General features: G+C 38.4%; 5 protein-coding genes across 8 annotated transcripts; 1 reads left to right on the top strand and 4 right to left on the bottom strand.

Moving 5' to 3' along the window:
• Positions 1-2,564: 2,564 nt before the first annotated feature.
• On the top strand, positions 2,565-3,838 carry h1-0 (H1.0 linker histone). Its single transcript, XM_030121861.1, has one exon. The coding sequence runs from the start codon at positions 2,784-2,786 to the stop codon at positions 3,369-3,371; it is 588 nt and encodes a 195-aa protein (XP_029977721.1). The 5' UTR covers positions 2,565-2,783; the 3' UTR covers positions 3,372-3,838.
• Positions 3,839-5,140: 1,302 nt separating this feature from the next.
• On the bottom strand, positions 5,141-15,590 carry rhot2 (ras homolog family member T2). 3 transcript variants are annotated; one of them, XM_030121852.1, is made up of 19 exons: positions 15,414-15,590; positions 14,423-14,481; positions 14,115-14,196; positions 13,956-13,999; positions 13,498-13,551; positions 13,330-13,382; positions 12,913-13,021; positions 12,651-12,752; positions 12,421-12,519; positions 12,233-12,341; positions 11,996-12,116; positions 11,789-11,873; positions 11,399-11,544; positions 11,215-11,315; positions 9,078-9,208; positions 8,872-8,952; positions 8,653-8,775; positions 7,998-8,194; positions 5,141-6,368 (listed from the first exon to the last, which is right to left on the bottom strand). In XM_030121852.1, the coding sequence occupies exons 1-19, from the start codon at positions 15,448-15,450 to the stop codon at positions 6,251-6,253; spliced, it is 1,851 nt and encodes a 616-aa protein (XP_029977712.1). In that variant the 5' UTR covers positions 15,451-15,590; the 3' UTR covers positions 5,141-6,250. The 3 variants fall into 3 exon arrangements, with proteins under 3 accessions (XP_029977712.1, XP_029977713.1, XP_029977714.1); XM_030121853.1 differs by lacking the exons at positions 14,115-14,196; positions 14,423-14,481; positions 15,414-15,590 and adding an exon at positions 13,685-13,698 and having other exon boundaries at positions 13,956-13,983; XM_030121854.1 differs by lacking the exons at positions 13,498-13,551; positions 14,115-14,196; positions 14,423-14,481; positions 15,414-15,590 and adding an exon at positions 13,685-13,698 and having other exon boundaries at positions 13,956-13,974.
• Positions 15,591-16,096: 506 nt separating this feature from the next.
• Positions 16,097-51,143, bottom strand: wdr90 (WD repeat domain 90). 2 transcript variants are annotated; one of them, XM_030121845.1, is made up of 43 exons: positions 50,854-51,143; positions 50,614-50,705; positions 49,675-49,851; positions 48,226-48,364; positions 47,533-47,703; positions 46,968-47,094; positions 46,241-46,308; positions 45,845-45,957; positions 45,492-45,725; positions 45,111-45,173; positions 44,945-45,013; positions 44,709-44,819; positions 44,367-44,512; positions 44,213-44,270; positions 43,876-43,994; positions 43,085-43,243; positions 42,825-42,955; positions 42,613-42,729; positions 41,637-41,872; positions 37,187-37,323; positions 36,227-36,357; positions 35,124-35,254; positions 34,735-34,896; positions 33,832-33,960; positions 33,504-33,637; positions 33,363-33,403; positions 33,155-33,280; positions 32,476-32,640; positions 32,291-32,370; positions 32,108-32,210; positions 31,657-31,778; positions 29,169-29,325; positions 28,855-29,045; positions 26,321-26,489; positions 26,049-26,172; positions 23,860-24,031; positions 22,149-22,271; positions 21,393-21,561; positions 19,973-20,103; positions 17,523-17,666; positions 17,271-17,387; positions 17,081-17,165; positions 16,097-16,980 (listed from the first exon to the last, which is right to left on the bottom strand). In XM_030121845.1, the coding sequence occupies exons 1-43, from the start codon at positions 50,864-50,866 to the stop codon at positions 16,826-16,828; spliced, it is 5,541 nt and encodes a 1,846-aa protein (XP_029977705.1). In that variant the 5' UTR covers positions 50,867-51,143; the 3' UTR covers positions 16,097-16,825. The 2 variants fall into 2 exon arrangements, with proteins under 2 accessions (XP_029977705.1, XP_029977706.1); XM_030121846.1 differs by having other exon boundaries at positions 44,945-45,010.
• Positions 51,144-51,871: 728 nt separating this feature from the next.
• On the bottom strand, positions 51,872-69,249 carry LOC115410317 (glucagon receptor-like). The gene is made up of 14 exons (XM_030121922.1): positions 69,239-69,249; positions 63,213-63,331; positions 62,969-63,071; positions 62,727-62,837; positions 59,770-59,891; positions 59,507-59,613; positions 57,330-57,486; positions 57,083-57,242; positions 54,781-54,841; positions 54,593-54,662; positions 54,400-54,491; positions 54,135-54,273; positions 53,955-53,996; positions 51,872-52,059 (listed from the first exon to the last, which is right to left on the bottom strand). The coding sequence occupies exons 2-14, from the start codon at positions 63,270-63,272 to the stop codon at positions 51,988-51,990; spliced, it is 1,296 nt and encodes a 431-aa protein (XP_029977782.1). The 5' UTR covers positions 63,273-63,331; positions 69,239-69,249; the 3' UTR covers positions 51,872-51,987.
• A 28,377-nt stretch (positions 69,250-97,626) lies between these two features.
• nlrc3 (NLR family, CARD domain containing 3) lies at positions 97,627-120,625 on the bottom strand. Its single transcript, XM_030122693.1, has 19 exons — positions 120,421-120,625; positions 117,533-117,700; positions 113,979-114,242; positions 111,398-113,144; positions 111,229-111,315; positions 110,950-111,033; positions 109,813-109,896; positions 109,635-109,718; positions 109,450-109,533; positions 109,193-109,276; positions 108,992-109,075; positions 108,787-108,870; positions 107,293-107,376; positions 104,524-104,607; positions 100,447-100,530; positions 100,243-100,326; positions 98,956-99,039; positions 98,017-98,100; positions 97,627-97,895 (listed from the first exon to the last, which is right to left on the bottom strand). The coding sequence occupies exons 2-19, from the start codon at positions 117,654-117,656 to the stop codon at positions 97,805-97,807; spliced, it is 3,405 nt and encodes a 1,134-aa protein (XP_029978553.1). The 5' UTR covers positions 117,657-117,700; positions 120,421-120,625; the 3' UTR covers positions 97,627-97,804.
• Positions 120,626-121,896: the final 1,271 nt, after the last annotated feature.

Raw genomic sequence — 121,896 nt, 5'->3', positions numbered from 1 at the left:
AAGCATTTCTGCGCCCCTTAAAATCACTTAAAATAAATGTTTCAAGCATATTTAACTACAAATTGGGTTTTAATTATTTATCACTCATCAGGAATGTTATTCATCATTTTTCTGACATCGACTAAGTGATTAATCGACGATCACGCTCAGTTCTATCAACAAACACAAAGACACAAATCCTAAAAATAAACACGATATAATTTATAGCTGGGACTATTTCAGACTATTCATTTGATCGCTTATATTAAACTGGTAGGCGCCTTTAAAACGTAAATGCACCAGATCCACACAGGTTAAAAAAAAAAAAAATCTAATTATCGAATTAGGATTGATTATCGTGATAATTCCTCTGAAATGGTGCGTTGAGGCGCGCTCCGGAGCTCCCGTCAGCGCGGAGAACGTCCCTCTGTCGGCGGCTGAAGGGAGTGGTCTGACCGGGGACGGAGGACAAGTCAGTGTTTGTGGGCTTTTCTGCACTGGTTTCCAAAAAAAAAAAAAAAAAAAAACGCGTGACAGTGTGTATGTGTGTGAGTGTGTGTGTATGTGTGGTGAGGGGGTGCGCGATCGGTGACAAAAACAACGCGCCTGTAGTGGATAGTGGTCGAAAAATCCCCAAACAAACCTAAAGCTGCGCCTTCACATGGCAGACGTAAACAATAGGCATGTTGAGCTTCATCCATGTGCGTTCATTCAGCCTGAGCATGAACTGCGTTTTGTGCGATTCTCCTCCTCTTCCCTCTATTGCTCGCATATTCAACTGCGCCATAAATGAATTGTTATCCACTCACTCATTCATTCCTTCACCCTTTCATCCAAACCTCCCTCCCTCCCTCTTCTTTCCTCTGTAATACACTTGTGCTGTACAGTATAAACACTAAATGGAATTAATAAACATCTACTTCAGCCACTCACCCTTTCATTTACTCATCCTTTCATCCACGGACACTCATTGGCTCAGCTGTCCCACATCTATATATATATATAAAAAAAAAAGACAAGAAAAAGTCCTTCACTGTTTTACGCACTCACCCATTCCCACTCTCACTCATTTTCCTCACATGTTAAAATAAACACACAAAGAAGAGAAGGAAAAAAACAAACACTCAACTTATTATAACACAGGTGGGATGTGTGAGACACAAAGGAGCTGATACTCCCCCCAAAAATGATGACTTGATTTTCATTATTTAAGTTCATAAATAACAAAAATCTAAGTAATTTGGCCTAACATTATGTGCACAACATCACAATGTCCATTCCTTCATAATGGACAGTATCCTCCTGTAGTCTACTGTAAGGACCACCTCTCTCATAAACATCCTAGATGCCCGACTTGGGTCTGATCCCCTCTATAAGATACGGATCAGAACATACATATACGCTTTATTAAGAAAAACAATATCTAATAACTAATAAAACCATGCCACAAAAGTCGAGGAAAAGCCCTACTACTACTACTACTCCTGTGCTGTGACTTTCATTTAGGAATCAAAATGGCGTTGCAGGGAGGGACATCAGACCTGATATTAAAAATAAGAAATAAAAGAGGAGGTGTTGTAAAGTTTATTGCGATGCGGGTGTGTTTTTGCACCTTTGGATCGGCACCGGAGACCCTCATGATGATCAGGAGAAGCAAATGTCAAACCTGTTATTGACTCAGTCTGATGCGCCAGTTCCTGAACAAAAGAAAGCCATCACTGCGCCCATATTGAAGCACTTTGCTTTTGGCTGCAACCGCTCATGCAGATGGACACACACCTGGTCGCACACCACTTCATAACACCTGTCCCCGAAATGTGGTGATCAGTTTTAGGATCCCGCATCAGAAACCCTGATCTTTAGAGGTGTTGGCAACTTTCCTGACAATGGAGCTCGAGTGCGACTGCCATAGTGACAGTTATAAGCAATTCTGCCCCTAAACCATCAAACACAGCGAACCCAAAGCCCCTGTTATAACCCACACAAACCCACATTATCGTCCCAAGTGTCACCCATAACTTAGATCCTGTGACATTTAATTTATACGAGGTTTAACAGTAAATAATCTCGACCACGTCACTCAAAGTCAATGGCCGGACTGTGTTAGTTGGGAAAATGTATGGCTGTATTAAAAGCAAAAACGGATTCCCACACTGCACCAATCCGATGCATTCGTCTCTGCATAGATTCGATTTCATTACGCATTGACAGATTCTGCCCCAGGTTCCGTCTGTTTGGGTCAATTTAACGCGAATTGTGCAAAATTGTTCACAGCACGCATTACTTCCAGCCGGTTTTCCTGGAATAAAAGTTGTTCGGTGTCGCGGACGGACGTGGACAAGTGTGTCACCGTGAAGCCCAATATCTCTGCTATCAGCCCATGTTGTTCAGAGGAGCAATATGTCGTCGTATTTTTTTAATTTGTCAGGAGTTGGAGGATGAAGAAACACAAACGGGACGGCGCCAGTTCCATGGAGTCCGCTAGATCAGCTGCTGGCAGTTGGTGTTCTCAATCACGTCCGCAGAAAGGCTTCATAGGCTCACTGAAGCGCCTGTGGACCAAGACACTTAAGTGATACAGACCCCTGACGAGGACGGGAAATATTTATATTAAAAAAACTAATTATTATTCTAAAGCAGTGTGTGGCATTGTCTGCCAGTTTTTTTTTTTTTTTCGGGAGAAGCTTTATTTCCCACTGGTGAATATTTTTTCGCTGCTTCCTGTGCACCTTATCAGCTGAGCAGGGTCACATTTCTTTTGAAAGAGTTTTGTTTTTGACAACTGACTCAAAAAGAAAGTAACCATGGCAGAGACGTCGGCATCTCCGGCTAAAGCCAAGAGGTCATCCAAGCCCAAGAAACCTGCCTCTCATCCAAAGTACTCGGAGATGATAAAAGCGGCCATAGCGCACGACGCCAGCCGGAGTGGAGCGTCCCGACAGTCCATCCAGAAGTACGTGAGGAAGAACTTCAAGGTGGGGGACAACGCAGATGTGCAGATTAAAATGGCCCTGAAGAGGCTGGTGGCGGCTGGCTTCCTCCGGCACACCAAAGGCATCGGTGCGTCCGGATCCTTCAGGCTGACCAAACCTGAGGACACCAAAAAGTCCACCAAGGCAGCACCATCTGCCAAGCCAAAGAAGGCAGCCAAGCCCCCCAAACCCAAGAAGGCTTCCAAGCCCAAGAAGGTGGCCAAGGCGCCCGAGAAACCTAAGAAGGCGGCTGCAAAGAAAGGGAAAAAGGTCACGAAAAAGGCGACACCAGCAAGACCCAAAAAGGCACCGGCTAAGAAGCCCAAGGTAACCAAGACCAAGGCGAAAGCAGTGAAGAAGGCGACCAAGCCCAAGCCAAAGACAACCAAAAAGGCAACTAAAACATCTAAAAAGAAGTAAAGGACATTATCAGAGACGTGTAAATACTTCAGGAAATGTTTTCGTATGTGTATTATTTTTGTAAAGTCTCATGCAAACTTGTCCTGTTTTTACTTTTCTCTTCATTGCACTATAGCCTAAGGATGCTGTAGAATTTATTTTATTTGGCGTTATATACTGTTGATTTGTATCTGATCCTTGGTTACATACTGAGTAGTCTAGGGTCTTGTATATAGTTGCACGAGGTCATATTGAAAGTACAAGTGTTTCAATGGTGAGCATTGTTGAACCTTCACAATGTACAGACCATAGGCAGCGGACGTCAGCAACATTCTCCTACAGGCTCTGTAGTGGTCGTTCAAGCTCCATTCTTGTAGAATTTTCACATCTTTTAACGACTCATAATATACAGACATCCTACTGTGTCCATTCACTTTTAAAGACTGTTTATACTGCAACTCAATAAACCTGTGTCATCTTCTACTAAATGCGTCTTTTGCCTCCTTATGCGCATTTTACGCACGAGTACGCCTTTGTTAAGTAGTGGACACTTGTGTTGTGGATGGAGGAACTACGAGCATACGGAAGAGTGTCACAGTTAAACTTACTCTGAAGTCTTTCAGGTTTTAAAATGGACTATTAAATATATTTGCCAGCTTCTTATAATCCTTAAAGTCCACACTTACTGAGGCACAAAAGAGGATTTGGGAGAAAAGAGTAAATCTGTAGATATGCAACTTCACAAAACAGTTGGACTGCCAGAGAAATAGGATAATAAAGTGCAACTGTGTTGGTAAACATGCATTTAAGAACTGATGAAGTGGGTATTAGTAGATAAATATGCTCTGGTTACAGTAAGAGAATCACGCACCCTGATTGAATTACTTCACCACTAGTCACAGCTGTTTTTGGAAGCAGGCAGACTTTGCACACGAATAAACTACAGTAAGACCTCATATGCTTTAAATGTGGCATTATTCTGTTAAAAGATGTACGTTAGACATGTCCCATAAGAGAATGGGGCAGTAGTTAACATATGGAAAGGACTCATAATGTGTAGTTCACTTAAAAAACTTAAAAATAACAAGAAAGTCCCAATTTGGGTATGCTGAGCAATAATTTAGAGTAATGGTGTAGGTTTTCATCTTCCTACTGAAAGACACTACATGTAAAATTCTAAAGTACCTTTCTCAGGTTGCCTGGAGAGCAAACACACCCAGTTGTAACGGTCCTGTATCACCTGTTGAACACTGCCATCTAGTGGTGTCTATCAGGAACAGGTCGACCACCAACTCGGACTGTGATGATAGCATCAGCAAACACTAGAAGTCGACATTAAATACAAATTACCCTCTGATTGTGTCAACCTTGATGTTTAAACAGAGAAACATCATCAGACTAACCTTAATAAATAGCTTCAGAACAGCATCCTTCCATGTGGAGCCATTGCTGTTGGTGATAAATAGTGTTGCAGCCACACACAATGCAGCATGAATTTCAGGACAGAAAAATGCTTGTTTTAAAATGAAAATGACAGAAAACATTCCAACTAAAAATACAAACCTGACTATAGCATTTTCAGAGTAATGTCTCACTGAAACCATACACACTCAAAGTACCATAGAAATAAAGCCAAAAACAAAGTTCAGTCATAAATAATCAGACACAAACTCCAGTTTCAGGATTTGACAAAATAAAAAGGCAACAATAAATATCCAGCCATCACAGCATTCATCAGATATCTACCAATACAACACTCAAAGTATTTTTAGGCAAAAGCCTCCAACCAGTCTTTTCTGGTATTTTATTAAGCATCTAAATCAGTTCACTTTCGGTAAGAAAACAGCCATATTTTAAAATGCATCCTGCAAAAACAGCAGGTCCCCTGCTAAATTAAACAAAAAGACATTAAGATGACCGTCTCGTATTTCAACACAATGTCAGATTAAATGTTCAAAGTGTATGCACAGTGTCAGGTGTATATGAATAAAAGAAAATCTAATTCCGTCCTAATTAAAACTCGATTACAATGTGAACATGTCTTGTTTTTAGATTTGCCTGCCTTCTTTTTGAAGGGAAAACATTTTTTTCTTCTTGCAGATGCATCATATTCCATTCCACACAGAAGCAAGTTTTCTTCATGCACAAAGAGGAATCTCCCCGTCACAGCAGATCAGTGGCTTTCCTATTGCTAGAAAATAATAGCAAGATTCAGGCTAGTCAAAATATTTCAGTCTCAGGCAAAAACCATATGCCTAAGGAGCAATTAACATGCTATGACTACTCATTTCTGCTGAGTTATTTGGCAAATCAGATGCGTTCATCTTGTCTTTGTGATGTCTTGGTCAAAAATGTTCCAGCAAGGAATTCAGCGGCAGCCAACTACAGACTATTATAAAAGCTTCATTTGCTGCCCTTTGGTGATTCAGTCTAATCAAACTGGCATTTTATATTATGCTTAGGAAACACTGCATGGATAAAAAAATTCCCCAATCACAACATTAACAACTGACAGATAAAGCAGGGGAAACATCTTACTGCGTTTCCTCCATTTTGAGAAAGCACCACTTTGGAGATCAGTTCCTTGTGTGTCAATGTACCGCGCTCACACAGACCTACTTAGCCTGGGTAGACATTATAAGGCAAAAAAATGCTGAATATGGCAGAAAGGGATGTGCGTTGAGGAGCTCTGAACTTCTGTGATCAATGGACTACAAATGAAGAAGTTAGATGCTGCAAATTGCAGAGAATATGAAGTTTCTTCAGAGGCTTCGGGATAAAAAGTAAAATGATATGCTTGATATCTAGCCCAGACTGCAGTGGTTCTGGATTTGCTTTTGAAGGTTTGGTCTTGATGGATGGAGCGCCATGTTGAGAAAAATAGCTCAGCTGGTTGTTGGTCATTTCTGTCTGGCGACGGCTCTGTAGATTGCAAAACCCAAAACGGCGACCACAGCCGAACCCAGAGCTACTCTCAGCCAAAACGAAGTGTTGCTCATGTCTGAACCATTTAGGTGCCTGAAGAAATGGAGAGAAAGTGATTATTACACTGACAAATACAAACAGGATTTGAGCTGTAAACCGGATTGTATGATTTAACTGTGATTAAGTACATCAATGCTAATCTGAGCACATAAAAAAACCTGAAAAAAAAAGAAACCTTCCATTTACAGGGAGTCCACAAAGTCTCTTTACAATTAAAGAAAAGTATTACAAAAGCAAGTGATGAGATATGTTTATCAGATTTGTTCCAAGTACTCAGTGCTTATCAAAGTTTTTAATCACACTGTGGAATCATGTGCAATTGAATCATTGGTCCATTTTTGTTCAATGAGAGAACAATTACTGCAAATGTTTACTTTGACCTGTTGACTGAATATGTGTCACCACAACTGGATGAACTTCAACAAACCATCATTTTCCAGGTAGATGGTGCACCACCACATTGGAAACTGCATGTTGGTGGGTTCCTAAATCAAATATTTCCAGACCGGTGGATTGGAAGGGATGGTCCAATTCCCTGGACACCCTGTTCAGCAGATATCACTGCCCTGGATTTATTTCTATGGGGTTATGTTAAAGATATTGTGTACAAAACAGATACGGGACATCAATGACCTGAAGTAAAAGATCACTGACAGTGTTGCCACTAGTGATGAGGATATGTTACAACCAAAATGATAAGAAATCCAGCACTGTCTTCATGTGCTTTTGCAACTAATGGTGCACATATAAAGGTGGATTAAATGAGTCAAAAAACTTCAATATCTACTTTATATTTTGTAAGAATTTCCACAATTGTGTCTAGTAATTTGCTTTTGTGATTAATTTTTTAATCGTTAAGAGACTTTACGGACACCCTGTATTACAAAGCCTCCGTATGTCACTTCCTGCTTAACAATCATCTTCCCACACTGATACTGATGTCATGAAACTTATATGAAAAAGTAATATTGGTGCTATCCAGTCAGAGGTGTACTGTCCATCTACCCTTCACTGGGAGTCTGACAAACTTCAGAACCAATCAAAACATAAAAAAACAAATAATAATTGTACTTGTTTTATCACTATCTCCAACACCTACATTGTTAGTTTAGATATGAATGTGTTAAAATACCAAAGTCATACACCAACTCGAACGAAGTGGACATTAATAGCAGCTGCAAAATTCTGAAGTTTGGTTGGTTTGATGAGCACTTCAGAGCTTCAGGTACTTGTAGAAAAGGAGTGTATAATGGCACAGTGCTGCAGTGAAAACACTAAAATATGGTATAAACTTCATATTTGTAGGTGAGTCTTTTTTGGTGGTAAAGCAGTGCAAAAACACAAAACGAGTACTTTCAGATCCTCATATGGTTCTGCATAGGTGTCTGTGATTCTCTGTCCTGCTGATGTCTCTGAACTACTCCTATCACACATCCCCACACCTGCTATTTCCGACCCCCATCACCCCCATCTCAGCTTCTTGCAGACTTTGCAGAATTTTTCAAAATCAAGCAAGGGGTAGAGAAAGGTTCAGAACAGGGGTCAGATGAAATACCATACAACTAACAAAATAAAAAAAATCTAGCCTTTTTATATCTCTACCTATCACATGTAATGTCTAAAACCAAATTCTTTAAGGAGCAGTATTTTATTGGAACATACGGATACACAGCTGCCCAGGCCAGTCTTTTGTAGATGTTCTTGCTGTTGGATTCGAGGCTGGAGAAGGGCAGCGGTGGAGGCAGTCGGTGTTTATAACAGAACTCTGCTGGTGTCATCCCATGGAGCTGCTTGACCTCAGGAAGATCCACTTTGGATGCTACAACCACACATGGGATATTGCTCTCCATGTAGTGTTGCTGAGTAAAAACAGCGGGATGATAAAGAACAAATGCATCATTTGATAGAAAAAGAATAGAAAAAAATATAGTGGTGGAACAATTACTGCCTTTCATTAAGGCACGAGTAGAACTGACTTCATGTGTTTTTCATTCTAATGGAGTTCAAGCTTACTGGAACATTTTTACTTTTAGCTGTAACCCTTTTGGTGTTTGATGACCTTTGGACAAGACCCTCTAAAATCCTATAATAAATTATGACACTGAAAACCCAGAGTTGAACATGAAGTTACCTGGCTAAACCCAAATATTACTTTGTTTTAGACTCAAGGTGCTTTTTAATCCCAATTAATAATAAAGAGGAGCTAAGGAATCTATGAAAATATTACAAACTGAAAAAAAAAAACAAAAAAAGAAAACAGTGACTCTGGTATTAACTTTTTAACTGAATGGAGCTCCTATAAAGTTGCAGGACTGACCTTGTAAATACTGGCACAATAGTTGAAGGAATGCGGATCACTGGTGTCATACATGAGACAGGCAACATCACAGGAGGCATCAGATGCCTTCAGAAACTCTGCTTCCACATCCACCTCATTGAGCTGCACAGATATAATATGATGTTTAATCACGTGGCGTTGAGGCTAAAGGGTCAGAGCTACATAGTCAAGGTTAGGATCAGAGTGGGAGCTACTCACGATAAGGTACTTCTCCTGGTTACTGACGTGGACAGTGTTTATGGCATAAGGGGAAAAGGCACTACTGGTATTTCCCTTATTCTGTAGAAGTCAGAAAAAATATCAAGAAGTCACACTCTCAGTAGTAATAATGGCAAATGGTGTAGGTTTTTAATTAACTAACAATACAACATGTGACATTTTTTCTGCAGCAGATGGTGCCATACCACAAGGTTGCGACCCACAAAGTCCCGAAGAAAGGCAGTCTTGCCAGTCCCCCGTGGTCCGATCACTTTACAGAGAAACACCGACCGCTGTGTCTGGCACTTTTCCAGGTCCACCTCCTTTTCACGTGTCACTGCACATATAAAAAAGTGACAACAGTTTCCAAGCTGCAAGACACAACAGAGCTGAACCCTTACTTTATTGAAAATGACTGGATTTGACTTTCATTTTCTTGCATCTCAAATTTCACCTTTAACCCATAAAGACCCAAATATACACCAGTGACCAAAAGCATCTACTGATCTAAAATGTTTAATAACCTTAGAGCCACTAATCCTATCAATACATGTAAGTAATTGGAGTAAAATGCAAAGTCATCTTTGTCTCAAATTTGTCATCTTTTCATGGTCATCAAATATGACCCATTTGGATGTTCTGAGGCTCATTAGTGAACGTGGAAATACCATCATCTGCTACAACACTGATTCACCAGTAAAACCCATGGAGTTGGATCAGTGACAGTGGCTGGAGACACTTGGTTTATGTTCACTTAATGATAAATCTTACTGAAAAAGTCACTTTTTCTCAAGTTTTCTCTGTTTTTGGTATAATAACCCTGAAATGTAATCTCAACATGATGATTAAAGTACATGATCAGTCAAATAAATATAGGAAAATTCCTGATTTTCACTGAAAAAAATGCAAAATGGAGAGGATAATATTATGATAAATGGTGATAAATCACTTAAAAAAGGTTAAACAGACAGAAAAATTTATTTGGGAACTACCACAAAAATAGCACTGGGTCTTTATGGGTTGAAGGTTCAATATGCAATTGTGCGTGTTTGTGTGCATATGTGAAGCCATACAGCAGTTTGTATTATGCTGGGAGCTGGTCATTAGCCAATTCCAGCTGAGACAGCTAATGAGTGTTTCAGTTGCCTACATCCATGATAATAGCCTACACACAGATTCCAACACAAAACTGACAGAAGCATACAAGAATACAGAAATCTCCCAACTACATAGTTCAACATTAACTTATAGATCAGATAAAATGTCCTCTAGTGGCAGGTTAATGGCATGATATTTCCACAAGACAGAGCAATTAGGATTTGAATGTAATGCTGGCACAACAGACTGAAGTCCTCTGACAGATGATTAGGGGAAACAAATGACCTTTACTTTCTCACAAGGGATAATGCAAGCATGACTAAACACATATACATGCTAAGAGCAATATTACATTATGAAGGTCAGTTCTCCATCATAGAAAATACAGTAAATTAATTATAAGTCATTGTATTTATGGTTTGTGCTTATCTGAAGTGCTTACTTGCTCTATATTTCAAAGCATACATATTATGTTTACATACATGCACACACACACGCAAACTATAAACAACCACTTCGAAGTGTTCATGCAGTTATTTCCAAGAAATAATGTACATGTAAGTGATTCAATTCAGGCAGATTGACTAGAAATGACTACAAAAGAGTACCCAACTGGGAGACTGGGATTGAAGATTTCAAAAACAGGACCAATGGCCCTGTATCTCACCAGCATGTTCTATCAATAATCAAAAACAACTTAAATTTGTGAGGATGTTATGCTCTGGCATTACATTAAGAGTCCTGTGGTCTTGATGCAAGAGATCAATCTCCCAATAGAAGTGGGTGGTACTTTCACTGGAGGATAACTCAACAAATTAAATCAAAGTCCATACATGACTTCTTATCAGTTCTTAAAAGGAACGAAATTGATATCGCTAACCATTTTTGTTTTAAAGCCATCAACATATGGGCCATTATAAGTACAGGCAAATTTTTAATCTTTCAAAAATTTGTCAAAAATTTAAAAATCTAAATTTCTCAAAACTGCGAACAAACTTTGTGGACAATTGTAGAAACTGCTGATGACGAAGACGACAACAAAGACGACGCCGGGCATAGCACCTTCACAATAGCTCATGGTCTATCGGCTGGTGAGCTGAAAACTATGTATTTTTGTCAAGCAAGGAGATATTCACTCCCTTTTGTAATTCACACACCAGTGGAAGTTTCTGTACTTAATACAGTTTAATACATTTAATCATCACATGTTGTCAGGTGCAGATGCAACCATACACAGACACACACCTGTGACTGCAGCCGTCTGAGACTCCTGTTCAGTGAGAATAGGGTAGCCTAAGTATCCCAGGTGCTCCAGGCAACGGTGGATGTCAAGATATGCAGAAAGCCTGCATGTGAAGGAATGATGGATATACGTGTGAGCTTTTAGTAGTGTTTGTTACACAAAAGTAAACTCAAATGAGATACTTACGTCCACTGGCAAAGATAGCCGTGATTAGAGATGTATCCCTCAGCTGTGGTCGGGACAGTCATGAAGACCTCTGCGCCCCACGGCATGTAAGGACATACGCAAAACAGGTTCTTGAGCTCTGCTGGTGACAGGGCAGAGTCTTTGTCCTAAGAGGAAAAACAGGGCACTTCTTTAAAACAAGGAGATCCCCCAGAATAAAATAAAACAAGTCAAGCAGAAAACTAAAAGCTGCTAATGTAGTTTGAAGGTAATTCAAACATTTGCCTCGAGGGAACAAAAAGAGTGACTAAGTGTATTTTATATATATTTATCTTGTCTTGGCAGGACCTTTGGCCATTACACTTTACAGTCTGGGTGGACATCATGACCAAAGGCAGGATAGCTACTCACTTCATCATACTTGTCAAACAGCCGCTGGAGAAACTGGTGACCTAAATGATTGAGCTCTGTGCTACAGCCTACAGGAACCCGGAGTCTGACAACAGAAACAGAACAACAAACAGCAACATTTATGCAGGAAAAGCTCTTAGAAAACAAAGACCTTAGCAAATATGAAAACATTTAGTAGCTAAAGGGACAGACCGTCATTGAACATACTCAGGGTAAAGGTAATCATCAACCAGCTCTAAGTTGTCATCGTAACCAAATTTTCGGAGGATTGTCCACGTGGTTTCATGTCGACCCCTCTGAATAAATAATGTATTAAGGAACAAGAAACCTGAAAAAGAAAAAAAATAATACTTAGCCATTAGGGTAGCCTTTCAATAACATAGTTTAACGTCATATTATCATATAATACTGTTATATTGTTAATTAATCATCATTTTTTTGTACCATTTAGGGTTAGGCCATTGTCCTGCACCCCATCACTGGTGTTCTTCCAAACTACAGTCTTCACATCTTCTAAGGCTTGAGGTGCCAAAGGATTCCCAAAACAAGATTTCTACATGATGTTACGGAAAAAAATGTTTTGATTGTTTGAAATGACTGAGAAATGTGATGTTAAGAATTTGACAAGGCACCTGAAAACTGTTTAGTTCAGCGTCACTAAGGATGCGATCATTGTCCTGGTCTGAAATGTAGAACACTCTGCTGAGGGCTCGGACACACAGGGGTTTTAGCTGAGGGGAAAGAAAGAAAGAATGATTAGGATTTCACTATTCATCATAATCCATACAATATGTTTAAAAAAACAAAACAAACAGCAGACACACAGACAGTCAGCAACAGATTATTAAAAAAAATGGCTGACCTGTTTGTCCTCAGGGTCGTAAAGAGGGGCTGTGGGGTGGAGAACTGCCTTCTGTGCGTAGTAAAAGAGCTCTGAAATATTTTTCAGGTTCTTTGCCGAACACTTGAAGAAAGAAAAACAAAAGAGAGAATGCTTATCTGTGTCATCTAAAAGCCAATGTGTTGTGTGTAAATATTTGCATGAAACTGAGCAACTACGCCTGTCCCAGTTTTCAGGTTAGCAGGTGCACAGACTGGATAAGACTACAAGCACTCACACTAACCTCAACACATGTCTCAATCTCTGAGAACTGGTTCATGATGGGAAGAATAGTTTCCATTGAGCTTCCACAGCGCAGATCTGACTTGTTTCCCACCAGTATAATGGGAACCCTGTAATAACACAGGTACAAAAGGGATCTCATAAAAAGAATATTAAACAGAACAGGCCTCTCATACATACACAATAAAATGCTAAAAAAGCTAAAAGCCAAATTATGCAGTAGCTTGTTGATCAAGCTACTACACAATTCTCACAGTGTAAGATTTTCACAGATGCTCTTATGTCCCAATTTCTTTGTGAAACTCCAAACGTTATCTAAATTCCTAAATTAGCAATACTGTGAACATTACATGCAAATAAGTACAAAGTTCAACAGCACAGCAGAGGCTACACACATCCATCAAAAACTGATACATACTTGTTCCCTTTCTCTGCATTTCCATTTACCAATGGTATCCATTTAGTTTTGATCTGAAAACAAGACAGCATGAAGCAATTAAAAAAAAAAAAGTACATATTAAAAGTATTAAATATGGTACAAAAGCATGTGCAAAGCATGGACTACATATTAGCAGGGGGTTACTACCTTGTCTATTGTGTCTTCATTGGTGACATCGTACACTACACACACAACATTAGCCTGTAAGGGAAGGAGAAAGGACAGCTGACAAGGCCTTGCCCAAAAACAGACTCTTTCAAGTACAGCAACTGTTATGAAAAGGCCTGGTGTGTGAAACACATAAGTTGACTGATTTCATATCTTTTTATGATACCTGCATAAAAACAGCTGAAAGCAAGAATGAGGAAAGAAAAAGGAAAGTCTGGCATTATGTGTAAAAAGGATCTGCTTCAGGCGTAAGCCCTAAATATCTTGAATGGACATCTAAAACGTGCATCTGTTCAGCTACAATATATACAAAATGTCCTCATTTTACCTTAAAATAGAACATATTTTCTGCCACTCGCTAGATGCATCTACATTTGATTTTCATACATTTTTTTAGAGCTGTCAAAAAGGACAACCAACTTAGGAAATGTGCTCACCTTGATGATCTCATTTTGTAGAACATCATCACTCAGCTCTTTTTCTGTTGGTGATAAGAAAAACATAAACAACATGAGACCACGTGCATTGTATCTGGTCTTGACAAACTGCACACACAGAGGAAGTAACTGGTGCAACCTTTAGGATGCCTATGTTACCTGAATAATCCACTATGTGTGTGGGCACCTTCTCTGGAGTCACATCAGCGGGGATAGTGATCTCCTCTGCTCTGGGGGGAACCTGTTAAAGAATTGCATTCTATTGGAAATGCTGACAACTTGGGAAGTGACAAAAGTTGCACATATGTTAAACAAGCTAAGTGCTGCCATAAACAGAAAACAAGTCAACACAGGCTACAAAATGCAGCTGGTCTATTAAGTGACACTCCTTGACTTACAGCATTCTCTGCAGCAAAAATGAAGCTGAATGAATCTCCACACAGACAAAGAGTAATACTGACACTTACCTCTTCTGGAAACTCCTCTCCAACCAAAGACATGATGAGGGAAGTCTTCCCCACCTTGGCTATTAGAATACACAATACAAAATGGATTAAAGGAGCCACACATACACTGGAGTTTTATTTCTGTTGATAAGTGTATATATATTATACACACACACACAAAAGAGTGACACTTGTGTATTTTATGATATATACAATTCAAGTATTGCCCTCTGTAGTGTAGTGACTTTGTCCTGCAGAAAAAAATTCAGTGTACTTGTAATTTGGCAGAAAGGATATTGATCTATAAACCATATAACATTATAAAGATTACACTAATACTGGCCAACAAAGGATCATGTAAACACTATTCTAAGCCAGTTATGACAACTGAAGACACTGTCTCCGAACCTGAATGACACATATGCACATATGTTCATGTAAAAGATAGAACTTCATCTATAAGAGGCATGTTATTGTCATTACATTAATAAAGTGTCGTTTGAATTAGCTAACGGGAATACGCATATTATGACATGTTTTAGCGTCAGTACTGTTAAAATTAAACTAAAATGTTAACGTCAGTTCTGCAGCTTCATTACTTAAACGGAAAACCTAAAATAGTGAGACATTTCTTTACATGTAATGTTATTTCACAGCTCCAGGAGGGCCAGCTGCTTAGTTCGGCCCTAATTAAAGGCTCAACAAAAACAAGTCAGTACTTACAAGGTGGTCTATAACTAGCTACGAGGAAGAAGCTAATTTAACGCGAATGCTACAGCAAAGTTATTTAGCAATTATGTTAGCATAACAAAAAATGTGATTGGAAAGGACTGGATTTGTTTCCGTGAGAGAAAATATTTAATGGTGACATTACTTTTCCTCTTAATGCCATAAACGCAACCATGTCACTAGAAACACCAGAAGTGGCATGAGCTACAAGTTACTAAGTTAGCAAAAACAGCTAATGTTTGCTAGTGTTTAGCTTCTGGACAGCCATCAATTCGATACTTACGTTCCCCCAGTAATAGTATTCTGACGTCTTGTTTCATATTTCCTCTGTGTGTGAACAACAATCAGACGCGGTGCAGTGTTACAGTGCCATTTATCTTTCATTTGAATGCCTAAATCTTAGCTAAACCCAAATGTGCGCCTCTTTACGGCGGTATGCACCCAAGGTGAAACCATATCTTTCCGGTTCACAGCGGAGATGAAAACACGCCCTCTGCTGCCCACATCGACAAACTACACTGTAGACGAGGATGGTCTTTAACATTAGCATCAGCCCTTACATAAAGTAATGATAAAAACGCACAAATACAGATCATGGACTTTCTTACAGCGTATTAACCTGCCAAAAATAATTACAGCATTATTAACTATGAACAGCAGTATCTTTGGTTTGATTTCAAGACAGTTTTGATATGGATCAGGCCAAAGGATGATTTAATAATCAAACCAATAATGCAGGTTTCTACTTTGAACATTAAACCACATAACATATATACTGTGTTTCAGGAATATTAATATACATCCTCCCACTTAATGACCTTGGTTCTTAGAGAGAAATGTTCTTTTCCTAGAATAGTAGCAGTGTCATATAACCTATACCATATTTGAGACCAAAATTGTTTTCCTCTGCCTTATTCTTCATGATAGACTTGCACATGCTCCAAGCTGAAATGTGAAACATAATTTTTACTTTTAAACATACACATAATATTGATAGATGAGTTTACTTTTAGCAACAAAAACCATAAGTAGTGAAGTACTGCACTAAAGGATCAGATATGAAGTATCTAAATAATATTTTTGCGCTGCTATAGCCACGTTTAGTACATTTTATTCAATTGTAATTGTGTTGTAAAAAAGCTGAAAATTGTCATGAGTGATGCAACCTTGGTAATCAGAATCCATGTCTTTCAGATTAGAAAGCCTGATCACATGATTTTAGTGATATATAGTAACTTCTATGAGCTATTTGTTTGGTAAAAATGGAAACTCAACACTCATACATATACTGATCAGTGACAGTACAGATCACTTATTTGGTGGACAAGAACATAACTCAGCACAGAATTTAAAACAGTAATTTACATGGTGCTTTTTATTGCAAGTCCAATGACTTTACCCAGCACAGAAACAAGAGAAGAAAGCACAAAAAGACAAACTAAATATATAAAACAATCCCCTCTATGGCTGAATTAAAACAAAAAACAAAAAAAACTATCCACAAACAAGAAAATTGGTCAAATATTCAACATTTCCCTAAAAATATAATCTATTTATCTAAAAAATAAGTTAAAAAATTATTTGAATCAAAACTGAGGTCACAATATGATTACTTGAAGTTACAAAAACTTTAGGCACATGTGAAAGAAAGTAAACCTACAAGTTTTAAAGTTCAGACATAAGGCTATAAGGCTGTCACAGGCCCTGCACCTCCCACAGTAGAATCTCATTATAAGCCACAGTGAAGAGGAGCGTCCCAGAAGGTGAAAAGTGACACGTCTGCAGTGAGTCATTGTGCAGGAAGTTTTGGAACCTGCCGCTGCTTGATGTGATTAACTTGAGCACTCGTTCTGATAATAGACAAGGCACAGGGTGAGAAATTACTTATACATATACCACAACCTTATGCAGTCAATTTGCTGGAAGTTTTATAATGAAGAAAGAGTGTACCTCTTGAACCCACAGCTATGAGTTGATTCTTAGAGGAGAGGCTAATGCATGTAGCCCAGTGCGGGATGGAGATCTTTTTTACAATCTGGAATAAAAAAATCAGAATAAACATTTTATACATTCTGTCAGCAGCATATTGCTCTACGCAGGTAGAAAAGTCCTGTAGATGCAGACATATTCTGCGTGTTACCTGTTTTGTATCCAGACTGTAAAAGGACAGCTCTTTCTCTACTCCAAAACCAGTATAGACCACCAGGCTGGGGTCTGTCGGGCAAAAGGCAGCCAGGCTGGGGGGTGGCTTGTCATCCTAAAGCACAGAGTTTATAGAAACAGAAAATTAACTTGCCTGTTTAAAAGTTATCAGAGAAAATTTAGAGACCTTCACTAAAGTTCAAACATTTCTACTCATTCTCAAGCATCGTTATAAAAAATATTATGGTACCCCTAAATAGGCCGGCGCAGGAAATGTCAGCCAGTCTAGCAGGTCACATTTGTTCTTCAGCCAATCAGCAACCCACACACTGACACGTCTGTCAACACTGGCAGCCAACCACAACTCCTTCCCATCTAGTCCAAAATTCTTGCTCTGGGGATTAGAAGATAAAACGGAGAGAAAATAGCATAAAATGTCACAAAAATCCATGAAAGACATCTGAGACCTAATTTTCTGTATTTCTACAAGGTATTGGATCTAAAACCTTGTAGACTGTGAGCAGGTGTACAGAGAAGATGAAAGAAATGTCAAGTAATGATATGGTTGAAAATCTGTCAATAGCACATTTGGACACATTGTGACATAATAGCACAGGATGCAACATATCCTCGAAGGTGTTTTGAGCTGTGATGGAGAGGTGTGTTTACGAGGTCAATGGAATTTTAAAGGACACATCCTACGTCCACATCTCAAAGTTAAAAACATGAATTGGAAAACATTCATCCATTAGGACCGGATGCCTCTTGTAAGTGTTTTTACAACCAGATGTGATGTTTGAATGCATCGGTCCTCTCAGTCCAAAAAAAAAAAAAAAAAGACTGAATACAAATATTGATGAACTTGAAGCAGTTTCATGCCACTATGGAGAAAAGACTATAACTGAATTCTTTATTGTCCTTGTATTATGCAGCTCTCCTTAATTACAAGGTTAAAAAGCAGAGACAGATATGAATAGAAAACAAATCTTTGGGATAAATAACAAAAGTAAATAAAACAGTGCACAAAATATACCCTCAATGACACTGAATATAGCTTCAATGTCTCTTCAGGAAATGTGTGCAATTCTAGCACTAAATATCTTAAACCTGTGTAAAATGGCAGCAGATAGACAGACAGATGTACTTTATTGATCCCAAACCGGGAAACTGTAGCGCAGCAGCAGCATGACAAACAGTGAAAAATAGAATATAAGAGTAGAATAAAATACAAGCGCAAACACACTATACAAAATAAATTAGAAGTATAAGAAAGAACTTGTAGAAAATCTGGACAAACAGGATCAAACAGTAAGGTGCAACAATAGCCCCTTTACACAGCACTTCTGTTACGGGAATTCACCTTTCACCTTTATACCAAAATGACATCTGTGTAAACAAAATGTCGGGATCATTTGGTCCCACCTTTATAGCGACTTCGTAACACCTCTGGAGGTATTAACTGAGCTGTGATAAAGGTGGAATCATGATTCTGGAACACTATGTAAAAGGAAGATGTCTTGTTCTGCAACCAAGGTGTGACCCCCGTGCCTGAGAGATAGAGGCCGCATATGAAGGCTCTGGCATGGATTTTACAGCAGCAGCCCAAGGCGCCGCGCCTTTGTGCCAGGGGTGCAGCGGGTGCCGTGCCACTGGTGCTGCAGTTACATGCCATTTTCACCCGTGACACAAAGCTGCAGGACCCGGGGTGGCTGCGGCAGAATCCATGGCAGTGTCTCCATATGCGCACTATACACTGCACTGCGTCATCGCCCCTTTGATTCTGGAACTCAGGTCCACTGTGTAAAAGTCCAGCCTGTCTCACCTCTGTTACTCCTTTGACTTGGCTATGGAAATTGGTCAATGATGGAAAAAGGTGGGATCACCATCTCGCCTTTTTTCTGGCTCTCTGTGTAAAAGTGGCTAATATGCGCTAGCTACTTTTGCAAGCTTTGGCGTTGAACCACAGAATAGAGCAGTGGAGTCACATCTGACGGAATCTGATCAGTGATCTGTAATTACAGCTGCCGTATCATGTATTTAACCCTGAACCTGCCAGAAAGCCCCTATGATTAGCCCAGGACTCTCTGCAACTGCATAAATTAGCAGAATGTGTCTCCTGTCAGAACACTTGAAACAAACACAGCAGCTTTATGACGCAGATTGAATTGATCTATATTTCCCTTTTGGATGGAGTGACCCAACATGTTTTTACTTTAGCAATGAGGTGCACTGTTTTTTTATATTTTATTTTTACCTGTAAAACTGTTGTGAACGTTGACAATTTGGTCAAAATTTCTGAAAAATCCATTGCTTTCCAACAATGCATAAGTCTTAAAACTTTAAAAAAAGTAGAAAATTTGTCTGATATTTTTTTTATTATCCTATCACATAAAACCACATCACTATTTAAAATTGCTTTGATTTTACCTGACATAGTTTATAATTGGACAATGTACAGTAAACTTTTGCTACAAATGATTCACAAAGTACTGGGATTATTTTCATATAAGAAAATGTTAGTAGATTACTTCTTAACGTCTTTGAATTACGATATTAGGATCACATTTTGTTGCAGATCACATTAAAGTTGACCTTATTTGGGAAACTCAAAGAGTGTCACAGCTCTCTCCCTCTTCCTATTGTGCTGCGATATTAGGCTTTGTGAATTCGTCTCGTCACGGTCTGATTCAGTGAGCTGACCTGTTTACTGATACACTGGATGGTGGTAATGGCTGCTCCTTTATGGTCCCTGATGACGCGGATCGTGGCTCCATTCTGCAGGCTGCTGATGGCAACCAGACCATTCTTCCCAGAAGAAAGGATCACATGACCTGTAGGGGGCAAAGTACAGTAACAGAGCCAAACTAGATGAAATGTAGCAGGGACAGCGTTTATTTACCAAAAGAATCAGAAGAAAGTGTAAATGAGCCACAGTTAGTCAACCGGGCTTTTTGTTTCCATCTGTTGTTTCTGTCTAAAAGACAGCCTAAAACCAGAAACAGTATAGAAAGGAAAGAAAATGTTGCAAGAAATCTAAAACATTAATAAAACAGCAGGAAAAATACATTAAAAGGTAATATAATGAACCAGGCACTTATCTATACTACATATAAAACTTCTAATGCTATATAAATAAATAAAAATACACTATGGCAGTAAAGCAAAAAAAAAAATGGAGGGTACAGCTATGTTCAGGATATGAGCCACAACTTCCAGTGACAGGTAAAAGAACCATACGTATCTTTTCTCTCTGATGGGTACTGGCAGTAAATTCCATTCTTTGGGTACTGTTATTGAAAATGCAGATTGGATATTTACATTTTGGAGAAGTTGAAATTTTGTTTTAAGGGTCAAAGGGATTCTTTTTTCACTATTTGGTCAAATGGACAAACTATGTGAAACCTGTAATTGATGTGAATTGAATATATCGGTTATGTGAAATCATTTACATAATACACATTTCTGTTTAGGTCAGTGTAAACGTACACACCTTAATGTGTCTTATCTTGTTGATGAAGAAGCGGAGCAAGTTGTCTCCTCCCGCTCATTTGTTATATTTGTTGTATATTCTACTAAAAAACTTGGATTAGTATATTTGTTCACATTGGAGGTGTGGACATTGAATTGTACCCGAAAGGGAAGTTTTGTATGATCTGCTTCTCCGAATAAACAAAGAATGGGGAAAAAAACACAAAAACAAAACCACCTCTTTTTCTAGGAATGATAGAGTCTCATCTTATGGTTCCTCTATTTACACAGAATTTCAAAAACGAACACTTTCCCAGCTTAAAAGTTTATATTTATCAAAGATTTCTTGGTTTCTGATCCAGGACTTTTAAAACACATTTAGACAAACCTTAAATATAAAGTAATAATTAGAACAAAATACAAGTTTACTTCTTGCTACGCATTTCTCCTTCAACTACTGTTCCGAATTTGGCCATTTCTGATACATAAATTTTTTACAAAGGAATGAAAAATATACAAAAAAAGTAGACAAAAGCAAGGATGAGTAAGGACAAGTAGGGTCAAACTAAATTATTAAAATATTTTCTTATGAAGCAAAAGCAAAAAAATCTAATTACTGTGGAGTTAAAATACGACAGGCTTTCCTTCTTACCATAAGCGGAGTACTGGATGGCAGTGACAGCCACACGATGGGGCTGCATCTTCATCTCCATCTCTGAGGAAATAAGACGGAAGATCCTCAGGGTCCCGTCACCATATCCTGCAGCCACACATGCACTGTCCATATCCACCGAGGGGCTCCAGCAGACACAGCCACATGCCTGAGAATGACATTTAAAAGCATTATTCACTCAGCCGTCCTTTATTTAAATCCAGTTTTTATAGCAGTAGATATTTTATTTACAATACAGCCGAGAGCAATAGGAAACAATGGTGATAAAAGAATAAAAGAAAATGCAGTAAACAGAACCTAAAGATTAATCAAAGGAATGACAGCAAGAAACCTGTATCAAACAATAATGACAAACACAGTAGGAGGCAATCACGTAAAATAATGCAGTTCATTAAGAATAGTTAAAACAACATACAAGTAAAATTAACATCGGCTAAAAAAAGAATATCTAGTCGTAAAACGTGGTCATATTAAAAACTGAAGAACCTTAAGGATACAAATGAAGCAATCTTAAGCCTTTTCTGTTACTGTCATGCACTTATCCTGCACACAGGCTTTGAACTGAATCCTTTAAATGTGTCTGTCCACCCACCACCTGTCTGTAAAGGAACCACAGAGGACTAGAAATTCACACAGGACACAATGCTACCGGTACCATAAATGTATGAATTAAGTTATTAAACAGACACGGCCGACTTAACACCAAAGCCTTTTCTATAAGGTGCTGTCCCTTACCTGGCTGAGGACCTGGAACTGCACCACCAGTTCATTGCTGGGGGCTGACCACACTCTCACGCTGCCGTCTTCGCTGCAGGTGGCAAAATGACTCTCATTAGAGCTAAACACCACATCATTCACCTGAGACGGCAGAGGAAACACAGAAGGAAGCCACTGTTTGTTAGACACAACACATCAATGTAAGTTAACACGAACAGCATTAGGTGGTATAAGTCAATGTTTTGTAACTTTTTAACAGCTGAGAATTTTGATAATCAAGTAATAATAATAATAATAATAATAATAATAATAATAATAATAATAATAATTGGGTGTTTGTTTTCTATCCCAATAAAAATTCCAGACTTTTTCAAAACTGCAATTTTTTACCAAGATCTTAATTTTATGTACGTTTATATCTGCAGTTCATTTTAATAAATGTATGAATGAATGAATGCATAGTTCACAGTAAAATATGCTTTACTGACAGAAATGTTTGTGCATGAATATCACACAAACAAGTTTCACTAGAATCATTCCAGTACCGACCAGTTAGTGAAATCATATCAAGTTTTTTTAAAATGCTTTTCTCATGTATTTCTTATCTTACAAGGTTATGTTATGTGCCTTTGAAAATACTCTAAAATTGGATTATGAGAGAAACTATTTCCATACTTTATTAATACTTCCACACAAAATTCCAGACACACAAAATTCCAGACTAAAACAGTGTTTCAAAATTATATACTTTTTAAGACTTTCAAGAACTGCGCAAGCACCCTGAATAATAATAATAATAATAATAATAATAATAATAATAATACATTTTTATTTATATAGCGCTTTCGATCAAAGTGCTTTAAAACACAGCAACAATAAAAGAGTAAGAGCAGTGAAAACAGATTCAATAAAATAAATAAAAACAGTTCTAAATAAATACAATTCCAGTAAAAGCAAAAGAACAAGTGAAGATCAGCGTAACACCATATGACTCAGAAAAACACACCTCAGGGCGCATATACAACAGTAAACAAGTGGGTCTTTGATTTGCTTTAAACATCTCTACAGAGAGCTGAAAACTGACCACCCATGACTTCTTTTCACTAGACATCACCTATACTGTGTGATTGACGGTATAAATAAAGCTTTTCTCTGCAGTCCTTCTGACCTGTCAAAGCAGGAGAGACACTTGAGGTATTGGTATTAGCTACAGTCTTCAATGTTCAGAATCAGCAGGATTTCTAATCAGGAGCAGAATGCTGTCCTTTGTGAAAAAATCATAAAGGTACTATAATAAGAAATAATCCGTCAGACATGTTTCTGCTGCTGAGTCTACCTCATCATAAAAACAGTATGGCGGCTCCTCTAGATGTGACATTTTAGCCTCATTTTTAAAAAACACGAAATGGTATAAAATAATTTACCTTCACGTTTAGTTGATGACTAGCACAGAGGGGAGCAGATAAATAGGTAACTGTTTGGATCCAGTGACATTACAGACAAGATGATCTGGCTGAGTCTGCAGTATTAATTTCAATATTAAGAATTTTCCTTTGTTAAAGTACTATTAATCTATATGCATTTTTGTGGAAGTGCTCTGCAAAGACAAAATGAAGAAGTACACTAACATGATAAATTTGGGCAAATTTAGCATGTGGTTTGGAACATCTTGTCAGACTTACACAACCTGCTGTAGTTTTTTTTTTTGTGTTATATCTAATATCGGTACCTTGGCCTTATGTCCGCTGACCAGACGGATGCTGCTGTTGCCTGACCAGTGGATGTACCAGAGGGTTCCTGCTGTGGTGCCAACAATGCCCATGTCCATTGTGTTATCGAATGCTGCACTGACCATGGTCCCATCCAACATTATCTCCTGTTCCAACCCCACCGTGGTCTCACTGAAGGGCCGAAAGCAAAGACAATGAGCCCATTCAACATACACACATAAATACCTGAAGATGCAAGGGTAGTTAACATTTTTATGCTCTGTACCAGAAAAATAACTTCCACTGATTTGCATCAAACATATTTTTCTGAAAGTACCAGATGAGTATTATACATATCAGAAGGAATACCTACTCCAAAAATTTGCTCTGCAGTGGCACATGTTTGTTTGAAATGCCTGCTATATATGGTACAATGATCATACATGATAATAGTAACAATTTTACCTTCCGGTTATTATCTAGAACCATTCCATCTGGTTTGCAAAGTATATAGTCAAAAACAAAGGCATTTTTCTTTGTTTTGTTTTTTTTTTATTTATGCTATATGATATCAGTGTTATATTTTGACAGATGTTCTGAAGTCTGCAGTAACACACAGTTACCAGAGCAAAGTAAAGTTTTGACTGAAATATGTTAATGAGCAAGATCTAGCATGAATAACCCCGAGTTTGTTAAATATAGATTCATAAACAATGACTATAAAAAGGGAATGAAACACTAGTGCGTGACATTAAGAGCCAAAACACACACGATTTTCACTTCATGCGTTTAAAATAACTGGTTTTCTAAGTCTTACTGTTTGTGTGTGAATTCAATTGTAGTTATGTTATTCAGTTTATTATTTAAGTCATGAGTTATACTTGACTTGAAAAAAAAGAGTTCATAATGACATATACATGTGTTTATGAGTCTATTCAGTCACAACTTGATGACCATAGGGGAAAAGTGAGTCCCAAGCCAAGACAGAGTTGAGAACCAATGATCTAGAGACACTTGTGAGAGTAGGTTTGTGGTAATCTCAAAGTAAATCTATCAGTCTATATAGCATCTCCCACACACATCGGTTTGTGACATCTCTGTAATTCTCTTCAAGCACATATCACACAGAGACCAGACATGCCCTGTAGAAAAATAGCTATGGTAAATGTCAAGTCAAAAGGTCACATTATGTAAAACTCTAAAAATGGATTGGATCTATATTGCGCTTTTCAAGGCACTGAAGTCACTTTACATTTGATACATTATTCATTCACTCCACAGGTGAATTAATTCATTGGTGGTGCTAAGCTACATCTGTAACCACAGCTGCCCTGGGGCAGGCTGACAGAAGTGTGGCTGCCAATCCAGAGTGACTGACATTGGTGGCAAGGTGGGTGAAGTGTCTTGCCCAAGGACACAACAGCACATGACTGGGACATATATATACCCTATATGAACCCTCCAACCCTCTGCTTATCCTCCTGCTGAGCCACAGCCACCCTGTTCCCCCCCATACCTTTCTTCACTTACCCAGAAAGGTGTGGAGGGCACCCCGCTTGCCACTGGCCAGCTCCGGGGACAGTGGCAGGTGGGGAGTTTGAATGGGGAGATACACCTGTCAAATGGTAATGCTGGTGTCCTGAGGCGAGCTCAGAGGACAGAAACCTCCCATGGAGCAGAAGAGCAAAAGCTCGCTTGATGTTGATGAATGAATACAGACCCTGAAAGCAGGGCCTCACGATCCTTCTGACTTTTTGGGTTTTAAGCAGGAGCTGTCAGAAAAGTTTCCACAGGGATAACTAGCTTGTGGTGGCCAAGCGTTCATAGCGACGTCGCTTTTTGATCCTTCCATGTCGGGTCTTCCTTCATTGTGAAGCAGAAACTCTAATGTTCATAAAGTCAAAAAATATTTCATCAAGCCAGGGAGGTTAAAGTTAGATTGAGCAGTTCAGTCGACTAAGACCCTAGGGTTAGGGTTAACCCTAACCCATGTCTGTGAGGTCAAAATGGGACAAACCATCATGAATTTAGCAGATAGTTTGCATCAATTTGTTTTTTTGTTAGTGTAATTCAATAGAGGGAAAAATGTTACGCATGTCTACAGGTCCTCATGGGTATGTACTATCCTCATCCTTGTACAGTTGTAAAGTATTTGTATCACTGAGATCATAAAAGACAAGACGCCTTCACTGTGCTATCCACTACAAACCTGTTCTCTTCATTGGAGACTTTTTGGCCAGGCTTTGAATCACATACGGCTTCCACTTCCCACATTCTCAACCAGCGGGTGTTGCTGCCTGTCAGCAGACTGTTCCCTTGGCACTGCAGCACTCCTACACCAAGGAACCATGCCAGTCCAATTAGCACTTAAAGAAACCCAAGCCTATAGACTATGACAATTTACTTTAGCAAATCCATTACAGACATCTACTCAAATCAATGAGGATGCCATATCTAAATCTATATGAGGCCGAGTTGTACCAATCTCTCCCTCGTCAGCTTCCCACATCATGAAGCAGCGCAGTGACTTCACGTCCCAGACGCACACGTGTCCTTTATTTGTGGACGTGAACAAGTAGGAATCCATGTGGTAGCACAGAGCTGTCATCTCCACATCTCCCACCTCAGCTGGCGCTTTCACACACTGGACCTGCAAAGGTGAAGTTTTCATATACAAGTAAACCTATGTGATTTTTTCCTCAAATGTATTCTTTTTTTATCAGTTAAAAAAACTAAATTATTAAAAATGTATTGATGTCAAATAATAAAGAGGAAGATTCATCCATTACATTACATCAATTATAAGAGAAATGAGTTCCACCTGTTTCAGTGTACTCCATAAGGTCTTACTTAGCAAAAAAAAAAACAGTCAGAGGTGAGAGGAAAATAAATTGAAGATGCTGTTTAACTCAAACCATCAATTATACATATGCTTATCAATTTAAAGGATGACTTAATTATTTTCAGCTTCTACAGTTTGTTGCAAATACAGTATCATAAAGCACAAAGTCGTTTGCTTGTAGTCATGACCACCTCAGCTGAGACCAAGTCATGACCAAGACCAGAGTACAAGGTGTCTGTAAAGTCTCTTTGCAATTTAACACATTTATTAAAAAAGCAAACGAATAAACAAATCTGTGGAAATTATTACAAAATGAAAAGTAGATACTGAAGGTGTTTTTTGCCTCATTTAACACTTTCAGTGCCATGGGCCGATTAAATCGGCTTTACGAAAACAACCTGTAAAGTGCCACGGGCCGATCAGATCGGCTTTGGAGAACACGCTATATTTGTGTACAAACAAACCATCCACCCCCATTTCTTTCTCACATTTCGATGACGTTCTTTCTGTGTCCCCCTTTTGAGACCAAGCAGACGGGAATTTGAGGTCACGCGACCGAACAATATTTTTATATCTTCTTAATGTTTCTTATTCTCCGGTGTTTCATCAGAGGGAGCCCTCCATGCCGGGGGGCGGCTGTGGACTCCGGGGGCTGTGGCGCCTTCTCTCACTGGGGTCTGCTCCTTTCTGGTGGGTGGGGGTCCCAGTTGGCCCTCTCCCACTGGTTGGGATGCAGGGCTGTGTTGCTGGTGCCTGGTCGCCGGGGTCGGCGGCTGCCTCCTGGTGCGGATGGCTCCCTGAGACAGCGCCTCCTAAATTGATGTTTTACTTTTACTTGTACATTTTTGCTCTGGTCTACCCGTGCTCAGTCAGTCTTCTTAAGTATGTGTGAGCTTGTGGGTTTGCATGTATATGTGGGTTTGCATGTATATGTGTGTGTGTGCGGGTGAGTGGGTGGGGGGCGGTACTGATTTTTAAACTGATATGTAAAGCACTTTGTGCTACAGTTTTTAATGTATGAAAAGTGCTATATAAATAAAGATTATTATTATTATAAATTATGCAAATTACGATCAATAATGAATCAGCTGCGTCCGGTGCGTTTTGGATCTAATCAGCAATCGGTCGGATGTTACCGAGCGGTTTCCTGCAGGATTCTTCAAATATTATGAAAACGACGCGAAATACTGAAAAACGGCCAAATTCTGTGGCACTTTTAAGGCTTATTAGCCCCTTAACTGTCTGGCAGTTAAAGAGTTAATCCACCTCTACATGGGAACCATTAATTGCACGAAGCACATCGGCTTTCTTGCCATGATGGCTGTATCATAGCCTCATCAATGGCAGTAATGGCATCAGTGATCTTCTGCTTCAGGTTGTTGATGTCCCATTTCTTTGTTCAATACACGATATCGCTAACATAACCCCATAGAAAGAAATTTTCTTTCAAAAAACCACGATACACATTGTGCCTTTTCTTGAGTAGAAGAAATTTTTTAGGGGTTTATTTAACAGAGCCTATTTAATCAACAGGGTGCCTGAAATACACAAGTAACATATGACTGAGTAACATATCTCATCAACTGCTTTGTAATACATTTTTTTAAATTGTAAAAAGACTTTGCGACACCCTGTATATCAAGATCCTTAGTCCAATCCCACCCTCGACATATTTGACCTTGGTCTTTGAGAAACTGTGAGAATGTTTTTTGTTAGAGATGAAAATCATTTAAAGTCTGGTCACGCTGAAGCTGCAGACACTTCCTCAGTGATTGTGCGCAGACAGCAAGGAGAGAAAGTTAGAATGACTTCATTTCTGCAACTCATTGTGGTGTACTCTTCATAATTATGTATTTTCATAGTCTGATACTTCAACAGCTTTTATGACACACTGACTTTCTTGACTTGTAAATTAGTCTTTAAGTGACAAAGATAATATGCATAATTGATGGCATGATTAAAACGGCGCTCAACAGTCCTTTAAATTACATTCAGTTGCTCACAAAAATATCTGAGCTTAAGACTCAGTCATTTTGTCTGGAATGTTCATCTGAAAACCGCCAAAGTGAAAATCCCAGAAGTGCTCAGTTGTCAGCTTTGGGCTTATCGCTTGTGTGATAAACCCAAAGCTTTGAGTGCTTTCTCAAATATAGAATTATTTGTTGCCACTTACCTTGAGATCTACATCCAGACCCTGAGAGAGGAGGAGGCAGAAATAAACTCCCATGGTGCCCACACAGGCCAGTTGGCTGGCTGTTGAAGGGCTAAAGGCTGCGTCATGGATCGGCCCTGATACCCTCACACTGGACAGCAACTGGAAGCTCTTTGTGCTCCACAGAGCCACCTCTGGTTCACTGAAGTCTCCTGTGGGGGTTGGGAGGTCATTTCATGAGGCTTAGATGCAATTAAATTAATTATTTCTAGTGGCCATACACATCCGATTTAATTTGAAAGAAAATGCTCATAACTGATTGATGCAACACGAACCAACAGAGAGCAAGTAACGGTCATCCCTGGAGAAAGCGAGACACTGCACTGCCCCTCTGTGGTGGGAAATAGTGCTACGACAAGCTCCGCTTTGGACATCCCAAATGCAAATGAGGCACCTGTCACTGCTATTGTCTCCAGCAGCTGATGCCACAGTCTAGATAGAAGAGATTCCAATAAAACACAAAAAAAATTCATACTGGAATATGATTTCAAAAACCAAGACAAAAACTACTCATGTGACTACTTTAATCATGTCAAACTATGCTCGACATAAGAATGTTCTTGCTATCTTTAGGTCTCCTGTTGTGAAGGACCTACAGCTGCAATCTACACCGAAGTGACTGGAGTGAATTCATCTTCCTTCTGAGATAATGACCGCCTGCAGTGATTAGATACAGTATGTCCCTGGTGAACTAATAAGCTGAAATTAGTCCGGGCTGTATTGAGCTCCTAAGACATAGAGAAAATGTGCCATGCTGTGACTGATGGAGACTAGGATACTGTACATTTGTTTTTCCTTGTGACATTCCAGATATAGTATAAGTCACATCATTATACTATATATCATTATATTATACATCATTATACACTATTTACGGTCATCAAATTGAGCGAGTATCAGAGTACATATCTGGGTATTTTAATTGAGGACTCACTGTCTTTTACCCCTCACATACAGCAACTTTTAAGAAGACTGAAACTAAAATTGGGTTTTTATTTCCGGATAAAAGCTTGCCTTTCATTTGAGGCTAAAAAGAAACTTATTGCTGCCACTTTTAGGTCTATACTCAATTATGGGGACATTATTTATATGAATGCATCGTCTAAGTGCTTAAATGTCCTTGGTACTGTTTATCACAGTGCTCTGAGGTTTATCACAGGCCTCCGAGCTCAAACTCATCATTGTCTTTTATATGCTCGAGTTGGATGGACAGATCTTTTTACACACAGACTGAAACAGTGGTATACTTTTATTTATAGATGTATCCTAGGTTTGCTTCCATCCTATTTGGTGGTCTACATTTGTTTGAATGACTTGAATAATTACAGTCTCCTGTCCCAGGATCTGTTATCTTTACAGGTTCCAAAAGTCAGAACAAAACTGGGAAAGAAAACTTTTAAATATTCTGCTCCCACTGCCTAGAACAACCTATAGAAGGACATTAAACTAAAGGAATTGCTCTCTTTTAATACATTCAAAGTCATTTTAAATTAACAGGAAAAGGACAAATGTGGTTGTACATGTTTTTCTATTGACTGAATTGGGTTTGGTTTTGAGATGCTTTTAAGGAACATCGTTGTTATACTTTTAGTACCTTTTAAAATAATGGTGATGTTTTATATGTATGTTCTTATTAGTTTTAAGTTTGTTTTTAGTACTGACTTTCATTGTGTATATGCATATTAGTGTGGATGTATAGCTGCGATTTCCATTTTGTGTAACTTCTGCTGCACTGCTGTCTTGGCCAGGACACTTTTGAAAAAGAGATTTTAATCTCAGTGAGCTTTTTGTCCTGGTTAAATAAAAGGTATAACAAATACTGATTTTACATTAATTTTAATCAGATGTCATAATTCTCATTTTCACCCAGTCAAAGGAATACATCAGTAGCCACTTTTACAGAGATCTCAGGAGAAAAGGTGAGATAGTGATCCCTCCTTTTTGCCACCATTGACCAATTTCCACAGCCAAGCCAAAGGAGTAAGAGGTGAGACAGGCTGGACTTTTACACAGCAGATCTGCGTTCCAGAATCAAAAAGGCGGTGACACAGTGGAACGTATAGTGTGACTTATAACTTGCGCATCGGTAATACCCCGAGCATAGCGGTGTTGGCTCTCAAAACAGAGTTAGCCCGTCTTTCACCGTTCCACAAATGTTAGCATGGAGAGTCCTCCGTCCGAAGTGACAACAGCTCGCAGATCTTGGTGTCTCCCCAGTTCGACATCTTTCTGGTCGCGTTGATATGTTTATTTACTGTACACAGCCCGCACTCATTTTTAAATCCCTCCAGCGTGGGGGTCACACATGCAATACGCCATCAAAATGTCACAGCTTGGTTGCAGGACGAGAGCTGTTCTTTTTACATAGTGTTCATGATTCCACCTTTATCACGGGTCTGTTACTACCTCCAGAGGCCTTACAGAGCTGTGACAGAGGTGGGACCAAATGATCCCACCGTTTCGTTTATACAGACGTCGTTTCGGAATAAGGTTGAAATACTCCCGGAACAGAATTGCTGTGTAAAAGGGGCTAGTGTCTCTCATATTGTTACTAAATGCTTCTACACTTGTGCCCTCTTTTCTTCTCTCTCTCTCTCTCTTTGTGTAGTGTGTATTTCTTCAGGAACATCAAACACACAGACTTAGACAATGTGTGTTCTACATTCATCTCTTAATTACTGCAATCTGTGCTTCTCTTTCCTACATCCTGTGTTGTAATTGTCAGTTACAAAAGAGAGTTAAGTCTAAATCCAAGAAAAATACCTGTGCATCATTTGTAACTGCAAGGCAAGAGACCTCCTCATTGTGACCACGCAGGTGTTTCTGAGATCCTGTATGAAGGTACTCCACCACTACTATACAACCACAAGAGTATGCAAATAAACCTGCAAGAGAAAGGCATTTTACACTGAAACATTAGACTAAAACCACTTTACAGCTAGAATTGCAAATTAGGATTATGTATCTGTGAAGAAGAATTTACTTTCTGTATCTGTAAGTACAATAAGTGGCTGTCAAATATGTTACACATTTAAAGAAAAATATTCAATGGGTTTCAAGTCATACCTTTGTGTGATTTATGCAACCACTGCATCATTTTATCTTGTGTTTAGGTCTACGCAAACCTTTTACAAACATTATCTGTATTTTAAAGTGTTAATTCCAGGTATCTTATGATCAGTTTGTTGTTCTTAGGGTTTTTGTTTTATTTAACCTTTGTCAGCGCTCCACACCATGTTGCCACGCCCATTGCCATTATAACCAATCACTGCTTTAAGCCTCATGCCCTCTTCTCCTGTTTGAGGAGTCACACATGCCTGGAGAAGAGATAGCATTAAAACTCAAACATAAATGTATGTTTAGGGTTTATAGTATAAGATTGGACATGTCTTTTTACCTGATCCAAACTGGAGGTCTTGAAACGTGGTATAAAGTGCCTGTAACAGTCTGGACGAACCACCTTATCTTTCATCTCACCTTATGACAAAACCCCAATTACAGAAATAAGAAAAAATAAATAAATAAAATCATAATAGACAGCCAGATAAAAGTTAATACTGACCAATGCAAGGTGAAACTTACCAGCATCCAAATGACTAGTGTTTAGCTGAGAAGACGTGACAAGCTCTGTTACTTTAAGGTATGAAGTAGCAGGCCTGCATTCAGATGAGGGACCTGAGCGAGTGCACAGGACAGGGATGTTTGGGCTGTTTATGGCATCCTCACAAAGAGACAAAGAGCCTAAAGCTGCAAAAGAGAGAAGTGATAAAGAAAATTATAATGTTGTAAAAAAAAAAACAAACAAACAAAAAAAAATGGTTCAAAAGTCTCTAAATGCATGAAAGACTTAAGAAATTGCATTAGTATCAGATATATTTGTGATCAAACAGCTACTTAAAACTTCTTAAAATGTTGAGGTAAATTAGATGAAGTGTGAAATGCTCTACATTGGGTTTACTTGTGTATGTGTATTACTCTATTGTAGACTTTACAGAATGTATCTTGTTGAGCTGTGATGTGGATTCTTGCAATTTGTGCCAGATGAGGAAGCATGTTGAGTTGGGAAGTTACAAAAGCTGGGATACTTGGTAACCAAATTAGTGATTTACTAGTGTGTATTTTGGCATTTTGAAGGTCATCTAGAGCTATATTTTTGCAGGAGTATCTCAGACATGCTGATCCATCTACTATAGCTACCAGTTTCAATAGATGAGATGTAACTAGTGACTTGTGAGTTAGAATTTTAACAAAAAATTCATACCTTCATGGTCAGCTTGGTCTATGATGCCGATGTCCAGCCGTGGTGGTGGTGACGAGGGAAGGGGCGCTGTCTGTCGAGGCATCCCGTTGGACATCTGAGCTTGAGTCAGTTCAGCTGGAGATTGAACTGATAAACAAACAGAATAACATTTCAAGTCACATTCACTGTATATTAATCTTACCAGACTACAAACTCAAAGCAGATTTACCTGATTTGCGAGTAGAGCTGTGGTTCACTCTGAGAGGGGAACTGTAAGTAACGGGAACACAGTGAATCACACGTTTGATGCTAATAAAATGTACAAAATATAACATACAACGTTAAGAGAAACAGATGAGTAACTAGGTACCGGCTTTCCGTCAGAGAGTCAGCAGGATGTGCAAGGAAGTCCCAGAAGAATATGGCGTCTCCCACTGAGACAACAGCCAGCTGGTCAGGGGTGAAGCTCACCTGGCGGATGGGCTCACTGTGGCCTATAAACATCTGTTACAGAGAAACATGTGCATCCATTTCATTTCATTTCCAATAATTTAATTCAAACTTGTATTGCAGCATATTACGTTGTATATAGTCACACTAAATACTACAGACTTATAAATGACAAAGAGTAACATCTAATAACATGCAAAAAAGCCTTTGCATTCCAAAAAACTACAAATTCTTTAGTTGTTGACTACCTGTGAATTAATATGAAGCTGCATGCTATAATCCCACACTTTGACAGCATTGTCTCCAGCTGTTAGCAGGAATCGGTTGTCCTCACTCACAGCCAAAGATGAACACTGATTTTTGTGCACCTTGGACACCTGTTAGGATGACAGGAATTCAACAAGCTCTCACATATGTGGTTAAAAAAAGAATTGGGTGATTAGGTGATGACACATTTCAAAACGCCCTCACCAGTTCATCTCCTGCCACTGTACAGATTAGTGACAGATTAAAAAAAAAGGCAGTGGGCCATTACACACTGCTAGAACACCTTTAACGTGAAACCTACTTGAGGGAGTAACATGATTTCCTTATATAGTAATTTTTTACCATGTGGTAGGGATCAGAGTAACAGATTGGTTCAAGGTCTCTCAGGGGTGTTCAGTTGGGTTGAGATGTGGTTGTGACACCCTGTAGTGAGCACTTGTGTTTGTAGACAAGGGGTTATCATCATCTGGGAAACTGAACTGATGTTTTCTTTTCATTAGTCACACATTTTGACATTTATATCCTCACTTGTGATCTTGTTTTTGCCACTATGGATATTTCACCACATCTGAGCACAGGGATCAAAGTTGGATGCAAACTTTCCACATTTTTCCTACATCATGGAAATATTTAATGTTGGACTCTAGAGGTCAGCTATTGTATTAGACATAGTGATTGACCAATTAATTAGTTACAAGATTAGCTGCAGAAAATTAAATGCAGGATGAAAATGGGCATCAGCTGATCAACCCACGATTGTTTCACATGAGTAATTTTTGATCAATGGATGTTGCAAAATAGCAATCATTTTATAGAAATAGCCACCAAGCTCCCCAAACAAAATGCTTTGGCTATGAAAAGGCTCATTATAGGTGCTTTAGTACCTCTCGAAGTAGACGGCCTGTTTTAGTGCTAATCCACAAGACCTTGTTGGCTGAAGTGGAAACCAACACGTGCTCAGTAGATGCTGGAGCAAAGCAGACCTTCAGTGCAGAATCCAAACGAGGGCTCTCCACATCCAAAATACTCACGTCAACATGAAGCAACTAGACAGGGACGGAAAGAAGATGATGTGAACCTTCTAAACAAGGTCAAGCTAGTCAATTGTTAATTGTATTACTAATATTACTAGTATAGAGGTTTGTGTCTGAAATGTCTGTGGACCAAAAAACAAAAAAGAATTCTGCTACTGCTTTCTCTTAGTGTATGTTGAATTTCTTCTAAGAAACATTACAAATGACATTGTTCTAAAAGGTGACAGTGTGCAGAGTACCTCATCCAGAGCCCGTGCGTCAGCAATGGTGACAATGTATTCTGACGGACCAACAAAAGCCAGACAGCGACTGTTGCTGCTCACTGTCAGAGCGTCTGGAGCACGCTCAGTGCCACGGGCCACAACATTACCTAACCAATTAGGTACAAAGTGAATTAAAGAACAGATAAGATTATATCAGACAGGTACTTCAAGTCTGTAACTTAAAATTCCTTCAAGTACACTGGTTTATGATTACAACTGGCTAAAAAAATGGCTATATTAAGATGCATACATTTAACCTCCTGAGACCCAGGAAAGTATTTTTTATTTTTATATTATCCCATAAAGACCTAGTGCTACTTTTATGGCCATTCCCAAATGAATTCTTCTCTCCATTTCACCTTTCTTAAGTGATTTTTCCTCATTTATGATATTATTATCTGTATTCTGCATAATTCAGTGTAAATCATGCATTTTTCCTCATATTTAATTCACTGATCATGTAGATGTTCATTAAAGCTCAGAAAAAATTCAAAGGTTATTATATCAAAACAGAGAAAAATTTGGAAAAAGTGACTTTTCGACAAAATATATCATTAATTGAACAAAACAAATGTGTCCATCCACTGTCATTGATCCAACTCCATGGGTTTTACTGGTGAATTAATGTTGTAGAAGATGATGGCGTTTCCACGTCCAAATGGGTCATATCTGATGACCATGAAAAGATGACATACAGTATTTTGCACCACTTATTTTCATGTATTCATAAGATTAGTGGATAAACAGGTATTAAACAGTTTAGTTCAGTACATGATTTTGGTCACCAGTGGCTGTTTGGGTCTTTATGGGTTAAGCTGTGAAAACTCTCGTCTCCAAATGAGGACGAAAAAAACTCACAGCTGGGACTCGGGAGGTTAACTTTACAATTTCCTCTAAACAAGCCTCTGTTGGAATATGTATATGATACCAGTGGTCTCCCAGATATACACACATATTTGCATGTAATATTTTTGCCATATATTTTCTTGTGACTGTCATGTACTTTGTGCAACAAGAGTTCACCAAAGTTCAAAAATCTCATAAGCACTGAACTTAACTATGCACATGTGCATACATACACACAACTCGGATCACATTGTGGTCTTCCTCAGAAGAGTTGTAGAGTGCCAGAGAACCCTGAGAGCAGGCACTATACATGAACTCGCCATTAGGAGAGAAGGTAAGGCCCACCACTTCACCTCTATGATGCCTATAGCAAATAAACAGTCATGACATGAGCACACAAATCAGTTTTTCTTGCAGGAATAATTATATGCGATTAATTTTAAAGCAGTGTATGACTTTCAACACAATTTCGTATTCTCAAATTTGTAAAACTCGAGTGACAGCCTAATTATCACTAATCCATTAGTCTTTCCGTGCTTACACACCTGAATCACTTCCCTCACGGTGAACAACTTCAAAGATGACTCCATCATAAACACAGTCCGCTTGTTTACATAACAAACTGAAATGCCACTCTGGCCTTTTCAGAAATTTTTGGAGCGACAAAGATGGCTATCAAGTGAAAGCAGCTTCTTACAGATTCAGCAAGAACACAAGCCAGATCACTACAATGTAAAATCATACAGTCCACCAGGCTGTTTTAAAGAATGGGTATAGTCGTTGGATGGAGGTAAAGGCGACATTTGGGTTCGGAAGTCACAAAGAGACAGCAAAATTGTTCCTGTGTGGCATTCCTATTCTCACAATACACTTCACGACAAAATTTCCGAAAAGGCCCGAGTGACATTTCAGTTTGTTATGTAAGCAAGCAGACTGCGTTTATGATGGAGTCATCTTCGAAGTGGTTCACAGTGAGGGAAGTGATTCAGGTGTGTAAGCCCAGACAGACTAATGGATTAGTGATAATTAGACTATCGCTCAGGTTTTACAAATTTGAAAAAAATTTGTGATGACAGTCATATGCTGCTTTAAAGTTCACTACAACTGACCACAGATTAACATAAAGTATTCAGAACAAGTGAAAATGTTCAGCTTGCATCAGAACAACACAGTCACATCTTTGGCGGACATACTTATGTTCAACTAGCAGTTTGGCGCTAGAGATATCGAACACTCTTATAATGCCAGAGCTGAAGCCACAAGAGAAGACCTGCTCACTGGGATGAAAGGCCACTGAACAGGGGTTGTCTTCTGATACAAAGTCATACAGCTAAGCACAGGACACAAGAGGACACAGAGAAAAAGAACAGTTCAATATAAGAGTGGTTAAGTAAATACACAGTAATACATACATAATATTAAATCATTATAAACTATATCTTCTAGAACAATATAACACAGCTACAGGTAGGTTACTTAATACGCTGCTGTCACACAAAGCAAACCATAATAAAGTGCAGAAAATGCATCTTTTTACCCAAAAAGTACATGAAAATTACAACACTTTGTTTTTAGCTTACTGGCCAACAGGCCATAAGCGACTGTCATCATGCAGCATCCGTCATCATCTGTCGTCGTCGTCTGTCACAAAAATTTCAATCATCTTCTTCTCCGAAACTACAATTCCGATTGACTTCAAACTTGGTATACAGCTTCTTTATGATGATGTCAACAAAAGTTAGTGAAATTATTTGGATCTGGATCTGATTCTGGATTTGGTGCAACTTTGAAAAATTTCCCCATTATAAGAGATAGGAAGTGGATCGATGCAATAACTCAGTAAATATAAATGATATCCAGTGTAAATCTCTACAGTCCAGCCCTGATGGGGAGATGACCAAAACATAATGGCCACATGCTGATCAGGATCTTCTTCTGGATCCGGGAACTTACGGAAAATTTAACATGGGCTTTTATGGTGAAAAAATTTCAATCATCTTCTTCTCCGAAACTACAGTTCTGATGGACTTCAAACTTGGTATACAGCTTCTGTATGATGATGTCAACACAAGCTATTGACATTATTTTGATCCAGATCTGATTCTGGATTTGGTACGACTTTGAAACATTTTTCCATTATAAGAGATAGGAAGTGGATTGATACAATAAATCAGTAAGTATCAATGTAAATAAACCAACTCACCATCACAAGCACACCCTGGATCTGATCTTAACACATGGCATTGAGATTAGTGACCTTGTTGTCCTCCCCCATAACCCCGTACTCTCAGACCACTTTTTAATCACCTTTCAGTTTGTGCTTGAGGATAATTCTACACCTGTGATTAAAGCTCAGATGAAAAGGACATTATGTGATCGTTCTGTCTCAAGGTATAAAGAGATAATTCAGCCAATATTTCCTTCCCTGTTGTCTGATTATGTAGAGAACATGTCTAGCCCTGCTGCATGTGATGAGTTTGTTGATAGTGCCATGCTCACACTACAGACTGCTCTGGATGTAGTTTTCCCCCCTCAAGCCGAGGATTGTTAAGCCAAGGCCAGTTTCTCCTTGGTATAATGCCGAAACATGTTCCTTTAAACAAGCAGCACGTAAATTAGAGAGGCTATGTCGCCATTCCAGCTCGGAGCATTCTTTCAGTGCCTGGAAAAACAGCTTATTGGCCTATAAGCAGGCCCTGCGTAAGGCTAAAACTAGATACTACTCATCCTTAATCGAGAAAAACAAGAATAACCCTAGATTCCTGTTCAGCACTGTAGCCAGGCTGACAAACAGTCACAGCTCAGTAGAACCCTCTATCCCACTTACTCTCAGCTGTGATGACTTCCTACAATTCTTTAACGATAAAATCTCAACTATTAGGAACAAAATAGATGAACCACTTCCAAATATTAGGTCTGACAAAGCACAGGCTGCGAACCTAGAATCTCTTCTAAACCCCCCTACAATGTTAGACAATTTCACTACTGTAGATGGAGCTGATGTAGCATCTATCATTATGTCCTCCAAACCATCGACCTGCCTCTTAGACCCAATCCCAACCAACCTTTTTAAAGAGACTCTGCCCCTAACTATTGACACCATCCTAATTATAATAAATACCTCACTAGTTACTGGCTACGTGCCACAATCTTTTAAATTTGCAGTTATTAAACCACTTCTGAAAAAACCTACTCTAGATCCCGACATCCTGGTCAATTACAGACCTATATCTAATTTACCCTTCCTCTCAAAAGTTCTTGAAAGAGTGGTAGCTAAACAGCTGTGTCAGCATTTACAGGACAATAGTTTATTTGAACACTTCCAGTCTGGCTTTCGTGCTCATCATAGCACTGAAACTGCGTTAGTCAAAGTAACTAATGACTTGTTATTAGCTGCTGACGATGGTTTGGTCTCGATCCTGGTCTTATTGGACCCGAGTGCAGCTTTTGACACTATCGACCACAGTATCTTACTGCAGAGATTAGAATGGGACATAGGCATTAGAGGAGCAGCCCTCTGCTGGTTTAAATCCTATTTATCTAATAGGTACCAGTTTGTTAATGTAAACCAACAATCATCAACATATTCCAGAGTTAGTTGCGGCGTGCCACAAGGGTCGGTCCTCGGGCCCATTTTGTTTACATTATACATGCTGCCTTTAGGTAACATCATTAGAAAACACGGCATTAATTTTCACTGTTACACAGACGATACACAACTGTATTTATTGATTAAACCTGATCAGACCAGACAAGTAGATAAACTAAGTTCCTGTGTCCGTGACATTAAAACCTGGATGAGCGCTAATTATCTTTTACTTAACCCTGAAAAAACAGAAGTCATTATAATAGGCCCTAAAAATGCGAGAGACTCCCTAACTGACCAGATAGTCACTCTGGACAATGTGAGTGTAGCCTCCAGCGCCACAGTTAGAAACCTAGGAGTTCTATTTGACCCAGATCTATCATTTAAACCACATATTAACCAAGCCTGCAGAACCGCCTTCTTCCACCTGCGCAACATAGCCAAAATTAGAAATATTCTATCTAAAAATGATACAGAAAAATTAGTTCATGCGTTTGTTACATCTAGATTAGATTACTGCAACTCCCTTCTCGTAGCATGTCCTAAAAGCTCCCTAAAAAGTTTTCAATTGGTTCAGAACGCAGCAGCGAGACTACTAACAGGAACAAATAGAAGAGACCACATCCCCCCTGTGCTCCAAGCCCTTCACTGGCTTCCAATCGAGTTTAGAATTAGATTCAAAATCCTCCTCCTCACATACAAGACCATTAATGGTATGGGCCCCTCTTATCTCAGAGATGCTCTGGTGCCGTACTATCCCAACAGATCCCTTCGTTCTCGGAATGCAGGTCTACTGGTAGTTCCCAGGGTCTGTAAAAGTACAGTAGGAGCTAGAGCCTTTAGTTACCAAGCTCCTGTCTTATGGAATCAGCTTCCAGTTAACATTAAAGAGGCTGACACAGTCTCTACATTTAAGGTCAGGCTGAAAACGTTCCTATTTGAAAAATCTTACGGTCAGGCTAGTTCAAACCAGACTGAACCCAGAGTTCAGTCTAAGCTGCCCTAGGAGCAAGAATGCTGGGGGAAGTACAGGCACTGAGTCCTATCTCCTGTTTCTGGCTCTACGTACCATTCTTGTCTGCACTTATATTTTTAATATTTAGCCAACTTAGTCTGTGCAGTACTATTCACCCGGTGTCCCCTTTCCCCACTCCCCTCCGGGGGAGTGGCTTCTTTTTCAGTTGTAACCGCTTGGGAGCCAATGACGACAGGATCTGCGCTGACCCATCTGTGTCCTGCCCTGTCCTGTGTCCTGACCCCCTCCCCCACCTGTCTGGATGGACGTCCTCGGCCTCACCACTGTGGATGGGCCTCCTTGCCCCTGCCTGTCTCATCCAGCGGGATGGACCCCCCATGTGTCCACCCTACTGCATCCTTGCAGACTAGAACTACATCTGCAAATGGACGTCCATCAGTCCTGGTGCATCTCTAGCCTGTCCGTCCATGGGAGTGGATCTCTCCTTCACTGTGGTTCTCCCCGAGGTTTCTCCCTTTTCCCACTGGGTTTTGAGTTTTTCCTTGCCGAGAAGGAGGGTCTAAGGACAGGGGATGCCCAGGACGCTACTCATATTCTTGCTGTTTATTTGACTGTTGTTTACATCCAACTGACTCTGTAAAGCCCTTTGAGATAACCTTGTTGTGATATTGGGCAATACAAATAAAACTGAATTGAAATTGAATCAATGATATCAAGTTGGAATTTGAATTTTTTACAGATCTGATTGGAAAATGACCAAAACATGGGCTATTTCTGTAATATAATAAATATACGTAACTGTGTGATAATAAATGGCATCTGAATACATTTCCCAAAGCTTTTAATTTGGCCAGTAAGCTACAGGGCCATTGGTCCTATTTTTCCATTATCTACAGTATGGCTGTATGATATTAAAAACATATCTACATACCTATCAAATACAGTTGAGATGATATGTGAGATCATACTTACATTGTGGTCATTTCTTTAAAGTGCATACCAATTGTGCAATTCTAAATATCAGAAGAGACAACTGTCCTGGTCCTCATCCGAAACACACGAATATGAACATTTGATTTACCTGATGGAGGGAATCCATGCTCCAAATGCGCACTGTTCCATCAGAAGAGGCTGTTGTGAGATGTCTTCGAATGCCATCTAAACTGAAACCAAGCACGGTGTCCGTATGTGACCTCATCAGTGTGTTGTAACCACGGCTGCTAACATCAAGGAAACCCAGGTTACCAGTAGAGGTGGCTGCCAGGACCTGCAAGCTGTCTGAAGAAACTGACACCAAACTAACAGGCCCTTCATGCTCTGAAAAACAATGGTTAGCCTTTCTCAGATACTGTAGTAATTTTTGTTTTGAAAGAAAACCATAAAGCATATATACTTTTTAGAAATACAAATTGTTAGCCATACAAAGTCTAGTAAAAAACATGATCAGCAAAAGACTCGTCAGCATTGCAAAAGCCCAAGGACTACGATGAATTTGTATTTAACATGATTCCAGCACAGAATTCCAGAATGCAGGCTCAAGTAGTAGGTAGCAATGCTAGCAGAATTTATGATGTTTTGATGAATTATGAGCTAGGATGAATGCTTCAGAAAACAGAAAGGTTGACTGAATGATGAAGAAAGAGAGAACATCTGGACACCACAAGTGGCCATCTGTGGTTAAGGAGGATGAGCAGGTGTATTGTTTTGTGTATTCTTTTCATTGTAACCTCAGAGTTGACACACTGACCTGGAAAAGTGTCTACAATTTTCCAACACAAAGTTCGAACAAAGACCCGGACTTGACCCAGTTGTTTAATATGTCACCCTTGACTTGAGCTGCCAGTCCCTGGCACTTATTAGTTCCCTGTGTTTCTAAATGGAATAGAATGGTCTCTGCCCATCACAGGAGCTGAAGACTGCCAAGAACTTATCTGATAGAAAATTTAAAACCCCTACATCTATGTACTAAAGGAAGTCTTCGCCTCCTGCAGAGTGAAAAATGACAGGTACTATTAATTTGCTGGAGGTAAAGGTTATTCTAGTTCCACTGTGCATACCAGCCTCCAGGAAGACAGATGAAAAATCAAGGGGCCAGAGCCGTAGGAAGCCATCTTCAGAGCCAGTGGCACAGAATGATGCAGACAAACTAATGCTGTTGATGGCAATGCCTGGACCTGGACAGATGTACACAGAATTGATCAGAAAATATTATCACAACCCAAATGCTAAACATCAAACACTCTCCCTCTCAACCTGGCATCAGACGAACCTGTTTTAAAAGTCCACTTCTCCCTTCGGTCTCCATGTTGCTCTTGTGCAGGCAACAGTCTCCTGACATTTCTGATAACAACTCTGCTGTAGTCAATCTCAAAGATATGGCCACTTCGGCTGCTGGCAAATCTGTGGAAAGACATATACAAAGGGAAAATCATAATAAATACAAATTATTTATCATCGATCAATGATATAATTTATCATTATTATAGTATAGTGAACACCTTTGAAACAAGAACTCAGAAGCTAACTCACAATATTCGATCATCTACATGGCCAGAAGAGATTCCTTCCTCAAAAGCGACGTCTGTGAAATCCAGTGAATGGTATTCACCCAGGTTGACAGGACAGGAGCGCAAAGTCCCATTTCGCATTCGCCATAGACGAATATTGTCACGACCACATGACACCATTCTAAACCCCGATCCAGACACACAGAGAAACACTTGGTCTTTAATATGTACCAACATACAGGACCTTTTTTCCTGTGATTGTAGATAATCATGAGATTGAGTTGCTTTACCCTAAGGGTCTGCTGCACTGTGGGAGTCCACTAACAGACAGCATAGCTGCCTTTTTGTCCCCCTTATGTTCCATAGGTACCATCTGATATGCTAATGTGGCATTCAGGTTCCTACTTCCTCCCTTTTATCCTCCTTTTTATCTTGGTTTTGTTAATTATACAATGACTAAACCAGTCAGTATGGTCTACCAGAATAATTGTAGTAGCAGGTGAAGACTCTGTGTATGTATGACTCCAAATGTGTATGTACATAGATATAAGTTTGAAATATTGTATGTTCATTTAATTAGTACATTTCATGTTATATTTCCTACATCTTAAAAATTACATCAGAGAATACATGCACAATGTTCTTAAAGGAGATGAATGGCTATCTCCATTATCAAATAACATGGAACAGATATGACAGATATTTTTTTACCCATCAAGAAAACAGGTGGAACAATATATGCTGCTGTAAAAATGTCAGCACCAACTGCAAGCTGATTAAATAAATGCACCAAAAACAGAGAGGGACAGATACCTTGTTTCATCAAAGAAGGCAACCTTCATCGTGTGGATATCCACATCAGTGTGCGCTTTGGCTAAAACCGTCACTATTCCTTCCTTATTAACATGCAGAGTGTTCCACACCACCACCATCTACAAAGGGTTGAATTAAGACAAAAACATACACATTTGATTCACACCTTTGGTGAGTCATAGCCTCTATGGTGAGGAGCAATTTATTGCACTATGCAATTCATCTGGGACAAATCGTACCCACAGCCCACCTTACTGAGTGCATGTTCAGAAAATGTCAACTACCTAAACACTTTAATGCAAAAATAAGCCTTATAATCTCCTTTTCTGGCACTTACAGTTTTGCTGTGTCTGTCTTTACCCACTCCACAGAGAATACTTCCACTGTATGAGAAGCTTTGTGACCGGCAGAGATCAAGAGAAACACGAAAATTAGTATGATTAGGCTCTGATCGACATTGATTTAGTGGGTTTGTGTATAATCTGGGTTACCTGAGGACAGACATTGAATGAGCATGAATCCTGAACATAGCAAGACAATTTCCACTTTGGTGATCCCACACTCGAACTACACCATGGCTTCCAGTTTGTGCAGAGGCCAGCAGTGTTGTGTGCCCATTAAATGCCAAAGCAGACACCTGTAGAGAAAATAGGCATGACAGAAATGGCAAAAATGGACTTGTGCAATTCACTGTATCGACTTTAAAACTCTTCCATTACCAAACCAAAATACTTTGGTAACCTGTTAACCTGTTGTCTGAATAAGTTACACCTATCTGCACATTGGAAGAGATTTTCCTTTAGAAATGGCAAAAGAAATGACAGCTTGTTTACCTTATCAGTGTGGCCGATGAAGAATCTCTGCTGTTTAGATGATATATTCATCGAGATGATAACTGCATGGCACGGATACACTACTTCATCACCTGATTTGGTCCACAGGGCCTACAGTTTAATAAAGTACTGAAGTGAAATCAGTCTTTGATTTTATTCAGTTGACTAGTGACATTCAGTTCCATTACATTAGTTTGAATACTGCTACCCTGATGACCACAAATAAGTAAGCTTACATGTTTGGTGTTGGCTCCTCCAAAACCGATGATTCTGCGAAGGTGGAGAATTGGGTCTGGGAGCAGCTGCTTACAAAGAATGTAAGCAAATTAATTCAAAAGCAAGTTCACAAAACTTATGACTTAACAGCTTTTGTTTGTAACCTAAGCTGCACCTGTCTCTTACCTTTTGTTTGGTTTGTTTGGATGATGATAGATGAACAACATGTGGGTCATCAGTGCAAAAATACTGGGAATTAAAAAAAAGATGAGCAGTATTCATCTGTGACAATACAACAAAATCACATTAATATTAATTTTTACACAAGAGTTAACAAACCAATATTGTGTGAAACACCCTTAGTTTTTAATCATAGCTTTCATGCATCTCAGCATGCAATCCATCAGTCTTTCACATTTCTGGTTGCTTCTTTATACCAGAGAAAAGATACAAGCAACTTGACTTTGTGTGATGGCTTGAGACCTCTTGATTATAATTTAAATGAGATTTAGAGTGGTCTGATTTTCTTCCTAGCAGCTAACAAGTCAAATCAAAATGAAGTCTTACCTCCTCACTTTCATCCCCCTGTTTGCAGAGCTCCTCGCAAGGGTGCACATAAACATGAACCCCACCATTGTCAGCATCACATGATGGCCTGGAAGTGACCTGGTGTGAGCTGGACCCTGGTGAGTCCTGCTGGTGTTGGATATGATTATGAATAAGCACGTCCTCTTTCCGATGAGTGGACACCATGCCGAGTTCGGGTATGCTGGTCACCACAGGGGTTTGATTACTTGAAACCTGCAAATAGAAGATGAACAAAAACACTCCTGTTAGCTATATCATGCTGTCACAAATACAATTCTGGCTGATTTCAAATACTGGGGCTCAATATAAATACTATATGTTTTCTGACTCACCGATTTGGGAGTGGTGATCTGCTGGATGAGCGACACACGATCTTGAATTGGTTTGCTGAGATGAAAACAGTCAGACTTCTGCCTCAAGTGTTTTTTTTGTGTGGAGGCCCATCCTAGTTAAGAAAGAAATATAACAGAGTCAGAAAGAACATATAATTAGAACTTCAAAAGAGAATAATGCGTGTAACTGCATGACTGAAGAATGTTACAAGATAAATTCCTGAATATCTCAGGGAAAAGTGATATTATATTTGGTTCGTGGCACATTTGGTACAGGAAAAACAATGAAAAACAGATGCACTTTCCAGTAATATGAAAGGAAAGGACTGGTTTTATCAGTGAAGTAAAAAGCTTTCTGCATACGAGTGTTGAGTTCAGTGCTATTTAATTACTTACGAAGCTCTGGGCTTTGGCTTCCTTTTTGAATGGAGTCAAATGGTAATTTTGTTCCATCAGAGGGGAACCTGTTGGATTAGGAGACGACAGGATTGCAACACTGATACATTCAAATAATTATAATAGTGTCTGTTATTTTATGCAAAATATATTTTTCTCTGATATATACACACAGCATGGCCGCAAAGTCTCCATGAGGATTTAATTAAGCAAAATCAGTCTATCCTTCCATTGAATAATTCCTGAAGTGATTAAAATGTTTCAGTACCAACAGTTTCTTTAATCCTAACTGTGGCAGTGAGTTGCTTCTCATTTCTTATACAGTCACCGGTTTGATACAAAGCATAAAGATTGGACTACAAAGCAATGGAATAAGGTAATGTGATCAAATGGGTCCAGAATGACCCTGTTACAGAGTGACGGGTGCATCAAGGTGAGAAGACACGTGGATGTGATTGCTCATCATTCCTACTGCCCACAGTACAAGCTTATGGGGGTAGTGTCATGATCTGGGGCTGCTTCATTTGGTCAGGTCTAGAATCAGTTTTATGTGTCCATAAAATGCAAGAAATAAATGCTGTGTCATTGCAGAAGCTTATCAAAATGATGCCATGACAAATGCGAGTGTAGCCATGCTGTGCATTTTTAAGAACCTACATTCAGCACAGATTTTTCTCTCAACACAATTCAGTTGATGCAAATTGTGTTAACAAGAGAGGTTACACACCTGATGTAGTCATACAGGTCATGCCAAGAGCTTCCCCTGGGTACAGGGAATGCCATCTCTCTTGGCACAGGACCTGTACCCCGAGAAGAGGATAGACCCATCAGTTTGGCTTCACTGAAAGAAACTCCTGTTCAAAGAGAAGAGAAGAGAAATGTACAAGACAGTAACATGTCTGTATAAAACTGAGACAATATAGCTTACAAAAAACTAGAGGGCCCTTATCAAGGTGGAACTACACATGAAAGAAACTATTTACCAACTGAAGCTTCACAAACTAAGCTGAGGTTCATAAATTCTATCAAAAATACGTGCAAGTGGTGATCAAATTAGAGAGCATGTTTTTACAGTGCTTGGCCATCAAATGCACTCCATTTTTCTCTTTCATACTCTTAAAGAAGAAACAATTTTCAATTCATTTAAAGAAAATCAATGATGACCTTCGCATAAACTGAAGACATATAATGTAAAGACACTCTAAACATATTTTCTATAATACACAAGTACAGACATAGCATTGGACAAAAAAAGCTCAGATATACTGTAACTTGAACAAAGTGCCTCTTACCAGGATTGAGCAGGAGGTCACTAGTAAACAAGTTTTTTACTGCCATGTTGGCGCAAAGCTTAATGCTCTTCAGGTGACTATAGCTGCGGTTGAGGTACGAAAGGAGCATGCACTCCAAATCCAGCATCAAACAGGTCCAACGCACTGAAATCGGAGCAGGCCCTATTAACCCTAGTGAAAAAACATAGGAAGAAATATTCGTTGTATGACAAACTAGAAGCACTCGGAGAGCGCAGACCTCCGCCAAGGCTAATCAGTGGCCCCCCCCGTGGGCCCCTCCATGCCAAGGAGGTTATGTTTTTGCCAGGGTTTGTTTGTTTGTTTGTCTGTCCATTAGTGTGCAACATAACTCAAAAAGTTATGGACAGATTTTGATGAAATTTTCTGGTCTGCGCCCCCCCCCGTGGGCGCCCCCACCCCCGATCACCACCAAAATTTAATCATTTCTTCCTTATCCCATTTCCAACAAACCCTGAAAATTTCATCAGAATCTGTCCATAACTTTTTGAGTTATGTTGCACACTAACGGACAGACAAACAAACAAACAGACAAACAAACAAACAAACCCTGGCAAAAACATAACCTCCTTGGCGGAGGTAACAATACCGCAGTGATGGGTCAGGACACCAATCGAAAACACTTTCATGAAAATACAATGCCTCATGTTTAAATGTGTAAAACAATTACTGTACCCTGTCTTGCTGACTTTGCTGTACTTTCATAGACTGAATCCTTTGCTGCTCCACACAGGTAAGGAAACTGAAGCCATGTAGCTGTAGACTTGAATTCCTTGAACATGTTTGAGAAGGACAGCCGCACCACCTGGCCTTCCTATGTATTCCAACACAGTGAAGGGGGGGAAAGTCAACTTGATCTCCTCATATACACATTTGATATATGTCACGTATAAGAAATGAATGTTTTCATCAGTGTTCCACAGCCATGAGAACAAGGTTTTCTCTGGAATAAATCCGCCATGGCACATCAAATACAACAAAGCTTTATTGGTTACTGCATCATTACCTCCCCACTGGGAGCAACTGTCATAATGTGAGAGGACTTTCGAGTATGGAAAAAATTAAGACACCACTGCAATTTTCTCTGAAAACAGCATGTCTACATGTATGACAGCCATTCCATTCCTGTGTCTGTGTAAGTCCAACATAAGCATACCTTATTCTACTGAATAAACACCTGATCCATGTCTTATTTAAGAAGAAGTATAAAAACCACTACTGTGGCCATCACTATCGTCTTGCAATAGGACTAGCTGGGTGGCAAAACCAGTGCTATTAATACCGCAAAAGTAATTGGAATAAAAAAATAACTATTAAAAACTACTTGACTTCTGCTCTAACAATGTTCCCAAATTCTGAGGACTGGTTTTTCTATCAGGACAATGCTCCTGGCCTCAGTTAGGTCAATAAAGGTGTGGATGACAGGCCACCAGATGAAGACCCTGTCATGGCCAGTCCAGTCTCCAGACCTGAATCCACTTTGAAAACTTCTGGAATATAATCAAGAGGAAGATGGATGGTCACAAGCCATCGAAAATTGCTGAGCTTCTTGAATTTCTACGCCAGGAGCTGCATAAAGTCATCAAACAGCAATGGTGGAGAGCCAAGACACATGAAAGTTGTCATTGAAAATCAGGGTTATTCCACCAAATTTTGATGTCTGAACTTTTCTGAAGTTACAACATTAGTATTGTGTTGTTTAGAAATGAATATGAACTGGTTTTCTTTGCATTATTTGAGGTCTGAAAACACTACATATTTTTGTTATTTTGACCATGTGTCGTGTTCTGCAAATACATGCTCTAAATAATATTTTATTTGGAATTTGGGAGAAATGTTGTCAGTAGTTTAGAGAATAAAACCAAAATGTTCATTTTACTCAAACACATACCTATAAATGGTAAAATCAAAGAAAGTGATCATTTTGCAGTTGTCTCTTATGTTTTTCCAGAGCTGTATGTTATTCTGGGTAAAATCAATGGGATGATGAGAAGTGTCAAGTGAAAATAAAAATGTGACATGTTGCAGTCACAATATTATTACACTTATCCTTCTAAAACTATTAATTTAAAGACAAACACATGTATATGCCATTATTACTAGGAATACAATCAGGTCCAGTACCTCTGCAGTAACATCTATGTGGACCACAAAGTACTTGGTAGGGGTTGGCCTGAAAAGAAGGTAGAGATATCTCCCCGTCAGCCCCAAAGACTGGCTGCTGTTTTTGGGTAACAGGATGTAGCTGTTGGTGGGAACAGGACCCTTAATCCTGAACACAGAGCACTTCAGCGTCTTGTCCTGGAGGGGAGCAAGAATACCGTTAAGTTTGAATACTCACAACTCGCACACAACTTAGTCTGCAAATAGCAAACAAAAACGGGGGTGATGCTGCCGAGAGGGGTTAAGTATTTCATGTTGGCTTGAATATCACTTAAATCCTTAAAGACCTAGAACTATTTTTTAGCAATTTCCACAAAATTTCCCCCCTGTATTTAACCAACCTTTCCCATTTATTATGATATTATCCTCAGTACTTTGCATTTTTCAGTGGAAACCAGCTATTTTTCCTATCATTAATTTACTGATTATGTAATGTTCAAAAAGGCTCAGATAACTTAATTTTAATGAAGACGTTTTCGTAATACCAGGTGATTTCATGTATGGAATGTGTTTGAACCACACGCATGTCATTAATTCTAAGTATTCGAGGGTTATTATATCAAAAGTGACAAAACTATATCATTAACTGAACATTAAAAAAATGCCTACAACCACTGGCATGTATGAAACGGCGTGGCTTTTATTGATGAACCTATGATGCAGAAGATGATGATCCCATGTTCAGTATGGAGCCTCTGAACATCCAAATGGGTTCTATCTGACGATCTATCTGATCACATCTGACTCCAAATGGAATTTTAGCTGAATTATCTACATCCGTTGATAGGATAAGTGGTTACATCACTAACATTTTATATCAGTAGATGTCTGTGGTGGAGGTTGTTGAGGTCTTCGAGGGTTAAACATCAACATTGTAACTAGTTGGTAGCATCATGTTACCGTGTATGTTGTCACATCCCCCTCCTTTGACGACTTTTTCCACTCTTCTACTTTCAGATGTTTAAAGATGTTGACATACGGGTGTTGCCAGCCTAAGGATACAACAGACGACTGAAAGTTATTTCAACAAAACACTTAACTATTGTCAGGCGGCTATCTCAGTATTTTTAATTGTGTCAATCTTACAGCCATATAGTTTATCCAAACTAGCTTGATTAGCAACTAAGAAAAGACATTTACCTTTGGAAGCCATTGCGAGCCAATATGATGTGTTGGAAATCCACCTGTTTATGTGTCTTGAGATGTAGAAAACTGAAACTGGTTAATTGCTTTTCATGTTAGCTAGCAAACGCACGTCCACTGTAACTGCGGATGTTTTTTCCGATTCTCGGTGAATAGGACAATAAACCTATTTGTTACATGACATTATTAGAAGTGAAAGTTCTTCCCTATATTGGAGGGTCCGAATAGCCAACACATTTTAAGTGCTTACTGTTCAAAATACAGCCTTCCCGCTCCAGCCTCCGCCGATGCCAACGACAGCACGACGCGATTGACGTTTAAGCATTCCCGGGTGTTTCTGGGTAATGAAGTCCATTGTTTCTATACTAGGTAAACCCAGGCTAAAAGTTTTGAGAATGTCACAAATGTTGTCTTTTGGAAGATTTGACTTTTTTTTTTTTTTTTTTTTTTTTTGTAATTTCTACGTGTTTCTGGGGCACACTGAAAAATGAGGGGGAAAAAATCACATTTAAGGTAAAAAAAAAAAAAAAAAAAAAAAAAAAAATCTATTTGTGTCATTGTCAAAACTTTTGACCATGAGTGTACAGAGTTACATACATTGTAATTAATGGCCCAAGCAAACTGAATCCATAAACAAATACTTTTTATATAAAACATTTATTATTTATTGAAATAACTTTGGTTTTAAATTACCTCAAGCACTTGTTAGTTACAGTATTATACAAGTGGAAATTTTACAAAGAAACAAAACACTTATTCACAATATCACACATACCACATTGGACATAACAGTGTACAATGAATCCAAAAATGTATTCAGACTAAATCTGTATTTACAGCATTTGGGAGCAACTCCACAGGGTCTTGAAGATGTATGAGAAAGGAAACCTGCATAGCCATAGGTGGATGTCCACTTTGACTTTCCACAGTTCTGTTGTCTCTATCCATCACTGATGGACAGTTCAGCAAAGAATCATCAAGTTGTGCAGGAGGTGGCTGAATTTGGCATCTAAAAGTCTGTGAACTCTCAGGAGTAGATGAACCCTCAGGCCTTATTGTGGCAGAGGATCTGTTGCGCTCTGGGACTGTGGCAATGGATAAAGTTTCTACTCGAGAGTCAGCCACGGCTAGTCACTGTCCACAACACACAATTTCTGCTTCTGTAATCCAGCTGCGTAACTTCCTCTTCACCTCTGTCCTCACCTGCACACAGAGTGTAGGTGAGCCATTTCAGAATTAACTTTATAATATATGCACAAAATTAGAGAAAAATGCTATAAGTTTTGTGACATTTTCCAGTCTGACTGTTTAGGACTAGAGTAAACAGCTGAATTGAATAGTTGATAGATCATGTCTTAAATCATATCTTAGATTTGCAAAATAAGAAATAAGATCAGATAAGATCATATAGCTGAACACATCTATAAATTTAATAATGCAGGTCTATATTTTTTTTATCCTGATGTGTAATGATTTGTTCATCTGTTCAAGGTGTATGTCTTGTCAAGCAGATTAATAATCTAATTATTAAAGAAATGTATATTTAAAAATAATGCTCCATACATAACTAGGACTATTATGTATTATCTGGTTCATTGATCAGCCCTAATGCAAGTGAAGATCTCAAGGAGCTCTATGATTATATCACGATGTTCAGGAACAAGCACATGGAGGGTTTTTTTCATGGTTGCAGGAGATTTTAATCCCGTAATCCTAATGGATGCCTTGCTGAGGATGTACCAGCATGTCTCCATAACAACTAGGAGGAACAAAAGGCTCAACCAGGTGCACACATGGAAAACCATCACTATGTGGCTCACTGCTGCTGTCCACCATCTGGCAGGTCTTTAGAGAAGCAGCAACAGTTGGTGGCATGGTGAACCTCAAGGAGTATGTGTCATCTGTCACCAGTTACATAAGCAAGTGTACCGATGATGTTCAATCAGTAGTAATCAATCAGTCCCAATCAGTAGCCCTGGCTAAACGGTGAGCTCTTGCACATCTGGAGACCAGAAATTCCTACATCTGACTGCTCTTTTTGGATTTTAGTAAGTTTGTCATCATCGCCCGCAGACTTTGATCAACAAACTTCAGTTGCTTGGAATTAAAACTTCCCTATGTAAATTGATTCTAGCCTAAGACCCATAATGTCACCCTCAACATCAGCTCCCCCTAGGGATGTGTCCTGAGCCCCCTGTCGTACACCCTCCACACTTATGACTGCTCAGCCACTCATCCTAACAGTCACATTGTGAAGTTTGCTGATGACACAGTCGTGGTGGGATTAATCTCCTGTAATGACAAGTCTGAGTGCAGACAGGAGGTGGAACTGCATGAGGAATGGTGTATGTGGAGAAGACAAAGGAGTCAATCATGGATTTTAAGAGAGATGGTCACACACCCCTCCCCTTTACATCAGTGCAGCAGTTGTGGAAGTGGTCTCCTACTTTATCATATCATGTGCATATCTTGCACAACCTCATCTGGATGAATCGCACTACCTACATCATGAAGAAGGTCCACTAATACCTCTACTGTCAGCACACCCGTTCTGACTGCTTTGTACAGGTGTGTGGTGGAGAGCATCATCACCTTATGTGTCACAGTCTGGTATGGGAACTGCTCTCAGATAAGAGAGCTTTGCAGAGGGTTGTTAAGGCAACGCAGAAAGTCACAAACTGCTTCCTTCCCTCCATCGAGGACATCTATAATGCAGGAGCATTATGCATTATGAGGGCCCCCACCCACCCTGCAAATGGACTGTTTGCCCGCTTCCCCTCTGGCAGGAGGCTGAGAAGCCTCAAAGCCAAAACAAGGCTGAAATTCAGCTTCTTCCCAGCGGTTGTGAGGGTGATGAACTTGCACTTCATTTGCTCTGATGCTAGTGAATGTCTTTTAATGGGTGAATGTCTTCTGTGTCTGTTTTTAGATACCTTTACTGTTTTACTTTTATCTTACTGTTTACTTTATTACACTGGGACCTGAGTACGTATTTAGTTGTTTTTTTTCGTGTGAAAACATGGAAATGAATGACAGCAAAAATGAAGCATGAACCTTGATTAAGTATTAAAGTTAGAATATAAAATTAAATAACAAACCTCTTTATTAGCATAGCAGTACAGCACAGCCACAATAAATCCCTACAAGAGGCCAAATTTAAAGAATTAGGTTTATTTTAGAAAGTCATTTAAAAAGTAAGAAATCTTATTATTGAAGACATTAGACTGCATCAGTGTTTTCATGATTACAAACAGCTAATTACCTGCCCATTCAATTACCTGGAATGAATTGAGAAAAAGTGTGAAGAAGACCTTAATGTAGCGCAGAACACCTGTCGTCTGCTCATCTGTAGCAAAAATGAATATGATTTCGTGGACACCAAACAAGGGAATGAGGGTAAGGGTTGCCTTGGCAAGTCTGATGGGACAAAAAACAAAGTAGTTGGTCAGTTTGTCATGATCCACACTACCTGATAAAGTCACTGAGTATTTTTTAGGTATTTGTTCTTGGCTCATAATCTTAAAAACATGATGAAACACTTGCCGAAGCTTATAATCAGGGTAGCCACTCTGGTTGTTGGCCCTCAGTTTAGAAAAAATGACCTTCAAGATCTTCATGAATATCAGAAAGTTGATCTGTTGATAACAATAATAAAAAATTTAAAAAAAAAAAAAGTCTCAGACAGACGACAACACTGAACACCATGGGGAGACTGTTTTGTGGTGTTTGTTCTTACTAATGAAGCAAAAAGAATTGGAAATCGAATAATCCACCAGTAGTTCATGTTTTCATTAAACCCCCAACACCTGGAAGTAGAAAAAGATGGACAATGATATTCAGCCTTATGCAATGGGAGTCACTGGAGGCATAAGCATAGAAATAACATGATTATATATTTCAGCTGGTGTATACACATTCTCTTACTCTTTGTTTTCTTTCAATATCTTCATCACTACCCAGGGAATCACAAATAGAAGTGGAGTTCCTACAACAAAGGCAGCAAACACTGGCAAAATTAGTAACAGGGGCGTAACCAGTAAGCTTAAGAGTAAAATTAGAGCTAGACGCTGCATTGTTATGCCTACCTTTGGAGCCAAATCTGAATTGATTTTAACCCATAGGGACCCAGTGTTACTTTAGTGGTAGCTCCTAAATGAATTTTTCTCTATCCTCCTAAGACCCAGGAAATGTCAACAAAGTACAAGCTTTTTTTTTTTTTTTTTTTTTTTTTTATTAAATAAGTGCATATATTGGAAACATCATGATGCAACAGTTTTTTCAGGTGTAGTTTTTAAAATTTTTATGGAATGTCCTTTGTGGTGGACAGTTTTCTTTTTTTTTTTTTTGTATGAAGTTGTGAAACTCTTGTCCACAAATGTGTCACATCTGTCCCCAGACGTTAGTCTGGTCTTGTCTGTCTTGTTAGTCTTGTCTGTCATTTCCTGTTTTATTTTATTAAGTTTACTCGTGTGTCATGTCTCGTGTCTTTGCTTCCTGTCCCTAATCTGTGTCACCTGTGTGATTACCTGTCCCTGCCCTGATTTGTTCCACCTGTGTCTCATTGTCTTCCCTCCCTCTTGTGTATTTAAGCCCTGTGTTCCCCCTTGTTTGTTGCCAGTTCGTATTTCCCTTCGTGTGATACTTACCAGCGTTTTTGGATCCTGTCTGCCTGTTTTTTGACCCGGTTTGCCTTCTCTGACTCCTGCCTTTTTGCCTGACCCTTGTCTGTGTTTCTGCCTCCAATGAATCTACGTGTGTTCGACCTACCCACCTGTTTTACGATACGTGAGGTAGCCTGTTCCCTATGTCCCGTTGCCTTTCCGTCTGCCTGTATATGACCTGGTTCTGCTACTGACTTCCCTCTGCTTTCCCCTAGTCGGACTCCCGACGTGTTTTACCGGTCCAGACTGTGTGGTTCCATCTCCGGTCCACTTCACTAACCCTGAGAAGAACCCAGGACTCTGTGTCTTCAAGATTCTGTTTAATATCACTATCAGAGAATTGTAAGTTAAGTTCGTGTTTAATAAACACTGAACTTTTACGTCTGTCTCTGGGTCTTGCATGTGGGTTCAGTTTTCGTACTCAAGCCATCACAAAATGTGGACAGAAAACCAATAGCTGGGTCTTAGAGGCTATATTCAACCTTCCTTAAGTGAGTTATCATCATTTATTGTAATATTATCTTTATTATAATAATAATAATAATAATAATAATAATAATAATAATAATAATAATAATAATAATAATAATAATTTTTTTTTTTTTTTTTTTCAGTGAAAATCTGTTATTTTCCTACATGTAGATCAGTGTTTTTCAACCTTGGGGTCGGAACCTCATGTGGGGTCACCTGAAATTTGTAGCACTTGATAAAAATAAAAACTGATAAATAAAAAAAATATATGGTAAGTTGAGAGAGACAAATGTTCATTGTGGTTGGTTTAAGATGCTGCAGCTCTTTCATAATTCATAGTTTGAGTTCTTGTTTGTTCAGTATTAATTGTCAGCCTTGTAAATACAAGCTGGACTGACTGTACATTTCCTGACCAAGGAAAATAAAATTCTCACTTTGTGCAGTAATCTCAACCTGGCTCTTCTGCCTCTGTCCATAATATATATTATATAGACTAAATGTTGTCTAAAATTAACATTTATTTTCAACATAGTATAGCAAACTATTACATGATCAAAAACAAAAATTTTAACAAAAAAGTCTCCCTTTTGAATGTCTGGGGTTGCCAGAAATTGTTGTTAAAATGGGGTCACGAGCCAAAAAAGGTTGGGAACCACTGAGGTAGATGTTCATGAAAGTTCAGATTACAGTTGCGGGTTATTATATCAAAAACAGAGAAAACTGAAGAAAAAGTGACTTTTCCAGTAAATATATCAATAACTGAACACAAACTAAGTGCCTCCTTTCACTGTCATTGATCAAACTCCATGGATTTTACTGGTGAATCAATGTTATAGAAGATGTTTCCACGTTCACTACAGAGCCTCTGAACGTCCACATGGGTCATATCTGATGACCATGAAAAGACAACAAATTGCATTTTACACCAATTGTTTACTTGTATTGATAAGATTAGTGAATCAACAGGTATTAAACAGTTTAGATCAGTGGATGGTTTTGGTTGCCGGGGGCTGTTTGGGTCTTTATGGGTTAAAAGCAGACAAAAAAAATTGCCAAAGTAAGTATGAAGTGGCACTAACAGTACAGGCACTTACCCCAGCAAACGCAGATGTAAGGTAAGTGTTTGTCATTATCTATGAACACTGAGGCAATGAGCACGGAATATAAATAAACAGCTTCTCCAAAGAACCAGTAGTGATTGGCCAGAACACAGTATTGCATCAGTGTCTGTGCTATTCTGCAGCCAATTGCAGCCTGAGGTAAACGGACAGAGAATACCACATATTAGCAAAACCAAATGTGGAAATGTGCCTTAAAACAGAAATGCAAACCAACACGTACCTGGTGACTGAGCATCTCACTAACATCAGAGTGCTTCATGATCTCCCGTCCCCAGTGGCGTTCCAGCATGGTGTCCTTAACCATGACGGATACAGCTCGCAGGATAAAGGAGAGGAAGAGGTTAGCATGTATGTAGTTCCTAGTGCAATGGAGCTTCCTGTAATGGACAAAAATAACAATAAGTTATGGTGTATTCTTTTGTTTTTCCTCCTGCTTTCTCTTTTTATCCTCTAGTTCAGCTGAGTCAAACTCATTTTAGTTTAGGGGCCACTTTCACCCCAAAATTATCTCAAGTGGGCTGGACCAGTAAAATAATAACAGTGAAAAAAGTAAAATAATATTATGATGTTTATATTTACAAAGTTTCCTTAAAAATATGAATAACATGAACAACTTGAAATGTCTTAAGAAAAACAAGTGCCATTTTAACAGTATTGTGCCTCAGTGTATCAGTTTATTATTTATACATGTACATTACAACTTACATTGCAATTACAAATACACAAAACATTTAGTAACAGGCATAATATTGGCAGAATTGCATTTATTTCCCTTAAGACATTTCAGGTTGTTCATATTTCTTCAGGTTATTCACATTTTTTGTAAAAGGATAATTTGTTAATGTAAACATTTTCATGTAATTTTACTTTTTTACACTACAAAAAAAGACACAATTTTAGCATATTTTTCTGGTCTGACCCAATTGAGATCTAACTGGTCTGTATATGTCTGTATGTGGAACCTGAATTAAAATGATTTTGACACCAATGATTGTCAATATCCTCAGTGTAATTTTTACATTTCACAAATTCATCCTACGGGCCTGGTTGGCCCCTTTGGCGGGCTGGATTTGGCCCCCGGGCTGCATGTTTGACACCTGTGGTCTAGTAATTTTCTTTGACAGTTTAATCCATAAAGACCCTATGCTACTTTAATGACAGTTCCCAAATAAATTTTTCTTTGTATTTAATCTTTCTTAAGTGATTTATTGCCATTTATTCAAACATTATTCTCTGTATTTTGCATTTTTCAGCATAAATCACATATTCTACCATGTTTAATTAACTGATCATCTTTTAATACCTTTCCTCCTCAATCTTGAAGACTGAGGGAAAGGCGAGTGTTGATATGTTTGAATGTTTCATGTATGAGTTTCAGTCCATTGAGTTAAAGTAGAAGTTTCTTCTCTATCATTGCCATAAACTGCATCTTTCTTGGTTTGTAAAATTATTTCATTTTCAGTTGACAAACATATGTCTAAATGGTGGCACAGTTCAAACAGGATAAAAAAAACTGTCTCTTGCACTTGACTGTTTTATTTCCAAAGTCTAGTAACATAGGAAACATTGGAAGAAGGAGAGTCTATAAACTGTTACGTTCAGACAGCAGGTCTTAACGCACAATTTGGATTAATTCACAATTTGATTTTTTTGTGTGTTTGTTCATATTACACATTAAATGCGACTTCTGTCAGTTTTGAGTATGAACTGAATGCAACCCTGAAGTGACCCACATGCACAAAAGAGGTCCTGATGTAAAATGTGACCACGCAGGCATGCAGAATTGACCACGCAGAATTTTGATGTTTGTCGCATTTCAATGGTGTTAAGGTCGTATAAATGCCACCTAGCCATTCAGACTGAAGTCGCATTGCAAAATATCAGATCCGTATCAGATTTCGGACCACATATGAAAGTGGCCTTGGTTGAATTTGAAAAAAATGGATTTGTGCCGTTCAAACTATCTTTAACAGATCTGATACAGGTCACATATGGACAAAAAAATCAGATTTGGGCCACATTTGCCTGCAGTCTGAACATAGCTTTAGTCTTCTGCAGAGTAGAGAAACCATTCTTCAGATCCAAATCAGATGCTACAGTCTGTTCATGAGGAGAAAGACTCTGACAGTCATTAATGCTAATGGAGGCCATACTCAGTACAGAGGTGTTTCCAGAGTTTGCCTTAGACACTTTGAGAAAACATAAACTTACCACTTGTTTGTCTCTTGTGTGATTATTGGAATAAAACATGTTAACGAGAGCTTGTTTTGTGACACTTGATAAACTATTGCAGTAACACAATCCATTCTCCCACTTTCCATATTTCCAGACCGACAAGCATCTAAAAAAAATTACATGGTGTATTTTCAAAATCAAAGCATATTGTAAATCTGTTACCTAAAGCTTAGAAGAATGATAAGTGCTGTTATGAGCGTGAAGAGGGATAAGGAATAGCCAACTGTGTACAAGATCCTGAATCTCACCATCAGTTGTTTGAACCACAGCTGTAAAGACAAAATACAGCCTATTATTTTTTTTCCGAAATCCAATTGCAAAACTTATTAGAATTTATTATATACAAATAACAACTGAAGACAGTTCATGGCAGCAATTATTTATACATCTCACAGAGAGATTTCGATTTCCATAATATACTGTACCTCCTGAGCTGTAGCCTCTTTTTCATCCTCACACTGTGTCATGTCCCTCCATACTTCCCCACTGTCATCTGTCTTCCAGATGCCATTAGTGCCACACCACCTACGGACAACACCCTGAGCCACTGAGGAAGAAAGAAACAAAGGTTAAAGCCACTAAAAGCCACAGGGCCTATCATTCTATTATAAAGGTGAGCTCAGTGTGAATGTTTCCAAGACAACAAAAAGCACCGCATGGCTATAATGCTGATTACCCCTAATTTTAGTATAATTTACCACATGACTAACCTCTTGAAAGCAGAAAGTAAATGTAAAGAAAATATAAGAGCAAAACTCTAATGTTTCCTGAGAACAGCATTTACAAACTGTGTTTCCACCAAAAGTCAAGAGAGTAAAGTTTTGAAGAGTCGCAAAAATAACAATGCTTATTTTGTGTGTTTCCACTGGTTTTGATTTAATAAACCAGATACATCATGTTTTCAGGGGGTTACACACACAAGTATCAATTTCCCACTAACTATTTTTATTTCAAGAGAGGATTTTGACACATATGTTTGTATGTTATGTAACATACAATTATCAACATATTGCTATGAACCAACATATTGGATAGATAGCTCTGGGTATGACAACTGCCCAGGAGCCACTTCAGACACTTCAAGAACAGATTTACATGGATACATTACCAAGCTGCACAATTAACCAAATTGCAGACATAATCAGCCTGTGCAATTATGCAGTTTATTCACAGCGGGCTGCAATTTTAAGGTCAAGTTTGTGTTTGGTGATTCATTGAATTTAGAATATCTTATAAATTCAGGTTTATAAACAGCCGAGCCTAAAAAAAAAAAAAAAAAAAAAATCTGTAACCCTAACCTAACCACATGAATTTAACTCAGCAAAAAGGTACTACGCAAAAGTCTTAAAACACCATCAGGTTTGTTGTTTTAGCAAAGTTATATTTAACAATTTTTATGCATGTCTCAGTGTTTGTATCAAGATACATACAAAAGTAATATACAGGAAATATACAAACAGCATTAGGAACAACAATGACACAAAAAGTATACAATCGCAGAAAAAATTATTAGACCATCAAAAGTCATCAAAAACAGTGGTTATGCAATCAAGTACTAACTCCTGTGTGTATCATGTGACTAAAACAGACAGAAAATAAAACATGGAATCCCTAAAAGCACTGTTTTTGTCAGTGCAATGCCATAGCTGTTGATGTAAGAACTGAAGTGATTTTGGTTATTATCAAGAAAATCATGGAAAATGGCTCTGAAATCAAACTTTTATGAGTTATTGTTGTTATCATTACATTTGTCCAAACAAATGTACCTTTAGTGGTACCAAGCATTAAAATGAACAAGAAATTGAAGAAAACAAATGTGGTCTAATAATTTTTTTGTCTGTGACTGTAGAAGCTATAAGCTCATGCTTTGCACAGTGGTGAGAAATAAGACAGCCAAAGTCTACGGAAAACTTTTGGGATGATATGAAGGAAGGTACAATATATCACAAGATGATTTAGGAAATCTTCCAAAGAGTCCACAATGTACTAAATCCAAATCATGCAATCTCCTCTGGGATTAATAAAGTATATCTGAATCTGAATCTGACCGTGTTCTGGAGTAATGGGTGCATCATGGTGAGAGGAGAAGTGGATGAAGTGATTACCCATCATGCCCAGTGCCTACAGTACAAGCCTGTTGGGGCAGTGTTATGATCTAGGGTTCATATGGTCAGGTCTAGGATTAGAAACTTTATGTGTGAATGAGGGAAGTAAATATTGTGCCATTGCAGAGGCTGTCAAATGTGTGCTGTTATCAAAGATGTGTCCATAAAATGAGTTTTTTTCACACATGGATTAGCCTACACAGTGTCCAGAACTGAAGCTAACTGAAAATCTTTGAGATGTACTGGAGAAGACTTCTGTGGAATAAACTGGACCAAAACTTTACAATGTCCTCTTCATTTTGTGCATTTAAAAGTATGTATAAATCCACTATAATAACAAAATATAGAACATTATCTGAATAAGTGAATATCTAGGTATAACATAGAAGTACACATAAAATAAGATATTATTGTAATTAATTCATTAATTATCATGATAAGAAGATATTATCACATTTATTGTAGTAAATATTTAAAAAGCATATAAATATTGTAGTTTATATTGAAAACAGTTGATTATGCAAATCTGTTTGTGTGTGAGGTGACCAAAAAAGTGTATGTGAATGGTTTGTATGGTTGTTTTGTGTTATTGTAAAAATACACAGGAAAAAAAGTAAAGGAAGAGGATTTAATTTAATTATTAGTTTGTAAAAAGGGGTGGGAATCAATAAGTTTTACTTCTTCCCACTCCTTTTCGAGCACAGAAAAATTTTGTTTGACCATGTTGTATGATTATCTGTTATCTGATGATTTTATGTGCTCAAAATAAAACCACACTACTACTACTACTACTACTACTACTACTACAACTACTACTACTACTACTACTACTACTACTACTACTACTACTACTACTGCTACTACTACTACTACTACTACAACTACTACTACTACTACTACTACTACTACTACTACTGCTACTACTTGATGTAGTGGTCCAACTCTCCAATCATCAATACAGGATCGTAGTGAAAAATGAATGCAACTATGGACAGAAATAGTGTTGTGACATTGCATAAATTTATTGAAGCAATGGCATGGTGAACTAAAGGTGGTCCAGCTAAACACTAAAGTGCAGGACTTTTCTTTGGCCAGGCTGTGTCTGTTTGATTAGAAAGACATACACATTTCAAAATGATCAGTAATCTGTGTATTTTCCTTAATGTCTAAGAAATAGCCTCAAATCACCATTGCAGTAATGCCCACGATAACCATAATTGAATTTTCTCACCAAGTGTGCAGCCATATTACACAAAGTTTAAAGGGACATTATTTACCTTTGCTATACCAGGGCAGGTAGAAAGGACAGGAAATGTTGATTATAAAGCCAGCAGGGGTATCTGGCCAGCAGGCGTATCTGTCAAATGTCCTGTTACAGAACAAGCCAGCTTGGAAGCCAAAAACAAGAAACAGAATTGGTCCTTTGCTCAAAAAATCCAAAGATTAGTCTTTCTGAAATATTCTTTGACATTCCCTCCCTTTTACAAAATGGCTCAACACAAAAGAGATGTATTCATACCTTGAGAGAATGGCTCAGTGTCAATCATTTTCATACAGTCATCCTTATACTGGACCCACTTCCGATAAGTCTCCTCCAAGACCGTCCCATTGGCCATCTCAAACTATAAAGATATAGAAAAAAACAAACAAGTATTGTCATTACCAAACCTCTCTACAAAATTTACAACAGAAAAAAAAGGCAACTGAATGTCAAATGTGTTATTAAAAAGTAGTAAGTCATCGTGTATTTGAGCATAACTAACCTTTGGTAGTTGGAGAAAGAGCAGACAGATCAAGGTCATTATGTCCTGTATCCTTTCCATTATGATTGACTTATTCTGATAAAGACTTGGAGGAGGGAGGAGACAGAACAGTCTGACTGCTGGAACAAAAAAATAAATAAATAAATGGAAAGAAACATTGGGGGAAAAAAAGCACTTCCTCCTGTTTCCTGAGATCAATCATGTCTGGAGAATATTAATACATTTATACAATCCATTTTAAAGTTTCTCTATTACCTACCACAAGCACTACACTTTTTATACGCACAACTGATTTTTTTTTTCCTGATAGAGCTCCTGCAGACACATTTCCAGCTTTTTCAAGTGAAGGTTCTCAAATTCATTTGAAACAAACAAACAAAACAAAACCACATTTTATGAGTTAAAGCAGCTACATGTAATATCTCTACTTGCAAATATTCAAATGCAGCCTAAAAATATCATTCGAGTGTTCAGACTAAAGAACCCTGAAGTTCTGCCAGTCACTGGACTGCATTATAGAGATACTGTATGAACTGAATCTATTTTTTTGTTCCTGAAATCATAGTGTTTCTTTGACATGGGTGAGTTTGATTATGAGGCTTATGAAGGATCTTCTAGTGCAGCTGCAGACGACACAGGATGTACAGAAAACTGAAGTGATTTGTATTTTTACTGTGGCTGTTTCCCTCTCAAAAACAGAGCTAAATTATTTTGAGTGACTGATAAGGAACCTACGATGATACCATACTTGATGATACCATAACACAGATGTGCATAAACAAAGAGCTTCATATTTTATTCAGTGAGTGATACAGTCTGTGGATACACAGTTGTCATGTCGGCTCCCAGACAGTGTCTGGATTTTGTCTGTCTTTTCTGTTTTGTCTGTCATTTCCTGTTTTATTTTGTTAAGTTTCCCTCATGTGTCATGTCTGGTGTCTTTACTTCCCTTCTTTGATTGTTTCACCTGCTCCTGATTACCTGTCTCTGCCCTGATGTGTTCCACCTGTGTCTAATTGTCTTCCCGCCCTCTTGTGTATTTAAACCCTGCGCCTTCCCCTGTTTGTTTGCTACACTTGTTGTGCTTACTCACCAGTGTTTTTGGATCCTGTCAGTCTGTCTGCCCATTGTGACCTGTTTTTGTCTTCCGACCACCGATTCTGCCTGTTCCTCATCTGCCTGTTCCTCATCTGCCTGCTTGTCTGGTTCTGACCTGGTTCGTTCATCTGACTTCCGATTCTGCCTTTCCCCTGATTACCTCAGCCTCCAACGTTTTACCTGTGTTTTGACCCTCGCCTGGACTTTGACTGTGAGTAAGCCTTCTCCTCATGTCCCGTTGCCACCTGATTTGCTCTCCTGTGTATGACTTGGCCTGTTTTTTGACTATCCTCTGTTTTGCCCTAGTCAGGTTGCTGTTGGGATATCTCCGGCTCGGCCGTGCTGACCGCCCGCTGTCCCCGCTCACAGCCCGGACGTCGAGTCCTGAATCACACGCCTTGACAGATGTGTTAATAATTCTGTGCTGTTTTTTCTTTTTTTCTTTTTTTTTTTTTCTCCTGTGATTGTGTTTAATAAACACTCAACTTTTCATCTGTGTACTGGTCTTGCATTTGGGTTCAGGCTTTGTACTCTGTCCGTTACAATAGTGTTGATGTGTTGGTGGTGTATTCTAATACATGACTTCCCCTGCTTATGATACTTCAAACTATGAATACTGCATATAAGCCCTTTAATGCACTCATTTATCAAAGACTTCACACATTGCACCCTCTTTATCCACACAACTATCAACAGTGTCAAATTATTGAAAATCTTCTGCATCCCAACTACACTAGAATAGACTTTATTTGCCATTTGCACAGATACATCGCAGTAGGTACATTGGAATTCTAATGCGAGTCACTGAGTTAAAAAAAAAAGACAAAAACAACACAAACACAGCTAAAACATATAAAAACAGTTATTACACAGACAAACACAAATATACACTGTAAAATAGAGTGCTGTATCACAGAAATAATAAAAGTACTGGGAGGTAGAACAAGTTATTGCACATTCAATTTAAAGTGGCTGTTGCATGTATTTAGGAGAATGTTCTTCCTATGAAGGGAGAAAAGACTAAAGCATGGTATTAGTTAAGTTATATATCTGTAAGAGTGTGAGGGACATGAGTGACTAGTGGCCTGGGGTACTTCCTCCCCTCCTTAATGTCTTGTGCCACTAGGATAACTGTGGCTGGGAAAAAACTGTTGTGGAGGCAGGTACTGTGAGCACTGATGCAACTATACATGCTCATTGTAAACAGTGTGTACTATTAGAAGGTTCCGAATGTGACATTTAATAATATCTAGTTGTAAAGTCACACACTTAAACCTACTGAAAAAAATCTGTCATTTGAGTCATTGTTTTCTTCAGCTTGGGCTTTTTATCAAAGGCGATAATAACGCTGATTCACTGGTTAATGGTGTAGTATATTAACACTAGATGCAGCCTCTTATTAAATGGAAAAAAGGGAGGAAGAGGGAGGAAGTCCTCATAGCAGTGTAATATATAATGTTACTGTAATCTCCACTCTGCAGTCTCTTACAACAAGGTTTGTTACCATAAAATTTGCAAATGTGCTGCGAATGTAATCTGGTCCCAATTGGTTACTAATCTCCTTAATAATGAGTAACTGGTAACAGTATCAGTATTACTACCAAAAGTATATCAGCTAATTAACCCATGTATTTTAGTGACTCAGTCTGGATCAGGATGATAATTTAGTTCCTTAATTTCAGGAACAATCTGCCAACAGCAATCATTAAAACCCCTGCCTTTAAATATGCCTGAAAGTGACTTAAAATCTGATTTGGTCGAAGTTGATTAAAAAGACTTCAAGTATAACTTTTTCCTTTTAAACTGACAGCTGCCTGAATAATGTCCTAAACGTAATTCTGAAATTAGAAACAAGAATCAGGGATAAACTGTCCAATTTCAATGATGAAAACAGGATGAAAAAATAGTGAGGTATGACAGGGACAGTTTATACCCCTCGGCCAACTTCTGGCCGAAAGGGTATTGTAATCATTTTTGTCATCTGTGTGTCCGTCTGTCCATTCATCGACGTAATCGCATTATGTGAAGAATGCATTGAGATATCTGTACCAAGTTTATAATGTGTTGGCAAGTCTTGGTAATTTGCATGGAGCAGAAGCCTATTGAAAATAAGTCACCTTGACCGACTTTTTCAGGGTCAAATGGCATCAAATGGAGACATGACCCCTTTGTTGGGGTGATATGTTTGCTTGAAACAGCCTTGTGAAGATATAATATCTGAGTTTTTTCGAGTAAAAATATGTATGTAATAAGTTTTACACAAAGACAATCTAATGTAAATTATAGGGCAGTAACTTTCAACACAATCTTACACTATATTTGGCTGAGAGTGATTAAAAGTAGGCACCACATTATGTTCTTACTCTAGAGGTTGTTTCTTCATGTTAGTCATGCTTCTCTATACTCCCATGGCAGCATTTAAGACGGACGGACGGACAGACGGACAGACGGACAGACAGATAGACAGATAGATAGATAGATAGATAGATAGATAGATAGATAGATAGATAGATAGATAGATAGATAGATAGATAGATAGATAGATAGATAGATAGATAGATAGATAGATTGTAAGTTTATCTATCAGATATTAGAATTGAAGAAGTATCTTGGATGAGAGACAAAACATTTTCAGAAGAACTAAACCAGTCCAGCTGAACCCAGAAGAACTACCAAGAAGAATGATGACCTGGGCAAATGAGAATCTACGCAGACAGATACACTGTAAGGTGCAAAAATAAACTGTAATGTTCATTATGATGAAGGTGCAAAATAACAATTAAGTGCATAGTGGAAATACATTTATGGGCAGAGTTTAAACATCAGACAGGTCAGTTATTGTACAGTGGGCATATAATGGTACATACACTCCAGTACATTATCCTCCATGGACCCACTCAGGTAAACCTTAAAATGTGACTCTACAAGTATAATCAAATCTAAAATTATATACATGTTAAGTTAGTGTTTATGGTGGAAGAAACCATAATACATATATATTATTTCAGATTCTTTTCAACTTTTTAAAAGGGGTTCATATTTTTAAAAAATTATGTCAGTACAACATTATAGTCACAAATATGACTCTTATGGCTTTTATTAGCAAGAATGAGTCAGAGGGCCTTACATTATTTGCTGGAATCACACCTCAGGCTACTCTAAAGCAATTTCTATACATCAATTTCTCCCTCCTGCTACGTGTCAATTTGACAGGGTTCTTTCCCTGTGGCAGTTCAAGAAAAAAAAAAAACAGTTTTGGTTTTACATCAAGAATCACTGCATGTAGAGTTTTCCCCACATTTTCAGTCACAATGAAAGGAAATATAATTCCATTTATCTTCACAGAAAATGTATCAGAAGCAAGTAGGGAATTGCAAGGATTTTTGTGCAAATCAATTCCACAGTAAATCTGCAAAACATTTCGCTTTTACTATGCCAAAGGATTAATTGCATTCCACATCAAGCATGCAACAGTTACCCCCCAAAAAAGACCCCTGGGTGACATTTCTGCTGTGACTCGATGCTGAAAGAGAAGCGGCTGAATGTGTCATCCAAGTGATTTGCATGCATCAGACTTGGCACTTCTCAGTTTAGTCAGTGCCACATAGAGATTGATTTAGAAAATGAAGGGATAAACCTGATGGAGCCTTCTCCAGTGCAGACTATACCCCCTTCCCCTGGACACACGGAGCCAATGAACTGTAAACTACATGTGAATGATGCTTAAGTTTTCAGATTTTAACCCACGTGATCAAAAGAGGGAGATTTAGGACTGACTCTGCCCCCATCCTCAAATCACCAAATGATGAGCAAAAATAGTTCAAAGAGATCAACCCACAATCAAAGACATTTTATGTTGTTGTTTTTCTTACTTAACTCTCATATTAAACCTTTTTCATGAGGAAAAAATAAAATGAGACTCAGTGTCTGCAACATCATCAAATCCAAACACAAATTTTCTTTTTTGAATAATATTTTTTCGTTTAATCTATTTATGTATTTGACTTTCTTTTTTGCACATATTTTACTTTAACCCTTTCATGCATGAATTATGAGAACTTCAATCAAGATTTTTTTTTTCCCCTGAGTGTTTTTACTCCTCTTTAGGCATTAAAAAACAATGCAATTGGGGAAAAAAAATAAAAAAAAAAAAAATAAAAAAATTATGAACCTATTTTTCATGGAGTTGCAAAAATGTCCACTCAGCTGGAAACCATGTGTTTAATTTTTGAAGCAAAAAAAAAAAACATGTATTTACTGATACACTGTGTGAAAACCTTTTTAATGCTGCTAATCTGATGTTTTGTCACATTTTAACGTACTCTAATACTAGTTATTACTCACTTCATGGAGATAATATGCAAAAAAACCCAAAACAAAACAAAACAAAACAAAAAAAACACACCTTTTTGTTAAAAAAAAAAAAAAAAAAAAAAAAAAAAAGCTGTTCATTACAGTCTAATAACAATATCAAGCATATTTTTTTTTTACACTTAAACATATCACTGCAGATCAGGTTTATAAAGAACAGCAAATTTACAATAACGGTATGAACTGCAGTATATAGGATGATGCATAAGTGTCCACAGTGATGTGGAACTAAAACAGCAAAATTAATGAATATACAAAAGAACAGCTGTAGAATAACTGTCCACTGTAGTAACCACTATGCATGAAAGGGTTAATTCGTTTTTTAAAGTAATATAAAAAATATTTCTTAAGAATAAGAAGTCACTAAACTGAAAATAAATTAACTGATTCTTTAAAAAAGCTATTCCGAAATTGCCTCCTTATTGTCTATATAGTAATAATTTGTAGCGTCTTTATCATGAAGTGCATATTGTCTATTTATACGAGGAACTCCGTTATTTCACTCGGTCTTCATCATAAAATACTTTTCCTATTTAAAATAAAGAATGTGCACTCACCAGTACCTGATCCTCTTGCAGACAGCTGCAGATGTGTTGCGCTGCGTTATTGTGCAAAAAGTCACTGCGACCTTTTCGGAGTTATTTATCCTTGACTTCTGACCAGAACAATATATATGATGGAAAAAAACAGCTTTACGCATTACTTCTACTGCAAACGCCTCCTCACAACTTCATCATCCAGTGTCCTTTCGCTCCGGTTTTCAATAGAAGGAACATAAAATGGAAAAAACAGTAAGTCCACCTGCACTGAGAGATCCACGATATATGAGTTTAGCCTCAGACAGAGAAAAAGACACGGAGTCATCGGTGGCTTTTGATGGGTAGGGGGAGGTGTGGCACATTTGCATAAAATTTATGAATGTGAATGAATTTGGCGTGTTGGCGAAATTTATGCGTAAAAAATATTACACTGAACAAACAGACAGAAAAAACAATGCATCTAAAGTATTCCCAAATCACATTAAACAGAGCAGTGTGTCACATATGAGCCTACACTGAAAGAAAGAAAGAAAGAAAGAAAGAAAGAAAGAAAGAAAGAAAGAAAGAAAGAAAGAAAGCTACAGACTGCAACTGGCCACCCAAACCTGAACCTAATCCTACCATTACATGTAAATAATTCAGGTAAAATGCAGTTTACCAGCTTTTAATACTCTTCAAATAAGACCCACACTGCAAAAAATCCAAATCTTACCAAGTGTATTTTTCTCATTTCTTGTCCAAAGATCTCATCACACTTAAAATAAGACATAATCACCTAAAGAGTAACTTTTCAGTGAGGTCTAAGAACTTATTTTAAGATAATATATCTTGAAATTTGTATTTAAATAAATCTTACCAAGATCATTTTCACTTGATCCATTGGCAGATTTTTTTTTTTTTTTTTTTCTTGAATTAAACCAAAAAATCTTGAATTAAGCAAAAAATCTGCCAGTGGAACAAGTGAAAATGATTTTGGTAACATTTATTTAAATAACATTTTCAAGATTTATTGTCTAAAAATAAGTTCTGATGTCTCATTGAAAAGTTACTCTTTAGGCGATTATGTCTTATTTTAAGTGTGATGAGATATTTTGGCTAGAAATGAGAAAAACACACTTGGTAAGATTTTAATTTTTGTAGTGCATTTTGATGTTCACAGACTCGTGAACGTGGAACATCATCTTCTGCAACATTGATTCACCAATAAATTGTGCGTGATGAACAACAGTGGTTGAAGACACATTTCAGTGTTCAGTCAATGATATTTTTTGTTGAAAAAGTGACTTCATCTTTTATGAACATCAAGGCTACATGATCAGTGAATTAAATAAAAATACCTGATTGTCATTGAAAAATGCAAAACACAGATGAATGCTGACAACTCACTTGGGAAGGGTCAAAGGGTTACTTCAAAGCAAGTAAGCATAACTTCTTTATACAACACATTTCAGTGTAGATGGATATTGCATGATGTGTGAAAACAAACCAAAACCAGCAAATAACCATTAAAGTAAATCAAGAATAAAACCTCATAAAATACTTGTAAACTAAGATTATACCAACAAAAAAATAAGAAACTCTTATACCAATAAAAGGTGATAAGATACCATTTCTCTCTCACCTTGTAAAATACTATGATTTTTTTTTTTTTTTTTAAAGAGGTAGAAATAGAATAACAAGCGGTACCAGTAACAAGAAACCCCACCTCTCATACATATTGTACATTATTTTGGCAATGATCCAGCTGATGTCATCATGTCTATGCATGTGCTGATGTCAGCATATCAGTTACCTCTCTATATATGTCAAGTTTGAAGTAAATTGAAACAAAATTTATGTTTTTATAGACAATTGAAATTTTGCCCATTATATGTAAATGGGAGAAAAAAAAAAAAAAAAAAATTTAAAAAATTCATACAAATTTTTCACTTTGACCTACTTTTTCCAAAATGTAACCACATGTATTCTGGGTCACTGGCAATCTATAAACCCAATTTGGTATGAATTCAACCAATAGTTTTGCTGCTACAAACATGTGAAATTTCACCCATTTTAAGTTAATGGGAAAACAAAAAAAGATTTTAAAAATTCATAAAAAAAATTTGAACTTTGACCTACTTTTTTCCAAAATGTGATGACATCTATTCTGGGTTACTGGCAATCTATAAACCCAATTTGGTATGAATTAAACCTATAGTTGTGCTGCTAGAGTGTTAATAAAAAAAACAAAACAAAGAAACAAACCAAATCGAAAACAATACCCCTTGCCTCCCTTTTTTTTGGGGGGGCGGGGTAATAAATAAGTGGTATAAAGAATAAACTATAGTAGAATATAAAGTGTATATCACTCTTTACAGTAGCAGCGGTAATGCAATACAGTCACAGTTATGAGGTGAGGAGGTGTATGATGGAACCAAACAGCAGCAGATATGACAGTAGTGCAATGTTTGTAATGAAGTGCAGCAGACATTCACTAGTAAATGTGATTAATATCACAGAATCTAAGTGTAGTGTTGTGTGTAAAGAACACTTGTGGGGGTAGCTTACAGTCTGGGGGTGGGGTCAGAAGGGGGGGGTGTTGTGTTAGTGGACAAAAATAGCAATTACTAACAATAAAACATGAAACAAAAGAACACAAATAAAATATCAATAAATGGCTCAAACAAATATGAATTTAAGACAATGAAAAAGTAAAAAAAAAAAAAAAATGCATGAAACCAATAAATCCACTCGAGTTAAAACTATCAACATAAAATAAAATAAAATATCACCTACTATTTTTTCACCGTTGCAGGAGTAGACTGTTGTAAACATAAACACTGTTAAGGCTGAAAGTACGAGGACCGAACCCAAATGCAAGACCCTCAGACAGGAATACAATGAAAGGGTATTTATTAAACACAGTTAGTAAAAACAGTTCACACAGGAAGGTAATGAATGAATCTTCAGCGGAACTGCTCTGGGGAATCGTCACGGACTCAGAATCCAAGTGATACACTTCACAGCCCGGGTCGGGAGCACAGGAGGGGAACCCGACTAGGAGGAAGCAAACGAGAGTCAGGGGACAGACCAGGTCATACACGGGAGGACAAGCAGACAGGCAAAGGTACACTGGGGTAGGCAGGCTCACGTACCGAAAATCCAGGCTGGAGGTCGAAAACAGGCTTGGTCACTGAGGCGGATGAACAGACAGGGGACAGGCGAATGCTCAGGCGTCGAAGAACAAACCAGGTCGAAGACAGACGAGCAGGCAGATGAGGGACAGGCAGAGTCGGTGGGCAAAACGGGTCACAGCGGGCACACAGACAGACAGGATCCAAAAACGCTGATAAGTAATCACACCAAAAAGGAGGAAAACGAACTGGCACAGAACAGGGGAAAACACAGGGCTTATATACACAGAAGGGAGGGAAGACAATGAGACACAGATGGAAACAATCAGGGAGGAGTCGGGTAATCAGAGCAGGTGGAAACAATCAGGGAAGGGAAGTAAAAACACCAGACATGACACATGAGGGAAACTTAACAAAATAAAACAGGAAACGACACACAAGACAGACAAAACAAGTAAAAGTCCAGGGACTGATATGACAAACAATCTTACAGAGGAGTTTACTACAAACACCCTTATAATTCACTTAAGTTTTCTCATTTACATCAATTATTGGTGCAGCACTGAGCAAATATAATACCTGTCAAAAGTTTGGAAGCAACCAGTCGATTTTGAGAGAAACTTTTGTTTTCCGTCAATTATTATGCAATAAATGGAACTGGTATGAATAATTATTTTTAGCCAGAAATATATATATTTCTGGCTAAAAATTATATATATATATATATATATATATATATATATATATATATATATATACACACACACACATATATATATATATATATATATATATATATATATATATACACATATATATATGGACCGATATGGGGACAAAAACAGATAAACTTGGGGTGTCCCAGTGGATCACCTGGTGGTGAACGCCGATGCCTTATAGTTGTGGTTGGATTCCTTGATCAAGTCCTTTGCTGCATTTCATCCCTTCACCCTCTCTCCCCATTGTGTGCACTATCTCTGATGAAAAAAAAAAATTGAAACAGAAACAGTCATAAGAAAACAATCCTCCTTCAGTGGCTCCAACAGTTTCATACACTCCAAATGATATCTGGACAGGTAATTTCTTCAGACTTTCACCTGAAACATTTTACAGTGCTTGTAAAACTTGACAATGATGTTCTTGCCAGCTGGATATTATTCAGTGACCTTTCAATCCATTTCAGCAAGGTTTTGGTTGGGCGGGCCATTCCATGACAGATGACACTCCAGCTGAATGTTTTCTCCCAAAACAACCATTGCAGAGCTTGGATGAGTGTTTTGGTTTATTGTCTTGTTGCAGGTGAAATTGGTGTTGAAGTATAGAACAGTAGCCATTATGCTAACATCAGTCCTGAACCATCAAACCGTCTTTGCATCATTGCAGCCAATCATTGTCTATAGATTAACTTACATATTCATAATGAGTTACCATGTTTGTGAAGTCGAATATGACGTAGCTACATGTATTTCATCCTAAATCTACTGTTATTGCCTCAGGTACAAGTTTGATGAATGTTTAGTTTTTTTATATCAGTATTGTCATAACCTGGCTCTAGGCCATGACAAATAGATGGGAGAAACACACAGTGCTAAATTAATGCAAAAATATTTATTAAAGCATAAAGCAAGATAACCAACATATACAAATAAATATGAGGTGTGTATGTCAGTAATATCAGTAGTGTGCATGTGGATGTGTGGATTGTATAAGTGTATGGTTCTATGGCTGAAAGAAACAAAAAGGTAAACAAAAGGTGCCGGTAGAGGGGAGAGAGAAAAGAGAGCGAGCCACGCTGGGTCTGGCACGTTTATGGGCATCAGGAACACTGGGCCCAGGTGCTTCCGATTACTGTGATGCACCAGCCAATTACCTCGAAAGAGAACACAGAATGACATCACAGCCAAGCACATACACAGACTCAGCCACCTGAGCAGGGGCCGTCACAGTATCTGTAAATGTATACCTGTCAAACCAAATCTCCATACTGTAAGCTACCCAGTGTGTCACTGTTGTTTCTTAAAACCAATCAAAAGACTGTTTCCAGACTTTTGGAGGGCACTCTTGGACCAGATGAAAAAACAAATAGATCATGCTATTGTGATATCATCTGCAACATGCTTAAGAAGCACTGAGTGACCCTGGATGATGATATCATACAACTTCAAGCGGAAAAGGTGTGGATATTTTTAGACATTCTGCAAGTGTGCATTGGGAAAAATCATTGATTTAGGGGCTGGAACACAGCCACAGACCTTGTGCTTTCTCCTTAGCCACTAACATGATTGATTGATTGGCTGTAAAAAATTACACCATAGGTGATTTCAACACAAATTGAATCAGTTCACTTGTGTGGAGTTGTCTATAAGGCTCTCTGTGTTGTAAAAGGTAACTGCTGCACAATTTCTCATTGGCAGAACAATGAGTTAGTGGCTTTGACAAATGAAAACATACAAAAGCAGATATATTACCCTGTCAACCAAAATCCAAAGAGTTTGTATTTGCTGTTCCTTGCATTCCTCTTCTGATCAATGCGGTTCACATCACCAAGGAGACAGAACTAAGGAATCAATAAGGTGTTGACCAGGTGTCTGCTCATGTCGGAAAAATACTCACTACCCAGGTCTGTAGGTTAGAAAAGACTGACAGAATATCATCATTTAAAAGGTGACAAGATATTACCTGCTCAGTCTGATGCTGAAAACAATGAAGGTATCAAACAATATCATTTCCACACACAAAGTTTTACCATCATTATCAGCGCTGGGTCATCTGATGTTCTGATTAAAATGGATCAGTCCAGGTTTTCAGTGAGAAATCTTTACAGATATAAACAAAAGAGATGCAAGATTTAATTGTGGAAGTTAACATGTCATACAGTATACGTGCACACTTACTTTCACTTTACATTGTGACCATGAGCTGCTTTTGTAACAGTAAACAGCAAATAAAATAAATAAAGCTGTTCTCCTTCCTTCAACTGTAGAGAAGGAGAACAGGAAACAATGCTCAGATAGAGAGGGGAGAATGACATGACTGGGGGTGTTGCACATTATGTCAATAACTGAGATAAATGTTAGCTGAGTTTTTCATTTGATGTCTTAATTATTTGCCTGTGTTTTAGACTACATTTAACACTTATCATTTCCTGGAAGTGAAATCACCACTTTATTTTAATAAGGCTAGAATAGAAAGACAAAGGGACAGTAAAAATGAATATCACAGAAATGAAAGCTGACGTGAAGCTCAGTATGAACAACTGAAAACGAAAACATTAAAATCATATTTAATCCAGAGTAGAAGGTTAACGTGAGCACCAAGGAAAATGCAAAATAAATGCACATGAGGAGCATCTTAGATTTTGTCTTGAAATCCTGATGTTGTAGTTGTTGCATAGAGTTTCTCTTTCCATCAGCGGGGTTCAATAAATATAGTTCAGTTAAAGCTGTCATACAGTGCGTGGGCAATGATAATGCACTGCTCTTTAAAACCATTTGTACTTTACCATCACCAGTATGTGAATGTGAGACTGAATGAATAATGGATCTTAATGTATGATGAATTTGGGTGCCTTGAGAAGTGCTATAGAAATGTAACCCATTATTATATCCCAGAAATAGATATAATGGTTTTATCCAGCGACGGTGGATCTGTGTGAATGTGGTAACTAGGACAGATTTGGTTGAATTTCTTATCCCTTGATAAACAACATAGGGGACCCCTAGTGGAAGGACCCTATCGATTTCAGCTTCTCTATGAGTATTAGAAGTCATCCAAATGGGGAAGCTTTGGTTGAAAATCAGTTTTTTGGGCATAAATCAAGCAATAATAGGCCGATTGAGATAAAATTTGGTTCCTATTGATCATCTTACAAATGTCCATTTTCTTGTTACCATCCAGAGTTCATACGGTGTCATTTTCATTCACTCGGTGGACTTTTGTGGGGAAAATTTGGTTCTCTGACCATTATTCTGCCACTATTAGGTCGATGTAGCTCAAATGTAGTTCATATAGATTGTCTAATAATGATCTTTATTCATGCCACTACCTTGAGTTTACATGATGTCACGTTTTGACACTAGGTAGTGTGTTTTTTCCAAATGGTTGGTGGGGCTTCTGTTGAAACATCTGTTTTTTTTGGGACAACAGGCCCTTTCCCACCAAAAGGCCCAGGAACTTTATTACCAGGAACTTATTTACCAGGAACTTTTTGGGGTAAAAGAGTTCCTGGTAACTGTGTTTCCACTGCACCTGAAAGTTCAGGGTAATTTATTCAAATCAGGTTGATGATGTATGAGGGAGCAGTAACAGAAACTGTAGTCCAGTTTATGTCCATTCACAAACTAACCTCTAGCACAATAAAATGACACAGTACTGTAAGTGGACGGTTTGGGTTTAACATTTTACTGGTTGTTGAATCACTTAATCCATCTGGAATACATTTTAAATAAAGTTAACCATCATACCTTAATTTGTATTTAAAAATGGTAGAACATGTATTTTCAACTTCTCATTCCTTAAACTAAATCACATCTAACTTTCAGTGTGATGGATGGTTCTATTTCATTTCTACTGTTTTACAGATATAGTCCAGGTTCAACCTAAAGTCAGACAGATCTACTCAGATGCCTGCATTTAATTCAACTGCATACTACTGTAAAAGTACTTATACTCATATTTTGATGCCTTGTAAATGAACAGACAGTATTAGGTTAGATTTTTTTTTAAATTAAAAATTTAAACAAAACAAAGGTGCCTTGAGATTAAAAGGGAAATAAACATGTGTGAAAGGTTCAGGCTTTTGGACCAGGGTCTGGTCCGGCTAGTCCAGGACAGCCGGTCTGGAACTCCATGGTCCTGGTCCCTTTTTTGCTTTCCTACTAGAAAAGTTAAAAAAAATGCATAAATGAATCACAGAACACATGATGACAGATTCCTACCAGTGTGATGTGACATGTCAAATCTCTTACCTGGGCGGTTGTAAACAGCAGTAGACGATGGACCAGGACACAAACGAGCCACAGGTTCAGAAAAAGAGACGAATCCATCCAGTCCACTTCAGGTGGAAATCACTATTAAGTGGAAATCATTATTAAGTAAACAGTAGGCCAACCAAGCTTAAACTTGGTTCTTATTTATCGTCCAACAAATATCTAATATATTTTCGGACATTATTCAACAAGTAATTTTCAAACATTATTCAGGCCGGATATTTGTATTTGAGGTTGGAATTGAATGTATCTAAATACCTTTATGGAGTACTTATATCTGTATTTGAGGTTTTAAAATTGAGACAGTATTTGCATTTGAATACTCTGTCAAAGTATTTGCAAACAACTCAAATACTTTTCAAATACTTTACAAATGCTTTCACAATACTGAACAGACAAAAGATTGAATAGATATTGTCTGCTAGCCACACTGACCAGATAATCAGAGATGAGGCAATTAGGCTCTTAATCCTTGTACAAATAACTGTTCAAATTAAGGCTGCAGGGCAACTGAGATACAAAACATGTTGGGGTAATGTTAATCATGAAATCATGATGTGGCTTCCTTTACCTGGTTGCTTCTGCCAATTTCCTTGCAGAGGTGCATTCTATGATAATAAGGATCATCTCATGTTTGATAATGTTCTGAAAATATCAAATGAACAGTTATGGGTATTTCTATAAAATATCACATTTTATATTAAATCTATCTACGAGCTGCTTTCTGAATAAAAATGAAGTTGGTATCTTTTATACATTGTGTCATTTATTTGCTTTGTTATATAGCAGAGGATTGGAGGGATTTCTGTTAAATACCCTTGCTGTCAGCCCCTGATAGTATGAGTCTCATTATTATATGGGAGGCCCAGCTGATCTCAAACAGTATTCTATTTATATATTTGCATATACTGTAAATATAACACAGTGGTCAGTGAAGGTGGAATAGATGTGCTTATTATTTTGTGGGAAGTGTGCGGTATGAGTATTACTACAGGGTCTGAAATTGCAGACAAAATAAAAAGCTGTTGAGATGAGAAAATCCAATCTCATTGCTGTTAAGACCATGCAGTGCTGAAAGACCATGCTCTTCATACATACCTGAAAATTTCCTGTGCTTATATTAAACTTCAGATCTTATATCATAAGGCCTCTACAAGTTTGAGATTGAATTTGTCAAAATAACAAATCCAACACTTGTTTTCTCTTGTGGTGTAACGGATAGAGTTTAAGGTCGTCAAATTGCTATGGCAACAGTATTTTATTAATATGATTATTATATTTTAGATTTTTTGGTTTAATTTTATTTTGCACACCAGTATTGAAATATTCGATTTGTTGTAACTTAAGTTGTTTTGTTAAGTCAAATAAGTATTTGTACTAAGTAAGTTCGTCCTGGTCAAAGTTCATGTATTGTCATGTGACCCTCAACACGGAAGCAAAGGACAACGCGGGAGGAAAGGACAGATCTGGCGGGTCCGAACAGAGAATATTACATTCCCGTCCCTCTTCTGTTGGTTATCCAGGCGAACATGGGAACAGTGACTTTTAATTTATGTTTACAGTGTTATATATGAATGACATTTAAGTGAAACCTTGTTTAATTTTCTGTTTGTATTTAGTTTTCACAGTTCTTCTGTGAAGAATAAACTTGCTGTGGACATCAGTACAAAGTGTGGACACATTTAATAACCAGCAGTTATATGTGGCATTGTTTACTGCTTTCCTTGAGAAATTAATTCATTGCCATCTGTCTGAAGACAAATGAGAAAGACCAGTGTCTGAGCACAACCTGTATCATGTGGCTTGATGATTACTTCTCTATTATAGTTTTTATTTGATTGTTTCATCCTGCAGTGTGATTCTTTAATATTCTCCCTCAGTGCATTGTCCTGGATCCTGTCAAAGCCGTCACATACTGATAACAGTTCTTCATTGTAAAAAAAACTACAAAGCTGAATATTGTTGTTGTGTCTGATGGGGTTAGTCTGGACTCCACGGATCGACTGATGCTGGAAGGAAACACAATGGACATTTGTGTTAGAGGGAATGGGATTTTCTCATCATTAGTTTAGGTTTCTGTACATATTATACATTCATGATAGAAATCCTGCCTCTTCGGAATAAACCATGGATGATTAGATGCAGTATTTTGAAATCAGTTTCTTTGGCACACAAGAAGTCGGTGCCAAATGTCCAGACCCGAGTGGCGGTTCTTCTAATGAGACACATCCTGTGAAAAGTTTATAGACCTCTGCTAACAAGGTGGTGTCAGTCATATTTCTGAATTAGTTTTTAGCTTTCAGTCATCTATCTTTAACAAAAACAGATTTTTAAATAGCAGCTACATTTTTTTTTAACATTGTTAGAATTTATTTTCCTGCCTGATGTGAACTGAGAACCACGGTGGATTAATAGTGGATGCAAAGCCGGTTTTAACAAATACTGCTTAAATAAAAAGTAATGAGGAACCAGTTGTTTACCATTATGTTTATTTAATGTGAATAGGGACAAACAAGAAAACATGCAGAAAGCTGTAGAGCCCCCTGAAGTTGAGAATAGTGATAATAATGATGATAGTGTTTGCAAAAAGGAACATTTAATATTAATTTTTTGGACTCTATGAAAAGTGCATAAAAACAAACAAAAGCAGAAGGTCATCCAAATAAATCCAAATCATACAGTTTCCTCCGGGATTAATATCTGAACCTGAGCCTGAATCTGAACTGAGCCTGTTCCAAAGTGATATGTGCATAAGAGTGAGAGGAGAGGGACGGATGAAGTGATTACCCATGATGCCTAGTGCCTATAGTACAAGCCTGTGGGGGCAGTGTTATGGTGTGGGGTTGTGTCAGGTTGTTAGGTCTATGTTCTGCGATATTGTGTGTTCAAGAAATGATGGAAACAAATTTTGTGGTATTGCATAAGTGTGTTGTGATGTCGCACAAAATGTTTGACGTAATCAAAGTTAAAGGCAGTCCAACAAAACATAACACACTAGAATACACAGAACATATACAGTGACCTAGCCATTCTCTAGCAGTGTGTTTGTGACTGTTCACTTTTATAGACTGATTGTTGGTATTGATAAGATAAGATAATAATAAGAATGCATTTTATTTATTGGTGCCTTTCAGGACACTCAAGGTCACCGTACAAAATTGTTAAAAATAAATAAAACACAATTAAAATTACACATATACATATATAAAACACATAGGTACATAAAATGGCAGTAGATAAAAGTGGAATTATGGAAGTGAGTAGACCTGTCTGAATAAATAAGTCTTAAGCTGGGATTTGAAGGTAGTCACAGAGTCAGAGTTTTTTTTAGATAAGATAAGATTTACTTTATTGTCCCGGGGGGAAATTCCATGTAGACAATAGTGCATGGGGGCTCCAACGCCATGCAGAGAACATAGTACAAACAAAAGATAGTTTTATATAGTGAGCCTTCAAGGTATTTACTACTTGATTGGAAACAGTGTGCTGCCCCCAAGGCACTTTTTCAGTACAGCAATTTCCCTCCTCTAAAAGTTCTATGAAATAAGATGACTTTTGACGCCACTGAGTTCACTGCGTGTGAGTGTATTATATTTTTGTAAATCCCACTGAATCAAAATAAATGAAACCTATCAAAGCTTTAACTGAATGGACTGATGAAGGGGATTTACAGCGATAATACCACCCACCCCTCAAATCCAATGGCACAACGGATGCAGTGAATCCAGATGCCTGTGTCACTGGGAGGAAAGGAAACACTTAGAAAAGGGCTTTTGATCACTATTTTATTGGGTTTTTTTGGTGGCTTTCTCAGATTAGAGGAGATGTTTTCAGTGATCTGTTAAGCCCCAACATTGCTTAGTCATTTGTACACATAATAAAAGCAATTTATCTTGTAAAAACTGCAAATAATTTTTGCAGAATTATCTGATATTTTGAACATAATGCCTTATGCTGCTGCTTTCCGAAAGTGTCTCAGACAAACCCAATGTGACTGATTGATTATAATACTAAAAATAAAAGCAATTCAATTCAAGTCAGTTACTGCAATTACTTTGGCCATTTTAATAATAATAATTGACTCTAAAAGCTTTTTTCTACTGTGTTTGAACTAGTGGTGGAAGCAGTTTTTACAGGCACAGATATTATTGTCCTTATTTCCAGCTGCAACAGTAACAGCAGTAAAATACAGCCATGAATTAGTGACGTGTGGTGAGTTTCATGGCTGGTGAGGCACTGACTCTTTCAGAATCATTAATTCTTTCTCCTCAAGAAGGTCTGGACATGTCAACAGTTCATCACAGGGCTGACATATTGAACAATCACGTGCATATTCACATCTACGGGCAATTTTAGCTTGACCATTTAAGTCAATAGGTCAAGCTGATCATTTTAGTTTGACCTATTAGTGCATGTCTTTTGGAGGGCAGGAGGAAGCTGGAGTACCCAGAGAGAACCCATGCAGACAAATTCTACACAGAAAGGTACCCTCAGGCAATTGAACCCAGTGCTAATCACTGCACCACCGTGTCAGCTTCCTTCAGGGTCAGATCTACAAATATGTGAACCCAAAAGAGTATCTTATTCATCATTTGATTAGCCACAGTTAACTGGTTATGTTTTAGATCGAATATTAGCATTCTTTACATATACATGAGGCATATTTCATTTAAGGTCAGAATTTAATTTTCAATCAAATTATGGATGATATGTACTCTTCCACTTTGACATGAACCCATAAAGACCCAAACATCCAATGGTAACCAAAATCATTAACCGATTTAAAAAGTGAAATACCTGTTGATCTACTAATTCTATCAATACATGTAAATAATCGGTGTAAAATGCAGTTAGTCATCTTTTCATGGTCATCAGATATCACCATTGTATTAGGACATTCAGAGGCTCTGTAGTGAATATGGAAACACAGTCATCTTCTACAACACTGATTCACCAGTAAAACCCATGGAGTTAGATCAGTGACAATGGATGGAGACACTTGTTTTATGTTCAGTCAATGATATATTTTACTGGAATTGTCATGTCTTTTTCCATTTCCTCTGTTTTTGATATATTAACCGTCTGTAACGGCGTTAGTACAAACACAGAATCCAAATGCAGAACTCAAACACCAAAAATATAGTTCAAAAGGTTTATTGATCACACACAGGTGAAAAATAATGATCAGTGACAGAATCTTGAGAATAATAGTTGGTGATATCCTCCTCTGATTCGTCCTCTGGGTCGAGGGCGAAAGCCCGTCTCCCCGAGCAGTGTTAGGGGTGTTTTTCCCGACTAAGGAAAAGCAAAGGGAGGTCAGGGACGGAAACAGGTCATACACAGGTAGGCAAACAATCAAGCAACAGGACATCAGGACAAGGCAAAAACTCACGTACCGGTAGTCAGGGCGAGAAGATCAAAACCAGGTATCAGAAGAGGCAGGCAAAAACCAGACAGGGAGCAGACAGAAGACGAGAAACCGAGGAATCCAAAAACAGGTCAAAAACAGGCAGGCAAACGAACAAACGAGGTCAAAACGCTGGTCAGAACTACAAGAGTTACAAACTGGCGTCTGACAAGGGGAAGAGACAGGGTTTAAATACACAAAAGGGAGGGAAGACAACTAGACACAGGTGGAGCAAATCAGGGCGGAGACAGGTAATCAGGTAAGAGGTCAGAATGAACAGGGAACAGGAAGTAAAGACGACAGACAAGACACATGAGGGGAAACAAAATAAAACAGGAAGTGACAAACAAACATAAAAGACAGACAAGACCAGACTAACGTCTGGCTGCAGGTGTGACACCGTTAACTTCAATTTTAATTAACTTTCTTTATTGGAAGTAACTTCACAGGCATGGCAGTGCAATGTGATAAAAAGGACTTCCATTCTTTCATTTTTCTTTTATCCGTCCCACATTCCCACCCTACCCAAAAGAAGATAATCCTTAATATAAATCCAACACTGACAAGTAATTAGTACAGAATAGATACAACAATTGTCTAATTAACAAGAAGTACCTAAAATAAAATAAACAAATGGACAAAAAAACAAACAAAAGAAAAAGAAAATAGAACGAATTAAATATAGGAAAATACCTGATTGTCACTGAAAAATGTAAAACATAGAGCATAATATTAGAATAAATGTTGATTAAACCACTTGAGAAAGGCTAAAAATAGAGAAAAATGCATTTGGTAACTGCCACAAAAGTAGCACTAGGTCTTTATGGGTTAATATGGACTGAGAAGGAAAAATAAAGGAATTGCTGCACTTGACTCACACGGTAACAAGAAGAACCTGTGGGCTCAGGAATGAACTCTGCCATGAGGTTGGAGTACAGGCTGCCTCACCAATTGCATTTTATACGGTTTTGAAACTGATCTGCAACACCAGTGGTTCTCAAAACTGGTCCTTGAAGACCCCAATCCTGCATATTTTTGAAATTTCCCTCTTCCAACACACCTGGAAGCCATTACATCATTATCAGGCCTGTGCAGAGCTTGGTGATGAGCTGATCATTAATTGAACCAGGCGTGCTGGAAGAGGGAAATGCCTAAAACATGCAGGATAGGGGTCCTCGAGGACCGGATTTCAGAACCACTGTGCTAGACCAGTGGTTCTCAACCTTTTTTAAACAAACCCCCTCCACCTAATCATGAGCCTCCTGAGGCCACTAACCCACTCCCTGTCTGGTTTACCTTCTGAGCGAACAGACTGGAAATGCCCCATTTCGAGTGCTGCTCCTTGAGGGCCTGGACATAAGCTGCATCCTCAGACGCCTTGTCAGCAGTGTTACTTCGTTACCACTTGTTAGCAGCAAGTTACTTCCAAACTGTAGTACATTACAGATTACTTGTTACTTTTATTTAAAAGTAATTCCTTCCCTTACAATATTGTAATGCATTACATGACATTATTTTTTAGTTACATACAGACTGTCATGATACATGGCACGTGTGCAGTAGAACCCAACCTCTCTCCCTTCTGTCCAAAGATTCCCCACAACAGCTGCATAGGAATTTGTTTAGGGGCGTTTCTATGGAGAAAACCTGCAGGTAGTAGGAAAACCAGAGCACTAGCAGTGCTAGAATCTGTAATCACACCCACAGTACTTAGTTTTATGTTATTTCTGTCAAGATGGAGAGAATGAATGGACCCACACACACGGTGCTGAAGGGAGTGACAGGTATATAAACAGAAAAATAAAAAAATACATGAGAATGAAACAAAACCTGTGGTTGAAAACAGCAGCAGTGTGAAGTTAGTTCCCAGTTCCTAGTTCTGTTTTACTTTTCTTTTTTTTTTAAGTATTTTATTTTTGATGATTTTTGTTGATTACATAAAATACAAATATAGACACAACACAGTAGATATGGTCCAAACATAAACCAAAACAAGACAACAGAATAACCACAAAGACTGCCAGTTCATAAAATTTTCAGTAAGTCAGTCCATCAGGTAGTGAAAGTGTTCATTAGGTGTCAGGAGCTGTCCATGAGGTGAAGACTGCAAGTGGACAGTGAGTGTCTGAAGGAAGGTCCTAAAGTGCCGTCTATATCCAGAGGACATGGCAAGAAAACAAACAGTGGAGAGGTACAGTACAGAATAGTCTGATGTGCCTGGCTTGACACTGTATCTTTGACTGTGTTGATATAATCAATAAAAGGACCTCAGATTTTAAGAAACTAGATGTGGTTGTCTGACACTGTGAATCTCAGTTCTTCAAGGTATAGACAGGACATCGTATCATTCAGCCATATCTTAAAGCAGGGTGGAGAACTGGATTTCCATTCCCTCAAAATTAACTAGTTCTGTTTTACTTAAACAGAACTAGGAACCAGTTCCTAGTTCTGTTATCTTTAAGCAGAACTAGGAAACCAGTTCCTAGTTCCATTTTACCTAAATGGAACTGGGAACCGGTTCCTACTTCCATTTTACTTAAACAGAACTAGGAACTCTGTGCAACTGACTTCTCTTTTTCACACAAGATAATTATGGATCGTGTGTATTTGTGCCATTTTCATGTTTGACCATACTGACCCAGAACTGGTATCTAGCAAATCAGCTCAAAGCAGCAAAATAAATCTGTCATTAAGCCAACAGCAAAACGCAAACCAAAACACTAAAACATACAAACAAAGCATCTGTCCTCAATATTAAAGCATGTCTTACCTCAGTGGGCTGTGTTGAAGGGATGGGAAAATATGACTAAAACAAACAAAACATTCTCATCATAGTTTCTTTTACTGTTTAAATTTAAAACACAACTAAAGAAATAAAATAATCTTTATATTTTGCAGTGATATCAACCAAGAAATATGAAAAAATGCTTAGATTATGGTTGAAAAGACCACAGTTTCTTGGTAGAAGGACCCCTACTCAGAACCTACACCCAAAAGCTAAACCCTGAAAATGTCAGCCTTTGTACTGTCTTTGGATGTCCTAACAAAAGAACTGATAAGACCATGAACATTGAGTAACATTTCACAGTTTGGAATTTATTTGAGGACATTTTGCTGTGAAAGTGATAACCTTGTTACAAGACAATAAATTCTTGTTTTAAAATAATAAAGTCTTGAAGTTATTGCTTCATACAATGTCAGGCTAACTTATATGGTTCTAAAGCCTTTTAAAGTTTCACATATAATGACATTTCACTTCAGTGTCATATGTGTCATTCATTTCTCTTGCAACTCAACTCGTTTCCCTACTGCTGGTATTTTCAGTTTCATAAAACTGTAAAACTGATTTTATCACAGTATGTAGCTGTCATGCCACAGCCCTCCACAAATAGCTGATATATGGAATGTATATCTAGGGATGGACATTTTGATTACTTCGTAAAGCCAAATAATTGATACAATGTAAGTCAGTTAGTTGATGAGATGTGATATTATTAATGCATGTGTGGCAGGAGGATTTGCTCCTCCCTTCCCCCCGTGTGCCAAATCGGCATTGATTGAAGGGAGGCGCTACCTGCCGTATATATACGCAGGTGAAACTACTCTCTCCCCTTTCGCTCTTCCTCATCAGCAGCAGCGTTGGCTGTGTGGCGTTTCTTTTTTTTAAATCCAGTGCAACGCTGGTGGCTGGTCGGCAAGGCTGAGAAGTGCAACTGATTTCCTGAACAGCGTGTGGAAGCGTGTTTCCTTGTTGGCGTTTCATCGGGTGTGTGTACACCGTGTGGTGAAGCCGGGTTTAAGGAAAAGAGTTCCACTCTGCACGTAACGTGACTGTGGAGCCGGCGGACATTCCCAGAGTCCACCACCGCCATTTCCTTCACCCTCCGAAGCACTGCTGTTCTGGCTGTTTTGACTGATTTTATGATTTTATTTTAATCTCGCATCCCTGTGTGGAGCGACACGGATGCGCCACCCCCCCCTCTTCGGCGTTTCCTTTTTTTTTTCATTTGGTTGATTTGTATTCCGTTGTGTTAAGTGTGTTTGTTTGTTCGTTTGTTCGTTTGTTTGTGTTATATTGAATTAGTTCCATTGAATCTTTTGTTACATTATCTTTATTTGTTTTGTGTTAGCGTATTATTGGGTTGTGTTTTTATTATAACTGTATGTATTCCATTTGTTATATTGTGTTTCATTGAACCCTGGTTTATTGTGTTCCTTTCTCTTTTGTATGGTTAATTTGTTTATTATACTACATTTTTTGTTTAGTAACATTTGTTTATTAAGTTTTGTGTTAGTTGAATTTCTAGTTTATATTTTTTTCTTTTTGGTTTAGTGTTTGTCTGTTCTTAGTTGTTGTTGTGTTTTGTTTAATTTTCTGTATTATAGTTTGATTAATTGTTTTTTTTCTTTACCTTAGTTGTGGGGTTGGGGGCAGCACGTGGCCTTCTTTTTTTTTTAATTGTTCTCTCTTCTCTTTTGAACAGGTGCTGTGGGCCTAGGGTGGCAGCGTGATCCCTGGTGGTGGAATTTTCTTCACAAAGCTTCCAGTTTTGTTGGTGTGCAGTTCACGGGTGTTGGTTTGCGGTTCCCTTCTTTTATATTTTGTTGGATCCCTGCCATAGTGGTAAGCCCCGGCCCTGTTCACCCGTATGGGCCACGTGCTAGCTTTTTAATTACTCGTTTTTTTTAATAGCAGTCTTTTTAATAATTATTTTGTTCAATAAATTGTTTTAATTGTAAACCGTCTGTGCCCCTGTGGTATTGTTTCTAAGTCGAACCTGTGAGCCTCCTACTAATTTCCTGGGGTGCAATTCCCCAGGTGGCGTTGTCCCCCAACTTCATCCTCCATCTCTCTCTTGCCACATTCTGGCGTTGTCGGCAGGACACCACAGTTAAAGGGGCAGAGACGTGTTTCATTTGTTTTTTTTTTAACTTTTTGTGTATATGTGTGTGTGTGTGGTACACATTTGTGAGCCAGAACAGCAGTGTTTCTTTTCAAATCAGAAAACAAACCATTCCTTAGGCTTCTTACGGTTCTTCTGATCAGTATGGAGGAAGAGATGCAGCAGCTCCGGGAGCTGGTGTTGCAGCTGAAGGCGGACAACGAGCGGCTTCGCCAGGAATGTGCTGCACCCCGGGGAGACGTTGCTGGGCCTTCTTCCGCTGGCCCCGCCGCACCGGTTGGTGTCACCGCTGTGCAGGAACGGTTGGTCGTCATTCCTCGGGACCGTAAGTGCCCCATGTTCAATGGTAAGACAGGTATGGGGATAGTTGAATGGGTAGAGGAGGTACAGGCGTGTATGCGCGCCCGCCATGTTTCAGTCGCCGACCAAGCCCTTTTTATTTTTGACCACTTAGAGGGAGAAGCAAGGGAAGAGATTAAGTATCGCCCTGGTATAGAGCGGGGGGATGCGGCCCGGGTTCTCACTATCTTAAAGGAGCTGTATAGCTGCCCCAAAGCATATGTCACCTTACAGTAGGCCTTCTTTTCCCGACACCAGCTTGAGGGTGAGACTCTGCAGGAGTTCTCTTTGGCCCTGATGGCTTTAATGGAAGAGATTAAGCAGAGTGCACCTGATGGTATGCCCAATGCTGATGTGCTTCTTCGCGATCAGTTTATGGAGCACGTTAGTGATGGTTCTCTTCGCCGTGAGCTCAAGCAGCTAGTGCGGCGTCAGCCCACCATTAGTTTGTTGGAGCTCCGCAGTGAGGCTATTAGGTGGGAAAGGGAGGGTTTGCCTGGGGGTGCTAGGGGACGTAGCTTTTCACTGCCATCAGCTTATGGCCTTCAGTGTGGTATGCAGGGTAGCTCTCAACCTGCCCCTTTGGCTCCTTCACCGGAGCCGGGTCTGAGTGAGCTGATGAACCTCCTGAAGCGTCAGCAGGAACAACTGAACCAGCTCACCCAGACAGTTGCCTCTCTGCAGGCACCTCGCCCCCAGGGCCGGACTCCCTTTAGGGGACCTATAATCTGCAGAAGGTGTCAGCAGCCTGGCCATTTTGCCCGTGAGTGTGAGGGAGAACGTGCCCCTCGGCAGGGCCGTGCTAATACTTCTGCTGCGGCGAACTGTGTTACAGCCATAGTGTCCCATCAGAGTCACCAGTCGGAAAACTGAAGCCCACTGAGTTGCTGAGCCACAGCTCAGATGGGGGACCCATAGGCTCACAGAAAGTTGCAACCCCTGAGTTAATTGCCCCGTGTCCAAACACTGATGTCTTGATGGGTGGTGTTGTTGTCCCTTGTTTAGTGGACACCGGTTCCATGGTGTCCACTATTACTGAGAGTTGTTTTCGTATGCAGTTTGCACCTCAGGGTAAGGATCACCTTCGCTCTTGTAACTGGTTAGAGCTGCGGGCAGCTAATGGCCTAGCAATTCCATATATTGGCTATTTAGAACTTGATGTAGTGTTATGTGGTAAGGTGGTGCCCCGCTGTGGAATCCTGGTTGTTAGGGACCCCCCTGGTGCTGTGTCTTCTGTCCCGGGGATCCTGGGAATGAATGTCATCCGTAGATGTTATCAGGAGCTCTTTAGTGCATTTGGCATGTCGCTGTTTGACTCACCCTCAGTGTTACAGGCGCCTGGTTCAGTCATTACAGCTTTGCAGATGTGTCAGCAGTCTGCTACTCAGGCTTCAGAGAACCTAAATAACAAGGTGAGGGTTAGGGGTAGGCGACCAGTGCGCATACCGGGTGGGGTGATGCGACTGGTGGCTAGTACCTGTCCAGAACAGCTTTCAGGGCAGAGTGTATTATTTGAGCCCCCTGAGTCAGGGCTGCCTGCTGGGCTTTTGGCATCACCATGTCTTGTACAGGTTGTTCGGGGTACTGCGTATATCCCAGTGGTTAATGTCGGGACGTCTGAGGTGCTGCTCCACCCACGGACCGATCTTGGTATTGTGAGTACCGCCCTGATTGTTAGCCTACCCACAGGGGTGACTGAAGTCAGGCCCACTGCAGCAACCGTTTCTACCCAGACAGCTGCCACCTCTGTGGCTGATAGGGTGGAGGCCTTGGGCCTGCCTGCGTTGTCAGAGCAGGAACAGGCCCAAGTTAAGTCTTTGCTGCAGGAGTATCAATCAGTCTTTTCAGCCCATGATGGTGACTTGGGCTGTACTAATTTAATTTCTCACGACATCCCATTGTTAGATGACGTCCCTGTTCGACAGCGGTACCGTCGTATTCCCCCCTCAGAGTATGAGGCAGTGAAGGCCCACATTAATCAGCTGTTAGAGTCCCAGGTCATTCAGGAGAGCAGTAGTCCATACGCATCACCTATTGTGTTGGTGCGGAAAAAAGATGGCAGCCTGCGCTTGTGCGTGGACTACCGCCTCCTTAACAGCAAGACCAGAAAGGACGCCTTTCCTCTTCCTCGAATTGAGGAGAGTTTAGATGCCCTTTCAGGGGCTCAATGGTTTTCCACCATTGACCTGGCCAGTGGCTACAACCAAGTTCCTGTAACAGAGCAGGATCGGCCCAAAACTGCCTTTTGCACCCCATTTGGTCTTTTTGAGTTTAATCGCATGCCTTTTGGTTTATGTAATGCTCCAAGCACTTTCCAGCGTCTGATGCAGAGGATGTTTGGTGATCAGCAGTATCAGACCTTGCTGCTTTACCTTGACGATATTATCGTCTTTTCATCCTCCATCGAGGAACATCTCCAGAGGCTGGAAATTGTGCTTGGTCGGCTTCAAAAGGAAGGTCTAAAGGCCAAATTGGAAAAGTGTGCATTTTTCCAGCAGGAAGTCAGTTACTTGGGCCATGTCATTTCAAGCCAGGGTGTCTCCACTGACCCTAAGAAGATTGAGGCCGTGGCCAGTTGGCAGCGACCCTCTCAGGTTTCAGACTTGCGTTCATTTTTGGGTTTCGCCAGCTACTACCGTCGCTTTGTGGAGGGCTTTGCCAAACTTGCAGCCCCGTTGCATCGGTTGGTGGCTGAGCTAGTGGGAACCAAGTCAAAGAGGGGGTCAGGTCGAATTTTTAGTGAAGCATGGACGCCTCAGTGTGAGGACAGCTTTCAGGGCTTAAAGGCCAAATTGGTATCAGCCCCGGTGCTGGCCTATGCAGACTTTTCGCGTCCATTTATTTTGGAAGTTGATGCCAGCTCCGGTGGCCTTGGGGCTGTCCTCTCACAAGAGACGGGTAGTGGGGTTAGACCAGTGGCCTATGCCAGCAGAGGCCTGCGGCCCACCGAGCGCAACATGACAAACTATAGCTCTATGAAGCTAGAATTTCTTGCGTTGAAGTGGGCCATGACAGAAAAGTTTCGTGAATATTTGTTGGGGCACAAATGCATTGTCTACACAGACAATAACCCCCTTAGCCATTTGCAGTCAGCTAAACTTGGTGCCACGGAGCATCGTTGGGCTGCTCAACTCGCTGCATTTGATTTTGAAATCAGGTATCGCTCTGGCCGTAGCAACAGGAATGCTGACGCACTCTCACGTCAGCGTGTATCTGGCACCCAGCTGATTGCTGGTGCTTTGCCTGGAACCATGGTTCCTGAAGACCTGCAGCAAGGCTCTCAGCTGGGTTCTTTAGTGCCTGTAACTCAGTCTCTGGTTTCTGTTCTTCCAGGTCACTCTGTGTCCGCTCTCTGCTCCTTACAGGAGGATGATCCTCTCCTGAAGGTTGTGTTGGGGTTTTGGCGACGGCGGGTTCTGCCCACTGCCAACGAGAGGCAGCAGCTCCCCCAGCCAGTTAAGACCATTCTGCGCCACTGGGACCGTCTAGTGGAAAAGGATGGGGTTCTTTTCCGCAGGGTCTTTCGTTCAGATGGGGGAGAAGAGTTTCTCCAGCTCATCCTGCCTGTAGCCCTGAAACGGGAGACGTTGACCCAGCTCCACCAAGAGCACGGCCACCAGGGTATTGAGCGGACCATGGAGTTGGTCAGGCAGCGCTGTTACTGGCCTGGAATGTCCACTGACATTAAGAAGTGGGTCCAAGAGTGCGAGCGTTGCCAAGTCTCTAAAGATTCTGGGCATGTGTCTCGTAGTTTCATGGGTCACTTGCTTGCCTCCCGACCCAATGAAATCTTGGCCATTGATTTCACTCTGTTGGAACCATCCTGTGGTGGTTTTGAAAATGTACTAGTGATGACTGATGTGTTTAGTAAGTTCACAGTGGCAATACCTACCCGGGACCAGCGTGCTGCTACGGTAGCCCAGGCCTTGGTCTCAGAGTGGTTTTATAAGTACGGGGTCCCGAGCCGCCTCCACTCAGACCAGGGAAGGAGTTTTGAGAGCGCATTAATTTACCAGCTCTGCTCCTTGTATGGTGTCACCAAATCCCGGACCACCCCATACCATCCTGAGGGAAATGGTCAATGTGAACGGTTCAACCGAACCCTCCACAACCTCCTTCGTACTTTGCCACCATCCCGAAAGAGGGACTGGGCCTCATGTTTACCTCAGGTGTTATTTTGTTATAACACTACACCCCACCAAACCACCGGTGAGTCACCCTTTTATTTGATGTTTGGGCAGGAGCCTCAGCTCCCTGTTGACTTTCTCTTAGGCCGTGTCCATGAACCACTGCCTGGTGAGGTACAGAACTGGGTGGTTGAGCATCAGGCCAGGCTTAGAGTTGCATTCGAGGGGGCCCGTGAGCGGTTGGTGGCTGCGGCCGGTCGGCGTAAGGAGCAGCACGACCAGCAGGTCCGAAATGTACCTCTATCAGTGGGTCAGTTGGTTTATCTGAGAGACCATGGAGTTCGGGGTCGGTGTAAGATCCAAGACCTCTGGAGCTCCGTGGTCTACCAGATCATTAGAGCACCATCTGGAGAAGGTTCAGTGTATACTGTTGCCCCTGCAGATGATTTGTCTAAGGTGCGGAATGTGCATCGGGGCATGCTGAAGGCAGTGGTTCGTCCTGAGGCAATCATTGCCCCACCTAGACTACCATCTCCATCTCATTCTGCAGCATTGGCCGACTCCTCCAGTGACAGTGACCTTTGGTTGTTTGTCCCTGAGACCTGCGGTCCGACACAAACCACTGGTCCAACCGCTGCCTGCTCAGCGGGTTCTCCAGTCGCCTCGACTTCACAGGATAGGCCGGCACCCATAACTCCTGTACAAGTAGGCCCCTTGGCACCAATTCTTTCTGTGCCCCCAGCTAATCAGCCAGGTACGAGCCATCAGGCCTCTCGCCGTACAGCGCGTTCAACAGCTGGCCACCATTCCAATGTTCACCACCTTCCACGGTCTGCTGGTCATAAAGATGCGGCAGCCACAGGGATCCAAAGTTGTGTGTCAGGTTCTCAATCTGCCATTTTTAGACCCTGGTGCTAGTTAGGACAGGTTTATTTATCGTCGGGACGACGATGCAAAAAGTTGGGGTAGATGTGGCAGGAGGATTTGCTCCTCCCTTCCCCCCGTGTGCCAAATCGGCATTGATTGAAGGGAGGCGCTACCTGCCGTATATATACGCAGGTGAAACTACTCTCTCCCCTTTCGCTCTTCCTCATCAGCAGCAGCGTTGGCTGTGTGGCGTTTCTTTTTTTTAAATCCAGTGCAACGCTGGTGGCTGGTCGGCAAGGCTGAGAAGTGCAACTGATTTCCTGAACAGCGTGTGGAAGCGTGTTTCCTTGTTGGCGTTTCATCGGGTGTGTGTACACCGTGTGGTGAAGCCGGGTTTAAGGAAAAGAGTTCCACTCTGCACGTAACGTGACTGTGGAGCCGGCGGACATTCCCAGAGTCCACCACCGCCATTTCCTTCACCCTCCGAAGCACTGCTGTTCTGGCTGTTTTGACTGATTTTATGATTTTATTTTAATCTCGCATCCCTGTGTGGAGCGACACGGATGCGCCACCCCCCCCTCTTCGGCGTTTCCTTTTTTTTTTCATTTGGTTGATTTGTATTCCGTTGTGTTAAGTGTGTTTGTTTGTTCGTTTGTTCGTTTGTTTGTGTTATATTGAATTAGTTCCATTGAATCTTTTGTTACATTATCTTTATTTGTTTTGTGTTAGCGTATTATTGGGTTGTGTTTTTATTATAACTGTATGTATTCCATTTGTTATATTGTGTTTCATTGAACCCTGGTTTATTGTGTTCCTTTCTCTTTTGTATGGTTAATTTGTTTATTATACTACATTTTTTGTTTAGTAACATTTGTTTATTAAGTTTTGTGTTAGTTGAATTTCTAGTTTATATTTTTTTCTTTTTGGTTTAGTGTTTGTCTGTTCTTAGTTGTTGTTGTGTTTTGTTTAATTTTCTGTATTATAGTTTGATTAATTGTTTTTTTTCTTTACCTTAGTTGTGGGGTTGGGGGCAGCACGTGGCCTTCTTTTTTTTTTAATTGTTCTCTCTTCTCTTTTGAACAGGTGCTGTGGGCCTAGGGTGGCAGCGTGATCCCTGGTGGTGGAATTTTCTTCACAAAGCTTCCAGTTTTGTTGGTGTGCAGTTCACGGGTGTTGGTTTGCGGTTCCCTTCTTTTATATTTTGTTGGATCCCTGCCATAGTGGTAAGCCCCGGCCCTGTTCACCCGTATGGGCCACGTGCTAGCTTTTTAATTACTCGTTTTTTTTAATAGCAGTCTTTTTAATAATTATTTTGTTCAATAAATTGTTTTAATTGTAAACCGTCTGTGCCCCTGTGGTATTGTTTCTAAGTCGAACCTGTGAGCCTCCTACTAATTTCCTGGGGTGCAATTCCCCAGGTGGCGTTGTCCCCCAACTTCATCCTCCATCTCTCTCTTGCCACACATGTCCTCCACCACCACCATAATAATAAAAATATAATAGACAATAGAAAGGGTAATTACAGCTACACAGATGCTTATATATCTGTGTTGAGTTAGGCACTAAAGAGGGAAACACTATAAAAACCATACAATCATACAAACACTGTGATAATGCAGCATATTACAGTATGTACAAATACATGGGAGGGCATTATTGGATTTGTTGCTTCTGTTAGAGGGGGATCATGACAAAATATATTGCTAAAATGTATGTTGCATGTTTTGTATTTCTACACACTAACTATTACATCTTAGCGCTGTAACAACGCTTTATCCAATTTCAATAAAAGGCGAAGAAAAATAAGATCTTCATACTCAGATTAACAAAACACAAGCTTCAAACATGTCTAATCAACCTGTCAGTGCAAAACCAACGAGAGGTAAATAAAATCTGACACTGAGGAGCTCCAGTGTGTTTTGCATTTTCAGTCTACAAGTAACCAGGAAAATCTCAACACAAGCTCAAAATCTGCACAATAAATAAACTCTTCTTAGTACATCCATTTACTCTTTAAACCAGTTTTGCGAGACACAGATTGGGTTGTAGATGTGAAAGAACATGTAATTGTCTGGAAAGGGTTCCGGTCCTTTTTCAACCAAGCTAAAGTAGAAACATACTCCTTTTTCACAGCTAAATGTAGTTCAAATGGAAGAAAAAAAAAAGGAGAAAAAAAGTGTTTCATCAACTACAACTAGAGGTGTCAATAGTATTCACATTCATTACTCAGGTAGAAGTATAGATGCTAGGGTTTAAAAAGACTTCTGTAGAAATTGAAGTATCAACTCAAACTTTTTACTCAAGTAGAAGTGTAAAAGTACTGGTTTCAAAACTACGTAAAGTATAAAAGTAAATGTAAGGGGGGGGGGGGGGGGGGGGGGCATTAAGACAAAAGCTTAGGCTGCACCATAGGGGCCTATAGTACACTACCCCACCTCCCCAAAAAACATTTTTCTAAAGGCCATAATGACTGTAATATTATATTAAAATGTTAATATTGAAAAATTTGGGATGTAATAGGCTACCTGTTTCAGCTGCATATATGCTCATTGAAAATGAACGCATTTTAGCCCAATGCATATGTATTAAAGAACCATATATGTGTATGACTGAGCATTAACATGTCTTTCATGGAGTGGAAGATATGATGAGTAGTTAAAAATAAGTATTAGAATGGTGCAAAAAGTCAAACTTCAGAGGCATGTTACCAATAACCTTAATTGGAAAGTAAATGTACATCCAAGCTTAGCTGTTGGAATCTGTGAGGGCAACGGATGTAAGAGAACAAAACTGGACAAGAAACCTACGGCAGGCTTAGTAACAATTACCCATGTATGGTTGTCTATGTACAGTAGAGTGGTTGGAACATTTGGCTGGAGTTGTCTTGAGTCTCTGCCACCACAGACATCTCAATACTAGGATACATACGTTTGCTATGACCTTGCTGGAGTGTAATGTGATTTGTGTCATGTGCAGGTGCGATGGATCGTGTACAAACCAGAAGGATGTCAGAATGGTATACGTTTATACTTCTCATTCTACCACAATCAAATTCACTCTATCGGCAATATTCATCTGAATAGTTTTTTTAAAATTTGAATGATGACAAGCTGGAATGAAAACAAGCCGAAATAAAATAGGAGTAATGAGGCTATTTTTAGAATGTAAGGATCAGAAAGTACAGATAATTGCCTGAAAATGTAAGGAGTAGAAGTAAAAAGTCGGCTGAAAAATCATTACTCCAGTAAAGTATAGATAACCACCTCTGTCTACAACATAGTCAGTCTATATTTGGTTTATTTAACAACATGCAGTGCACATAAATATGAAATATAAAACACAATGTAAATAGCTATGGCTTACATCTTGAAATTACACTTCTAAAGAAACACCTTTCCTAATATATTGCAACATGTATATCATCACAACATGACACAGTTATTTTCTCTGTAATATATCTTCATCTCTTCTGAGTTGTGTGAATGAGAAGGCACCTTTCATGACACATTTTCCTTTTGTTCACATCCTTAATGAACTTTCCTTTGTCCTGTTTGTGTGGTGCATTCAGGCTCCTGTCACAAAGACTCAGCTCACACAAAAGGTGATTTCAAACAAACATGTTGCAGAAGCCCTGTAGTTCAGGGTGTTTTCTTTTCTTTGTGCTGGATCATTTTAGGTGTTTAGAAAGGGAGAACATCTCTTCCTTGTGGTTCTTTCAAATTCAACTTGCTGTAAGGGTCTCATGATGATAATCTAGATATTATCAAACTAGTACAGTCCTTTTTAAATGGTGCATTCATGACATATTTGCCATTTGAAAGAGCACATTTGGAATAACTCTCCATGCCCTAAACCTTAAAGGCCATTTTTGCACTTTTATCAAAATGCAACATTTATTTGTGCAACTCTACCAAAAACAGTAAATATCTTAATTGAAGGATGCAGCAGTTGAATTACATTTCATATATTAACTTCAAAATAAATATTCCAAAAAACACAACAAATATTACACAGTGTAGCTGAAAAAATAAGGTGGCGTGTGAATAAGGTGGTTGAACAAAAGATCAGAGGGTGGGCATTATTTTTCTCCATACTGTGGGATGAAACGTGGATGGAAAAAAGTACTTAGAGTACTGAATGACATTATAAAGCAATAGCTTAAACCAGTAGTTCCCAACCTTTTTTGGCTCGTGACCCCATTTTAACATCACAAATTTCAAGTGACCCAAGACCTTCCAAACAGAGACTCTTTTTTTTTTTTTTGCTAAAATTAATTTGTTTTTGATCATGTAATAGTTTGCCATATTATGTTGCAAATAAACGTTAATTTTAGACTGAATTTAGTCTATATAATGTATATTATTATGGACGGAGGCAGAAAAGCCAGGTGTAGATTACTGCACAAAGTGAGCATTTTATTTTCCTTGGTCAGGATATGTACAGTCAGTCCAGCTTGTATTTACAAGGCTGATAATACTGAACAAACAATAACTCAAACTATGAATTATGAAAGGGCTGCAAACAGTTAAACAGTGGACAATGAACATTTGAAAGATAAACAGTACCACAGTGCTTCAGTTTCGGCTTCAGAGTTTGTCATGTATTGTATCGTGATTGTCTCTCTAAACTCACCATATATTTTTCTTTGTACATTTTTATTTATTTATTTTTATCTATTACTAGAAATTTCAGGCCACCCCATTCGAATTCCAAGTGACCCCATATGGGGTCCCGACCCCAAGGTTGAAAAACACTGACTTAAGCACAGTCAAAACTTGTTGAAAAAAATGGCTATTGCTGTTTCTGTACCATGACCTCCATCATGTCATGTTTGTTTTTTCAGATGTCCACCATGCAGCCTGGGGCATTGGTTCTAATGGCATCAGAAATGACCTTTGCCCCAGACTCTCCAATGCCATTCCCCTGCAAACTGCATAAACACAGAAACAACAGTTACTGTCTTACTTGAAGAGAATAAAGGCATATCTGTTCTGTGGGAATATTACATACAGAGTCATGTCTAAAGCATGTATGACAAAAAGTCAACTCACTTGATGTATGTCAACTGATGGTTTCCTTTCAAGGCTGTTGCAATGAATATGGCCCCATCCATACCCAGGGAATTTTCCTGTAAACTAATTATATGCAAAGGCGTTACTGTGTCACTCTGAGCAAATATCAAGTGTGAAAAAAACATGTAATTATCTACAATTAGCCTGCAAAGCCAAGGTGAAAGTGTAAATAACTACACCTAAAATAACTACAGACACAGAGAAAATATGCATCAGGGCTTAAGTACATGTTTTAGCTATCAAATAGACTAGATGCACAAATCTCTGAATAATTAATGATCATATTTTTAAAAGGTGAAGATATGTGACATGTTCTGGCATTTTGTCCATGCTTTTCTTTGTCACTCTTTCTCTTCACACATTTATTGTAAATTTAGATTTTACTTCACCCAGATAAATTCAGTATTTTACTGTATGGTTTTAGCTCTAATGTGCATCTGTCACTACATGGTCATCACAGAATTACAACAGAATCACAACAATTTTACATTTACTTCAAATTCTAATCAGTTTAATCTTCAAGCCAAGTGAAATTTTCTGCCACATTTGAGGAGGTTCCTTGTGGACATTACATAGCAATCAATGTCACAAGAACAACGCAAAAGGACAAACAATGAGAAACACGTAACACCTCTGGCCACAGCTGCTGGTGTAAAAGAATGCACAGACTCACAACAAATCTTGATTATGAGAAATATATTCAAACTGATGGGAGCTCATGTTTGTTTTATCTTTTTCCCCCAAAACATGGGCTGAAAAAAATGAACCTCATGATATTGAAGTGCATTTCGTGTTGGATTCCTTTCCACACAAACTGAGTAAACTAATGCATCACCAGTAGCTCTTATCGTTTTTAAAGCAGGCACAGATGGAACTTATGATTGCCATGGATTATAATAAACTCCTTTCTAGGCTTACTTCAGTGATTTGAGGCTCCTGTTGCTTTTCAAAGCATTAGCCAAAGCCTTCGCTCCTTCCATCCCCACAGCGTTGCCTCGCAGACTGAAAAAGGCAGCAGAAAAAATATGTGAATAGTAAAATAGAATGTTGCGACAATTTTCCTTTTTTTAAGATTAATTTATTTTATTTTAACACTTCATCTACTTTCTTCTCATTATATACTTTATTATGACTTACTGTCATGTACTGAAGGGCAACATGCATAACCCAATTTTCTTCTAATGAAAAGTTTAACCCTTTCATGCATACTGGTCACTCCAGTGGACAGCTATTCTACAGCTGTTCTCTTATATATTCATGGATTTTGTTGTTCTTTTTGTTGTTGTTTTGTTTGGTTTTTTACACATATCTTCATTTAAGTTTTTAGACACTACATATCTTTTATGACATGAATTGGTCACATTATATAGATCTCTTCTGAGCATAAACCCCCAGAATAATAAGCCCTCCCCATGGTTTTCACACAATTTATCAGTAAATACATGTTTCTGTGCATCAAAAATTAAACGTGTGGTGTCCAGCTGAGTGGACATTTTTGCAACTTCATGAAAAATAGGTTCATAAGATTTTTTTAAATTATTATTATTATTTTTGTAATACTTTTTTTTTTTTTTTTTTTTTAAACATTTTTTAAATTATTCAAATTTTTTTTTTTTTTTCATAAGAAAATTTTCAATCGCATTGTTTTTTTCATGCCTAAAGAGGAATAAAAACACTCAGGAAAAAAATTTTGATCAAGGTTCTCATAATTCATGCATGAAAGGGTTAATACAAAAATCAAAGAGCTGTATTGATTTTACAAACAGAAAACCACTCTGTTTGGTCCATAGAGTTTTAAGTATCACCCAGAGGAAGAAATGTCCCGATGAAGGACATGGTCTATGTATCCGTTATTGCATGCCATCAACAATAACAGTGGGCCTGCTCAAAATCAGATGTAGGAAATTGGAGGTTGGTTTTGTAAGGGTCTTAAAAAGAACAATTTTGGACCTATAATGAAACAAAAGAGCTTTGAGGTGAATAACACCGCTTCTCAGTCGAAGAGTTCTTAGTTTTATTCAGTTCAATGAAAGACTGTTCTAGTTGGACTTCAACCAGTCAGCTGAAATTGGCAGAAGAGATAAGAGCAGTAATACTCACACAGATAAGGTTAGGCTGGACTGTTTTTTAATTGCAGTCTTATAGTATTTGTCTAAATGTCAGTAAACAAAGACACAGCCTAACATGAGGAAGAGCTTGACTCACTCTAATGTTTGCAGGGTTTGGTTGGTCATTAGAGACTTTGCCATTGCAACTGCGCCACTTGTGCCTGCTGAAACTCCTTGGAGACTAAAGAAAGTAAAACAAAAGAAAACAAAAAAAACTGCTGAAATTTTTGGCTATTTGTAGCAAAAAGTTGATCAGCAACAATTTGAACTTGAACATGAGCTGAGCAAGTGCCACGCTTACCACAGTGTATGCAGGGAACTGTTGGTTTTCAGAGCTTCGGCAAGAAAAATGACGCCTTCGTTGCCGATAGCATTTTCCTGTAGACTGATTAAAGAACAGAGAATAGTATATTAATAAAAAATCCATCCTTTGACAGAGCATGCACAGAACTGTTTAGAGATGATAAAATGATCAGTCAATAACATCCCCTCACTTTTTGTTTGCACTGATGTTTTCAGCAGAACACTGATTTCTATTTAAGCTGAGATCAATTTAACCCATAAAGACCCAGTGTGACTTTTGTGTTAGTTCCCAAATTAATTTGTCTCTCTGTTTAACCTTTCTTACATGATTTATTGCCATTCATTGTAATATTATCCCCTGTATTTTGCACTTTTTTCAGTAAAAATCATGCATTTTCTCATATTCAATTCACTGATCATGTAGATGTTCATAAAAATTCAGATTAAAGTTGAAGGTTATTATATCAGAAACAGAGAAAACAGAAGAAAAGGTGACTTTTTCAGCAAGTATATCAATAACTGAACATAACCCAAGTGTGTCCATCCACTGTCACTTATCAAACTCAGTGGGTTTTACTGGTGAATGAATGCTGTAGACAATGACGGTGTTTCCACGGTAAATACAGAGCCTCTGAATGTCCAAATGAGTCATATCTGATGACCATGAAAAGATGACAAACTGCATTTTACACCCAATTATTTACATGTATTAATAGGATTAGTAGATCAACAGGTATTAAGCAGTTATATCAGTAGACAGTTCTAGTCGACGGTAGATCTTTAGGTCTTTATGGGTTAATATGAAAAGAACATTGGGGTCATGTCAAATGTTGTTTACATACTTTCTTTAGTATGAGTACTTGTGTGAAAACAGCCCTGGTTAGAGCAGAATTATTGATTGAACTCAGAAAGGTTTTCAGTGTAAAAGCAAAATGAAAACTTTGGAGTGATGTTTCTACTGGCTGTTTCTGTGCAAAGTGAACTGGACCATAATGAAAGGGCAGCTGTGGCCTAGATGGTTGAAGAAGCAGCTTGCTGGTTCAATTGCTTGGTCCAGCAGAGAAATTATTGGCTATTGAGCAAGGCATTTAACCACCCATGTGTGGTATGTTCAGCTGGTAATGGGTTAAAGGGGTCCTATTTTGCTAAACTCACTTTTATTAGTCTTTGGTACATTTATTTGTGTATTTGGACCCTAACAGTTCATAAAGTTTGAATTTGAACCCTCCAGGTGCTGCAAAGCTATCTTTATATTAATTCCGGCAAAAATCGAGTGGATTTCTACCAAGGTTATAATAGTTTTGGATTTTTCATTATAGTTTAGTTTTATTTAGTTTTGACTTTTTTTCGCTGATTCAATTAGTTTTGATTAGTTTTTAGAGCAGGTTCGCTAGTTTTATTAGTTTTTATTTTTTTCTAAATGCTTGGTTTTAGTTTAGTTTTAGTTTTTTCATATCTTTTATCTTCCTCGCTGGCATATTCAAATAAATCCCATACAGAACTCTGCTGCTTTCTCCCAACTTTAGTCTCCATGTTTCCACATAGAGTGGGGACCAGAAGACGACTGGAAACCACAAGTGACGGACCGTGAAGTGTCGTATGGTGCTGCTAGATAAAATTGCTTGAGGGAAATAAATCGCTTTCGTATCAATCCGACATTGACAAAGGTGAAAACGAAGGGAATTTTATCCATAAATTTTATCCGTTTTAGTTAGTTTTGTAAACACACAATACAGTTTCAGTTAGTTATCGTTTTTATTTTTAATCATAGTTTTTATTTATTTCAGTTAACGAAAATGTTTTTTCAATTCTAGTTTTCATCATTTCGTTAGTTTTCGTTAATAATCTTGATTTCTACAACCCCTTTCAATTCCTTCTTAATTTGTTACATTTTTTTAGCTAGTTACATCACAACATTTCCACATATGAGGCCAAAACTTCAGACGAACATTTCTCAGAGTACGCCATAATTGTTTATCAGTAGCAGCGATTGAAGAACTGAAAATACGCCCAAACTTCGAGCCAGTTATCTAAAATGTTCAGTTGCTGGTTGTATTAACGAACACAAGTGGCTGAACGAGACAGAAAGCACAGCTAAAAACCTGGAGGGGGTGAGGTGTGAAGTGGCTCATTTGCATTTAAAGGGCCAGCGCTCAAAACGACCTTTCTGGTGTCATTACTCAGAAATAGGGTTGAAGATGGACCTGTGGAGTTGACTTAATGAAGAATTCAGACCCAAGCATAGCATTTACATTTTATGTAGACCACAGGGAAATGTTTTAAAAAGCATAATTCCATTTAAAAAAAGCAGAATATCACTCCTTTAAAACTGTGCTACTCAATCTGTAGGCCGCATGCAGCCCACCCACTGTAATTGTGCGATTTGTGGCTTATTGTCACCAGTAAATATATATTTTTGTACTTTTGATGAAGACAGATAGTTTCTGATATGCACCATTTCTGTGAGTAAAGCATACCTATTTAGTTATTTAATCTAATTTGTTTATACCTCATGGCTCAGGAAAGAAAGTTGGTCAACTAAACAGCTTTGTTTAACAATGGCTGGTTTTTCACCAGTAGTGGTCTTTTTTGTCTTGTAGATGTGCAAGACTTAATTTTTACTTAATTTTTACTTAATTTTTTAGAGTAGTCAGTCAATTCAGATTTATAAGCAATTGGTTATTTTTAATTTTAATTTTTAGTTTTTGGGAATAAAGCCTACTCTGTTTTTTGATGTAATTTAGTTAATTTCTCAAATACAATGCTTGAAAAACATTTTAAAAAGTTTGAAATAAGACTTTTGTAACAAAAGAAGAAATATGCTAATATGCAGAACAAGTATATTTACCATTGTGTGATTTACTACAGTTGCATTTCATTTTTTTCATATTTTCTGAGTAAAGCCTCGTTTTATAGTTTGATATCTATGACAATCTTTTGTTCTAGAGACTTTTGGCCTTTTGCTTTTTATTGTCAATGAAGTAAAAAACAGAAAACAGTCACAAATAGATCTATAAGGGTAAGTATAATATTCAGTCAACAAAACCATATGTTACTTTCAAGAAAGCCTAATGAATTTTTTTTTACTGGAATGCATTTAAAATATTTTGTTATTGAATGTTATCTTGACAATTTAAATGTCTTTTATATACTCTCAAAAAATCAAATGATTAATTTTTAGGTTGTGGGCCACGCACACAGAGTTACTTTACAATGTGGCCCATGAGCATTGTGAAGTTGAGTAGCTCTGGGTTAAAGGAAGACGTTTGATTTCAGAGTGAGTTGCATGCACAATATACTGACAAAGATTCTAAATGAAGACGGCAAGTAAAACCACAATCTATAAACTGAAAATAGCCAAGAATAATTGTCAATGTCACTGTCAGCAATAAAAATTGAAATATTGTGGCAATTTTTGTGGTCCTTTCTGTTTGTTGATTATGTTTTTTTACGTTGGTGGCATGTTGTTATGTCTTTTATGCAGAAACTGGCTGTCTTCTTAACATTAAATCAAAGTAAATAAAATGAACATCATGAAACTTAAATTAGAAAATCATAGATGACATGATGAATAACAATAAGGAATCCTATTTTGTTGAATTGTTTTCCCATCTATTTAGGTTGACAGCAATTTTGATGATGGGAAGGAGTGCAGCAATGCAAAAATAAAAACAATATTTCCCCTCAAATGCTTTAAAGTAAAAAAAAAAAATAATAACAAGCATTTTCTTAGAATGAAGGAGTACAGATATTTGTGTGTAATGTAGAAAGTAAAAGAAACATTTCTTGGAAAAATCAATACTGAAGTACACACAATCCATTAACAAATAGTTTTTCTAAGACTTTTCACTTTTATGAACAAATGGAGACTAAAGTGCAAGCAGAGAATACGTGCTTGTTGAAACAAAATTAACAAAGAGTAAGACAGGATAATTGCATGAACGAATCAAGTAAGGGAAACAACGTGCAAAACATAGAGCGCAGAAAAATAGAGATGCTGGAGGGTTTTTGGTTCAAGGGCAGAGTGTAGGACAGAGTAGGGTAAGAGGCAGACGTGTCATATAGTGAAACCTACTCCAAGAGCTGCATTGTGGTGTTGGATCTCAGGGCTTGAGCCAGAGCCTTAGTAGCAGAGGACTTGATGAAATTCCACTGGAGACTGTAAAAAGAACACAGAAAAATAAACATGGGAAATACTGCTTGTTTCCTCCTAAACAGTGGAATGATGAAAAGTCCTGTTCCACTGTAAATGCTAAGGTTTTACAGCGTCATTTCTAAAAAAAGTTGGGACGCTGCATAAGATGTAAATAAAACCAGACTGAGGTGATTTGCAAATGTCTTAAACCCATGTTTTATTCACATTAGAAATGAGACAACATATCAAATGCTTAAACTTGAGATTTGATTACAGCAACATGTTTCCAAAAAGTTGAACAGGGCCATGTTTACCACTGTACAGCATCTCTTTTTCTTTTATCAATAGTCTGTCAATATCTGGGAACTGAGGATACCAGTTACTTCAGTATTTAGAGAGGAATGTTGCTCCATTCTTGTCTGATATAAAATTTTAATTGTTTGATCGTCCTGGGTCATATGTGCCGACTGTTGTCAGTTGGTGAAATGTCTGGACTGCAGACGGACAAGTTCAGGACCTGGACTCTTCTACTTTGAATCCATGCTGTTGTCATAAATGCAGGATATGGTTAGTGTTGTCTTGATGGGAGCATATGTTATTAAAAACAAAAAAATTCTTTATACTTTTCAACATTGGTAGTGCCTTACTAGATGTGCATGCTGCCCATTCCATAAGCTAGTAGTTCTCAACCTTTTTTGGCTTGTGTGTTTAACATCACAAATTTCTGGTGACCCCAGACATTCAAAAAAGAGACATTTTTTAGCTAAAATTAATTTGTTTTTGATCATGTGATAGTTCGCTATACTATGTTGGCAATATACGGAAATTTAGGCTGATGTATATAATGTATATTATTATGGATAGAGGCAGAAAAGCCAGGAGTAGATTACTGCACAAAGGGAGAATTTTATTTTCCTTGGTCAGGATATGTACAGTCAGTCCAGTTTGGATTTACAAGGCTGACAATTAATACTGAACAAACAAGAACTCAAACTATGAATTATGAAGGAGCTGCAGCATCTGAAACTGACCACAATGAACATTTGAAAGATAAACAGTACCACAGGGCTTCAGTTTCAGCTTCACAGTTTGTAATGTCTTTTATGGATTGTGATTGTCTCTTTCAACTCACCATACATTGTTTTTTTTTTTCTTTTTTTATCAATTACTGAAAGTTTCAAGCGACCCCATTTTAATTCCAGGTGACCCCACATGGGGTCCTGACCCCAAGGTTGAAAAACACTGTATAAAAGCTAATGCGTCCCCATACCATCAGAGATGCAGCCTTTTGACCTGAATGCTGATAATAAGCTTTATGCTCCCTAGAATTTCAAATTTTGGTTAATCTGACCATAGAACAGTTTCCCATCCTGCCTCAGTCCACATTAAAGAATCTCTGGCCCAGAGAAGACGGTAGCCTTTCTGGATCACGTTCACGTATGGACTTTGCTTTAAATGATAATGTTACTTGTATTTGTGGATGGCAAGGTCAACTGTGTTCACAGATAGTGACTTCTGGAAATGTTCCTGAGTCTGCTACACCACAACTGGAACAAATTTTTAGTAGAGCTTAGATTTGCCCCAAAATTTTCTGACATCACCCACACAGCTACATCTCTGGGAGCAGATTTCTCTTTTTCATGTGCCAGTGAATGAACTTTAGAACTAACACGGTTTTGTTTTTGGACTGTGAGACTTAATGAATTCTTATTTCTTTGTACGTCTGGACGACTGTGTATTCTTTTAATCATTTAAATATAGATTATAGTGTTTTCTTCTGTTCTTTTATTGTTGCATGTTTCCTGTATTTCTTTCTAAATATATTTTTAACATTCAGATCTTTTATTTCTTAAACACTTGTTTATTTTCCCTCTTTATGTTGCTTAATTTATGTAAAACACACTGAATTGTCTTTGTGTATGAAATGTGCTATATAAATAAACTTGCCTTGCCTTGCCACCATGCAGTGATTCCCATCAAAGAATTATGGCTAATTTTATGCAGTAGCCTCAGGTCACAACAATATCATTATTCATCAGGTACCAGATCTTGATTTTTGGCCTCTTCTTTAGGCACTGAGATCTCTCCAGAGTCTAGAACTTTTTCATTATGTCATGCATGGTAGATGATTCAAAATCTCCACAATGATATGTTGGAGAGTTTTCTTTAGATGATCTGATTAACGTTTTACCCACATTTGGTTCTGAAAGTCTCTGCCTTACTAAGATACTCTTTTTATGTTCAATCATTTTTCCTTGTGGCAAAATGTTCCTCCAGTCGTTTCTTTTCAGTACCAGTAACATGTCCAGCATTTTGTCAGCCCCATCCCAACTTTTTGAAATGACTTTGCTGCCATCAAATTCCCAATTACTTGATTTTTTTCTTGAAATTGTGCAATTTCTCCAGTTTAACATTTGATATGTTTTCTGTACACAATTGTGGATTATAATATTTGCAAATCATTGCACTCTGATTTCATTGACATTTTACACCCCGTCCCAACTCAGGGTTGTATTGTATTTTACCACATTTACTATTAGTGGATACTTCATTTGCATTTACTACATCTGCTTTATGTATAAATTCTGTCTTAATCTTGCATAATTAACCTTGTCATCAGGTGGCTGGTGTTTTATTAAAAAAAAAAAAAAAAATACTTGAAATCTTAAATGTTTTTGGACGTGTGTTTGTACCTGGACCCTCACTTACTGCAAAGAGGTGAGAGCTTGATTAACCTTGATTGCCCCAGCTATAGCTTGTACTCCTTCATCATGTAAGAGGTTTGCTGTGAGACTGGAAACACACGCACAAACACACAAATTCAGAGAGAGAGAAAAGGAGAAGCATATGGAAGACTATTTGAGTTCTTAGTCTCTTGATATTTTGTGCATGTTCATATTCAAAATGATTGATATCTGAAAGTCACACTTTAACCCTCCGGTATCCGGGTGCGCTTTTTAGGCACACTTTGCACTTCGTGTTAAAAAACTTTATATTATTTTTCACAATTTAAATGAGGTTAGAATTCAAAAGTTGTTCATTTTCACATGATCTTTGAAATTCTGGCCACCAACTAAAATTTGCACATTATAAACAAAAGAAAATTACAAGACTAGCATCTGTCTCCCAAGTGTGCCTAAAACACACTATTTCTTCCATTATAACCACTGTTTTTGATCTGAAAGCCATTAAGGCATAAATCATGCTTTTACTGATATCTGGGCTTCATTTGAGAGGTCAGGGTCTAAATGAATTTATTAACGTTGTTAATGTTGCTGTTAATCATTGACATATGCCAGGCTGCAAAAATCAAATAATATGTGATCCAATTTTTATGTAGTATTTTGAAAAAAAAAAAATCATATTTTGTGTTTTTTGAATCCACAAATATAGTGACATCATGATAAAAAGAGATTGTATAAAGGGTTAACAAAATCTAAAATGAATGATTATTTGATATGTATGATTAGGGCTGACCTTGATTTACAAAAATAAAACCAAATTTGAGCAGAAAAATAAATCAATATATAATATTTAATAGTTTGGTTTATAGGTGTGCCTTTTTTCACACTTGGTGACAGATGCTCGTATTTTTGAACATTTGACCTAGTGCCAAAAATAATAATGCAAATTAACTAATGTTGGAATTAATAATTGACATATGCCAGGATGAAAAAAATCAAATAATATGTGATCCACTTTTTATGTAGTATATTGAAAAAAAAATATTTTTTTTGTGTTTTTTGCATTCAAAAAAAATTGTTTGTTTACATTACAAACACAGCATTTAAAGGGTTAAAAAAATGTGAGAATTATTGAGTATTTGGTATTTTTATTTATGGCTCAAGTTGATAAAATAGAAAAAAAGTGTAAAAGAGTTAAAAACAAACTGTATGAATTTTTATTTTTTTTTTTACATTATTCCACAAGTGTGTGAAAATGTCACACTTGGTGCTTAGTAAGGGCCTTGCTGGACGGGATACCGGAGGGTTAAAGGTGATCAAAGAAATACTGACAATTATGTGAATTTAAGTTGCTGGTGTCACTATATATCATCAAATACACACATTGGATGCTCTGATCTCACAGGATTTGTCCTTTTCCATCAAACAACTGCCTGAAGTGACACACCATGCACCCAGTAGTCTGATATTTCTCTGCCACTCTGGGGTAATACTACATGCTACTAATGAGGTGACTCACTCGAGATTCTGGAGGGAGTTATTCTCTTGGAGAGCATGGGCCATGTTCTTCGCACCCTCTACCCCAATGGAGTTTTCCCTTAAACTGAATACGCACATAAGAATATTGAAAGTGTTGAGAGAAAACACAATTGTGACAGTTGGAGTGGTAAAGACGTGATCTGAAATGAAATGAATGGAAGCTTCACAGGGATGGTAAGACTCACTTTAAAGACACAAGGCCATGATTCAGCCTTAATGCTTTTGTTAAAGCTGTCATTCCTCTGTTGCTGATTGAGTTGCTCTGTAGTCTGCCAACATAAAAACCACAGTTTGTGCCCAAAGACCCAAAGCATTGAAATGTATCATGAGTATAGTTGAAGGTTGTATTGGAAGGTACTATGAACTCCTGTGTAAAGGATACTGACTGAAGTGAGAGCAGTGTCTGGTTAATTGTCAAAGCCTCAGCCAGCGCTACTGTTCCTTTATCCCCAAGCTGGTTACTACAGAGACTGCAGGTAGACACAGAAATAGAAGGAAAGACATGTCAGGTGCAATTGCAGGTGGCAGCAGAACATTAAAGCTAAACTAAACTACGGTTTAATGGTAAAAAGGTCTGTCACCAGCTGAACTGATGTGTGAACAGTGTAAGAAGACACAGATTAGTAAAGTGGCAAAAGATTACATCAGTTTAGTGAGAGTCCGGTTTGTCTTCAGGGCTTCAGCAATCCTTTTGGCTCCACCTGCTCCAATCAAATTCTTCTGTACACTGTATCATCAAATAACATAATATGTAAGAAAAAATACATTAATAATACAGAAATTACTTATTATCAGTAGAAAACACAAACTGAACAAAATGAAACTCACTTGAGTGATACCAGTTTGCGGTTGCACTGCAGTACCTCTGCAAGGGCCTGAGCACCTTCCTCTTCAATGTTGTTATTCTGGAAACTGATGGAAGGTGTTGAAAATAGATCAGTTCACACTATGTCAAAGTATAAGTTCACTTTGCATAAAACTCTAAATCTGTAGTTCTTATACTCACTTGGCTGATATCAGTGTTTGGTTCATTTTCAGAGCCTCTGCGAGGAACTTTGCACCTTTAGAGCCAATGTTGTTGTTCCGAAGACTAAACCATGAATAACATAAGCATAATCACATTTCAAACAAGCAGTGTGTTGAATATGAATAAAAAAGTCTATAAGAATATCAGGTTTTTGGGATTCCTTACATTAGTTTGCATTTGTTAAGGTTGTGGTATAAAGGACAATTATAATCAATAAATTTGCATATATTATACAGTCGTATCTAGTAGTACATTTACACTAAATGGCTGCTTTATTAAGTACATTAGTTCAACAGTACAGTAATGCACATATCTAATATGCCAATCACATGGCTACAACCTAGTGGATTTAGGTGTGAAGACATGGTTCAAACAGATCATAGGAATAGTGAAAAAAGGTGATTCAAATGACTTAAAGTGTGGCATTGTTGTTGGTGCTGGTCTGAGGATTTCAGAGACTGCTGATCTCCAGGGATTCTCATACACAACCATTTCAAGTGTTTACAGAGAATAGCTGAAAGGGAGAAAATATCAAGTGGCCGTTCTCAGACGTCAGAGGAAAATTGCCATGCTGCATTGAGGTAACTGTAATTCAAAAAAACACCGGGTGCAACCAAGGGATGCAGTAGAGCATCTCTGACTACACAACACACCAAAACCTGTATTACCTTCAATATTTTAGAGTGTTCTTTCTAAATGTATAATTTCTTTTTGCCTTTTTTTTACCTTCATATTTTATTCCTACTTATGTTCAAAATAAAGTTTAGCATTATCATTATCATGAACTTCATGCAGATGGGCTACATCAGCACTATATAATACAACCACTTGCCACTTTATTAGGTACACTTCATTATAACATAAATTAAGTCCCAGGTGACTATAGATAATATAATTTAAAATCTGTAGTGAACTGTTTTGAATTAATCTGTGTGTTACACAAGCTACTAATGAGTACTAATAAGGTTTGGCACTTTTTATTCCTTTGTAATCCTCTGATGTAAGATACACAATTATTTACACAAAGCTAATTTAAACCAAATGTGTCTCAGTCAACTTCCATTTCAATACATAAAAAAATACAAAAAAGAAAGTGAAAATTTAATGTAATCTCACTTGAGAGAAGTTAGTGTCCGGTTCACCAGGAGGGCTCGACTGAGTGCTTTGGCACCTTTGCTGCTGACGGCATTTTCAGCTAAACTGAGAGGGTTGATCAAAAAGGTATTATTAGTAATGGAACAATCATCACACCAAACTGCCACTGTATAGTTGAAGTTCGAACATTTTACCCAGTATGTGGGCAATCAAAGAACCTGTGTGGTTAAGAGCTATTAGTCAAGTAAATGTTCTTGTACTAGTGTAGCTCCACAGAAAATGTATATTGTGTGATCTCACCTGATTTTCTGGATGTGGCAGTCTTTGGCACTCAGGAGGCTTCCCAACAATTCCATCACATCATCTTTGAAATGATTATTCTCTAACCTATGAGAATATGAAATGTTTTGTTCACTGTTACATCTTTGTCCTATTGTGTTCAGTTGTGACACTGCCTTGAGGAGCTCACCTCAGATGGCTGCAGTACAGCAGCTGTGGGAGCAGACACTTGACTGTGGTGTAGTTCAGGGAGCCTGTTAAGTTAGTCTGCTCACTGCACTCTGGAGACACATGAAGCAGGTAGCCCAGAACCACACACTGAGCCCTTGATAACTTCCCAGCTAGGCTTCCAAGCCGTAAATCCTCCTCCACACTCCGCAGCAGCTCTGTATGTTGTAGCTCCTGTAAGCAGTAGGCCAGGTTCACGGCTCGCAGGGACACAACACAACCGCCACCAGCTAAGTGGCTCTGTAAAAACCCAGCAGCCCATGGCTTCTGATTGCCATCGTCTTTCCCGAGAGTCAGAAGCCCAGCAAGAGGTTTCAGTGCCACTGGACATAACAGACCTGTTAAAAAGCGAACAAATACATCCAAGTGTCCATCTTCAGCTTGTTGCGAGTGTTGGAAGGCGTTTCTGAAGTGGTTCTGGAAGCCAATCTTAGGCCAAGACATGGTACTTTCTGAGAACAAGTCAAAGATGGCACGCTTGGAAGAAACATAGTAGAATGTAGCTGCAAGAAACTCCTGTAATGTCAAATGAGTGAACCTGTACGCTGTGTACATGGTGGACTCCTCCCGAACTAGAACTCCACTACCAAGACTGCTTTGAATTGATAGCAGGTCTATCCCATAAGCCCTGAGGTCCTGCTCACTGAAAGTGTATTTGTGCTTAAGGAGCCCATAAAATGCCAGCCTTCCAAGATTTCCAAACAGTTTACGATTGCTCCCATGGAGCTGCTCCATCTTTACAGACTCCCTGCCTCTTGGCTCACCCACCTCTGCCCTCATAGAGCAAAAGTGGGCATAAAGTTCAGTGCATGTCCTTGGAAGATTTTCCTGAGTTTCACTCTGCATGATGTACATGAGGGTATCAGCCACTATCCAGCAAATGGAGGGTATGTAGCACATCACCATTAAGATCTTATGGGACCTCAAGTGTGCCCATATTTTGCTGGCATAATCCATCTCAGAGAAATGGTGGTCTAGGAAGATCTGAATGTCAGCAGGACTGAATCCTGGGATTTCTGTTACCCTGTCAACTAATCCACCAGGGATTAGTGAGGCCACTCCTGGCCTTGATGTCACCCACACAGCTACATCTGGGAGCAGATTTCCCCGGATGATGTTAGTCACCAAGTCTTCAATAGACACTTCTTTCTTTGTGTCACTGCAGGGAGCTGCATCTGAGAAATTCAAGGTGCAGTGAAATTCATCCAAACCGTCAAGTATGAGCAGGGTCCGACAGGAGCCACCCAGAACCAGACTGGGTTCTGTTAAATGAGGAAAAGCCAGCTTCACCAGCCTCTCAGCTGAAAGCTTCTCCAAAGAGTTCAGCTCACAAAATGTGAAAGGTAAGACAAAGCTTACATCTGTACAGACGGACCCCTGGCTCCACTTTTTGATGAAGTGTCGGACCCAGGTGGTCTTACCGATACCAGCAACTCCTGCTGTAAGGGAGACCCTGGGAGGCAGACTGACCCGGGTCAAGGGTTCCAAGAGTTTGTCCAACCCCAGCTGTCTGAGGTGATTTCTTTTCCCTCCTCGCGTCGCCCCCACCTGCATCAGGTCATGTTCCTTTTGCTGGAGGTCAGACAGTCCATCGACCAGAAGTAAGGGTCTTGAGGTAATGTCGAGTTTGGAGCAGCTGATGGAGTCTCTATCTCGGTGCTGCTCATATCGTCTTAACAGCACCCCTTTGTGCGCCTCCACCATAGAGTCTGTAAGTAAAGGTACATAATACATTTAGCTCTTTGATCCTGATGCTTTACTGTACCTCACATTAAGAGGCTGATAACAGGAGTGAACAGGTCATGGGTTTAGTAGGCAGATCAAAAACATCTACATCAAACAGAACATATTTTAGAAAACATTAGTCATTACTGCTTTCACTGAATGAACCTCTTTATCTTCCAGAGTTCTTACAACTTATCTCAAAATGTCAATACTTTTCAGTGTTGTTTTTTCTTCTGCTTTGTTTTTCTAGTTAAAAAAAAAGGATGCTTGTAGCACATGATGCTCTATATTACTATCTATATTTATTACTTATTTATTAATTTTTACTGTACGGTGTCCTTGAGTGCCAAGAAAGGTGCCTATAAATAAAATATATTATTATTATTTACAAAAACATTGTTTCTTAATGGCTAATTTTTATAAGCAATTTTATTTAATAGCAGTTTGCATTGCAATACTCTTTGTAACAGTTATTTACTTCATTTAAATTTTTATTTCCATTAACAACTTGTTTTACTGCTAATTTACTATTACAGTCTGAACTATTGAATCCTACAGGAACCAGGAGGACAAGGAGAGTCTAGCAGCACATGGAATAGGAGAAAGGACTGGGAAAGCAGCACAAGATGTAAAATGAAGACACAGTCCTAATGGATCGATGGATTAATGTATTTTAATGTATTTGCATTTTATTATATTGTCTATTGGATAAGTTTGATTAAATGTTATATGTTTATACTGTGGCCCCCCTGGTCCTCCCAAACTTGAAGCCTATAATGTATTTATTTTTTAAATCTATAACGAGTTTTTGTGTTTACCATGGTTTAAGATGAGCTGGGCCTCCGGACAATCTGACTTCTCCACAAAGTCTCGCAGGGTATCAGAGCTTTGAGCGTCCTTTCCAGAGATAATAGTAGTGAGTGTGTTCACCTGATCCTGTATTTGGCCCGCCTTCAGGATCCTGGTTTCCTCAGCTGAACTCAACACACCCACTTTTTTCAGGTGGGTCAACATCCCCTCTAGAAAGGGGCTTGTTATGAAACGCTGCAGCTGGTCTTGGTGTTTGTTGATCCAACTAATATCTACATGAAAACATAAAAAAAGTGGGGAAAAATCTAAAATCTCAGGTGTCCCAATTTTTTAGGTTTTTAAATAACCTCAACTTTGCATGAATCCCTTTCATTCTTTCAGGCTCCACTCACAACACCTCCTCTGATTTCTCTAAAACACCATTGCAAAGGTGTTGACATATAATTCTGATAAAATGCACACTTTATAGTTTAAAATTTTCTTCTGTAAGGACTTACATACTCATGTGATTAAAAAAGCAGACTTTTGTAGTGTGTTTAGATGTTCTAAAAAATACAAAGACCAAGAAACAGGGAATAACATTTAACATGACTGAATTTATTTTCCAACATTTTTGGGAGAATGTGATCCATTTAAAAATACACTCAGTTATCTTCATTTTAAGCTCATTTGGTCACGCTGTTGCTGTCCTCAAATGTGTCCTCTTCAACAGAGACTTCACGTATTTTCATTAAATGTGAGTAGATGGTGAAACTCATATTCAAAGTAGTCATCATTATTGTATATTTAAATGATATTAGAGCTAAATTTGGATTATTCATGTTTCTTTTACAAACTTGCAGCTCAAGTCATTTTCCTACTTCTGCTGGTTTGACTTTTTAGATCTGTGACTTTATGACAATCATAAAACAGTGTCTGATGCAGTAACCAATGGAACTCAAAAATACACAGCTGCACAAACTTCAACCCTTGTTATTAATAGCTGTTATTATCATCATGAGGCTATTCATTTATTTTTACCTACCTAACCAGAACACACAATCACTTTCGTCACTTAATAATGTAATTGCACTCTGCTGCTGACTGAGGACATTGCACTAACCACTTTACTTAAAAAGAACAAACACTATCGTCATAGTCACACTAGGCTCACTCTTGTGTGTGTGTGTGTGTGTGTGTGTTTTACCTGATGGTTTTTTTTATACTGACATTGTCTTTTTTACTTAACTGTTTTATACTTATATTTTTATTTGTGATTTTGTAACTGATGTTTGTATTTACAGAATGTAAAACCAAATGTCATTGCACTCTACAGTGGTATTTTGTAATGACAATAAAGTTTATTCTATTCTATTCTATTCTATTCTATTCTATTCTATTCTATTCTATTCTATTCTATTCTATTCTATTCTATTCTATTCTATTCACACTGATCAGCACCTTTAACTTCCTGATCATCATCATCATCATGAATGGTTTTTAACAGTTACATTAAAGACGGAACAAATGTTTCGGTAAAAAGGAAGAAATTTTGTGTATAAATCTGACCTAAGATCATGTACCTGTTGGATTATCAACCTCCTGACTTAGGGCAGGGCTGTGGCTTCATATCTATGTGTATGTGGTCTGTACAAGTAAATATATTTCATTTTAATGTTTTAAAAGGGAAGTGATGCCACAATAACCACTTAAGCAACACACCATTGCATCAGCCACAACAACAGAGGAAAAGGTTGTCTGTAATTTTTAAAGAAAAATATATCATTAGAATTAATAAACAGACAATGTGCCCCCTGTTAGGATGGACATGACTCTACTGCTCCTCTTCACTATGTAATTCCTATTTTTTTACTGACGAAATTGATTTCCATTCACCATGCCACAGCTTAATATGATGTACTACAAATACTGTTTGATCCGTAAGGCAAAGGGTTGTATTGAAGCCCACACAGAACATCCACTTCCATTCCCATTTCTCAGACATTCGATTATACATATACAAGCTTAGAGCTGTGTGCAACATTGACATCGATAATGATTATTATCAGCACTTGTGGAACATACAGGGAAAGCATTATCCTGCAAAGAAAAAAGACTAGCCTGTACATTCTCCATCACCATTTCATCTGAAAAGACCCACTTAGCATTCATACACATCAAAAAGAGGAAAGATGAAAAGTTTCTGAATCTTTATGTAATCATCTTACCTGGAAACACTAAAATCAGACACACTTATTTTTATAAAAGTATAAAACAAACCTGAATGAGAACTTACCTGGACCATTTGTTTTGTATAGATGACAAAAATGATGGAAGAGAGAAAAAAAAATCTTTAGAATATTAAACAAAAAACACTCTAAGTACCCAAAATAGTCGGATGCTGAGATATGTTTGTGAAGAGTCCTGCGAGCATCTTGTGGTTGTCAGTACTTCTGAAAGACTGAATACTCAATACTTCCTTAGCACTATCAGGATTTCCACAGAAACTTCGCAAGAATAAAAGTAGCAACTAACTAATGGTCTTAAAATAGAATTATAGAATAAAGAACGTATGCAAATCATCTCTCAAGAACAGGAAAATTTCCCTCATTACAAAAAAAAACAAACAAACTAGAAAAGCACTCGGAGAGCGCAGACCTCCACCAAAGCAGATCAGCCCCCCCCCCAGCCAGTATCAATATTTCCTGAAAATTTCATCAAAATACGTCCATAACTTTTTCAGTTATTTTGCCAACCAACCAACCAACCAACCAACCAACCAACCAACCAACCCTGGCAAAAACATAACCTCCTTGGTGAAGGTAAAAAGCTTTCCATATTAACATGACCTATAGTCTCTTATTAGTTTGAAGACTGATTGTAATGATGGCTCTTCTTCACACAATACAGCATAAAAGCCTTTAATTATGAACTCCAGATGGAGGACAGGTTATTCTGTCATGTAATTGAGTGGGTAATGATGGGGTCTAACGTCATCATTTCATCCATCAGATACAGAATGGACTGAATGGAAATTAAGATAGATGGGAAGAACAACAGACGTTCATTCATTCATTCACCATCTGAACCTGCTTTATTCTCTCTAGGGTCACAGGGTTCGCTGGAGCCTATCCCAGCTACTTATGGGCGAAGGTGGAGTACACCCTGGACAAGTTGGCAGTTCATTTTTGGGCTGACACAGAGACAAAACAACCAATCGCTCTCACATTGACACCTATGGGCAATTTAGATTCAACAGAAGTCCAGATTCTTCTAAACTTAATTCATGTAAATTAGCTACTTTTATTATAAGTCATAGCATTCTACATCTCCAGCCTGTCCTTATCCTATTCAAACACATCCTCCTTCACCATCCCCCCTCTGGCTGTAACTGTGTTGTATTTGGATACGCGCTGCTGTGTAGACTCCTACAGGCTTCTCTGTGACTGATAAAAGACAGGAAAGGCTGAAACAGTAGGAGACTGGAGGGAAGCACAATACAGCAGCTTCAGACAAAAAGCAACTTAAAGCCAGCAATGTCTCTGGTGCGATTAAATCCAAATTTGAAGAGCAGAAAACCTACCCTTGGTCACTGTGTGTGATGACTGAGAGGAGGAAGTGGACTGCAGATCCACGTAGCAGTCATCCTGCCACATAATACGTTTGCTTCGGTCCATGATAGAATCATAATGTGTCTTCTTTTCCATGACAAAATCTGATGTTTTCTTGCCACAGATATCCCCGCTTGAGTCTACAATGTATAAAGCAGAGCGAGTTAGGGTGCACAAAAGTGATCCTTGAAACTCAAAAGCCTTGATTCTAAGAACTGAGTCATAAAATAATCGTACACACAGATAGAATATACATCTATACATAAGTAGAATAATATCCTATAGTTGATTCACACACATATACTGATTCAATATTATTTTCCATTTCTGTTGATATGAATATAAATATTTATCTATTTATTTCGAACATGTAAAGAAACAAAATAAAACAAAACAAAGCAAAATAAGACAAAAACAAAATAACATTTAAATGAACAGAATCTATTTTCAAGTACGTCCAAATCTGAATTTAGCATGGTTGAAAAGGTGTAAGAAGAAGTATAAACTTATTTAATCCTACCCCTCAAGTGCTTTTACACCTTTATCACTAACTTAATACAAGAATCAAACAATACATTTTTCCTAATTTTAGCACTCAACCACAACTAATACATAATGCAGTAACTGAATTACACACAACAATCTGATCATGGCAGTACAGTCATACAAACAGACTCAATTCAACAATTTTCTTCAATAATTACAGCATATTTATCAATACAACATTATCCATAAACAAACAGGCCTCATTGTCATTATTAAATACTGTACCTCACAAGAATTAATTCTTTATATCTTTTTTAAAACTAAATTATGTTTGATATTTGTTTTATCTCCTCACACAATTTGTTCCACAGATTTACTCCACAGATGGTGATACAGAAACTTTTTAATGTAGTGTGTACTTTTTGAATCTTGAAATTTAACTTTCCCCTGAAATCATAACCTCCCTCTCTTTCACAAAACATTTCTTGAATATTGCCCGACAGTAAGTTATTCTTTGCTTTATGTATTATTTGAATAGTTTTGAACTCCACAAGGTCAATGAATTTTAAAGTTTTAGATCAGGGGTGTCAAACTCATTTTAGTTCAGGGTCCACATACGGCAAAATTTGACCTGAAGTGGGCTGAACCAGTAAAATAATAACATAATGATATATAAATAATGTCAACTCCAAACTTTCTCTATGTTTTAGAGTGAAAAAAGTACATTTAAATTATGAAAAGGTTTACATCTACAAACTATCCTTTCAAAAGATGTGAATAACATGAACAAACTGAAAAAATAAGTGCAATTTTTTTTTTTTTTTTTTTTTTTTACAATATTGTCATTTACACATGTACATCATAACTTACAGATCGCAGTAGATCTACAAATACACAAAACATTTAATAACAGGCAGAATCTTGTTAAAATTGTATTTACTTCTCTTAAGACATTTCAGGTTGTTCATATTTGTTCAGGTTATTCACAATTTTTGTGAAATTATACTTTGTTTTAGTGTAAAAACATAAAAATATTTACATTTACAAACAGAAAAATTTGGAGTTGTCATTATTTACATGTTATTATGATAGTATTTTACTGGTCCTGCCCACTTGAGATGGAATTGCTCTGAATGTGGAACCTGAACTAAAAGGATTGTTAATATCTTATTTTTACATTTCACAAATTCATCCCAAGGGCTGGACTGGACCCTTTGGCCCCCAGGCCACATGTTTGACTCCTGTGTTTTAGATTGTAAAAATAGTGGATTTGTATGTTCACGAAAACCAACATTTTGAACAGTGGGCTTCATGTACAGCCCCACTACATCCTGAAGCCTAGGTGGCTCCTTCATATCCTGTCTTTCATTACTGGACACACTGATTAATCCGGGTGTGCCTGCTGCTCCTTGTTGTGTGCGCTGATTATTTAGACACACCTGGATTAATCAGTGTGTCCAATAATGAAAGACAGGAAATAAAGGACCCACTTGGGGTTCAGGAAGTAGTGGGGCTGTGCATAGAGTCCATTCTTATTGCTCTTTTTTGCAGTATAAAAAGTCTTTGTAATACATAAATATATTACATGTCAAAATTTTATCCAGTAAAAGTAAAGGAAAACTGGATTAGTTATTCGAAACATGCACTTGAAGTAAATCAGCACCTACTGTGAGAGCAGTCTAATTCATTAGAAAAGTAATCTCATTTTCAGATAAAATATCCAACTTTATCTTAATAAAATATTCAGGAACAAGATTGTTTCTCTAATTTTAATAGTGAAACACTGTTCAGATTGACACGTATGCATGCACTCATAAACTTGTGCTTCTGCTGCAATGTTGCAGTGAAAGTTCTGCAGACACAGATGTATTTAAATGAAGTCTGAGGTTGCATGACACATACGGGAAATAGCCGACACCTTCCTGTGTGGTTTACTTGTGATCACGTAACATGTCGCACAGGAAACTTATTCAAAAACCCCAGATGTTAATTGTCTTCAAAACAGTTTACCATCTTCCGTTGTTAAGTTTAGGCGAAGTATCAACAGCTACGACCACTTAACAACACAATAATGCCAACTGGTGAAAGGTGTCAAAGGAAAGCCTGTGTCAAAAACCCTAAAGCCCTATAGCTCTGAAAATTTATCTACAATCATTGGCAGCAGAAAATTATACATTAGGATAATCTGAAAAGTACATATGTGTATATGCATAAATAAAACATGTAAATCAGCTCTACAAGTCACACTCAATATGTGAGTGGGCAAAAACATATTCAAGTGCACAGTTAAGATGGAACAGCTTCAGGAACCTTCTCCAGCTGTCTGCTGCAGAAGGCTGAGTCAGAAAAAAAGGATGAAGTTTGTAAAACTCACCATGGATTTTTTGAAGTTGTCCTAAGGTGTGAAAGGAAGAGAAACACTGCCCACACAGGTCATGTATGAACTGATGTTATAATTCCGATGAAAATTGTTGCGTATACACCTTATGAGACTGAGATGTAGCTGAACAAATATGCATTTTCACAAAAACTCTGCGGCAACAGTTCATCTGTTCTGCTGCTGGAGCCTCATGTTGCATCTTCCTGTCGATGTGATCTGCATCTTCCTGTCTTGTGGTTAGTAGGTTTGTCAGCGTAAAGAAAAAAACACCTGCTTTTTATTTTTCACTCTGTTACATTTAACTAAGTGTTAAACCCGTTAAATAAACTGCTATTCATTTAAAGAATTAAAAATGACAAATAATGCTCGACCAAAATGTTTAAAGAACTTGTACATGTATAGTACTAAACTTGTATAATATAATAGCAAGAATAGGTGGGATAGATGGTATAGGTGAGAAGTTTAATCAGGCTACTGCTCATGGTATCAAGTCACCCATTTATACAAACCTCACAAGTACAAAAGACGCCATCTACTCTGACAGAGTAGAAAAGAAATCAAAATTATGGTGATCAGAGTCAGAACAGGAGGTAGAGTGAGTATTACTGCTCGGTGCTTACACTGAAATGACTTCAAACTACCTGACCGTACAATCAGTAAGAACAGCCTCTTTTCCTTTGACTGCTGTCTATGCACTAAATATAAATGGAACCTGTTGCCATTGCTGCACTGTCCCATCCTCCACGTTTTAACCTATAAGGACCCAGTGTGACATTTGTGGTATAGTTCCCAAATGAATTTTTCTCTATATTTAACCTTCCTTAAGTGGTTTATCACCATTTATTGTAATATTATCTTCTGTATTTTAGGTTTTTTTCAGTGAAAATCAGGGATTTTCCAACATTTAATTTGCTAATCATGTAGATGTTCATAAAAGCTCAGATTAAAGTGGAGGGTTATTATATCAAAAATAAAAGTGACTTTTTCAGCAAAATCTGTCATTAACTGAACTTAAACCCAGTGTGTCCATCCACTGTCACTGATCCAACTCCATGAGTTTTACTGGTGAATCAATGTTGTAGAAGATGACAGTGTTTCCATGTTCACTACGGAGCCTCTGAACGTCCAAATGGGTCGTATCTGATGACCATGAAAAGATGACAAAATATATTTTACACTGATTATTTACCTGTATTGATAGGATTAGTGGATCAACATGGATTACACAGTTTATATCAGTAGATGATTTTGGTAGATGGTGGATGTTCAGGTCTTTATGGGTTAAAGCCGTTTCTGACTTAAGCCAGGTTTATTCTGTGTGATTTTAGGTCATCCTAGACAGAAAATGTAGTGACATGTTTGGTTGTGTGTAAAAATAAAGGTCCTGCATCAGTCAGTTATAGACATTCACAGTCTGCCATGAGCTATAGTGGGTTGTTGAGCAGACTATAGTGAGTCTGCTTAACAACC

This window comes from Sphaeramia orbicularis, chromosome 19 (assembly GCF_902148855.1).
Source record: "Sphaeramia orbicularis chromosome 19, fSphaOr1.1, whole genome shotgun sequence".
NCBI classification, from domain to species: domain Eukaryota; kingdom Metazoa; phylum Chordata; class Actinopteri; order Kurtiformes; family Apogonidae; genus Sphaeramia; species Sphaeramia orbicularis.
This window is presented reverse-complemented; position numbering and strand designations above follow the sequence as displayed.

What these genes read in the sequence shown, in the direction of transcription:
- h1-0 (XM_030121861.1), top strand. Translation starts at nt 2,784, where the DNA reads ATGGCAGAGACGTCGGCATCTCCGGCTAAAGCCAAGAGGTCATCCAAG.
- rhot2 (XM_030121852.1), bottom strand. Translation starts at nt 15,450, where the DNA reads ATGAAACAAGACGTCAGAATACTATTACTGGGGGAAC. An exon ending in AATACTATTACTGGGGGAAC is followed by an intron (nt 14,482 to 15,413) that starts GTAAGTATCGAA and finishes GTATTCTAATAG; the next exon opens with CCAAGGTGGGGAAGACTTCC. An exon ending in ACGACCCTGAGGACAAACAG is followed by an intron (nt 12,520 to 12,650) that starts GTCAGCCATTTT and finishes CTTTCCCCTCAG; the next exon opens with CTAAAACCCCTGTGTGTCCG.
- wdr90 (XM_030121845.1), bottom strand. An exon ending in AGGGGGATGAAAGTGAGGAG is followed by an intron (nt 45,174 to 45,491) that starts GTAAGACTTCAT and finishes TTTAATTCCCAG; the next exon opens with TATTTTTGCACTGATGACCC. An exon ending in ATCTGTCTTCCTGGAGGCTG is followed by an intron (nt 41,873 to 42,612) that starts GTATGCACAGTG and finishes ATTGTTTTTCAG; the next exon opens with AGCATGAAGGGCCTGTTAGT.
- LOC115410317 (XM_030121922.1), bottom strand. Translation starts at nt 63,272, where the DNA reads ATGGAAAGGATACAGGACATAATGACCTTGATCTGTCTGCTCTTTCTC. An exon ending in CACTGAGCCATTCTCTCAAG is followed by an intron (nt 62,838 to 62,968) that starts GTATGAATACAT and finishes TTGGCTTCCAAG; the next exon opens with CTGGCTTGTTCTGTAACAGG. An exon ending in ACTGCTATGCTAATAAAGAG is followed by an intron (nt 52,060 to 53,954) that starts GTTTGTTATTTA and finishes CTCTGTGTGCAG; the next exon opens with GTGAGGACAGAGGTGAAGAG.
- nlrc3 (XM_030122693.1), bottom strand. Translation starts at nt 117,656, where the DNA reads ATGGAAAAGAAGACACATTATGATTCTATCATGGACCGAAGCAAACGT. An exon ending in AGGAGCCTCAAATCACTGAA is followed by an intron (nt 98,101 to 98,955) that starts GTAAGCCTAGAA and finishes GCATATAATTAG; the next exon opens with TTTACAGGAAAATTCCCTGG. An exon ending in CATCAGTTGACATACATCAA is followed by an intron (nt 97,896 to 98,016) that starts GTGAGTTGACTT and finishes GTGTTTATGCAG; the next exon opens with TTTGCAGGGGAATGGCATTG.